This window comes from Hibiscus syriacus, unplaced genomic scaffold (genome assembly GCF_006381635.1).
Source record: "Hibiscus syriacus cultivar Baekdansim isolate YM2019G1 unplaced genomic scaffold, ASM638163v2 tig00110017_pilon, whole genome shotgun sequence".
NCBI lineage: Eukaryota > Viridiplantae > Streptophyta > Magnoliopsida > Malvales > Malvaceae > Hibiscus > Hibiscus syriacus.
In genome coordinates this window covers 535260-677430 of record NW_024062565.1, presented here as the reverse complement: position 1 = coordinate 677430, position 142171 = coordinate 535260, and the positions used below count along the sequence as shown (strand labels likewise).

The window sequence follows — 142171 nt, the reverse complement described above, 5'->3', positions numbered from 1 at the left end:
GAAAATCAAAATTACTGTAAAATGTGATGTTTTTCTGCTTTTGGTTTTTTTGTACCGTTAGCTCATCTAACGTTTTTTATTGTTTGCAGCGAAATTATCGGTTCTTCTTCATGTTTGTCTTCTCATCAACCCTTCTGTGTATATATGTTTTTGCATTCTGCTGGGTCTACGTTCGAAGGATCATGGAATCAGAAGAGACAACGATTTGGAGAGCGATGATTAAAACCCCAGCTTCCATTGTTTTAATAGTTTACACTTTCATCGCAATGTGGTTCGTTGGTGGTTTGAGTGCCTTCCATTTGTATCTGATCAGTACAAATCAGGCAAGATGCTTTTCCTTGGCTCGTCGTAATAATGTTGCAGAGGCCGTTAATTTGTTAGATAAATGTAACACTGTGTGTTTCTTGCTTCTGCAGACAACATATGAGAATTTCAGGTATCGATACGATCTTAGAGCAAACCCGTACAACAAAGGAGTGGTTGATAACTTCAAGGAGATATTTTGCTCCAGCATTCCATTATCCAAGAACAATTTCAGGGCAAAGGTGCCCAGGGAACCTGCGTTACCAACACAACCGGGTGGTTTTATGAGTCCGAATATGGGGAAGGCTGTGGACGACATAGAAATGGGTAGGAAGACGGTGTGGGGCGATATCGGTGCTGGCACCGATCATTGTGAAGGGCAACTCGCAAGTGACCGAGTAAACGTCAAGGAGGGTGAACTAGGAGAATTATCTCCGGATATCAGAACTACAGTAGACGACACAGGCGAGCGTGGTGGTATACATCCCAGGCGATCTAGTTGGGGTAGAAAAAGCGGTCGATGGGAAATGTCACCCGAGGTTCTTGCTCTGGCAGCTGATGTACTGCTAAGGTTCTTTTTCTTGTTTCAGTCGTGTATTTATGGGGCATTTGTTTCTGGGTTTGGCAGGGTGTTTAAAAAGTGTTGGTCTGTCCCTTCGTGCTTTGAGGAAAAAGTGTTGTGTTGTACCTTGTACTAGTGAGGGTTTTTTTTTTTCCTTTCAATTTTGACTCTCTTTTTGTATTTGTTGTGGAATTAGTTAGTATCTACTAATTGTAGTGAGTTTGTGGTTTGATTTTTTTTGTATTTGTTGTGATTCTCCGATTACATGATACTGTTTTATTAAATTCCTCAGCTGTTAAAAGTTACAAAATGATCCTTCGATTATAGAGTGTTGTTTTGTTGAGTCCCTCAACTATTAAAAGTTATAAAATGATCACCAAATCAAAATCGTCTTCCTGCAACGAATGAGAACAATTATGATGCATGTTGGGATGGGTTGTGAAACCACATTTCAAGAAATTTAAAGATTCTGGAAACAACTGATCCTTTCCACCAACGAAAAAATAGAAAATAGCAGCCATCATCACAATATGGTCCATAAACTAGGCGAGAATATTAACAAAAAAATATCAATGGATAGAGCTGATGACTAAGGACCTGCAAAGCAACAGTGCTTGAGCTTTTACAGCATGGAGGTGTGAATTGGCAGTCGCAGAAGCAGATTTAAGCATTTGCAGCTTCCAGACAAGTGTTTCCCCAGGTAATATGTCAGCCATAAACTAGGAGAATTGTATCGTGTGAGAGTCATAAACTACACGAGGCTATCATCGTTTTACAAATGACCTCAAAGTGTATTCAAAGTATCATCTCCGTATATGTTTTTGCAACAAAAATGATTTAGCTGTAGATTACAACAAGAAATGTCGACTGAAATAGCATTAATGTTTAATGAAAGAATCTTACGTAGAGGTAAGATGAGATTGCGACGAGGTCCCGTGTTAGCTCTCCAACAGTTTGGTTTGGCGCAAGTCCCTTCACCATATTTTCCAAGACCATTCTCAGAGGATCACCTAAATAGATAGCATTGCTCATATCTCACCAACATTCATAATTATCTCTGATCGGCAATAACAAGAATAAATCTACGAAACATGATGCTATAATACCATTGTTTTACATGCTGCTTTTAAGGCTATTAGACTAAATAAAACAAGTTGTACACTTCAACCTCAAGTAAGTAGGAAGGCCAACAAAACGAAATTTAAGAACGAACTCCAAACCTGATGCCAAGTTCATGTAAGGGAGTTACGGCCAGAGTTGACTGGGCATGAATTGCAGCAAAGGTATTAGAGATTGTAATTGAGACCTGCTAAATGATGTAGCTGCAAACAGAACCGAAATACAATGATCGTCACTCTTTAGCCAGTTTTCTTGGGAGAAAATTCATGATAAAAAAGATAAAGTTTCTTGGGATAACCTTATTTGGTTTCCTCTGCATATTTCGAAAATGTCTGTCGTTTCTTGGATGATTCTCTTGAATCGGATGCCTACTAAGGATAGGCTTATTCGGATGGGAATAGACTTAAATGGGTTATGTGGTTTGTGTGGGGCAGAGTTGGAGAGCAGGGATCATCTTTTTGGTGACTGATCTTTTGCTTGCCAAGTTTGGTGTCGTGTTCTGCAGGCTTGTAAACTCCCTGTTAGTTCGATGTGTTGGGAGGATGCTTTGGCTTGGGCGGTTCAGCATTTGAAAGGTAAATCCCTTCTTGTTTATATCTTGAAGTTGGCTTGGACTGGTTTTTTGTATTTTATTTGGGATGAGAGAAATCATAGGGCTTTTAAGGGTGTCTCTCGATCTGTTGATGAGATTTTTGACCGCATCCGACCAAGTCGAGTTAAAATATTTGAGTTATTCAAGTTGATGAGTTCTATTTTATAAGTTAAAATTGACTTGAATTTTTTTGTAAAATTTATAAAATACGAGTCAAGTTGAATTTTTGAGTGTTTAAATTTAATTAGAAATATTTAAATATTATAATATTATTTGATTCTAATTTAAATGATTTTTATAACATATACAATACATGTATACTTCTTTATATTTTTTATATGTGATATATATATCATACAGAGTCGAGGAACTCGACTCAAACTTAAAAATCAATTCGTTAATTATTATTGATTTCGAGTTATTCAAATTTTATTTTACAACTCAAATTGAACTTGAAATTTTTTCGAGTTAAGTCAAATTTAAGTCGAGTTTTTCGAGTCGAAAAAATTAAATTATATATTATTATTATAGAATTTATCAGAAAAATAGAAGAAAGAAATACAATGGAGATTCATGAAAGCTGCACAAAAGAATAATACAATTGGCATTTGCCTCGCATAAGCATCTGTAAATGTTCAGTTTCAAAAGAATACAGAGCAAAATTATGCATACCACTTCCAGCTTCGAAGTAAATACTAGGAGCAGCATGAATGATGAGTCTCTTGAAACATGCATTGCCTTAGACGTAGCATCATCGGATCGGAGGAAAGACGACCTCTCGAGCACGAAAGCGTGCGTAAGCACGAGGAAGTCGGCTTGCTTACTGTTGCAACCATATTTGACCTTCATAAGGAGAGTTAACCAAAAGCTACACTAATTACAATGAAAACTGGGAAATTTCTCGATTTTCTTGCCTCAAAAAAGCAATGCGATCCTCATCGGATCCTACCGCCTCCGATGCTATATTCCTACGTATTCATGTGGTTTATACAAGGGACCAAAATGTCAGTGGAGCATAGAGATTATGTGCTTCATTTCGAAAAAGTTCCGAGTGCTTCAGTGCAACTATGCAATCTTTGATCTTCACGGTAAATGAAGCAACCAGCAGCAAGTGAAATATACCACGCTCTATAAGCATATCTAATATTTAATGAGAGCAGGAAGTGAAGAATGAAGCTCTGCCAAGGACTGAAAGATCCAATTTAGCAGTTGCTCTCGTGGCAGCTCGAGAAGTAGTTCTGCCTGCAAGATGAACATCAGAAAGAGGAATTCAGATGCCAATTCTAGTGTGGTCTTGCTAGTCGGTAATCCATGATGTTGTTAAAACATGCAAGGATACCGGCTATTATCACCTCTCTTACCGAGTATACGACTGAACCTTCGTGCTTCTATTTACAGACACAGAAACCATAAGAAATGAAAAATAATAATTACCTTTATTTGGTCTCCCTCGAAAATCAAAGAATTCCGGTGCATATCGGATACCATGGATTCTGTCATCAGCTTGAAAACTCTCTTACTCATATTGGTTTTCATGCCAACCATCTTTCCCGAAGCATAGATTCTGCTTATCCCGAGATCTGCTGCCATTCGCCTCACGTAAAGCTTCTTCAAAAGAATTTCCATGGAATAAGGCTCTTTTCCAAATTGACGGCGAAGATTCTCTGTAAATTGCATCAAACTCCAGATATCTTTCTCAGCTGCTTTCTCAGCTTCATTAATGATTTCCATGGGGTTCTCCAAATAATTTATGTACTCGGAGGGGAGACGAGGGTTTATATTAATATCAATCTAGCAAGCAGAAAATCTCGAAAAAACATGTTAGAATTCATAAATCAGTGTCACAACTGGTACAATTCAACTGGTGTCTAAAAACTAAAAGAATGTTTCCCCTTCATTTAACTAATGCTTCAATAGATCGATTTTCAAGTGCCGATAAATTTTCCCTTTCTAGAAACCGGAATCAGAAGTCGGAACGAAACCCCATGTTTCTAAGCCATAGTTGATTCGAAAAACTAAGAGAACTAGCATTCGAACTCATCGAAGAGACAACTCTTGATACAGCATTTCATATGCATGGGTTAGACAACAAGAACAGAATCCTAAGAAGACATAGTGTGTTATCTCTTAATATTACTAGCAGAATATTATTTTTTCTGAAGATACAAATTGTGAAGGAAGTAAAATACCTGCACCGACTGATACGGAACTGAAACTACACGGTTTTCTTCAACCTGGAAAACGAGTGAGTGGAAGTCGGATATTGCAAGAAAAAGATTTTGAAACTAGCAGCAAGAAATCTCGAAAGCTTAAAAAAGTTAGTACTCATCAACTAATTCCATTAATCAGCTACACAAAGTGACACCAGAACATACCTTGGACAAACTCTTGAAAAGCATCTCAAAGAAAAGATCGATGCCGACATTTCCGACATCCCCCGTCTGTTGCTCACCGAAGATAGTACCGAAGCCTCGGATACCCATGTCTCTCTCTGCAAGTTGGAAACCTTGGCCAAGCTCGCGAAAATCTTCAAGAGCAGCAAGCCTCTCCTGAGGCACAACCAAGGCAATGCCAGGTCATTTCTACAATTTTATTTCAGCATATTTGACAACAAATGGAAGGCGAAACATAGAACACATACCAATGCTTGGTCGGATAGCAAGGACTTATCAGGGTAAAATAAGTATGCATATGCTTCTCTATCCGCCCGTCCAACCCTTCCACGCAACTATTGGAATCGAAAGTTTATAGCAACATTAACAAAAGGAAACAGGATATGTACAAGTAAAATTTTGTGTATAAATCTTTCTTATCAAGAAAGCTACCAAAAATTCTTTCATGGTAGAAGATAAAAGATAACATGAACACACATAAAGAGTCATGTACCTCATAGAAAAATCGTTAATTACACATCATTTTTCCAGATAAAACCGAAAAGGAAAAGGTTCAAATTATGCCAAGACATTAGTTTCTATGTCCTTTAAATTATGCTCATGATAAAAAATTTGATAGTACTCTTCAGCATTTAACCACATCTTTTGACAATTCATAAGAACAAATGAGTTAGAAGAATCTGAAAGTGCTGGACCTGATACAATTGTGCCAGGCCAAATTGCTGAACATCCTGGATTATGATAGTGTTTGCGTTTTGAATGTCGAGCCCACTCTCAACTATATTTGTGCATATAAGAATCTTAATTTCGCCCTGCGCAAATTTCTCCATGGTTTCCTCAAGTTGCTTGGAGTATTGCTGCAAGAGGAACATAAAAGAACCAAAATATTATCAACTGATAAATACAGAAAAGTTTAACGAAAAAAAATTAGCTTTAAGGATTCTGAAAATGAAAGCATGATATACCTCACAAGCACAATTCAATTCTCAGAAAACAACCGCGATAACACTCAAGCTCATTATTTTCTAGCAGACAATAGCTCATTAAAAATTAATTTGAATATAAAAACCAAAACGTACCTTCCCATGAGCAATAGCTATATCAACATCTGGAAATGATTGTTTAAGAAAATCCATCACTTCTTCCAATCCTGTCACATAAGAGTAGAATCAATACTAACAAACCGAAAGAGTTAAAACAACACAAATGTATATATACTCTGAAATCATCTACACAATGTCGAGAATCGAGATTAGGAAAGAAGAATAACTTTGATCTTGTTGGTTATGTAGAATCCTTGGAGATAAGACTAAGGCCCTATTTGATGAACTGTTGAAAAAATTCAATCAACTAAAAATAAATATTTTCAGTGATCTAATTTTTTAAATGCATTTCATAATCCATTTTCACTTTGTAAGGAACTTTTGGAGAAAGGTTGCATGTAATAATCCATTTGATAAATTGATTTTGAGAATCAAAAATCGAAATAGAAAGCAAATGTAAAGCTTTATTGAGAGTATGATGATGGGGATGACCCAAGCGTCAGTCCCACAGGTGATATACAGATAAGTTCATCAATATTACCATTTTAAAAGAGCGGCAAGCAGACAATACATATTTGCATCAGAAACGTACTAGCACAAAATATTATTGAACCATGTAAATAATGACATGATAGTAACAAGATCTACAAGTAGGAAACTTTGGATTATGGCATTACCTTTAATTCGGGGTAAGACATAGAAAACTTGACCACTACGATCCAGCTCATACTGAATTGCTGCAATGATCCTTTCCTTACTGAAAGCTGAAAGACGGGTTTTGATAGGAACCCTTTCTGGAGGTGGTGTCGAAATTAAACTGAAAGAGTGAAGGGAAGAAGGATAGTATGCACACAACATGATTTTATTGGACTAGTAATCTAAAATTAAAGTTCAAGGAAATGCCCCTATGCTACTAAGTGATGGTTCCATTACTTGCAGGTAATTTGTTCAAGGCTCGAAACAAATACAAACTAAATGGCCTCTGAATAGGTTCATCTTGTAGGTTCCTCTAGACATTGATTCATGTTTATACAAAAACGTTCAAGGTAAGACTAGGCACTCATAACATCTACATTGCATGTAAAAGGCATTACTACTTTTCAGCTAAATCTCGTATCTGAGCTTATAGTTATACACATCAATGACATGGTTGATAATGAACCCCTTTTTCACCGAGGCATCACACTGAACAAACTGAACTGTACATCTGAATCCATGATTCCATCATCGAAAAAAGCTTTGATTTAATTTTTTTACATATATTACCTGGCATCCCGGAAACCAGTCAAAGCTAAATAAAGCGTTCTGGGTATAGGTGTTGCAGAGAGCGTAAGAACATCAACTGAAGTCTTAAAAGAAGCAATCTTCTCCTTTTGCTTGACGCCAAACCTCTATGTAAACATACAAACAAGAAAATCAAGCATCTATCTGCCAGAGGGGCATGACATGTATTAGCTAAAAGACAAGAGATGACTGCAAGGAATTCAGTTAGTACAAATTCTAACCACATGGTGTTCCCTAAACCATTTAATAACAACAACCATGAAATTACGATAGTGCTAATTACAAAATGAAAACAAGCTTTCAGTCGTTTTCTTTGTCGACTAAAAGATTATAGAGGAGGTTAAACCATAATCATGAATTCTAATCAATTACATAAAGAAAGCAAAATCCTACAAGAGCTGATGTATAAAAAAGCCTAAAATCTTGAAATCCTCGTGTAAAATATTTGTTTAGATACTGACAAGTACCGGAAGCAAACCTGTTCCTCGTCAACTACAAGCAGTCCAAGATTATTATACACAACACGGTTTCCCAGAAGCGAATGAGTTCCTACAATAATGTCTAGATCACCCTTTTTTATCATGTTCAAATACTCCTCTTTCTCTGCTTTACCCTGCATGTTGAATAAACCATATTAGTATCAAACAGTAGCCACCGTGAAATATTCTGATCCAGCATATACATATTTTTCCATAATATATTAGAAGCGAGAATGAAAATGCAAATTTCTTTGAACTTTTAGGTAAACCCCATCAACAAATTTAATGACACACAAGTCTGTAGCCATTATCTGTTTCTTAGGCAAGAAGGAACATTTAATATCTTGGTTAGAAAGTCTTCCCACCCCCAGCCCAGCACTTCTAGTCAAGTTTAAGTAAGATATTAAACATTTTGATACCAAGTTTTTAGTCAGATAATGAGGTGAACCCATTGAATAAACTTCTTGTACCTGAAACCGGCTAAGAAGTCTGACTTTGATAGTAGGATAATTGGAAAACCTTTCTGAAATGACATCAAAATGTTGCTTGGCTAGAACAATTGTAGGTGCCAACACCATAGCTTGCTTCCCTGCTGACACCACACAAAAGATGGCACGTAATGCAACTTCTGTTTTACCAAACCCAACATCTCCACATATTAATCGATCCATTGGAGTTTCTCTCTCTGTTAAGTCTTTCTCTACATCAATAAAAGCCTGTGACAAGGGAACCGACTTTGTTAGTGAAGTAAAAACATCTTATTCACCAAGGAAGATCACTGAACCTTACTGTGACTGTTGAAAAAGTAGTAGTAATCTTTGATATGCCAAAGGGAGCAAGATGATAATTTGATAACTCAAAGTGCAATAAAATCGACGAAAGGGCTCACTAAGACAAAAATGTAATAATTTTGAAAAAAGTAGTAGTTATCTTTGATATGCCAAAGGAAACTAGATGATAATTTGATTCCTCAAAAGTACAATAAAACCAAGGTAATGGCTAACTAAGACAAAAAGGTACCTGCTTTTGATCTGGTGTGGGTTCATAAGGAAACTGAGCTGCGAATTCGGCTATGGCAGGACTCCTTGGGTAAGGAGGTCTTTTTTGTTTGAGTCTATGTAAATAGAGCTCCATTAAATCTACAACCATCTTTTGAATTGCAACCTTTCCTTTGGTCTTTCTCCTCTCCCATGCACTGGTATCACTCAACTTACTCAAAGTCCTAGGCTTTTTTGTTTCATTTGGGCTGGAAATACGACCGAAACATGCCTTAAATAAGGGTGAGAAAAACTCGACTCGATTCAAAAAATCGATTTTTTCTAATTGACTGGATTCGAATTAACTTCGAGATTAATTTCATAAATTCAACTCGACTCCAAAAATTTTAAGATTAAATCGAGTTATAAATACAACCCAAATGGTAACTCTAAACTTTTAGTAATAGTGGAATGGTTTTCAAGTTTGAGTCGAGTCCATTTACTCTATAGTGAATATACATATCACCTATAAAAATATATGAAGAAATATAAGTATATTGTATATAGTTATAAAAAATCATTTAAATTAGAATCCAATAATATCATCATATTATAAATATTTACAATTAAATTTAAATATAAACTCGAAAAAGTCACTCAACTCGAATTTTATTAAATCGGCTGGATTTAAAAAAAATTCAAATCAAATTTGATTTATAAAATATCACTCATCAACTCAAATATCTCTAAATTTCATCGATCGAACACTTACCACGCAATTGAAAATCGATTTCACATTTCAACTATAAGTTAGTAACAGGAGCAGATATCAGAGCAAAATTAAACAAAAAAAAAAAACAAGAAAAAAGAGGCAGAAAAACATACAGATTATATCGATAGAGCATGCGAGCAGCCTGATTAACAGGAAGCTTAGCCATTCCATCAGCATACTCGATAAAGACATACTCGATGGGTTCAGTTGAGCTCTTAGGAACATCAAACTTAATCCCAACAAATCTTCCAACACCCACTTTCTTGTGAACGACGTAATCCCCAGAACGCAGCGTGTAAGGATCAACTTTGTAGCTGAAGACGCCTCCTTCCTTAAACTCCCTATCCCCTTTCAGCTTCTGCAACCCCCTCTGCTGCTGCTCTTTCACCAGCTGAATGTACATGTCCGCCTCCTGCGAGTCCATTGCGGGCCGTATGGACTCTCTCTTGCTGTGGTCACGGCGTACCCTTTCGTTGAGGATGGAGATGGCATCGGTCTCGAGCTCCGTCTTTTCTCTTTTTGGAACCAAATTGTGGGTTTTGAAACTGGAGATGGGGAGACGCCCTTGAGTGTGGACTGCCATGGTGGTTAATGATGAATATGGAGGTTGAATGAGGAAAGGGCGGTTGACGGTGAAAAGGGACCATATAGAAGAAGAAGAAGAGCCGAGTTGGAGAAGAAGAGGCGTGGACACTTGTGGTGCAGGAAGAAGGGAAGCCATTGTTGTTGATGAAGAAGAAGAAGAAATGAATGTTCAGAGAAAAGAAGAGAGATTGGGCATTTTTTTTGGGTTGGGGAATAGAGAAGGAACAAGAGGTGTAGTATAGAAGAGGGGATAAACAACTGGAGATTTAAGAGGGTTTTTACGGTTTTGGACGAGGTGGACCATTTTGTGTCCACACATATATCTTTTTAGGGTTATTTTCAAATATGGTCATCAAATTATTTTTAAATGATCTTTTGGCATTAAATTTTTAAAAATTATAAATAGATATTAAATCATAGGGTAAATTACATGTTTAGTATCTAAACTATCGGTTTCAGTTCGTTTTAGTACCTAAACTTTTAATTTTTTCAAAGCTATACCTAAATTTTAGTTTTTATTTTATTTTAGTAACCATCATTAACAACTTTAGTTTTTTGTTTCATTTTAGTACCCCTGTTCAAAATTTCACTTTAAGTTTTGAAAAAAATTGAAAGTTTAGGTACTAAAACGGACCAAAACTGATAGTTTATGTACTAAACGTGTTAAGGTTTTAACGATGAGGTACTAAAATGAAATAAAACTAAACTTTAGGTATGATTTAAAAATCTAAAAATTTAGGTACTAAACAGGCCAAAACTAGTAGTTTGTATACTAAATGCGTAGTTTACCCTTAAATTTATTATGAAATAGGCATTGTGCGGTTATTTTTTTTAGGGGTGTAACTGAATCGAGTTTGAACAAATAAGATTATATTTGTGGTCGTTTGTTTACTTTTGAATGTGTTCATGTTTGGTTCGTGTTCGTTTAAATTCTTAATATGTGTACATGTTCATTTATTTATTCTTGATGATGTTCGTGTTCGTTTATTTATTGTTTGTGAACATATTCATTTAGTGCTCACGAATATATTCATTTATAGTTTGTTTATATGTTCAATTTTTAGTTTTACCCCTTCATTTGTTAGCTAAATATAAAAATGATAAAATCACGACACTAGTGCTTAAACTCCTTAAAATGCACAGTTTAAATTTCAGCTGTAATCATGTATTTAATTTAGCCTCTACCTTCAACAATATTTAAAATATAAAAAAATAAAAATAAAAGGAAAAAGAGAATCAAATAATCAAGCTTGTTCATGAATATAAATGAACAAGTCTTATAAATGAGTTTGTTCGTGAACATAAACGAACCAAACACACATCTATTCATGTCCGTTCGTTTATTAAATGAACATAAAAAATTATTCATACTTATTTATTTAACCTGACAAATGAGTATGAACGAACGTTATACAAACGATTCATGAAAATCTCACTGAACGCTCTGTTCATTTACACCGCTATTTTTCCTTAACAATAATGGTTAATATCTCATATGTTCCCTTAATTATAAATAAAATTTTATTTTTAGTATTTTTCTAATGATTTTAAAAATTAAAAAAAATTAAAAAAATATATAATTATAATTAATTTTAAAACTATAAAATAATGTTAAAATTATAATTTTGAGAAAAATGTTTTATAAATTTTAAATAATTTGATTCTTTTGTAATCTGATCTCTAATATATTTCTCTAGTGACTCTTCTATTTTAAGCTTTTGCAGGAATGGGCACTAACAACAAAAAAAGAACTTTTCTCAAACCCTTTTCCTACAAATAGTAGAAAGCTGTAGCTTTACAAAAATAAATCTGAAAACTATCTTCTTCATTCGTCGTCGTTTGCCGGCTCCGACCATCGAATATCCTCAATTTTAGTGTATGACATCCCCATGTTCTCCGTGCCTATCGATCGTTTGAATTTGCAGAGCCCCAAAACTCTACAAATCGGAGATGCATCAAACTGGGTAACCTCAGTCCTTTTTTTTTTTGGCTTTTTTATGTTTATTATTTGCTGATATTGTGATTAAATGTAGGTTTTGGGTATGATTTAAGTTAACGTCAGAGTACGAGTCGGTTAGGGCCAATCAAAACGAGGTCAAGGGATGGCTCGGTTTGGTTGTGTTTGGCTTGATGTTTCGGGTTCACTAGGGGTGAGGATCGATGGTAAATGGAAGGCAGCAAGCTCATGACAAAGGCAATGTCTTCACACATTGTTCTTCAAACATTCTACATTAATATATATGTTCCTCCAAACAAAAACTCAATACATGACGTGATTAATTGGCAGTTCCATAGAGGTACCGCGTGTCACATACCCGAAAATATAATGTACATCACACATAAGAGATGCAAGAAAATGAAACCCTCAAATTGAGACGAGGAATAAACACACATAAATATACTTAGCTGTTGGTCCGGACCGAGTCTTCCCGTCCCACATTCCGATTCCCATGTCACAATACGAAGGATTTAAGGATTCCAATAACCTCAGTAGCACATAGCAGGCTTCATATGCCTACATGTATATGCTCCACTCACCATCCTGACTTCAAATTCAATCAAGTTAGTGAAGAAGAAAGCACCATAATTCATAATTAAAGCTCAAGACCATAACATCACAAGTAATAGAAAAGTGTTCTACACTTTTCAGCTCCTCCTAGTCCTAGTATTTATTTAATATTTAATTTAAGTTATTATTGCCTAACAATAGTCCATTACCCTTCCTTTTAAGGAGCGTAAGCTCAGCTTTAGTGTACTGCAAACAATAGGTCGGTTTTACTGAGACAATGATCAAGAAAAATAACCAAGCCCTCAAATTAGTTCTCTATTGAAAAAAAATGAAATATAAGTGTGTGCGCGTGTGGATGAAAGTGTCTCACCTTACCGAGGCAACAGTATTAAGCTGAAATAGAACCCTGTCTTGCCTTAAGCACGAGTTCCTCAGTGGTTACACCTATAATCTCATTTGCACGTTTCAGTCCAACACAATAATATCGTCCAATAGTATCCTGAATTCAAAAGCATTCACACAAATTTATCCACCTATATATTTAACAACTGTGAATATGATAAAGTTTGTTGAGGTGGAAATATAAACCCGAGAAACGATTTTCAACTTCTCTAGCTTTTCAACTGCATCATCCACATCGAAGTTGCAGCTCTCCTCAAATTCCTCTTTAATTAGTTCCTCGCACCTTATATCCAAATCCTATATTGAATTATTGAAAGGTTATGCACTACTAAAATGGACCCACGTAAAAACTTGTCCCATTGAAGAATATCTATAAAGCAAGGAATGAAAATATGATGATGCATACCTCCATGGTAGCTTTACCTTGCTCCATAAGTATAAAGAATGAGATGATTACCTCTTTCACCTGAAGACAAAATTATTGTTAAAAAAAAGGAAATATGTAGAACAGAAGCAAAAGAACACTTAAAAGATACACTCTGTGTTTGACATCATATCCTATATGCACAACACATCAAAGCTTGGCAACCAGATAACCTAGAAATTAAGGTTCAAATGGTGAAGGTTATACAGCTTCTCTTGCTTTTAATATGTAATCAATAGATACTACAGTTTCATTGCTTTCTGCAGGAAAATGAACTAAAATTCTGACACAAGACAGATAAAGAGAGGAATATAAAAATTAAAACGAAAAAAGTAAAGAAAATGCGACTTACTTCCTGTTGAATCACATCATCACACAAGTGAAGCAAAGTACCCTTTCCACTATCGAGTTGTTTGTCATACATGGACTGTGTTATTAAATTCTGATATGCAGCCATGTTTGATTCAAACCTAAATGGCAATAAGAAAATGATACCACAAATCAATCAGTCAAACAAGTTGAAACACATAAAGCAACAGAGACACCAATATATCACAGCGTAGACAGCCAGCCAGAGGCACGGGGGAGAACATTGTACATAATCAAGAGGACATCCCTAACCCACTTATATTTCTGAATGCACCCATCAAGATCAAGTCCCATAGTAATGGGGTTTTCACATTTAATAGAGAAGTGCATAAGACATATTACATATATTAATCAAAGATGGAGGAAACCATACGTGAAATATGTCTTAGCACAGTAACCAATCACAGTTGACAAAATGGCAAAAATGACCCAGAGATCAGCTTTAGGCATTTGAAGAGAACTAAACAAAGTAACCTGTGAATAAAGGCACAATAATAATGCAATCAGTCAATATGAATACCAGGCAGAGAAGAAAAAATGGTGGAAAGACAATAACAGGTGACAGAAACATTATTGCTCAACTGACCATCCCCACAACAGCCGAAACAAGGAACTTGACCCAGTCCATAGGAGTCAATCCTGGATTTTTCTTTTCAGGCTGTTGAGAAGAAACAAAAAGAATATCATACACATGACCAGATGTCGTAGAAAAGCTTTGAGAAAAGAGCTAAGAGTGACTCACAAGGACTATTTCCAGATCCGCCATTGGAATATTTTTGAAATGTTTTACATATATTCCTCGTTCCTTATTTGGTTTTGTACTTGCTCTCCTGCAAGTTCACTTAACTTCTTAGATTTCAATGCATTGCTCTTCAAAAGTTCTATAAAACTAATTTAGGAAGACACCAGATCCGAGGGTAGTTTAGCCTTTTTCCCTAAAGAAATTAAGATTCATTGTCCATAGAAATTTGTTTTGATGCCCTTTTCCTTTCTTTTTTCTTTCCAAACAAGATCATTCTCTCGAGGCCAAGAGAATTAAAACCGAGGTACTTTCAGAATACCATTCCACCAATCAATATGTTCAACCTCAATAAAATTGACCAAGAAACTGGCTTTCTAATATATCCATATCAATAAACTAAGAAAGACATCATTGACACAATTTTCTATTTTCTAATTTATCTCAACTGGAAAATTGTATGCTAAGATGCAGCATGCAGTACCTGTAAACAACAATTATCCTATCAAAAGTAGGCTCTTGGATTGTAGTCTTGCTCACCAAGTTCTTGATGCTGTTTAATACAGAATAAGCAAGTTATTGAGTAACGATGCCACCAGAAATTCAAGACAGAGACATGATTTTAATAATAAAAGCACATTACTATTAAGAGGAAAGACATACCCAAATATTAATATTAAAACTTAAACATAAAGCCAAAATGTAGCTGCATTAAATTCGTTAATTTTCTGGACTAATTCAGAATTTAATGTCCATGGTATGGTAAGCATCCTCAAGTTGCTCAGAAAGCCAATATATGATATATGGTAAATATATTCAACGATAAATACTATCCTCAAATTAACGAACAAGAAGGTACTTGATGACCTTATGTCCATTTTTTCAAGACGGATCCGTTCAACATACAAATCTTCATTGTCTGCATCAGGGTTAATCTCATCATCCTTCTTTGGCTCCTTATTTTGTCGCCCTCTTGATCTTTTGCTCAAAAGTTTTTCCAACCTGCAAGGATAATATTTTTGGAAAGCGTTAAAAAGAAGAAAATAATGTATGAAGTAATCAAGTTTATGAGGAAGCGAAGATAGATACTAAAAGCATGTCATGTCCAACTCTATATTTTGTGCAGTAAATTAACAATTTAGGACCCTTTGTAAGTGAAGACTGCAGTATGGTCAAACATCCCTCAACCTGCCAATCATACTGATTCCAATATATTTCGAGTCAGAAATTTTGTTGAATTACATTCCATTTGTTAGCCATACGAAATTTTCTAATTACTTCTAGCAAATGTATCTAATGATGCTTAAAACAATAATATACCATAAAAACCATTAAGGTAATAATTTCCTTAAACACACTCACCGAGTTATCCTTAAAGTAAATGCCCAAAGACGTGAAATGATCATGTCCACTTTCTCCATGAAAAAGTAATCAGTTGTACGATCCAATCCTATTCCACGTCTGAAGATAATGTACTGAAGACAAAAAAGATGTACTACTTAGCTTGAGAGAGAGAGACAGATCAACTAGTACCTCTGAATCAAATATATACAAGCAAGCATTATCTAAAATTTCTTAGACACGGCACTTGCAATAATATCTTTAGATTAATAGGATGGCATGTGCAAAATAATTGAGAATATCATATTATATATGTCTCAAATCTCAATCATAATAAAATGCCATTAACCAAAGCAAATCTCTGGACTCTGGGCTATACAGTAATATGCAGATACATAGCAAACACAACATGAAAAATACAAAGAGAAAAGACAAACTAGTGCAAACTAAAGGCTCGATAAAGAGACAAGTTCAATATCTAAACCCTTTAGGTTTCATCATTATTGAGTGTGTTATATGTCAAACTCAATAAAAGAGAACCTTCGTCCTACTAGTGATTATCTAAAACAACACAAACAATAATGCACCTTTTACGCTAAATTGTATTAACAACCTTATCAGCAAAATCCGGAAGGTTTGCTTGGGGGTGCTCTGAAAAATATCTCTTCAGAAGTGTCTTGTCAATCTGCATTCAATCAAAAATTTAAACAACACAGAATAAAACCCTCACTATACATTCAAATAAAGACTTAATAACCGGGCAGGATTATACACAAAACACAAGAAGTTGAAGACGACCTTAGATTCATCAACTACTATGGGAAGATTAAGAAGATATTGCCCCGCAAGTGCAACATCAATCTCCTCATCAGTCGTAATCTTAAAATTACTCTTCTCCATCACCTGTAAACCGAAGGGTCTCAAATTCCAATATATTGTGTTGTTGGATTCAATTTGTCTATTTAGGGTAAAACATCGGAGACACACTTATCAGACATGAAATTCCAGTCATATCGATACCTGAAATAAATATGTTAAGAAATTCTGTTCAAGTACATCTACTTCTTCAGAAGATAAATTCTGTTGCTGCAATTTCTCAGCCCCGTGCACAGGGTCAAAGAGGGAGTACAATTGCTGTAAACATAAATTCAACTAAAATTAGAACAAAAAGAAACAAAAACAGGAAGAGAAAAAAGTCGACGGATCAAGTTCGCAATATACCATCAAATCCTCAAACTGGAGAAGATACCAAGCCCGTATCGTGTACTCCACTCGCTTGCAGAACTTCAAGAACTCTGCCCGATCAGAACTATGCTCTGCGACACATAAAAACCGTAAGACTCGAGTAAAAAAAGTACAAAAACCCTAAAAAAGAGGAAATTGAGAAATGGATTACCGATTAGGTTGGCCAAAGTCATGATGAGCTTGGGCTTGAGGATGGGAATGACGGATTCACGCTCTAATCGGATGACATCTTTGTTTTTGCTGCCCATTGCAGAGAAACCTGCGTGGATTCAAGGAAGAAGAAGAAGAAAGTAGAAAGAAACGGCGATTTCTTCAGTTTAATAGATTCGTGGCTTCGGTTGAACGGAAAGCAGGGTAAATTGTAACTGGTAAGACTGTCCATCTTTGTATCCGCCAGCTTGTTATTGCCCTTATTTTTCACGCTTTAATTGCCCAAATACAAAGCTTTTGGCATTCCTTTCCCATTTAATTTTTTTAATACAAAAGGATTGAGGGTTGGGTAGGGCTGTAAATGAGACGAGACAGATCGTGAGTTATTTGAGATCGACTCGATTAAGATTCGATAAATACTCGGATCGAATGGACTCGACTCAAGCTCGAATTCGACTCGAGTTCTTAACGAGCTGAAATGAGCTACTCGATATTCGACTCGAAAAGCTCGTGAGCAGCTCGAAAATATAATATATTAAGATTTTATTTTAAAAAATAAATTAATAATAATATTAATATTTATGTATTGATTTTTTTAAAATATAATAAGATTTCGTGTATTTAAGGTTCATGTTCGAGTTTGAGGCTTTAATCGAGTTAAGTTTAAGAATTTTTTTTTTCATTTCGAGCCTTTTCGAGCTGCTCACGAGCTTCAGTTCAGGATTTCGAGTTCGAGTCGAGCTTGAAAATTTTAAGCTCGCGAGTTTTCTAGTCGAGTCGAGCTCCATTTCAGAGTTTTCGAGTCGAGTCGAGTCGAGCTCAGCAATACTCGAACTCGACTCGGCTCGTTTACACCCCCTAGTTGGGGGTTAGAATTTGGCGTTAAATTTATAGATTTTTATTTTTATTTTTATTTATAAATTATCATGTCATATTAAAATAATAGTAAAATAGTCCATATAGTCAAAAGAGTTATTAAATTAGAAATAATTTGAAAGTTTAATGATTAAATTGAAAATTGAAAATTTTAATTATCAAAATAGGAGTGAGAAGATAATTGAATGATAAACAGTTTAATTTATCCTTTAATTTATTTGATATGACAATAACTGAATTTACAACGTTAATTTATTTGATACGACGATGACTCATTGAGTACTCCGAGTACCACAGAGATTTGAATTAGAAGAAAACATTGTTAGGAATTTACAAGTAAAAAAATAATCAAAGTGATATCAAAATAATATAAAGCATGTATAAGAGATAAAATTTAGTGTGATTTTGGTATAGATAGGTAAAATCCGATATATCTCAAAACACTCTTTCATCATCGTACAAAATTGTCTCTTTAACATAACCTCGAAAGTATAGATTAAAAAAAGAGTATATCTCTCCAAAATAATTTTCTCCCACATAACCTTAAGGGGGCGTATGGTTGGCAAAAAAGATTATTATCAAGGGGAATAAATTTTTCAGGAATTATATTATCAAGTTTGGTTCACGGAAAAGAATATTACCAAAAAATAATATTTTTCCAATAGTAACTTTTTTTGTTAAGATGGTGGAAATGTCATTACTTCAATTGGTTGTGATGAGTTATGATAGTGAGTAGCTAAGCTGCCTTGATTATCATTGTATGGAATTGATATATATGTGTGGCCTATGGGCATATTTGTATTCATGTGTGATTGTATTGATGTTGATTGATGGATATCTATAATGTTTGGCGCTTGACTGGTGTTGTGATATTGAGTTAATATTATGTTTGAGCGAGAATTATATCAAGGTTGATGTGACGGTTGTAGATGTCTTTAAACGAATTTATGATGTTTTAAATGAAAATGAAAGTGATTTTGAAATATGGTGGTTGCCTCGATAGTCCAATGTAGCACTTTAAGCTCAATCAGAATTAGAGTATTACAAACGGTCTAGTGATAAGAGCTATTAGAACGATTTTCTGATTTTCTGATTGTCTTGTCTTACATTGACACTCTAGTAAGTGCGGTTGACAGGATGGAGAATGTCATACCTTAGAAAGGTAAGAAAAATTAATCACACATCGAAAAGTAGAATAGAGGTATTTGAAGTTTAAAAGGGGTGGTGCTGCACATCTTGGACATATTATGGTTACTTACATTCATTTCCTCTTTATTTTTCATAGGGTTGGTTCGAAATTAGAAAATAGCAATTGATGTTGTCAACTCCATAAATAGGGATAGTCATGGGTCGGGTTTTTGGTCCACCCGACCCGACCCGAGAACAAGGGAGTCTCCACCCAAGACCCGACCCGAAATAATAAAAAATTATTTTTATTCAATAAAAACAATGACTTAATTAAAAAAATTTATTTATAGAGAGGTATTATTGTAATTATTCCTAAATATATAAGTTAAAATCATATATTTTTTTGGGTCGGGTCGGGTTGGAACCCATCGGATTCGAGTTGAGTGCCCATCCCTATTCATAAATAACTAGGATAATGCATCTACACTATTCTCTTAAAAGCCTTAGAAAAAGAGATCAAACTATATATGAGTACCTTGCCCAAATTCAAGCTATCTATGAAGTCTATCCATATGTGGTCACCCTTTGATGGAAATGATGCATTTCTGCAGTATTATTGAGACTCTTATAAGAATATGATCTGGCGGTAGACGTGATTACTTGTAGTCAATAGCTTGATTTGAAAACATTAAATATGTGGTACTTTTGGTTTGGATTGCTTTCGATTATGGTTAAATTGAATATAAGTTATATTAATTCAACTAAAATTTTGATCAATTTCGGTTCAATACGATCTTTTTCGAATTTCGGAGTTAAATCATAATGTTTGAGTTTATATCGAATTTCGATTCATCGAATTCGAATTAAATTTATCATATCTAATAATACCTTCGCCCTCGGCAAATATTCCATGGCCAAGAAGATCTGCAAAAAAGCGTACGCCACTGCCTTTTTGAAGCAAATAACTTTATTATTAATCCACTCATTAAGAATGTTCCATCTTCACTTTGACAGGTCAAGGGCAAAGCCTTGCGATTCTCAGAATGAAAGCTGAGAATGCATAGCCAAAACATGTCTTATAAAAAATAATAAGTTAAACTACACATTTAGTACCTAAATTATTATTTTTGATCCATTTTAATACCTAAACTTTCAATTTCAAAACTTAACTTTAAATTTTAAATGTGTACTAAAATTAAACTAAAGTTTTTATTGACAAGATACTAAAATGAAAAAAAACTAACTTTAGGTATGATTTTGAAAAAATTGAAAGATTAGGTACTAAAACGGACCGAACTGATAATTTAGGTACTAAACATATAATTTATCCTAATATTTATTCGACCACCAAAATCTCTATAACATATTTTGCATATATGCTGGTAGTTTAAACAAAACTAATGACATTTTCTACTAATTTCTATCCAAATTTGAATATTCTTAATTTTATTTTAACATGCAATTCTAGTACTTAGTGTTATTTTCTTTAATCTAATGAAACGAGACATTAAATCTTTTAAATAAGGTAAGAGATTTAAATCTTAATATTGTAAATGAAATATATTAGATTAGGAGAGTCGATGAGATAAATAGACCTTGCCCGTAGCCTCGTTCCAAGGAAGATCGATTTTGTCTTCAATTTCGGTTCGAAAAAAAGAGAGAAAATTTTGCAATCATACAAATAAATTAAAAGAAAACAAATCACAAACGGAAAGAATCAAACAAAGCTAATAGTATTCAAGTTCCATATGAAATGAACGTAGAAGATGAAGAAGAATATGTACTTTTCTCCATTGTTTGAACATGTAACAATTTTTAGGGATAGAGTCATAGTTAACCTATGAAATATTGTAGAGAAAATAACCTCAGTGACCAAAAATCCTAGATAATATACGATTTTGACCAATTTTTTTTTGATTTGCGAAAATGACCAACAAAATCGCAATGCGATCTCTAATTCGCATTGCGATCTCCACTATCGCAAATTCGCGTTGCATTTCGCGTTGCGATAGTTGAAAATCGCGTTGCGATTTTCCATTTCGCGTTGCGATTTTCCATTTCACGTTGCGATAGTTGAAAATCGCGTTGCGATGTTCCATTTCGCGTTGCGATAGTCTACAGTTGTCGTTGCGATTTTCCAAATTCGTTGCGAAAATTCATTGTGATAGTTAAAAAAAAGATTTTGTTTCTCTAAAAAGATAGTATCCGCTCGGACGTGTATTACCACGACCACGACCACGACCCGAGACGAGACGGACGGACGGCGGCTGCGGCGGCGCGCAAGAGTCCCCCTTGTTCTCTATCACTCAACAAGGAAGTGAGAAAGCCAAGTCTTAAATACCATTCCCAATAGTGTTTCCAATACTATGTGGGATTGAGCATTACCAACACTTGTTTCCAATACAATCTGATTATTCAGGAAACAATTAACAATCATACACCTTAAAACAACTGAATCAGCAACCAATTACATTAGTATTATACGATTAAATATGTCATAATTAAAAGTCAATCTACAATCAATCACGATTATTGCAATTTTAAGCAAAACATTCAAAAATAATATCACTATTTAAGGCTCAATCCCACATAGTATTGGGAACAAGTGTTGGTAATGCTCAAATCCCACATAGTATTGGAAACACTATTGGGAATGGTATTTAAGGCTTGACTTTTCCACTTCCTTGTTGAGTGATAGAGAACAAGGGAGACTCTCGCGCACCGTTGCCGCCGCTGTCCGTCTCGGGTCGGGTCGGGTCGGGTCGTGGTCGGGTCGGGTCGGGTTGTGGTCGTGGTAATACGTATCTTCGACACGTCCGCGCGGATACTATCTTTTTAGAGAAAATTCTTAAGAAACAAAACCTTTTTTTTAACTATCACAACGAATTTGGAAAATCGCAACGACAACTGTAGACTATCGCAACGACAACTGTAGACTATCGCAACAAATTCGGAAAATCGCAACGACAATTGTAGACTATCGCAACGCGAAATGCAACGTGAATTTGCGATAGTGGAGATCGCAATGCGAATTAGAGATCGCATTGCAATTTTGTTGGTCATTTTCGCAAATCCAAAAAAAGTTAGTCAAAATCAGATAATGGATTTTTGGCCACTGAGGTTACTTTCTCAATATTGTATGTAGTATTTATATTTTAAAAATGTGTGCAATGATTTTTCACCGTATATCGGGTTTGTTAATTATTAATGTGATGCCCACTTCTAGCATTATTAATGGGGTAAATTACACGTTTAATATTTAAATTATATATCGATTTTGATTTGTTTTAGTATTTAAGTTTCCATTTTTTTTAAATCATACCTAACGTTTATTTTTTGTTTCATTTTAGTATATCGCCGTTAAAAACTTAACGGACTGGCTGACATAGCATAGCTTCAGTGGACGGATGACCAATTCGAACGGTGGACCGCGAGAGAATGACGAGTCGACCAACATAATCCAGTTTTAGGTCCACCTGACGGTGGACCATGGAGATCGGAGGATGAAGAAATCAAAGAATCCATCGTCGATTTGGAGAGACTGATACGTTTCCCGATGAAACGGAAGCCGGAATCGTTTTCAGGGGGTCGAAAAAGTGCAGGCTAGAAAGTTTGGGCTTCATCAGTAGACAAATGCAACGGTCGACGAATGTAGACGCGACAACTGACGAGCCTGTCCGTTAAAGCTTTTAACGGCGGGATACTAAAACGAAACACAAACGAAACGTTAGGTATGATTTTGAAGAGAAAAAAAATGAAACTTTAGGATTCATTGTTTACTTCCCCGTATGAATTTGGTGACTATTGACATGTTTAATCAGGCAAAATAAGCTATCTATTTCCATAAGGTCAAAAATCATTGTCGAGTTGAACATGAAAACTTTATGATATTAAACAAGTTAAATTTAAGTATTTTATACCTAAACAGATAGATTTTTATATTAAAAGTAAAGATGAGTATTCAGTCGAGTAGAATCGAGTGAAAAAAATTAAGTTAGTCGAATTTACAAGTATTATTTTATATTTTATATTTTATTTAAAACTTTTTAAATAGAAATGAATGTAATATTTGTTCAAGTTTCTATTCAAATTTAATTATAATGTCATGTTATTAATTTATTCCAATTTAAAAAATTCTCTCCATCCATATATGATATACATATATTGTCGATCGATTATCATGTTGCGACCATGAAATTAAATATCGATTTGTTATCAGAATAATAATTGTTCTATAACGATAAAGATACTATTCAAAATTGTTATTTTACAATCGCGATACTTGTAATAACTACAATAACATCCATTATTATTACAATCGTGATGAACTCTTCGCGATTGTAACTGCAATTTAAATTTTTCACATCGTGGGTGTGCTTGTTTTCTCCTTGTTCGTGTTAGGGTTTGGGAAGCTCAAGTCATACGGGAGATCAAGGACGAAGCTACCCATTGTCGCACTGCCCTCTTTATTTTTTTATTATTAAAAAAATATACAAAAATATTAAATTAGGATTTCAAAATTTGATTTTATCTCTCTATTTTTAACGATTAATTATATTTTATCACTTTTAAATTAGAATTTTAGTTCCGTCGCTGTGGAACGATGTTGCTGCTAAGAAGTAACATGGATTTTTTTTTTTGGTTCTAATTTTTGTCGACTTACAAGTGGAACCAGACTTTGGGCAGCCGAAACCTAAACGAGCCTGCCCAGATGAGATGATCCCACCTCACCCACTATGTACACAACTTGGTCAAGACTTATATTTAATACGTACGCTGGATGACTTTTATAGCACCGCAAAAGCCCCCAAGAAATGGGAAAGCCAGCCGGTCAAGACTACCATTTGGCGCCTTCTACTAGGCACCTTCCCCCTTCATTGTCATATTTAGTTAGTTTAACCCCTCCTTGGAAAAAAATGTTTGGTTATTTTAAATTCATAATGCCCTATTCCTTTTATATATATATATTATAAGCGTTGACAAATGCTAAACAAAGCCTAAATGGAACCTCCAGCGTTGGGACTCATCAACTAAAATTTGAAACAACATATGGTCGCTTATTAACCCTTGGCGTCTAAACTACGAGATTTGGTTCGTTTAAGCATCTAAACTTAAAATATATAAATATCCAAATTTTTATTTTTTTTAAATTATACTTAACGTTTAGTTTTTGTTTCATTATAGTATCTCGTCGTTAAAAACTTAACGGATGGGTTAACGGGGCATAGCCTCGGTGGACAGACGACCAATTCGAACAGCGGACCACGAGAGAATAACAAACCAACCAATATTGTCTAGTTTCAGGCCCATCGGACGGTCGACGACGGAGATCGAAGGAGGAAGAAGTCGAAGATTCCATAATCGATTTGGGAAAATTGAGTTATTTTTCGATGAAACGAAGGCCATAATTATTGTTCAAGGGATCGAAAATATGCGGACTGAAAAGTTTGGGTTGCACCAGCCGACGCATGCTACGGTCGGTGATTGTAGATGTTGCGGTCAACAAGCTCGTCCCTTAAGTTTTAACATCGCATACTAAAATGAAACAAAAATAAAATGTTAAGTATAATTTAAAAAAAATAAAAGTATAAATACTAAAAATATCAAAATTAATCTTTTAAATACTAAACACATAATTTACCCTTAACCGCTCGCTACTTGCTTTTCAAGTTGAACCGACCAAAAATAATAACTTTTTAATCGATGCTAATGATTTGTTTTACAATAAACTTTTTTTTTTGAAACGATGTAGTTTTAATGGATTTTATTTTTGTCTTACTAGTATATACGAGAAAATAATCTCAGTGACCGAAAATGTCTTATAATATACGATTTTGATCAACTTTTTTTCGATTTGTCAAAATGACCAACAAAATCGCAATGCGATCTCCAAATTCGTTGTGATAGTCGAAGTTCGCGTTGCGATTTTTCAAAATCGCAACGATTGGTGGTATTGCATTTGTTTCTTAAGAATTTTCTCTAAAAAGACAGTATCCGCGCGGACGTGTCGAAGACACGTATTACCACGACCACGACCCGAGACGGGACAGAACGACTGCAGCGGCGGTGTGCGAGAGTCCCCCTTGTTTTCTTCCACTCAACAAGGAAGTGGGAAATCCAAGCCTTAAATACAAATTCTCAATAGTGTTTCCAATATTATGTGGGATTGAACATTGCAAACACTTGAGAATCTTTTACACTATCTCAACACATTCTTTATTGTTTCAAACTAAGATTTTACAAATGGCTTGTGAATCTTTTACACTATCGCAACACATTCTTTATTGTTTCAAACTCTTCGTGAATTTTGAATAGTTAAAATGTAAACTTATTTTGGATTTATCACTATCGCAACACATTTTAACTATCGCAACACATTTTTTAAAATCGGGTTGCAAATCTTACAATCGCGTTGCGAATATGGATATTCGCGTTGTGAATTTGGAAACTGAGTTGAAAAATTAGAGTTCGCGTTGCGATTTTGTTGGTCATTTTGGTAAATCCAAAAAAATTGATTAAAATCGTATATTATAAGGTATTTTCGAACACTGAGGTTATTTTCTTTATATAATATTATAGGATGGACAAAACTACACGGGGTATGATTTTTTCCACTATCTCCAAAAGTTTTTTTAGCGGTCCTTTCACTCTACTTCCCCCCGGGGACTTTCCTCTTATTTCCTTTAATTTGGAGATGATTTAAGTTTAAATAACTAATCAACATTTAAATAATTGGATAAAATACATAAATGACACCTCGACTATAAATTTTTATTTTGTTTAGTCTTTTGACTATTAAAATTTACGAAATAATCCCTTGACTATGGTGCATTGTTTTGTTGAGTTCTGACTATTAAAAGTTACGAAATGATCATCAGACTATTCATATGTTTCAAACTCATCTCTTTTTGTTAAAAAATTGAAGACAACTTGAGTTGGACGTTAACCTATTGACTTTGATATGATAAAATATGATCATAAAATCTCAAACGACAGTCAAATGATCATTCTGTAACTTTTAATAGTTGAATGACTCAACAAAACATCCTATCATCGGAGGAACATTTAATAAATTTTAATAGTTGATGATTCAACAAAACATCACTTTATAGTCAGGGGACAATTTGTGTATTTTACCCTAAATAATATAAGTTTAAAACGTAAATATAAATAAATAATTTTAGTCACCAATATAATTAAATAAAAATCCAATAGGGCAAAACTTAAATTAATGGGTAAATTATGCATTTAGTACCTAAACTATTAGTTTTGGTTCGTTTTAGTACCTAAACTTTCAATTTTTTAAAACCATACCTAACGTTTAGTTTTTGTTTCATTTCAGTACCCATTGTTAAAAACTTAATGGATAGGCTCGTCGTCTTTCACGTCTACAGTCGCCGACCGTCGCATCCTTTGGCTGGTGATGCCAAACTTTTCATCCTACACCTTTTCAACCCCCTCAATGTGATTTCGACCTCTGTTTCACCGGAAATTGTCTCAATCTCCTCAATTTGACAATGGACTCTTCAACTTATTTATCCTCCATTTTCATTATCATCCGTTTGATAAAATGGACTATGTTGGGTGACTTGCCATTCCCTCTTGGTCCACCGCTCGAATTTGTTTTCCGTCCACCGGAGCTATGCCCGTCAGCCTATCCATTAAGTTTTTAACAACGGGTACTAAAATGAAACAAAAATTAAACGTTAGGTATGATTTTGAAAATGAAAGTTTAGATACTAAAATATATCAAAATTGATAGTTTAGGTACTAAACACATAGTTTACCCTAAATTATTTCCAACCTGGGAAATAATGGACTGAAATTGAAATATACCCAAAGGCCAAAACGCGTGGAGAGGGTCCAATGAGGTTTGCTTCCAATTTTCGCGTAAACAGCCGTTTTCCTCATTTGCTTTTGCTGCTATAAATACTCGTCTTCTCCCCCAACAAAGCAATTCATTCACTCATTCGTTTTTTCTTTACTAAAAAGGAGGGTTTCTACCCCCAGCTTATGTCTCAAAGGCCTAATATTCCCCACTCTTCTTCAATAGCTTTTGGTCTCCATTCTCATCTCCTGGTTTCCAGTGAGATAAACCCTACCTCCAATTGGTCTCACTAGTTTCATATTTCTAATTTTTTTCTTCCTATTTAACTCAACTGGGTTTAACTTTTCTTTGAATATTCGACGATATGGGAGTCAAAGGTTTTGTTGAAGGAGGCATAGCCTCAATCGTCGCCGGATGTTCCACTCATCCGCTTGATTTGATCAAAGTCCGGATGCAACTCCAGGGCGAAAGCCATGTCCCGAATCCGGCTGTTCAATCTCTCCGCCCCGCTTTAGCCTTTCAAACCACCACTACCACCGCATCCTCTGCCGTCCACATGCCACCTCCTCCGCCTGTCAAGGCAGCGCGTGTTGGACCGGTCGCCACCGGGATCAGGATCTTCCAGACCGAAGGCGTGGCTGCTCTTTTCTCTGGCGTTTCTGCTACTGTTCTTCGCCAGACCCTCTATTCCACTACCCGCATGGGACTCTACGACATCCTCAAACAAAAATGGACCGATCCGGAGACGAAAACGATGCCTCTCTCTCGCAAAATCGGCGCCGGATTGATCGCTGGCGGGATCGGAGCCGCTGTGGGGAACCCGGCGGACGTGGCCATGGTCCGGATGCAAGCAGACGGACGCCTCCCCGTTTCTCAACGCCGTAACTACACCAGCGTCGTGGACGCCATCACCCGCATGAGCAAACAAGAAGGGGTGACCTCCTTGTGGCGTGGCTCGTCTCTCACCGTGAATCGTGCGATGCTGGTGACAGCATCTCAGCTGGCTTCCTACGATCAGATCAAAGAAACGATCTTGGAAAATGGGTTGATGAAAGATGGGCTCGGGACGCACGTGGCGGCGAGTTTTTCAGCTGGGTTTGTGGCGGCGCTGGCGTCGAATCCAGTCGATGTGATCAAAACAAGGGTGATGAACATGAAGGTGGAGGCGGGGCAAAAGCCGCCGTACGCGGGGGCGTTGGATTGTGCAATGAAGACGGTGAAGGCCGAGGGACCCATGTCTCTGTATAAGGGGTTCATACCCACAATCTCAAGACAGGGACCGTTTACGGTGGTGCTGTTCGTTACTCTGGAACAGGTCCGGAAGTTGCTTAAGGATTTTTAAGGATGATGATGAAAATTGGTGTTAGAATTGTAAGAGAATGTTACTGTGATTCTCAGTTTTAATAATGAATGATGTTTGGTCCTTTGTATCAGTATAATTCAAGTAGTAATAATGACGAATCGATGCCGATTGCTATGTGCTGTCCGGATTCACTAATGAGCTATTACTTTTACAAAATAATTGATTAGAAATAAGGTTGAGCGATGGAATCGAATTAAAAAATTTTGATTTTTCGACCTAATTGGGGATATCAGCTCTGCTTATTAGGCTGAGTTGGGTTGTTTCTTCCTCACTTTCCTTCGCCTTTTTGGTTATGTCGGCGCATGAGCCTGTCCGAATAAGCCTGCACATGCCAATGATGTGGGGCAACGACCAATCTGCACATGCACTTCGGAATCTATGGATCCAACTCAATATCAGATATTTCTAAAACTAATTTAGATTTAGATTGGCTAGAGTCAGATTTTTTTTAAGAGTGTGAAGTTGGGTCAATTTCGGGTCAAGGGTGAAAAACTTTGACTCGATTTGACTCGAGATAATAATATAATTTTCTTAAAATATTATTATTTTTTAAATGAGCTCTTATTTTATATCGAGCTGATTTGAGTTAGATAGGATAATCAAATTTATACTCTAAAAATCCAAATCGAGTTGGAATTAAGTGCAAGATATATATATTTTTTGAGTCGGATGGATGATATATAATTTTTTTAATCGGATTAAGTTTGGATGAAGGATACATATCTTTTAGATTGGGTCAGATTAACAAAAACCTTGACCCATCCCGATCCATTGCCATCCCACCCTTCGGTATTTTTGGACATTCATGGACTCGAGATGAATGGAGGAGTATCACTGAAAACAAAGTATCGTCGAATTTAACTTGATTCGAAAATTTTAAAATTTGACTCAATTTGAAAATTTGTGAACTTAGAATTATCAAGTTTGACTTGAACTCAAAATGAAAACATAAAATTCAACTCGAAAGCTCACTAGTTCAAAATTTTCAAGCTTCACTCAAAATAAAAAAATTGAAACTTAACTCGAATCTGAACCTTAAGTACATAAAAATATCATATTATCTTTTTTTAAAATAATAACACAAATATTATTATTATCAATAATTTAATTTAAAAAATCTAAAATTTTGATATATTATTTTTTTCGAGTATCTCACATACGTTTTGGCTCATCAAAAAATCGAGTCAAATTCAAGCTTGAGTCGATTCAAATGTTTACTAAAATTTAAACGAAGTAGCTAGTGATCTATCTCTTTTCATTTACATCCCTATAGAGGAGATTGATCGAATGATCATCCAGATAAAATATTTTTTAACTACACATTTGGCAATCAAGAATCCTAGTTTAGATTACAGATTTTATTTTATACTTTGTCCTTGTTTAAGTATCTGTTGAAAAAAATTAATATTCTTAAAAAATTAATTTAAAATGAGTTAATTTGTGATTAATTGCAGGAATTCAAGGCTTGTAAGTTAGAAAATGGATATAAAAGCTAATGAATTCCCAAAATTTAGACATTTCTTAGAACAAAAGCAAAGACAAAGATAGTCTCCAATGGAGACCTTTGCTTCAACATGATCATCAAACTGTCTGTGTACTCCTCCCCTCACTTCTTCTATTTTTCCTTCCCTTTTTAGCTCTGCAATTTCCTCTTTACCACTAAATCTGTACATGAGAATGAAACCGAGATTACCGTACTTCTCGTAATTTACAAAATCTTCGCAAACATCGAACGGACCTCCTTCACAGATGGAGGTGGCTCCAAATCCTTTTCCTGGAGTGCATTTCCGAGCAACTTCTGCATCTGTGACCCGAAGATTTCGTCCAATACCTGCAAGTTTAATGGCACCATAAATAACATGTAAAACTACTTGGGCTGTTGAACTTCAGGCAAAAATTAAATATTTCAAGTGGCTTGCACAAAATCAAGACGGCAAGTTCGTTCGAGGGACCGGAATTTATATTAGAATGTTCATTGTCAAAGAAAGGCTTACCAAAATAGCAATCCTTGGGCCCTTATACCAGGACATGTTCTCTCTCCTGTTTTCCATGAAGTGTAGAACATCCTGTGAGAAATAGAGAACAATGTTACACACATGTTGTATCAAAAAGTATAATACACGTGTTCATGATTTTAGGTTAGGGTATGTGAAGATATTTGCTAGTTGTACCTGTCCCATCCGGTCCCAAAAATTTCGACAGACGGTTATGAACACATGAGGTTCAAATACAGAATGGAGGTTCTCAATCATATTTATCAGGAGTTCCTTCAAAGGCTGCATTCGGTTTCTTAAATCTGACTCGACAACGGTTTCCTTTGAGTCCTGGATTATCTTCCTCAACTTTGTAGCAGTTTGAACTCTTGTCTGTGAAAAACAAAGAAATGAAGAACACGATAATCGACTAAACAAAATATCATAATCATGATGGGATACACTACGTGATGCTAACAATGCTTCCAAATATTCAAAAACATGGAATGTGTATCCTCTATACTGTTACCAAAAATGAAAAAAGAAAAAAGAAAAGAGAAGCTGGGAAGGAGAGAATGTAAACTAAAGCAAGGAAACAGTAATATATATAAGGCTTATATCACATATAAATACTTAAGGTATATCACCTTTTTCATCTTAAGTACCTCTAAATTATTTTTTGATCAAAATAAATATCTAAACTTATCTTTTTGGTCAAAATAGGTACCAAAAGTATTCAATTTTTTTCATCAAGTACCTAAAGTATTCTTTAATTAATGTCACATGTCAACTTTTTAAGAACTTAGATGGAAAAAATTGAATACTTTAGGTACTTATTTTGACCAAAAAGACAAGTTTAGGTACTTATTTTGACCAAATATACTTTAGGTACTTAGATGAAAAAAAAGTGTACTTTACGTACTTATTTATAATATAAGCCTATATATAAAGCCAGAGTTCACATGTCAAGTTACTAGTAAAGAAATGAGTCAAGAATCGCTGATAGAAGAAGTCTTGAAAGAATGATATTAACACCAACAATGGCATTCTGGGTTCTACGTACATTCTCTGCAAGTTTCTCCACAATTGCTTGAATATGGCTTCTGAAGTCGGCCCTCAGCATAACCGTTGTTTCACAGATACGCTCTCCTGGAATTGAATTTCCGTCAGGTGGGATGCAAGGGAACCACAACTTCAACTGGGATTCTATCTTGGGATGCAGTACAAAAAGCATCCTTCTCATGGAATTCAAAAGAACTCCCAACTGAAAAATAAATCATTTTTCCTTAAATGTAAGGGGATAAAAACAGAACAAATCAGCAAAATGCGTAAACAATAATTCACCTCATCAGGAACAACGTAGATGACAGGTGTTCCTTTGGTGAATTTCTGAACATATTTGCCAATTATCTTAGGAGCAAGGCCGTCCTTCAGTGGAGCTAGAACATCGGCAAACTGTCGATCTAAAGATTTAATAATAGCCTTTTCAACGTCTGCAATAGCCTTTTTACAGCCACAAGTCCCAAAGAAATTAACAGGTTCATTTAGAATAATAAAAAATAAATAAACATAAACAAGAACAATGCAATAAGGTTGCTCATACTACATATCTTGTTAAATATTAATAACAAGTCTTTAGGTTCCCTGTGGGATAGTGCCTGCTTTTGCATTAAAAAATTGATTTTTTTAAATAGCAAATCTTTAGGTAGCTTCAAAATAACTAACTGAACTGATGGATTTCCATAAACAAGTTGTAAATCTAATGCCCTATAATAGTAAGATGCATATCATGCATGAAGTTAACACACTGCCAAGCTGAAGCCCGGAGTTAAGGCTCAAGATCGAAGCTACCAAATTCCCCTGAAAACTGATGCCGATCATGCAACAAGGTTACAAGTTATTTTGTAGTTTCTGGTCCATTTAAGGAAATAATCCTGCCTCTCACTAGTCCATAATGTTTACAGAAGTAGCAACAAATAATATAAAGATAATATTGCATTCATCAAATCCAAGTAACAAGAACATAAAGTATCTGTACTTTTTGAGTTCATTTTGAATTCTATATGCCATCTCTATTCCCCGTAAATCTTAAAATATGTAAGAATACTTAATACAGGGAAGAGAAACATACATTTTCCAAGATGAGGGCGAATTCTGGCCAGCGAGAAAAGATAATTTCATATTCATTCAATGTTTGTGTTAGCTGGTCATACATATCATCAATGAAAGGAGTTGTTGATTGTCTTGTTTTAATATCAGAACATTTAACCTGCAATCAATTTCAAGAAAATTTTCAATCGAGGGAAATGGAAAACCTTGTCTTACAATCAATTTTAATCAGTCATTGAATTCATCAATAAAGTTGTATTTTTCATGCACACAGTTTTGAATCAATCTGACATCTCTATCATATCGACCATAATTAATGTCATATCACTATAAACAGTTGAAAGTTTTTTTATGTCAAATAAGGTGCTCAAATTGTTAGAATATTAATTGAAGAAATAGTTGTGCAAGTGTGTCAAACTAAATACTAATGTAAGTGGATCCCTCCACGCACACACACACACACACATATATATATATTCAACTTATCAGGGTAAAATATGATGATCCCAAATTATATATTCCAAGCAAGACTGACTTTGGTTTTCTTAGATGTCTGAGCAGGAAAAAGTAAAAGATGCACTAGAGTTCAAAAACTACTTAGGGATTTTCACATTAACTTGATAATGCAGTTACATAAGTCTGCAACATAAAATGTGTACCTTATCTATTTTGCATGAATCAAGTAAAGAATGCCGCTTCTCTTCAATCCAACATGTTATATAAGAGTGAAACAACTCTTTTGCCTCAATTCCCCCTTTTATAGGTCTGCAAAATGTTAAAAGATCAGAGAGGAATAGAAAACAACAGAAACTAATTTTCAAACCATAGAAACTAGATTAGCACAATCCATATATGAGCTAAAAGAAGTAAAACTTTTACGTAATATTCCAGGAAGACAGATCTCTTTGAAAGTCTGCTGTTGCAATAACCAGTTCTATTACAGGAGGAGAAGGGCCAGGAGGGGGGCATGCAACAAGAAATGCACGCAATCTACTGCAAAGGTCCACACTATATATGGGTGCTGAAAGGTTTGGAAGATCTATAAAACTGCAAAAGTAGAAGATAGAGCAGGCAACAGAAATCAACACAGAACAATTGAATCAGTTAAAAAGCAAAGCCACAAAACATATAAGTAGAGGGGACAAACCAAAATACAAAGCAATTAAGAGCTCTCAATCATCTACTTTTAAACCCTAAATATATTTCAATCTTTCTCCTAGAACTGATTTGCATAATCCACAGTGCTCTTAATACTCTGTCTCTCCCCCCCCCTTTTTTTCTTCCTTCTCAAACTAGTGTTATGATACTTTTAAGGCAAATTGGCTAACCAGGGAACTCTAGGTGCCACGTTACTGTGAATTTTCAAAGTGAACATGGATATGGAGTCGTTACCTTCCAAGAATAAAACTTAAAACACCCTTGTTAGACTCATCCAGCTCAAAAGTTTGAGCATGTAACTTTATGTGCAGATAAATTACTACATATAGAAACGCTCTCAGTCATAATAGAACAACAAGAGGGAGGGGAAAATAAAAGAACAATTGTTTCAGAACTGCAATACATTATTTTGCATGCTGCAATCTCCTGAAATAAGAGAAAATCACCTAGGAAGAATATTCTGCTTGTGGATCTCTATATCAGTGAAAATTTCTTTCTTGATACCCAAAATTAAAGTTTTCATCTTCTGATAAGACATTGAAAGAGTTGTGGGGTCCGTCAATGCTCCGTCATTATTGCTCAAAAGGAACTCATCTATTTCAGTCTGGTGTCTTCTTGATCTCTTTTTCGCAGCAGCCTGCAAGGTTATTGCAAATTCATAGAGGGAACAAAAAGGAAAGGAATATACAAAACCGTGACTACGAAGAAATAAGTCACTTATACCTGAAAATATCCACAGAACTTCTGTTGTATCTCAGGAGTTAATATATCATGCAATAGGCTATAGAGCTTGACAGCGGGGACCAGGGCAGGAGCTGGTGCTCCAGTGGGAGCCTTAAAAACACTCATCATCCCTAATGGCAATGATTCATCCAATGACTTGTAATTCTCAAAGATCTCAATTAAAATCTGCTGTACCTGATCCTCAACTTCCCCAAGGATGCGGTTCTGATTGACGTTAAAGCGTTAAATTATTACGAGGAAAGAGTTTGCAAGAATTTGTACATTTTCTTAAACACTTGTACATACAAATGAATTTATGTAAGCCTGTGTACTTTTAACAACTAACTTGTATAAGATTTAAGGATGAAAACTAAAATAAAAGAAAGATGCATGAAAATCGCAATGGCAAAGTGGCACATCTTAACTAAATCAAAATGAAGATTGCAATTCAAGAAACGCTTTGTCAGTAACTTATACGTGTGAATCAGAAGATCCAAACTTACAAGAATTGGAAAGGTGCTTCAAAAAGATGAATTAAACTTAAGAAACATGCTTGACAATTCCATTTCTGAGTTGATACAATCTTTATTAGAACTACTAAGAAGCTAATTGCCAGTCATTTTTTGATATATCATATGCATGCATGACACTGGAAACGAAAAAAGAGAACTTAAATTATAAAATAATTTGGCTTGAATAGCAGGCATACCTCTTGGTGACTTAATTTGTGCTTGTTATAGCCCTTCACGGGAGATAGTAAATCATGTATTACTGTAAGACAGTCTTCAGTTGGTGTAGCCACATCCATAACATAAGAAAGGTATCTACGACCAAAAGGAAAATCAAACATAAGAAAGATATTTAAAACTCCTAATGATGAAAACATCAACTACCATTCCATTGCATAACCATACCTTAGCTTGGTATATGCATCAGATATTCCATAGTATGACGCAAATTCATTCACCAACCACTTCCAAGGGCCATGTAGCAATAAATTTCTTTGCTGAAAGAGCTGATTTTTCATTGCAACTTCCAACAACAAATCATATGCCACAGTTTCCGCAACAGAACCACACTGAGAGGCCAATAAAATGTTAGCCTTAACATCACTTTCTAGTATAGTTGCAATTTCTGTTGGCATGCTGTAATCAAATGGTAAAATGGTAGCTACTGGTAAAGGAAAATGAAATAAGAAAACAGAACCCTTAAGTGGAGTCATTTTAATTTTTTATGGACAATTACATTTCGCATGTACCTTTAGATTATTCTCCTCTCGACTGGTTGAATAGTGTATATACAGTTGAACTCTGCCAACAAGCTCATGTTCTGGCTCACGATATAACGGCCACCATCGAACCTTGTCACCCTGCATAACCAATGTGGTAAACTTTCAGCAAAATCATCTGCCCTTTTACCTGAAGAGTCAAGGGTAGGTTTATTGACAAATCCTTACAGGGTCATCAGCAAGAGAGACCACTTGTGCTAGCGCATGGCCACAATACTGCCCCTTGGAGTCGTGAACTTTGACAATCAAATCATCACGAAGCCCTTCAGGTAAGCTGTGCAGCAAAATATCAGGAAAGAAATTTTCCATAGGGTATGGAGAAAGGATAAAAAATATAAGATAGCAAGCATTTAAGAGAAGTGAAGCAAAAGAATGGATGGAGGAAAAGATGCAATAAGGGGTTAGAGAAGCTACATACAACACATGAGTTTCGCTGGATCCTGGTTGCATTTTGATCACATCATCCTCAGATGAACTTTTCAACTTCACCAAGCAACAATACGTTTCTGAGAATTACAATCATCACCTGATGTTAGATAGTGCAGAATGGTAATATCATCCTATTCTCTGAGAGCCTAATCATCATCATCAACAACAATAAATGCCTAAGCCCTTTTCCATTATTTCTGATTGGCGGTGAAATATATTGCACAAATGGTACTCTATATTTAGGATCGTATCCTTGCTATGGACATTTATGCCAAGGTGTAATTTATTGACGTCTATTCCTAGAGCCAAGGTGCTTTCATTAAACCAAAAATGAAGAAATTTCTCTTTGGCCTTATTATTCTTAACCAGCTAGAGTGCAAAATACAAACTTAGCCTGGTAACAAGTAGTCCAAGAAAGTGCACACCTATTTGGAAAAAATAAGAGTGCTGCTGACTATAATTTTAATTATCGTATAATTAAGAAACAGTTCCATTTTGCATCCTCATCAAAACTAAATGGAGGAAAATATGTAGTCGCCTAAATGTTCGGAGTGAAAGATTACAACTGTTACAAGTGAAGCATATTGCTCCTTGTAACTCACATGTCTCGTAAAGGTTTCCTTCATAGCTGTTATTGATATACCTAAGCAGCATTTCCCCTTGTCAAGCCATTTCTTACAAATTAACTAGTTGCTCCTTGATAGTGCCAAAGATTCACATAATTGGTTCCAAGTACATCAAAAATTGTTTAGATCATTAAAAGAGACGTGTGACATGTCTTCATAGATCAAAACAGTATTTATTGTTTTAATGGAGCGACTCTAATGACAGACCAATCTAATTTTAGGTGGCAAGGAGAGAATCAGAACACACACGGAGAAACATCATGTCCTAGTAAAGCATGTTGAAACCAATGGACAAAGCCACAAAGGATACATGCAAGAGTAATAGTACCCTATCTACAAAATTTTGAACCATGTTATAGCATTTGAATCATAACAGCAGACTTCTAAATTTTCATATAACTAAAAGGGGTTTAAATACCTGGAATTACTTCATATGATGTTGAATTACTGTGCAAAGTAGTCACTCCAGTTTTCAAGAGCTTGGATACCTCTTTTATATACTGGCTGCTTGCCTGCAGATAAGCTAGGCTTTGCTTTGAAAGAGAACCGTTCGCAGGAGTATTGGGAGTTACTCGAACTTTCCGAAGAGCTTCCCATCCAGAATACAACATTGAGTTTACTTTGCAGAAACGGTGATGAAGGGATTCCATCTTCATTATAGACAGATTGCAGCCGGGAGGAGGGTCTAAACCCATTTTGACTCTACGCACTGTCCAACAGAAAGAAGGTATATGTGTAGGCTTAAACATGAAAAATTCTGATTTGGTGAATGTCTTTTTCTGGAAACATGAGAGTACCTTGCACTTTCATTTTGCCAATGAACCTCTTTGATTTAGGAGCAGCTGCCTCACTTACTAACTCAGAAGACTGTTTTGCCAATAACTCTTCTTCGGGTTGCAGTAGTACATTCTGCAAACTATAAAATAAAATGTGACTCAGAGATACGTAATTCAAAGCATGAAGAAAAGTACTAAATTTCACAAGGAGCAGTAACAAGCCCAACATAATTCGACAATAAGAAAGCATCATGTAAATGGACTGCATATCCAAATATAGAAAAGAAATCTTGAATCCCACATGCACAGATGCACAGAGGTAGGCATGCATGGACAAAGCAATCATTGCAAGCAAAAGCCAGGAACACTGAGCGTTTCTTCTAAGTGATCTTGTCAAGATGCAATAAATCTGGCTGCAATTATTTAGTATTCTCTAAAATGGTTCTTTACTAACTGAAATTACAATGCAAACATAGCAACAACTTCTACATAAGACACCAGCAACCATGACTTATGATCTGCTGGTTAAGTTGGACCAGAAACATTTTTAATGAACCTATCCGATAGATATGAGCGACAACTAACACTATTGCTTTGTTTTCCAGTGAACAGTCATGGAAGGCAAGGAACTAACCAAAGCAACCTTATGACATGGTCAGTTTGCCCAAGGTTCCACTTCCATAGATCCTTATTTCTGCCCATATTGCTAAACATGGGTAATATTTCATACTTTTATCAGCATATCAAGTTACATGGATTCCAAGATTAGAATAGTTCCATTCAATTAATCTTAAGTTGGATTTCAGAGTTAAACTGGTATTCTGATCACACATTGGCCTTACACAGGCAATGTATAACTGCAAAAACATGATACTAGAGAAACAAAAAGGGAATATTTGCACTCACCCAAATGCTTTTCGCAACTCTGAACATTCTTGATTCAAAAAGTAGGGAGCCGCTTCCGTGCAGCCTTTGGCCCATGAATTTAAGCATAAACGAACACAAGCATCATAAGACAGAACTGCAACCCATGGACCAAGCCCACTGAAATATTTTGATCAACAAAGTGTGCTGCCTCAGACATTATGAAGGTAAAATGTCTAAATCAATAGAAACCCATGCTTAGTTAGTTAGTTTAGAAATTAGCTAACCTTGCATGGAATATAGGGCGACGTATGGGCAAATTATTAGTAGATTCATTGGTTCCCTCATGTTCCTCGGCCCTGTAATACATTATAGTTCCGTCAAAGTGCATTGATGGCAATTTATTAAAAACATCAAGGAAACTAAGCTCAGAGATTCAGACATACAAACCTGACTGATCGGTCAAGGATCTCATCCCTGTTGTTATCCAGAAGAATGGTATCACTGTGAGAAGGTTCCATCTTCTGCATTCTTCCAGTATGAAAAACCTACATGCACATAAATAGTTTTAGTATGACACATGGCATAATGTTTTTTATATTAACAGCTAATTTAAGTTTGATCATCAAAGTGGTCTCACATTTCAAAACTTATAAATTCCAGGTTGCATATGCAAGTTAAAGATTACCTCCTAGTGAAGTCATTTAGACATCTCCAGTCCCAAAACAAGTTAAACAATTAGAAAATTCAAATAGGTAACGTTTTAGGATGTGAAACCCCAGCTAGTCTACCCATTGACAACGGTGATATCACTCGGTGGACTTTGCACATACAGAAAGCTACTATCCTAAATTTACATAAGGATGACCAAAATAGCAGGAAAAAGAAGAATTAAGGAGTGCCTGGTAATTTTCTACTTTAACGCTTCAGGGGCACAATTTAAGCGTCTTAATAACAAACTACCAGATAAAATAACACTAAAGGAGAAACTGCACGAGTAAAAAGCACATTCTTAGTGAAATAAGGACATCCTAAAACCTAGTTATAACAGAATGCTTGAATAGTTCTGGCATCACAAGGCTCTGAAGTCTGAACCACATAAACTAAAAAAGCTTTTGCATCCAGAAAGTTCATTGCAATGCTTACCCTAGAAGTAACTGTAGAAGAATAACTATCTGACTTATATGATTCTATATGAGAAGAAAAACCATTGTTGCTTCTATGCTGCATAAACGAAACTTCAGTACTACAGGCAGAATCCAAAAATTGCTCTTTTCCGGTCTCCGGATTCACACCACAAACCTGTGCTGGTCTCTGAGCACCATTTGCTAGTTTTAGCTGAGTTCCACTATGAGCACGAGCCTCTGATTTCTGCATTGAAGCAGCATGTTTAGCAGTCACTCCATTTGGCACCTTATCATCTTGCGGAGATGAAATGAATGAATATTGCCCGTCACAGCCATGCTCATCGGAATCAGATGAAATGTCCATGTCTGATTCTGAACCATAATCATTGCCACTAACAGGTATTCTCTGAGACACTTGAACTACATTAGAAGATAAATGTCCATTAATAAATTTCGATGAAGGAGGCAATCCACCATTTCTTAAACTGTGAATGGGTTCAAGTGTTTGTCTTGCTGCCATCATCACGCCGAAAAAACCTCCGTTCTTGGCGGCACCGCCCTAATACAAGTTCAAAACATTAAGATCAGACTCACTCCGCCAGCACCTCAGACTACACTACAAATTAAAACTTCAGTAAACACAAACATCACAAATAAAAAGTAATACCTAAAGAAATGCATGAAGACATGAATTTAATATGAATAACCAATCGAAATGACCCACCTGGCGAACCCATCTTAACCCATCCTTGTCAAGAGCTTGGGTGAACATTGTACACTTTCTTCTACTTGACCAAAAAAAAAACCCAACCCCTGAAAGAATTTAACACCCAAATCAAAATTGAAGAACTAATAAGCGAAGATCCACAAGCAAAAACCAACAAGTTGCATTTTTTTCCATTCTAAACAGTCAGTGTGACTAATAAAAGTCCACTACTTTACCAAAAATATAAAAACTATTACAGAAACTGAATCATTAAAATGATCGATTGATGTGTTAGTACATTGAGAAGAACATCTAGGAAAAAAGATGGGAAAGTATTAAGTTTCCAGCACCGACATTCTTTTATTCTATCATATTTACCAGACACAGAATATAAAGACCATGGGAATTCAGTTCAATTTCACATGCCAAGCACTGATCAAAGTAGTAACAAACAAAACAAATTACTTTAATCACATTTGCTTTTATGATCAAAACATTAAAACTCAATAGGGAAAAAAACTCTACCTTGAGGGAGAAGAGACGGAGAAATACTCACCCAAAGTGGAGAGAGAGAGTGACGGTGAAAGAGAGAAGCAAAATGTGGGTTTTGTTTGGGTTTCAACTCAATAATTTTTTTAAGAGAAAAATAAATAAATTTTCTTTTATTAAGCATATTTTTTTAATTTCTAAAAAATAGAAAGAAAAATTATTTTCAGAACTAAATGTTTCTAAAATTGAGGAAAACTTATACAAGTGAAGTAACGGAGCGTCGTGAAGTTAACGTGAAAATGACGTGGCAAGGGAATGCGCGCCTCCTTTTTAACGGCTGGATTTGTTTATTAGTAGGAATGTTTCCCTTAAGGAGTGTGGTCTGTCCCGTTAGGTTCGAATTTTTGTATTGCTGACTTCAGATTATTTTAAAAGTTTTAAAATAGAGTTCGATTCGATTAAAATTTTTAACAGTTTAAATTTTTTAATTCGTTTTAAATTCAAAATTATTAATTGAAGCTCAAAAAAGTTTAAAATTAAAAAAGAATAAATTTAATTCGATTAAAGCTCAAATTTAAACTCGAATCTAAATCTTAAATACTTGAAAAAGTTATAGTGCATATTAAAAAACAACACATAAGTATTATTTTTAAAAAAATAAAATTTTAATATATTATTTTTTCGAGTTACTCACAAAATTTTTGAGTCGAATATTAAACATCTTAATTCGGTTTGTTGAAAATTTGATTTCAAGTTCGAATTCAATTTAAATTCATTTGAATCAATTATTTTATTAAACTTTGATCAAATTTAACTCAAATAATTTATATAGTCTAATTTACAATTGTAGGTGCACACACAACAAGGGGTACCTTGGGTTAGTTTAGCAGGGAGGGACCCACACGGTTGCTTTCAGTCCAAACTGGGAATGTGCTGTAATTCCCCGCGCTTAATAAGACTTAATCCCCAAGGTTTACACAAAATTATTATAGTATTTTTAAGGGTAAACTACACATTTAGTACTTAAATGATTGATTTTAGTTCATTTTAATACTTAAATTTCAATTTTTCAAAACTATACTTAAAGTTTAGTTTTTATTTTATTACTCCTCCATTAAAAACTTAACGTGTTTAGTACTTAAACTATCAGTTTTGATTTGTTTTAATACCTAAACTTTTACTTTTTTTCAAAACATAACTTTAAATTTTGAACGGATCCTAAAATAAAACAAAATCTAAAATTTTTAACGACGGATACTAAAATGAAACAAAAACTAAATTTTAAGTATAATTTGAAAAAATTGAAAGTCTAAATACTAAAACACACCAAAACTAACAGTTTATATACTAAATGTGTAATTTACCCTATTTTATAATAGGAATGTGCAACTTTTTAACGAATAATAATCGACTACTTCACCATATTTATTTTAGATCTGATTATCACTATAAACAAAATCTCCTTTTCACACATGGCATGTTACATTGAGTTTAAAATGGGGTTTTCACCCGAATATACCTTATTTAAAAATAATTTCCTATTCTAATGCACATTTTAGATTATTTTCTAAATTAGTCCTATTTTATGTCATGTAGGACAAAGACTCGATATGTCGAAAGCTCTCCTGTAAGACACACCCTGTAGGACACGCCTTCTTCCTATACGACGACAATATAGGCACATGTTGGGTTAAATTGAAAGAAAAAGAAAATAAGGTAAAAAATATGGGGGAAATATGCGATCCAAAAAAAATTAATGTGCGCAATACGTCTTGAAGATACGTAATTATACGAGTCAGGAGACGGCGGTGACACCTGTACTAACCTTATGTTCACTCACTCAATATATATGTTCAAAAGACTATATTTAAACACTTGATAACTCATATATCTAATTGTTTTTAAGACTAATATATACTTATAATCATAATTTAAATTAACATACCTAATAATTAAATTTATTTAATATTATAATATGTATATATAACCCTAAAACTAATATGCTTCCCTTCAACATGCTTATTGGTGAGATAGGAAATTTCATCTCAATCAAACATGGGATCAAATTTAAATAGATTTGAATTGTACAAATAAAATACTTTAGGGACTTAACCTTATTTAGAGAGAGGAACAATAAATAATTAATTTCAACTTAGTTCATAAGATTGGAAGTGACCCATAGGATTGCTGATGGAAACAAGTTTATCACGTTGATGGTTTTGCCTCTTCTAATTTGGACGAAGATATGTGATCGATGAGATAACGATTGTTGGCCGATGTTTTTCCGTGAGAGATATGAAGGTATAATGAGACTACTCGTAGGTTAACATATTCAATATATCTTAGATTTCATTGTAGTAGATCACAGGAGTGTGTTAGAGGTCATGTATATAGACTGCAATAAGCTTGGAGGCTATGATGCTCCCCGTTTTAGAGGATATAGATTTTTTGAAAGTTCCAGTAAATGGAGGTATCTATCCGAAAATATCGACCGACGAAGATAAGATAATTTTTTTAAAGTCACTCAATCTATCTCTCATTACTTTTAGCTTACTTTTAAACCCTATAAACTAATGTCAACTCAAAAACTTTAAAATAAGAATAAACTGAATTTAATTTTGAGAGGATATCTTAATAAACGCTATTAATTGAGTTGGATAGTATAAAACAAAACAAACCTGATGAAATCATCTAGATAAATGTGAATAACTAACCACCCTATATAATCAAACTATAAATCGATACTACAATTAGTCTCACCAACATTAAATTATGTATTTGTATCGCTTTAATTGAAGAATCAAATTGATTATACTTATTGAAATATGGTTATATCATGTTTGATTGTTAATTACCTCATTGAATTTCCTCAAAAGTCACTAGATTGCTATTTGTTGTATGTGTAGCTTATATATGTGTGTATGCCCATGCCATTATACGTGGTCGGTAAGATTGATGATGGTAGAATGGTAAGCATCAGTTTAGCTTTTTCATGTATTGTCTAGTTGCTAAGTTTGGTGAATGTAGTTCCTGTTGTGTTGATGTATAAATGGGTTATGAAACTAAGCATGTGATGTTGATTGAACAATTTTTTATCAACCATTTAATAATAAACGGTTATTCACCTATACTGAAATTATTGCTGCTCGAATCCGAGACCTCTAAGAATAACAACTATTCTCTTAACCATCGAGTAATTTGGTTCGTGCAACTATTGATGTGAATTTAAAGGATGCTTGCCTTGGTGTGTTTATTCATGCAAGGGCCCTCCATGTTCATTTGATGGTACAGTGACATCTAAGTTATTTAACATGTTAAATTTTGAATTGATGTGTATTGGTTTGTAAATTGATCTATAAGACCCGCCCTTATATACATGAAATTTACTCAAATAGTTTTTCATAGAGTGATTACATAGTACTTATTATGAATTTTTTTAATTCACTGACAACAGATACCCTAAAGATAAAATTGTTCGAATCTAGATCAAAACAACATTCCTCTTTACCAGTAAGATCACTCAATGAGTTCAAACTTACGTGAATAGTTTATAGTACACAGAGACATGTTTTGGTACATATTATACTTATTAACTTGCTCCTACCCTCGATAAACGATAGTAAGTTAACAAGTTCTAGCAAGTAAAATTTACAACCGAGTTGTGCTTGAATAGAGAACTCTACAATTTACCCCATAATTCCATAGAATTATATCGAAGAAACTTCCCAAGGATCGTGAAAATTATCAAATGGTTCCAAGAAGCAGAGAAAATATAATTTTTTTTATGACAAAACATTGAAGGTAATGTCAGATGGAAACATTATTCAGACAGATTGTAAACTATAGAGTTGCAAAATTTCCTGTAGGCATTGAACAGCACCCTGGTAGTCTAAGAAGCCCATGAACCAAAATTCATGGGCATCAACAGTGGAAACTTGGATGTACTTTTCGGAAGGATTGACCTTGCTTGTTGATGGATTAACTGCTTTTAGTTGGTGTAATGGGATAAGTACCTGTTTTAGCGCACACAAAAATATAGAATCATAACTTGGTAAGCCATGCTTAAAAAATGGAATCGGAGGTTAAATAAATTATAACTTATATAATTAGGGATAATTATAATAACACCTCCCTCTAGATTATTTTTTCAATTAAATCATTGGTTTGTAATATATTGATTAACTAAATCCAGATTGGATACTAAAAAGGCCAATTATGGGGCAGCCCTCCCAACCCAATATTGCCACTTACAATATCAGAATTTGAACCTTGAACTTATTTATAGGATCTAATGCCTCATCCCATTAGATCATCTGATTCTTGGTCTTTTTGATTATTTTCTAAATGCAAGCATGTAAGGCTAAAGAAAGGTACCTTATAATAACTCCATTCAGTCAGAGTACCATTTTTATAGGAAAGAGGGCTGTCACTGCAATATGCAAGCTTTTCTGTAGATACGTATAAAACTCCCATGACAGGACCAGCTGATGTGGATAAGTAACATGCAAAAGAATCCTGAAGTTTCTCTTCGGGATCTGTTTCAAAAGTTTGTCTAAAGATCTTCTCATAGCCACCTTCTGCTAAAACCTTTGTTCCCTGAGCAATTCTTCCCATGGCTGCCTCAGCAAAACTCGGGCTTGTTTTTACTGATCTAGGAAATAAGGGAAACATTATTTAAGTGATCTTATGTATTTGAACCTCATTTGAGAAGCAAAAGGGAGGAGTTGGGTTAATGCATTATAGGAAATCCGAAATAGCATATTATTCTAGTTAATATATGTGATCCATTTTCTTCCATTTTATATACTGGAAGTTCAAAAAAAAAATTCTTATGCCAAAATGAAATCAACATTTGTAGTCAATAGAAAAGGGATCAGAACATGACAAAGGATGCACATTATCAAAATTTTATGATCATTTTATGCATGCCTAAGTTGAGGTAATTACTCTACCAATAGAAATATATGCACCAAATGGGAAAAAAGATGTTGAGAATTTGGAGTTGGATTTCATTTACTACGTAAATGATAAGAATGAAATCAATAACCATGTATAAAAAGTTAAGTTTCAATCTAATATATAGATGGAAAATACAAAAATTTGGATTAATCAAATCCAAAAATAAACTAGGAATTTCAAAATCATTACTATATAGGCATCTAACAAATCCAAGGGTTTGAGAAATAATAATCCATGTTACATTTCTAAGTATTTTATTATGCAATTCAAACCAACTTTGAAATCCAAAGCTAAATTGTGAAATTCAAGTTCCCAAACACTACCCCAAGGTAATGAGCAAATAATGGGTTAAGGTCTAGTCCATTACTTTTTCATCCATTAAGAATCAATACATTGATCATCACCGTTCAAATGTGTAGGACTCATTCATTCAAAAGTGAAGTGTAAAAGAAAAAAGGGGGGCCAAAGGTCCTCAAATGACAAGAGCAATATATGCAGCGGATTTTGTAGTGCAAGAGTTGTCATCGAAAATTTTACATGAGACATCTCAACAATCCAAAACAGCAAATATAGATTGGTTAATAACATTTCTATTTGTTACATAGAACAATAGAAACAAGAGTTTGCCATGCATCAAGTGTAACATATGGTTAAATTTTGAGCATCCCTAAAGATTAATGAGGTGATCACACATGATTCAAGAAATGGTAGTAATAACTTGGAATATAGATGATCTGTGAGCTATAATCAGCTACTTGAATAGATATAGAATTAAAGGGCACCTAGCTTGCTTCTAATCCGAAGTCCAACATAGGGGATTGGGTTAAGCTGAGAACAGACTAGGCCCTTGCAAAAATTTTGGACAAACAAAATCTATCTAATAATGCAATCTCTGAAAAAATATAGTTATTTCACCACTAAGAGAAACGAAAGCAGAAAATTCTTACTAAACACTGGGACATATCGAAGGAATAACCATGAAATCTCAGGAAATAAAGATTTATCATCCGCTCTTTACTGAGCCAAGTTTAAGACCTAGGGACATACGTAGAATTTTATGTTAAGGGGACGAACTTGAATTTTTAAAATTCCAAGGGCGAAAGCAAATCTTCAATAGAAAATACATAGAAAAAAAACTAAAATATACAGCAAATTTAAAATTTCAGGAGGGCAACTGTTCCCATCCTCCCCCCCCTGGTCCATCCCCGATAAGACCTATGTTATGCAGACTTGTTTCCCTGAACATTCATGTGTAACACCTTTGTTAAAAGTGGGAAAGAATGAATGAATGAATGAAGTTGGTCACATCCTCTCCTTTTCTCCGATCAAAATTGGTTCACGCAACCATCCTCAATGAGGAATCCGACAAGTTTAGGGTTCAAACTATATTATCTGCAACATTTTTTTTCTATCCCCTAGGTTCTACGTTCTTTGTAGCAAATATATACATATTAATATCAAACCCAAATTACCAAGCATTTAATATCAATTCCAATCATGGAAACCTAACAAGTACGACCAAATTCAAACCAAATATAACTATACTCAACTGGAAAAACACCAATAACTTAAAATAAATAAGACGAAAGACAATTGAATCCTTTATAAAATAAAAAACATACAGTGTTGCCACGTGTTCCCGGCAAGATCCTCGACTTTCTTTGACGCTTCTCCCACTGCCTTCTTCCATCTCCAAAAGGCATCCCTCATAGTTTCAATTTTATCTGTTTCCATTTAAAAAAAAAAAAGTTTAAAGAAAAAAATATATTTTCAGATAAATCGATCATATTATATCCAAAAAAGCAGCCAACTGCTACACAGGATTACAAGAGCATCCAACAAAAACACGACGCTCAATCATTCAAATCCCACTCTATACAAAATCTCCTATCAATAGATCACATCTTATTTATCTTCATACTACAAAATGCAAATCGAACTATTTCTTTAAACAAATCAAGAATAGCATCACTCTCCCATAACAGATTTACGGGAAATTCCCCTATTACGTCTTTCCCAAATCAAATAAAGAAACGCGATCCAAGCCAACTTAATAATGGTGAAATCAATATATTTACAAATTTGAAATAAACGATAAATAATAGAAATAAATGCAATAGAAGCTTGCCTTTCAAGGAAACCTCCGAAGATTCCACATCAGGAGCTTGAACAACATTAGGATCGTATCCGCTAGTAGCGGACATGTTACCAGTACCGTGATCTGCAGCAGGCGCTTCACAAGCCGGTTGGGTGCTCCGATGAACCGAATCCGTCGACGCCAATTGTGTCTGGTTCGACGATTGCTCGTTTCGAATAAGATTCTGAATCTCTTTCTCTTTCTCCTCATCTTTCTCCGGCTCCGCTGTTGGAACAATAACAAAGCCATCCTCGTCCACTGCGGGATCCGAGTTTTTGGGCTCCGCTTTGGATTTCGGTTCCTGAGCCATAGATTGCGTTGTGCTGGACTTCGGCTCGGTTTCCGTCTTCATTTTCTCCATCTTTTTAGAGCGTTGTAGGCCTTGGGCGTGGCTGCTGCTGCTTTTTTATCACTCAAATTGTTTTTCCTTTTAGAAATTTGCATCTTTTTGAAGAAATAAATTTGGGGGATTTGGCGGGAATTACGGTACGGCGATGGTAGGGGAACCGTCCAATGTGATGACTTTTTTTAGCGCCAAACTGATGATCATCGTTCTTTGACCTTTGTCCTTTTTCTTTTCTCATTATTAGAAGATGGAGCGAATAAATTTTAGGTTTACTTATAAAATAAGTGATTAAGTTGTATTGTTTTTCATGAATAGGTGTCTAAATTATTTTTCGAATATTATTGTGCCTAACGTTATTACTTTAGATGCCCGAGCAGTAAACATCGTTAATTTTCTCTGTTAGGTGACATGTGTTATATTCTGATAATTTTAAAAATTAGTTATTTTTAAAAAAACTTAAAAACAATATTATATTTATAAAAAGAACCTTAAATTTTCTTAAATTACAAAAACCCAAATCCCTAACTCTAACTCATCGTCGTCATCTTTTTCGGCCACGACCACTATCACCGACATACTCCTTGCCATCCTCCTAGTCATACACCATCGTAGTTGTTGTCGTTGACCGTTGAAATCACGTGGGATCGTGATTTTCATCCTAGGGTTCACGTGTATACAAAACGTCAACTGGTCGTCAATTGACTATCGATCAATCACGATTTCATTGGATATCGATCGTCGGGGGAGGTGAGGTCGAGTGGAACTTCGTTGATAGCAAATGATGGCATTCGGCATGAGTTTAAGGTTGAAACTTGAAATGAAGGTTTTCAAAGTTTTTGAGCAATTTTGATTTTTTTTATTATAATTTTAGTTTTGTATAAATAAATACTTTTTTAAAAATTATCAAAATATGACATGTGCCACTTAATTCAGGAAATTAACGACGTTCACGGTCCGGACACCTAAAGCGATAACGTTTGTAACGTTAGACATCGAAATCATATAAAAAACAATTTAAATACCTATTTATAAAAAAGCGGTATAGTTTAGATACTTATATTATAATTAAGTCTAAATTTTAAATGACATACTATTGCAAACTACATTGATAACCAAAAACACGATAATATATTTCAAACAGGATTTTATTTGGTTACGAAAATACGAAATATTTCCATCTACATATTATCAAGAGAAAATCATTCAATCCAATTATGAGACTTCAACATAACTAAGGTACATGGTTATGGACTATGATTAATATTTCATGAAGTTTGTTGATGGTAATGGTAATAATGGAAAGAGGTGGTGATAAATAATAATTTGTCTCTTTTAATTTACAACGAGAATTGTGACCGGTAATTAAATGACCGTGAATTGTTGTAGAGGTTCTATCTTTTAGAGGAAGAAAGGTTTAGACCAAGTTTGTTTCTCTTGGTCTTGACTGAGAGGTATTATCGTGATAGTTAATGTTGATCTCGAACACATGATTATAATGGTTATTTATATGTTAGTACAATATGTACTATGCATTTCGTCACTCTCAATAAAAGCAGTCAATGATGAATAATTGATTTATTATAAATCGATAATATCAATGAGCAAATTGTTAGTTTTTAAAACATCAGGAGAATTTTACTAAAAAAAAGGTGATTTTCTCGATATATCACCGGTGACCGGTAATATTACCGATCTAACGCCGGTCAGACTATATTTTCCGATCTAATACTCTTAGCAGTAAAAAGCGCCCCCTGCACCGCGCTATACGGTGAGCTGGGGCCACGTGGGTATAGCGTGGCCCCTGCAGCGCGCTATACCTGTATATCTGACACGTGGGGTATAGCGCGGTGCAAGGGGCGCGCTATACCCCTAATTACCGACCCTTCCCGTCCCCATCCTCCCTATAAATATCCCCATCCTCAATCACTTTTTATCACACCAAATTCTCTCAATTTCTCTAAATTTCTCTCAAATACTCTCTTTTTAAGGTATATTTTATAATATTTTTACTATTATGTTTTTACTTTATTTAATATTTTACTAATATAATTATTTTGCAGATATATAATGGTAGACAGTTTACTTCGCTCGGATGGAAATCATATATCTCTACACTTTGCTGATACGGTAACATTTTAACGTTTTAATTTAATTTAAATTATTAGTAATATTTAGTTATTTATTTAATGCATGATTATTATATTAATAATTAAATATCTCGACACTTTGCTGATACGGTAACATTTTAATGTTTTAATTTAATTTAAATTATTATTAATAATTAGTTGATTCATTTAATGCATGATTATTAGATTAAGAATTAATTTTTGTAATTATTTATTTTTAGGATAAGGACCGTGTATTAGATCCTTTTATTAGGAATCTTAAGTTAGTGATACTCAGCCGTGTCTTGCCGTATTTAGTAGAGGCTGGATTCGGTTACATAGGTAGATATCAGGGTCACTGTAAGATAGAGTCAGACCTGATTTCTGCCTTAGTAGAGCGGTGGAGGTCGGAGACCCACACATTCCATCTTCCATGCGGAGAGTGCACGATCACGCTTGAGGATGTTTCTATGCACCTAGGACTTTCGGTGGATGGAGATGTGATATCGGGGATAACTTTCAGTTCTTGGGCTGCTTTGTGTTGGGATAGTCTAGGACGTGTCCCGGAAATTTTTATCGGAGGTAGGATACCGTTAAATTGGTTAGATGCCAATTTTCGAGAGTTGAGCGCAGACGCCTCTGAGAATGAGGTTAAGATGTATGCACGGGCATGCATACTGCAGCTGATAGGAGGGTTGCTGATGCCGGACAAATCGCATAACCTAGTTCACTGCATGTGGTTGCGACATCTTAGCGACTTTCGTCTCGTCGGATCATTAAGTTGGGGCTCGGCAGTTTTGGCTTTGTTGTACAGGGAGATGTGTGGAGCCACTGACTACAGGCGTAATGCTATCGGCAGATGTCTCCTGCTGCTGCAGTCTTGGGCATGGTATCGATTGCCATTTTTATGTCCCGTTGTGAAGAACCCATTCGTATTTCCACTACTTCTGAGGTAATTTGTAACACCCCAACCCGTACCCAACCCGGATACGAGTCCGACGTGTCACATTGACTTTTCAAACCTTGACTCTTAAGAAAAATCCCGGGAAATTTAAAACTTTATTTAAAACAAAATACAGACTTGATCAAAGTGCTCGTACTTAATGACTTATTACATGCCAACACTTTATACATAACCAAATACATACTTTGTCAAATACTTCTGATCTGATCTTTTAGTAGTGATACTGTCTTTGCCACTTATACTCTTTCACTTCTCGTTCTTGGTACCTACGTGTAAATCACTTACACGCTAAGTCATAGACTTAGTGAGGCATATAAAACATATAATATAACCATATATCATTTCATATAAATAAAAGACATACATATACAAACACTATCAATAATCCTTTCCACTTACCATATACTCATCATATAACACATATAATTCATGTATGTGCATTCATATCATTGAATCACTACATATCAATATGCATGAATCTATGGTATGATAACAATATACAATCAGGTCATGCACACATGCAACTTACCTTCTTTTATCACTTTCACTTTCATTTGTCTTTCAATTTCATTGCCCATGTATATTATTGAGAATAGAGGTATGTGAGTACATTGAGGTTGTGCACTAATGCTGTCACCACAGCTCGTATAAATGTCCCGAAGGACCTATCCAGAGGTCACACAGACCCCGGTAACTATCCAGAGGTCATAAAGAACCTCGGCAACTATCCATAGGTCCCAAAGAACCTAGGTAAACTGTCTATATGTTCCTTAGAACATAGGTATACTGTCCATATGTCTCGAAAGATATAGGTAAAACCCTCGACTCTTGGCATGCCAACTATACCTATAGCTCTCGTATCATATACTATGGGCATTTATTTATACATTTCGTATCACTTGTTCTTTCTCTTCTGTCACATATCACATGTATGTGTAACCATATATCTCATATCATATCACATGTATTATATATATACATGTATTCATGTAAATTATTTCATGTAATTCATATCACATATATCACATGTGCATATAAGCTTATAGCTTCTTTCACATATACATGTAGTCACATAGCTTTCTTTCATGTAACCATGCATGTCATGTCAAATAACATATATCATATGTTGCATTTTCACTTAAGCATATAAATCATATAACATAGCATCCATCTATTTCTATGTATTAATGCATACATGGTAATCACATAACAATTTAGAAGTTACTTCTTACCATAGTAACTCCATCACTGGCTCATCACAAGCCAATGTTAATTCAATAAAATAAGTACAAAATAAATTGCACTCACCTTAGCTTTGCTTTGATTCGATTCTAATTCCTCAATTGTCCTGAAACGGATCACTTTCTATCTCTACATAACAATACACAGATTCATATCAATATTCCAATTGATATATTCTAAACTGTCACTTCTTAGGCTAAGAGAAAAGCCAATTTCCGCTTTCATGAATGTATGCATCGATGCACTACTTGTGCATCGGTGCATAAAATGCATTCGATGTTTTTATTTAATGGGGATGCATCGATGCACTCCTTATGCATCGATGCATAAATCCTATTCGATGTTTTCTAGTTAAATTCATGCATCGATGCACTGCATGTGCATCGATGCACCTTAAACAATTTCTGGTATTTATCATCGATGCATCGGTGCACAATGAATGTGCATCGATGCACATTTCCCAGAACTGACATTTTAACACGTAAATCATCAACTTTTCCCTTAATTCTTCTATTTTGATCCCCTATTATGACTTTAAACTCAACTATCATTATTGAAACCAACTTATGTCCATATAAATCATATTTATCTTCCATATTTCATCAAGATTCTTAAAAATTAAGAATCTTACTAAACTTTCAAATTTGTTATAAATATTTTCTAACTTCATAAATCTCATATTCTTCTTGATGACAAGTCAAATTCCATCTTAAAAATCTCTTATTAACTATTTTCCAAAATTTCCTTTAAAAACCCATTTTCTTTAATCTTTCATAACTTCTTTATCTTTCAATCTTAAGATAACCTAAGCTTTCCTTAAGCTTAGTTATTATCTAATGATCAAAACCCAACCATAAATTTAGCAAATAACCAACTAACAAAGAACTCACCTTTACAAGCTGGCTCTTCACATTTGAGAGAAGATGAAGATGAAGAAGATAAGTCTAAAACTTATCTCTTCAATCATACCTCTCATATATTATAATACCCATTTATTAATATTTAATATTATCTTTGTTCAATGACCATTTTGCCCTTCATCTACTTTAATAATTACTAACAACTTTTAGGAATTATTTCCAAATAAATCATCGAATTATTCAATTCTTCTACTTAATTCATCAAATTCTTAAACTTTACAATTTAGCCACTAACCCCTAGTTTGGGATGTTACATAATTATAAAACTGATTTTGTATATTAATAATTTTATACAGCGTATAATAAATTTTTTCCTTGAATAGGTGGTCTACTGATAGGAAAAATCATCAGGAGCTACATGATGATTTAGAAAAGATTAGGGTGCTAATCGATCAGAAGACTGGCACACAGGTATGAATTTTAATGTTTAAAAATCAATTTTAGATTATAGTTATATAATTAGATTATTATTTTGATAAAAATTATATATTATTTGTTTTAGTTTGAATGGGTGCCATATTCTACTGATGATGTGAGGGCGGTGATCCCACCTGAGTTGAGGGGTCCATTAGATGTTTGGATGGTGATGGTTCCTCTGATCTGTTATGCGACCGTCGAGTGGCACTCCACTGATCGCGTGCTCCGGCAGTTTGGTTGTTTTCAACCAATTCCGGAAGCACCTCGCAATATGGACGAGTTGCATAGCTTAGACAGACGCGGCAAGACAGATACATATTGGCTTGTTAGGCATCATGGGTGGGTCGTGTTGTGGGAGGATCGACATCGGCGCCTTCCCCGTAGAGAGCTCATTTTTGATGACCTCTTGATGTATGATGAGGATTATTATGAGTGGTTCAACAGTAATGGGAAACGGTTTCTACTTCCCGAGGATGCACGAGGGCAGACCTTTCCACGACGTCGACAGAGACGTTCATCGACACAGCACCATCATCCCCTGACTCGTGGACGGAGAGCAGGTGCATCCGGTTCATCCTCAGCTGCACCAGCAGGACCTTCCCAGCAGCCATCGCAGCCATATATGATGCTGCAGCCATATATGATGTCGTCATCGCCTTTTCATTACCAGATGTCACCGTCGCCGCCTTCACCCGGTTTTATGACCCCGTAACCGCCACCGTCACAGATGACCCCTCCTGGAGGATATTATGGGTCTATGTTTGTAGACCCAATTTGGGGTTCATATGCTGGATATTTGGCAGGTTCAGCCTCATCATCCATGACCGCAGCACAGATACCGCGTCCTGTACAATTTTTACACTCAGCGATTGCCATCTTTGACAACTGCCATCAATAAAACTTGCTTGTATTTTCCATACAAGAAAGTCCTGTCGATCTGGACAACAGGCTTGCAGTATTTGACAGCATTAACGCAGTGTGGGTAACTCCAAAAAACCCGGTAGGATTGGCATCGATCGCGAAGAACTCGATCATTATGGTATGCATAGGAGGTTTCGAAGTCCACAATTATCCCAGGATTCAACGTTCGCACCAGCCTAAACCAACCTGGAAGTTCGTTGTAAGATGCATCCCATTCGCCATGAAGTTTGAAAATGGCATTTTGTTTTGCCAACCAAGCTTTTTTATAGGAGACAATGTACCCATACTGCGATTGTATAGCTGAAATCAACACTGCAACAGCTATATGAGAGCTTGCTTTGACCATGGGCATGATGGCTTGGCATATCACTTCAGAGTCCAAGTTGGGATGATCTTGGTTGACCCCTTCGATACGCGAACCATCCAATTGCATCCGTTTTCGCACTGGGCACAATAGCATACATATTTTTCGGTCGTGGAGCGGTCTACTCTGGACTGAACAGAATTACGGATATTGTAATTTTTGATAGCCATCATCGTTTCTTCTTTGCTTGAAAACTCCATGCCTAAAGATAACTCACCATTATTTATTGATGAGTAATACCCATAGTCACCGAGATGAGGCATATCTGCAAATTCTGGCCCGTACATTGCACCATAATCAGCTTCATACATGTGTCCAGGAGGGTCAGTTTGTGCCACATTTCCTGGAACTTCATCATCATCGGAGTTGAATTGCGGTGATTCTGGGTCAATGAATAGTCCAGTCTCAGCACCATCCGCACCAGGCTCACGAAGCGGTTCTTCTGGTGGAGATGATGGTTCCTCCATGCTCTCCACATTTAGGTCGAAGAACCTACTACTTGCACGCCTTCCCCTTGAACTGGAAGGCATATCGACATTGAGATCGAAAAAGCTCGCAGTTGAATGCCTTCCCCTAGAGCTTGAAGCCATCGCGTCAAATGGAAACTGCACAGATGGTTGCATCGATGGCATCTCCATATTAAGGTCAAAGGGATTTACAGATGAATGCCTTCCCCTTGAACTGGACGCGATATTGCCATACGGATTGTTCGTCGACCTACCTCGGTACATATCGTAAGGAGTTGCGGATGAATGTCTCTCCATTATGGCATTAAAAGCATTACACATTACTGTCATCGGGCTGTCAACTTGATCAACTTGTTCAGTCAGCCCATAGTGGGAGCTTAATGATTGACCCCAAACAGCACGCACTTGAACAAAATGTACATACATCTCAATAGCTTGAAGCCATCGCGTCAAATGGAAACTGCACAGATTGTTGCATTGATGGCATCTCCATATTAAGGTCAAAGGGATTTGCAGATGAATTCCTTCCCCTTGAACTGGACGCGATATTGCCATACGGATTGTTCGTCGACCTACCTCGGTACATATCGTAAGGAGTTGCGGATGAATGTCTCTCCATTATGGCATTAAAAGCATTACACATTACTGTCATCGGGCTGTCAACTTGATCAACTTGTTCAGTCAGCCCATAGTGGGAGCTTAATGATTGACCCCAAACAGCACGCACTTGAACAAAATGTACATACATCTCAATAGCGGCGTCTGAATAATTACTTTGAGCTTCAACCATCATTTCAACATCATCATTGTTCGATAGTTTGAACGATGTATAAGTTAATGGCAACAATGATGTTGGAAATCTATACTGCAACGACGACACTCTTCTACTACTTCCAACATGAATCTTCCTCGAAATCTTCGTTATCAGCTCCTCAAAAGTTATGTTTCTCTTGAATGATATTTTAAGACGCTCATTTGATACGAAAACAACGCCGGTTTCATTTTCTCGAATTTCACCATCATAATAAACAATAGCTGAAAGTCGCGCCATTATTTGAGTTTAAAAGTGCGACACTATTATATCTGCAAAAATAAATAAATGAAACAAACCTGATTTAATAAATTATATATGAACGAACATATAACACAATAAATTTTTTACACATCAACGTAAATAAATTAAATAATATAATTTAATATTATTACATGCACCGCAAAATTATTTCGACGTATGCTCCCGCTTTCCAATTTTACAAACACAAAAATTAATTCAAAAATAATTAGTATAATATTTTTTTCAAATAATCATAATAAACAATAAATATAATAAAAAATTATAACAAAATTACCTTATAACGAAAAATCGCACGAACTTCTAAATAAAATATGAGAAGATTGCCAGAATTATTGTATTAATTTATAAGTTGAGAGGAGAGATGTGAGAAATTAACCGGCGGAGAATGGTATTTATAGCGAGAAAAGTTATACTAAACGCGGTACCTGCCCCTCGCTATATAAAATTATGTCAGGAATAAAGGTATGTCGCGGTACCTGCCTCGCGCTATATAAAATTATACAGTAAAGGTACAGCGCGGTACCTAATCCGCGCTATACCCCTACGTTGCGTATAGCGCGCTGCAGGGGCAACGCTATACCCACGTGGCATCAGCTCACTGTATAGCGCGATGCAGGAGGCACGCTATACCCCACGTGGCGCCAAATTATCGTATAGCGCAGTGCAAGGACGCGTTTTACTGCTAAGAGTGTTAGATCAAAAGATATAATCTGACCGATGTTAAATCAATAATATTACCGATCATCGGTAATATATCGTGAAAATCGCAAAAAAAAAAGTGATTATTTATGTGGTTTACTCCATATGTCTTAGGTTGCAGCAATGAAGTGACGGGGAAGGTGCCAAAAAGTGATGCGGTGAGCAATGACACACTTTGAACCAATTAAAGTATTGTCAGATTGAAGACAGTGAGACAGGGGCCGAACAATAATGGCTGATTATAATTTAGGACCACCCAGTCCAAATCACATCAGTCACGACAATGACCAAACCTCTGGCTCTAATCAACATCTTTGCAGCCCCTTCAGAACCTCAAAATTACGATGAGACCAGTCACCACGTCGCTCCACACACTTTCAAATCAAACTAAACGATGAATCTTTAAATAAATATTAAAAAAAAAGTATAAAATGATCTTCAATGTTTAATATTATTTTATTAAGTTTATTTGTTATTAAAAAAAGTTATAAAATATCATTTAACTATTAATATAATAAAATTTTATCTTTTTCTTATTAAAAAATTAATGATAATCTAGCTTAGTGATTTTATCTGTTATACTAAAATATAGATTTTTAATATCAGATTTTATCATATGATAATAAATAAGTTAGCAGTCAACTCAGGTTCCCGTCAATTTTTAATAGAAAATAACGAGTTTGAAACATATAAATAGATTATATTTTATAATTTTATTAAAAAATATTTTATATTCCATACTATAATTAATATATTTTTCACAAAATAATTTTAATTAATTTTAACTATATGTTAATTCAAATATTATTTATTTTTTTCTTCATAATTCTCTAGTTTGGTGTTGTGATATGATATTGGATTTTATACCCAAGAGACTCAAGTTGATTCTCTACCGTTTTAATTCGTATTTTCTTTTGGTTTTTTACTCTCTCACTAATCATTAAAAGATATTAATTTCTTAATTATTTTCTCTAATAAAATAATTTATCATTTTATTAAAAATATTAATTTATGAAATAAAATGACCTGTCAGTTGTCTTAATGCATCGTGTCAAAATATTGGGATAACGATTGAGTTATCATTTTGTTTATAAAATGATGATTTTAGTGACCGTAATATAAAATATCCAACTTAAATAGTGAAGACATAAATTCATCCAAACTTTAACGGCCGTTGATTTAGTTTACCCTAAATGCAAATCGTTACGTAAAATGTATGCCGTTACGTGCTTTATATATACACACATTTGCGTCGTAGAATCCACTCAGAAGCTATCCGATAATATGTCGAGCAATGGTGTATTAAAGGAAGCAAAGGTTCCTCTGATCGGAGATTTATCACCGGCGGTTCGACTCGAAGCCGAAAAAGATGAGAATCAAGCTATTACGAAAAGGGTATGGGTTGAATCAAAGAAGCTATGGCAGATTGTCGGTCCAGCAATTTTCAGCCGCCTTGCTTCTTACTCCATGCTGGTTATCACTCAAGCTTTTGCAGGTCATCTCGGTGATCTCGAGCTTGCCGCCATTTCCATTGCAAATAATGTCGTCGTCGGATTTGACTTTGGCCTCTTGGTACAGACATAATTTCTCTTGTCTTTTTTCTTATAGAACCGCTAAAACTTTGTCTGAATCCGAGTGTTTTGTTGTTGCCGTTAGTTGGGGATGGCGAGTGCTTTGGAGACGCTATGCGGGCAAGCGTTTGGGGCAAAGAAGTTCTACATGTTGGGAGTATACATGCAGCGTTCATGGATCGTTCTTTTCCTGTGTTGCGTGTTGCTTTTGCCGTTGTATCTCTTTGCTTCGCCGGTGCTGAAGCTGCTGGGGCAGCCGGAAGACGTGGCGGAGCTTTCGGGGGTGGTGTCTATGTGGATGTTACCGCTTCATTTCAGCTTCGCGTTTCAGTTCCCGCTGCAACGATTCCTGCAGAGCCAGCTTAAAAACATGGTGATTGCGTGGGTTTCGCTGGTGGCTCTACTGGTCCATGTGTTCGTCAGTTGGTTGTTTGTGTATAGGTTTCAGCTTGGTGTGGTCGGAACCGCCGTGACATTGAATTTTTCTTGGTGGGTTTTGGTGGTCGGACTGTTTGCTTACACCGTGTGCGGTGGCTGTCCTCTTACTTGGACTGGTTTCACCGTGGAGGCGTTTTCTGGCCTCTGGGAATTCGTCAAACTCTCCGCCGCTTCTGGGGTTATGCTCTGGTATTCACCACCTGTACACATTCAATTCAATGTTTTTTTTTCTCCCTTTGGAATTTGAATCGTATAATTAAGTCCCTTTTTTGTTGGAAATCTACAGCTTGGAGAATTGGTACTATAGGGTATTGATTTTGATGACTGGAAATCTGAAAAACGCCGAGATTGCCGTTGATGCTTTGTCTATATGGTATGAATCTAGAATGTATAAATGTACATGGTAATTATTTGGATAAAGTACATAAATGATATTCGATTATAGGGTACTATTTTATCGACTCCTTCGATTATCAAAAGTTACAAAATGATCCTTTCACTATAGGACATTGTTTTGTTGAATTTGATGGGATCTGAGTTGGATGTTACCATGATGCCTTAGATATGATGGTCGTTTGAGATTCTGAGATCATATTTTATTATATCTCAGTCAATAGTTTAATGCCCAGTTCAAACTATCATCAATTCTTTTAACAAAGAACGACGAGTTTGAAACATATGAACAATCAAATGATCGTCTTGTAACTTTTAATAGTTGAAAAATTTAACAAAATAATGACTTATATTTAAAGAATTATTTTATAATTTTTAATATTCGAATTTTTTTTTTGATGAATTGTCAAAAATGGGATTTGTAACTGTTGGAACAATTTTTGGCAGCATGTCGATTAATGGATGGGAACTGATGATACCTTTCGCTTTCTTTGCTGGAACCGGGTAATGCTCTTAACTCTCATTTTTGCGGCCACTTATTTTCTTCCATCATTTAGCACATATTTGTCCTTTTTTGGTTGTCAATTTGCAAACACTAAAAGCAAATAGTATAATTCTATTTTAGCTACCCAAGAAGTGCCGTATCAAAATGCTATACTTCATCCTCTATTTTAAGTAAGAATTTTTATTGAAAAATAACTCTTATATAATGAATTTAATTCTACAAATAGAGTTTATGTTTTAACCTTTAAAGTAATATAAGAGAATTATTTTGGATAGATGCAATTCTTTTGAGATCACTGTAGCTTTTAGGGTTTGTGTTATAGAGATAATTTTGTAGGAACGTTGGAAGAATATATGGGGATATATTGAGTTTCAGTATTTATACTGGACTTTGAGTTACATGTGATATCATATATTTTTATTTTTCATGTTCTTTATATTTATAGTGACTTTTTGTTCATCTTATTTGTAGAAGTAGACAAGATCGAACCACGTTAAATATTATCTTTTTGGTCATATCTTATTTTATGTTGCTATAATTTTACTTTTTTTTTTGGCTCTCAAATTATTAAGGAACGTTAACAACAACACTTGGTAGGATTTGGAGGCATTTCTCTTAGTAAGAAAAGAGGAAGAGAAATTAAACTAAATTAGTCTATATTTTAATATGTGATGCATGCATGCATGCAGAGTGAGGGTGGCAAATGAGCTTGGTGCTGGGAATGGGAAAGGAGCAAAGTTGGCAACCACAGTATCAGTGGTGACATCAGTTATAATCGGAATCTTCTTCTGGTTGTTAATTATGATCTTTCATGATAGCATTGCTCTCATATTCTCCACAAGCCAACCTGTTCTTCAAGCAGTCAGCAGGCTCTCTTTTCTCTTGGCCTTCACCATTTTACTCAACAGTGTCCAGCCAGTTCTATCCGGTAATAGATAAAGTTAGGGTAAAGAATATAAATGATATCTCGATCATAGGATGTTGCTTGAGTTTCTCAATTATTAAAAGTTATAAAATAATCTCCTGATTATAGGGTGTTGTTTTATTGAGTCTCCCTATTATTAAAAGTTATGAAATGGTCACATGACTATTCATATGTTCCAATCTCTTCATTTTTTGTTAAAAAATAATAATGGTTGAGTAGGACGTTAACGTGTTGATTGAGATATAATAAAATATGATACAAGAATCTCAAACAACTATACAACTAAAATTGTTCTATGATCAGATTTAATCATATCTCAGTCAACAAATTAACGTTCAGTTTAGACGACTATCACTTTTTAGCGGAAAAGGATGAGTATGAAATATAGAAATAATCAGATGACCGTTAATGCCCTATAATCAAGGGATTATTTTGTAACTTTTAATAGTTTAGGGACTCAACAAAATAGTATCCTATAGTCAAGGACCATTTGTATAGTTTACCCATAAATCTATTGCATCATTACTTCATTTTACTCATCTTTAACTTGATAATTCAGGAGTGGCAGTGGGATCTGGATGGCAATCCTACGTCGCATACATAAATCTGGGTTGCTACTATCTCATAGGGGTTCCAATTGGATTCTTGATGGGATGGGGCTTCAACCTTGGTGTAATGGTAGTGACTTCTCCTAATTTTTTAGGATTTCTTGTTCTATGGTTTCGCTTTGATTAGTCCTTCTAATAGAGATTTTCTATATATATATATATACGGGCTTGAATTCGAAATCTTATTTAAACGATATCGAGGTGTTTACCATTTTTGTTGGTTAGGATTTTTGTTTTGGGAAACTCAAATAGGCTGTAATGTAATGTTTTGGTAGGGAATTTGGGCTGGAATGATCTTCGGAGGGACAGCAGTTCAGACAGTGATACTGGCTATCATTACCATGCGCTGTGATTGGGACAAAGAGGTCTGACCTTTCTATTATCTTGTCTTGGTAACCAGGGATGAATCGAGTTTCGATGTTTCCGTTGTATCTTTTATTAATGATCTAATTTTGTAGTTTCGTGTTCTTGACATAAAATCACGTGTCCGTTTCTGTTGGTTACTCGTCTGAATCTTTGGTTTTGTTGGGGAATTTTCAGGCTGAGAAAGCAAGCATGCACGTGCAGAAGTGGTCGGAGACGATGTAGCTATTGTTCAACACATGCAAGGATATATAATAGAAGTATTATAGTGATCCGAATGGCGTTTTGCCTGCTAAACTATAGTATAATGTCTGCAAATTGTTGTTTCCCTGCAGGTGCAATCTTATTTGTAATTCTCTTTCGTTTTGGAATGAAAATGCAAAAAAATTGTGGTGCAAAGTGTAAATTGTGGTCCATGTGGAGCATTTCCTGACGTGTTTCTTTCTTTGAGAAGGTATATTATATTTCATTTGGGCTAAATGAATGCCACTGCATTAAGACAAGCGCACCCACAAAAGTCTAATATCAAATCATTTTATGACATTCCTTCGATTAAGGGAGACAAGTATTATACATCCGAAAACTACACCAAACTTCCACTAAGAAAGATCCTCGGAGATACCACACCATATCAGGAACCATCCTACAACAAACTACACCAAACACTCATAGTCTATATATATATATATATATATGTAATATGAGCTACAGATGTCACATCAATTCAACTGACATTTGCTGAACTTATATGCTTAAAATTTTTGTTTCATTTAATGATTTCCCTTTTTACTTAAAAAACTTTTTTCTTAATCATATAAATTTATAAAATATTGTTTGATTATTGAAAACTAATATGATTTCAGTCAACAATTAGGCAATTCAGTTTTGTTTCATATCCAAATACAACTGCCTAATACCGTTTGATTTTAAACCATTTAAAATATAACAATTATACTATTACTCATAAATACGATTAATACTAAAATTAGACAAAACTAAAGAAAATAACCCTAATTAATATTACAAACCCTTAAAATAAATATGATAAAGCAACCCAACATATATAATGTACATGCCACTAATAAGTCAAAGTTATGATGTCTTACTGATATTGTCGCTAGGTTTGATTTTGCATAAGATACTGGCAAGCTCTTCAATGCACAATCTCTACTTTATTCGAACCTACGTATGAAAATCATCAAGCGCTAAATAAAACTTAGTGAGACAGAAATATAACTAAAACGTAAAATCCATAAAATATAAGTAATAAACTGTAATTTAAAATAGAAACATTAAAACTTCAAACCCAACTAGTCAAGCCGTTTTTCATTTTGAAAACTTAAAAAATCATAATCTCACGATTTTATCAAAAATCATGTAAATCAACATCGAATATCATAAATAACTTTTTTCTATTCGTTCGAACATATTTCAAAACTTTCTTTTCAATTCTATGTTCCTTTCTCTCATATACTGTCATAACTTTCACATTTACTATTATAACCCAATGTATATGCAAGAGAATATAAGGTAAGTGAGTTTAAGGTGCGCAATAGGCACAACACGGTGCCAAATCATAACTGAAACTGCGATATGATACACTTTAGTGTAATTATAACTTGAGCACCAACAGTGCGAAACATTGGTATACGAATGTACCAAAGCTGAACTGATAACTGAAAAGTACTCACTAAATGGCATGTCAAATGTACCTTTGACTCTCAATGCAACATATTATGGACTTATATGTATCATCATAGAATCATTTATTAATCTATGTTTGATAACTGTAAAACATATGATATCTATAAATATATGATAACTAAAAATCATCTGATAACTGTAAACATTTAGGATTCATCATCATAAATATCATACTTGGACATTTCATACTCAAAATCATTCATAAAACATGATGAAAAATATTATAGAAATATTTCATATTGAAAATTTATAAATCATACTGGAAAATAAAATGAGGTTGACTTATCGAAAGTGGTCCTCGACTATAATAATCAAATAAATAAAGTGCACATACTTTAACACTTTATTTTATTTTTTAATCAAAATATAAGTCTCACTAAGTTTTAGATTTAAATCATTTGCCTTCCACTACTTTCAGTACACAATTTATCAAAATTCCATATTTTGGTAGTTTGCATTACCTTAAAACAAATATTATTATGTATTAATTTATATACTGAAAAATTATTATGTTTGCACCAATGAAAACTAGACTCGAATATGAATCTAACTATATAAGGCACTCCGTCTAGTTCCACTTATACAATGTATAGCGAATTTTCAAAGTTGACTGACATAAGTTGTTTCGTGTAGAATCTGCTGCCCTATTTTCTGACCTATCACCGATTAAAATTCATATCATTTTATATACTCATCGAAATCAGTTTCAGTTTGTGCTAAATAAAACTATATTGATATAAGAATTCAATGATATAATATGTTGAAAACATTTTGATATTTCGATATAACAAATTAAGTTAAATGAATTTTAAGATTTTCCAAAAAGATTTTCTAAGTATATTCGATATAATTATTCGAATATCAAAATATTACTCCAAATCTTTCAAATGTCATTTTTAATCATTACTCAAGTGTAAAATTAAGTTTTAATCTTAAAATAATTTCAAAACAATTTTACAAAATATTTCGAACCATTTCAAAGCCAAAAATTTCAGATTTCTCAGAGGGAACCGATTCCCCCCAAGGGGGTACCGATTCCCCCATGAATGGTTTGGCTCCGAGAAAAACAGAATGCTCGGAGGGAACCGATTCCCCCCCAAGGGGGTATCGATTCCCTGATAGGGAAGCGGTGGCGGGTTAATGAACGTTGCTCTTGTTGAAGAATCAAACCTAGAAAGCTTTAGACTCGATTAAAAACAAAGGGGATGAATAGGGGAAGGTGGCAGCAGTAACTAGGATTCTTTAGGGTTTCTTCAAGGCAATAAGATTAGAACAAAATAAACAAAAGATAAAGAAATTGAAAATAAAATAAGATAAGATAATAAAGAAATCAAAAGATCTCCCTTACGAAGGTGGACGGTAAAGATGATTGATGGTGCAGATCAATTTGTGGAAAAATAGATGGATAAGTGTCCTATCGAACCCTCCAAGTCGCAATGAAAAGGAAAACTCGATAAATGGCTCTAACCAACCCTCATAGTCGCGATGAAAAGGCAAATTGGAGTGTGAAGATTAATCTCCCTCACAAGAACTTGAAAGAACTCCAGGAGAAGAAGCTTCGAAGGCACAAGGCAATCAACACTTGCAAAAACGAACTCTCGTTGTATTATTAATCAAAGAAACGATTTACAAAGTTGAATGAAGCCTCCTTTATATAGGGGCTGAATTCTAAAGGTCCTAAATAACTAAAGAATAAAATATTAATAACTAAACATGTTTTAACTCTAATTCCTAATAAAATATAATAACTAAAAATATGTTTTAACCCAACCTTAATTCCTATAAAATAATTCTGATCCTAAAAGATTAATCATCCTATATTAAATTATATTACAAATAATCAATATAAATATTGAAAATTCGTAATATTTACAAAATAACGTATTAATCCCGTATAGGATTTCCTGCATGCACCGTCTTCAGTAAAATGGTCATATCTTGAGTTCCCGATATCGGATTTATGCGGTTCAATAACCGTTGGAAAGATAAGAGATAGACGGTTGTATCTCTAGAAGACATGTCGACCGGATAACAACTGGATCCCCTTCAAAAAGTTGTTACAAATATGCTACTATTAGACCCTTACGGATGAATGCCTGAACTGCGATTTGAAGCTTGTCTTTAAGAAGTTTTGGCCGGCCTCGTGTGACAGGGCCAAGTGGTATAGTAAATTCATCATCCTTAGCTTTAGGGCATGTGGTGCATGTATCATCTCCCCCTTCTCTAAAAGGATTCGTCCACGAATCTAAAATATCAAAAGGAGGTAAGTCGGAAACATTAAAGGATGCACTCACGTTATACTCACCGGGAAGATCAATGCGGTAGGCGTTGTCATTGATTCGTTCAAGGAATTGGAATGGGCCATCGCCTCGTAGGTCTATCTTGGATTTACTTTGTGTCGGGAACCTTTCTTTTCTCATGTGAACCCATACCCAATCTCCTGGTTCAAAGGTGACATGTCGTCGGCCCTTGTTAACTCGGTTTGCGATTGCCTCATAGGTTTTCTCCATCTTGAGTTGGCTTTGGCGTGATGTATTTGACAAGGGCAGCCTTCTTTTCACCATCTAAACTGACAACCTGATCTAAAGGTAAGGGAATAAGATCCAAAGTAGTTAATGGGTTAAAACCATAAACTATTTCGAATGGAGAATAACCTGTTGTGGAGTGAATGAATCGATTATAAGCAAACTCAACAAAAGGTAAACATTCTTCCCAATTACGGGTATTCTTACCTACCACAGTTCTTAGCAAAGATCCTAGAATCCGATTTATTACTTCGGTTTATCCATCGGTTTGAGGACGACAAGAAGTGGAATAGAGAAGTTTTGTGCCAATCTTACCCCACAATACCTTCCAAAAGTGGCTTATAAACTTAGTGTCACGATCGGACACAATGGTGCGAGGAATGCCATGAAGGCGCACTATTTCTCGAAAGAATAAATCAGCAATATGTGTGGCATCGTCCATTTTATGGCAAGGAATGAAGTGTGCCATATTTGAGAATCTGTCCACAACGACAAAAATACTATCTCGTCCTTTCTTAGTGCGGGGTAAGCCAAGTATAAAATCCATCGATAAATCGATCCAAGGAGAAGAAAGAATTGGTAAAGGCGTGTACAAACCATTAGGATTACCTTTGACTTTGCTTGTTTGCACGTGATGCATGATGCACAAATATTTTCCATTGTTTTATGCATATGCGGCCAAAAAAAGTGTTCCATGACCATATCAAGTGTTTTGTGAATACCGAAGTGTCCCATAAGTACTCCGGCATGTGACTCGTGAACCAAGAACTCTCGCAAAGAGCCTTGTGGTATACATACCTGTTCATGCGAAAAAGAAAGCCATCTACAAGATAAAACTGTTAAAAACACCTTTTACACCATTGTTTATAATCTCGAAATCTGGATCGTTAGGATAAAGTTCTTTGATATGTGTAAACTCAGAACAGTATGCATTCGAGTGATAAGTGTGTATCATCGAGATAATGCATCAGCTATAATGTTATCTTTCCCTTGTTTGTATTGATGATGTAAGGAAAAGATTCAATGAACTCAACCCATCGAGCATGTCGTTTGTTTAACTTACCTTGTCCATTTAACCATTTGAGTGATTCATGGTCCGTGTGAATGACAAACTCTTTAGGGAGAAGATAATGTTGCCACACTTCGAGTGCTCGGACGAGTGCAAGAAGTTCCTTGTCGTAGGTAGAGTAGTTCAATTGTGCACTTTTTAACTTTTCACTAAAGTAAGCGATAGGTTATCTTTCTTGCATGAGGACGGCACCAATGCCTATGCCTGAAGCATCACATTCTAGCTCAAAGGTGTTAGAAAAATTGGGAAGACGAAGAATAGGGCAGAACATAACTTATCTTTAAGAAGTTCAAAAGCTTTTGTTGTAGTGGTCCCCATTTGAATTCAACTGACTTTTTGATGATCTCGGTTAATGGTGCATCAATGGTTGAGAAATCTTTGACAAAGCGACGGTAGAAACTTGTTAAACCATGAAAAGATCTTACCTCGGTGATGGAAGTAGGCGTGGGCCATTCTTGAATTGCCTTGACCTTCTCTTTATCTACATGAATACCCTGTACACTAACTATAAAGCCTAAAAACATAAGCTTATCACTGCAAAACACACACTTATCCATGTTAGCATATAAATGTTCTTGTCGAAGAACTTCGAGAACTATTCGAACATGAATGACATGAGAATTAAGAGAATATGAGTATATAAGAATGTCATCAAAGTAAACGACAACAAATTTACCTATAAACTCCTTAAAAACGTGATTCATTAATCTCATGAAGGTGCTTGGAGCATTTGTGAGTCCAAAGGGCATAACAAGCCATTCATACAAGTCGAACTTTGTCTTGAATGTTGTTTTCCATTCGTCTCCTTCTTTCATTCGAATTTGATGGTAACCACTCTTCAAGTCAATTTTGGTGAAGATACTTGCACCATGTAGTTCATCCAACATATCATCTAGACGTGGAATAAGATGCCTATATTTGATTGTTATCCGATTGATAGGTCGACAATCTACACACATTCGGAATGTGCCATCTTTTTTTGGAACTAGAATGACGGGAACTGCACAAGGACTAAGACTCTCACGGATGTGTCCTTTTTGTAATAATGAATCTATTTGTCGTTCCAATTCCTTCGTTTCCTCAGGATTGCATCGGTAAGCGGGGTGGTTTGGTATGGTTGATCCAGGGATAAAGTTGATTTGATGTTCGATTCCTCTTGTAGGTGGTAAACCCACCGGTGGGTTTCTTAAGACATCTTGAAACTCCTGTAATAGAGAAACAACACTACAGGCAAATCTGTGATGTTAGTAGTTGATAAAAATAGAGTCCTTGAAACAGACTAGAATGCACGGCCTATTTGAAAAAGGGTCTCTATCATATCTTTTGCACTCGCATAAATGTTTTGAGACACTCTTTTATTTTCACATTGAGGTTCACTCACCACCCGTGGGTCATTTGTTTAGCTTTTATCGGTTGTGACCTCTTTTGCATTTTGTTTCAAATTCCCTGTTTCCTTGAGAATTCGTTGTTGATCTATGAGAATCTCTTTGGGGGGGGGGTTGGGGGTTAAGTCGGAACGATTTACCTTTTATTGGAATTGTGTAAGTGTTCTTTCAACCATAATACGTGACGTCATTGTCGTATTTCCAAGGCCGTCCTAGGAGAATGTGGGATGCTTGCATCGGAATTACATCACACCATACGTCGTCACAATACTTTCTCATCTTGATATTAACGAGGCATTGTTTAACCACATTCATCTCGGCACTCTCATTAAGCCATTGTAAGCAATAAGGTTTTGGATGTCGTTGGCAAGGAAGTTTGAGTGATTCAACAATGTTGGAGCTAATGAAGTTGACACAACTACCATTGCAGCGTGTGGAAGAGGTTGGAACGTTGTATGTCAGACTCGTCGGATGCTTGGATGTTCAATGTATGACGGATCACCAAGATTGTGCCATTGTACTCATCGCTTCCATAGTCATCACTATCTTCTTTCGCTTTGACATGTACTGAATGTCGGCGATGTCGATGTCGTCTCAGAGAATTGTAAGATCCATCACCTAGTATGGTTAAGGTCCTCGTGTTTGGACAATTACGGCTGATATGGCCTTCCTAAGTATTTAAAACACTTGATGTCTCTTGCTCGGGTCGTCTTTAGGGGCTGGAAGTGTCTCATTGTTTGCTGGTCGTTGTTTTCTTCTTCAGTTATGTTAGCCCTATTGAATAAGGACTGCATCTCCTTGTAGTAATCTTCAACTGAACTTCTACCTTGTCGAAGTCGGTGTAATCGTTGTTTAACTTCTCGTGTATAATGTGTCAAGGAAGTGATCGTTGAATGTTTGAGTTAGCTCGATCTTTTGTCGATCTTTTTGCATGCCACCAAGTGTGAGCATATCCTTCGAATTCCAAGGTGATGAGGGGAACTTGTTCAGCTTGGGGCAGTCATGGTATGCGAACAAGAGATCAACTTTTCCTTCCCAATCGATGTACTTGTCTGGATCGTAGTCTCCTTTAAAAGACGGGATCGTGAACTTTGGTTTTGCAAAGAGTTTGGGTGTTTGAAAACGTGGTTGTGCTCGCCTGGGGGCCAAAAGTTCAGCATTGTTTGGCCTTGGATTCTGGTTTGGTAGATCCAGTTGTAGTTCTTGTTGTTCTCTCAAGGCATTGTTAAGTTGATCAAATTGAGTTGTGAGTCGTTCAAGTGCGGCTAAGATGGCCGTAAGTGTCTCATTGTTATTGTCGCCCATCTTGCAATTATAACACTCAAAAGAATATTTTAAAATAGAATAAAAATAAAAGAAAATAAATTTAACAAAGCAAGAAACCTCACAAGTCACTCCAAGAAAGTAACACAACGAGAGGCAAGTAAGCCGATCTTGTACTCTTTAAAACTCACTTTACCAAGTAGTCTTTCACAGTTCGTATCGGAGTTTGATTACTAGCAAAGGCGATAAGAAAAACCTAAAAGCTCTAAGAGGCCAAACAAAGGTTAGACTCCAAGAGAACAAGAATGCAAAGAATGAAGAAGTATGCAAACTCTTTAGTCCTACTAACACAAGGAAGGTAATGTGTTAGATAATGCAAAAGAACAATAACAGGGAAAACAAAAGAACCTAAAGCACTAAGAATTAAAGAAAAAAAGGACCAAACCAGAAAACCTAGAAAACGCTGGATCAACTTGAGAAACGTTTTTGAGGGGGTTACCGGTATCCAAAAATTCTGGAAAAATTCTTGAATGTCTTTAGATGTGTCAAAAAACCACCTGTAAAATTTCAGAATCAAATACCTTCAGTAGTATCCAGTAGACTCTGTTGAACGGTGAGTCCTCAAACAATCTATTTTTCTTGATCGCTTTGTTCGAAGTTGTTCTTGATCTCCAAAAATTCTGATTTTTTGTGTAAATGATCTCCAATATATGGAGTTTCAATATGGAAATTTTCACCACAAAATTCCTCCTGTAGAATTTTCAAGAAATTCGACAATATTCTAGACCGAATCTGCCGATAAAACTTGAATAATGTATTTGAAGGATCTAATGAACTCTGATCGAAATGAATTTTGGACTGGAGATTAAAATTAAGACGAATATGATATCTGGAGAAAATCAGCCCTAAATACCTTCGTTTGCAATTTTTTTTTGAAATTTTGGCTTTTTTGTTTTTTTTTGAAAAAAATAGCAAACTAACAAGAAGGATTTGAATCTAAATTAAAATTAAATAAAAATAACCTGAAACGATGAATCTTCTCTGAACTAGCTCCGTTGGGGTACCTTGACGGTGTTGTGTGCAAGAACAAACAAGATTACTTGCTTCTTTCCAAGAATCGGCCCAACTCTGATACCAATTGATAGGGAAGCGGTGGCGGGTTAATGAACGTTGCTCTTGTTGAAGAATCAAACCTAGAAAGCTCTAGACTCGATTAAAACCAAAGGGGATGAATAGGGGAAGGTGGCAGCAGTAACTAGGATTCTTTAGGGTTTCTTCAAGGCAATAAGATTAGAACAAAATAAACAAAAGATAAAGAAATTGAAAATAAAATAAGATAAGATAATAAAGAAATCAAAAGATCTCCCTTACGTGGACGGTAAAGATGATTGATGGTGCAGATGGATTTGTGGAAAAATAGATGGATAAGTGTCCTATCGAACTCTCCTAGTCGCAATGAAAAGGCAAACTCAATAAACGGCTCTAACCAACCCTCCTAGTCGCGATGAAAAGGAAAATTGGAGTGTGAAGATTAATCTCCCTCACAAGAACTTGAAAGAACTCCAGGAGAAGAAGCTTCGAAGGCACAAGGCAATCAACACTTGCAAAAACGAACTCTCGTTGTATTATTAATCAAAGAAATCTGATTTCAAAGTTGAATGAAGCCTCCTTTATATAGGGGCTGAATTCTAAAGGTCCTAAATAACTAAAGAATAAAATATTAATAAACTAAACATGTTTTAACTCTAATTCCTAATAAAATAATAATAACTAAAAATATTATTTTAACCCAACCTTAATTCCTAATAAAATAATAATTCTGATCCTAAAAGATAATTAATCATCTTATATTAAATTATATTACAAATAATCAATATAAATATTGAAAATTCTTAATATTTACAAAATAACGTATTAATCCCGTATAGGATTTCCTGCATGCACCGTCTTCAGTAAAATGGTCATATCTTGAGTTCCCGATATCGGATTGACGCGATTCAATAACCGTCGGAAAGATAAGAGATAGACGATTGTATCTCCAGAAAACATGTCGACCGGATAACAGGATCCCCTTCAAAAAGTTGTTGCAAATCTGCTGTTATTAGACCCTTACGAATGAATGCTTGAACTGCGATTTGAAGTTTGTCTTTAAGAAGTTTTATCCGGCCTTGTGTGATAGAGCCAAGTGGTATAGTAAATTCATCATCCTTAGCTTTAGGGCATGTGGTGCATGTATCATTCCCCCTGTTCAACGGTTGAAATATTTGAATTTTACACTTAGGGAACCGATTCCCTATAAGGGGTATCGATTCCCCCCACGCTCCAAGCTGTTTTATTAATAGTTTTCGTAGTTAAACGGCTCCATTGACTCCACTAATCATCCCCAATGTTCAGAATCAATTGAGGGAGTATTTAAACAAGTTCTGAAGCCTTTGATCAACAAGAAATCATAGAGAAACAAGAGAGAAAGCATCAAACACCAAATTTGTGCAAATCAAGCCAATTTTCCTTTCAATATTCATTTTGCTTTCAAGAACACCATTTGTGCTCATTTGTAATTATTTTTTAGTGTTATTTTCTTGTTCTAGAATTATGCAAACATCTTACCTTGTGAGGTTTTCCTTGTAAGTTTACAAATTTATGTATTTTCTTTGAAAAAGAGTGTGCTCAAGAATTTGAGGTATAATTCTTTAGGAGGTTGTAAGGTTACTATTTGTCCTCAAAAGAAAGAACAAATTAGTGAATTTGTTGGAAAATCCTTAGTGTGGATAGCTAAGGTAGTGGACGTAGACTTTGGTTGAGAAAGTCGAACCACTCTAAATCGTTGTGCAAATATTTTTAATTTTTTGCAAAAGCTTCCACCAAAATTTTAATTACAAATTCACCCCCTATTGGTCATTTTCATCAATCGATTAACTCAACATAATATTAATTTTTCAATTTTTTTTTAGGATTTCTAGTGATTTTCAAAACTTTCTATTCAGAACATAATTTCTAAGCAGATTTCACCAACTTGCATCCTTAACTTATTCACTAAATCTATAAGTTTACCAATTGAACATATAGGCTTGAAGTACACTTCTCATGCACCACCAGTCACTTCTTAACGTAACTCCAACACTAATTCATCACAAGTCAATGTTTGTTTCAATAACATAAATACAAATTAAATACACTCATCTGGTCTCTTTAGCTTGCAACCTTCCTTAGAATTTCCATTTCATCCTTAAACTTCTCCTTACCTTTAATAATATTTGATCTTGATTTCAAACACTCAGATTTTTAAAATATTTTAAAGTATTTAGAGATCCGGAGCCCCGCCTGCCTACCCCCACTCAGTTCCGTCCCTAGATAGCTGTAGTGAAAATAAAGCTCAAAACCATCACCATCTTTTATGGATAATCTCGTGTTTTTATAAGTTCCATAAATTAATAGGGTAAACTACATTAGTGACCACTTCACTATGATCAAAAATCATTTTGACCACCAATATTTCATTTTAATCAAACAAATCATCTAACTATTTAAATACTTCAATCAAGTCACTTATCGTTAACAGTTAACGGAATATGTGATGTTGCAATTAAAATATTTTGGTATAATTACACAATTAATCCATGTTACTTTATATATTTTTCAATTTAATTCTCCTTTTAATAAATTAAAATAATAACACTTGTCGTCATTCCAAGTTAAAACATCAACCTCTTATTGGAGGAAAATAAATCCACACAAAAAAAGATAGAGAGGAGGAATTGAACACACAAACCCTAGTTGGAATAATAGGTGCTAAACCTCTAGGCTAAAACAATCATTTGTTACATTTTGGACAATAAATAATATATATCTTATTTATTAGTAGGTAAATGCCTTCTTAAAAATTAATCATATTTTATATATCTTAAATTTTAAAAATATCTTTTATTTTAATATATTTAATATAATTTATTTTTTCTTAATTTATTAAATATATTTTATTTTTAATATAAAAATATATACTTTACCTTTATCATCATTTAAAATATATATTTAAAATATCTTAACTTAAAACATATTTAAAAATTTTATTAATAATTTAATATAAAAGTATATATTTTATTTTTATCTTAATTTTAAAAAATATATTTTTAAAATATCTTAACTTAAAATATATTTTATTCTTAATTTAAATATACTTTGAAGTTAAGATATTTTAATATATTTTTAAAAGTTAAAGATAATAATAAAATATATTTTTAATTTAAAATAAGAATAAAATATTTTTAATTAAATATAAGAATAATATATATATTTTATATTAAATTATTAATAAAAATATTTAAATATATTTGAAGTTAAGATATTTTAAATATATATATATATATATATTTAAAGTGATGATAAAAAGAAAAAATATATTTTTACATTAAAATAAAAATACATTTAATAAGTTGAGGAAAAATAAAATATATTTAATAAATTAAAATAAAAAAATATTTTTAAAGTTTAAGATATATAAAATATTTAATTTTGAGTAAGACATTTACACACTAAAAAACAAGATATATATTATTTTATTGTTCAAAGTGTATCAAATGATTGCTTCAGTCCAATGGATTTTAAGAAACAAGATATATATGATTACTTAAGCCAGCGGTTGTGTTTAATACCTTTTACCCACTTATTAGTGAGTGAATTTATTTTCGTTCAAGAGGATTACACGTGTTACATTCCTATTGGAGAAAAATAGATTTATTAAATTAAAATATATTTAACTCTCCAATCGAATGATTCATTATTTTAATTTATTGAAATGAGGATTAAATTAAAAATATATATAAATAATATGGACTAATTGAATAATTATATTAAAAATATTTTAACTATAACTCCACTTATTCTATTAATTACATATAATTTGATTGAAAGATTTAAATAATTGAATTATTTATTTGATCAATCTAAAATATCGATAACTAAAATAATTTGTAATTATAGTTAAATTGTCACCGGTGTAGTTTAACCAATTAATTGTAGATCCAATGGGAATCAAACTTTACCTTCGTTTAACTTTCAATATATATAAAAAATTATAAACCTCATATTTCACTTCTCGAAAGCTAATCTTTGTGAGTGCATTTTTTTTCTTTTCACTTTCATTCCAATTATAACTTGAGGGTCGGAGGCTTCCAGTTTTTTTCAAGCTTCAGTTCAGATTTCGACAGATCTTTCTTGCTGCTAGCATATATATTTTCATTCTTTGTTTTTCTCCCATCTGAGAACTAGATTTCGTTGTTTGGTGTGCTGTTTTTGTTTTCATCTAGGAGCATTTATTGAGACCTTTGAGAAACATAAAGGGCATGGCTTTAGCTCGGTTTGGTCGACAAGTGAAGCGCCAGCATGGGGTTTGTGTAAAGATGACAGCAGTGGCGATCTCGGGTCTTTGTTTTATTTTTGTTTGGTCCATGTTCTCTTCACCTTCTACTTCTGTTACTGTTCAAAGGGAGAGCTTTGATGACATCGCTGAACCTGTGGCTTCAAGCACAATGGTAAGCAAATCCAAGGGAAATGAATTAGAAAAACGTGATTCAAACGATCACAAAAAGAAGGTTGAATCTAATTTAAAGAAAAAAAATGAGAGAGGTGAACGGGTCATTGCCTTTACCTGCTCATGAACATGGGAAAAAAATGAGAAACATGTTTCAAAGAGGAAAAGGGACAAGGATAAGCCAAAGGTATCTAGTGAAGTACCAAAAGAAAATCAAGAGAATCAGAAGCAAGAAGAATCTCAAGGTGAAGAAGCCGAAAAGGAGACAGAAGTGGAGGAAGACTTTAGTAGTGGATGGCAACGAAGAAGGTTTAGATGGTGAAGGAGAAGAAAAGGGAGAGATTGAAGGCGATGCTGATCTTGGTGAATCAGTGGAACAAGAGACCGAGGAATTGGTGGACAACGAGAATGAAGGGAAAAAGAGAAAGATCAAAGGTCCTGTTTTTGATCCGAAAGCTCATTATAGTTGGAAATTATGTAGCACAAGGAGCAAGCATAATTATATGCCATGTATTGATGTTGAAAGTGGCTTCGCAAGGTTGCAGGGCTATAGGCATAGAGAGAGGACTTGCCCCAAAGCCCCTGCAATGTGTCTTGTTCCCCTTCCCCATGATGGTTATGATTCTCCAGTGCACAGGCCGGAGAGTAAATTGAAGGTAGTATACATATAGAATGAGGTTGATTTGTTCTCTGTTATGAATTTGAATATATGCTAATGCATTTTGAGTTCTAATGTTGTGGCAATCTAATTGTTTTGGCAGATATTGTACAAGAATGTGGCTCATCCGAAGCTAGCAGCATATATGAAGAACCATAATTGGTTGATTAAATCTGGGGAGTATTTGATGTTTCCCCAGAACCAGTCTGAATTCAAGGGTGGAGTTGTTCACTACCTTGAATCCATTGAAGAGGTGAGCCTTTCTTGTAGCATGTTTTAACGAAATTTCATGGATCTTTTGCACTCAAGTTCCAGATGTCGTTAGATGTTAAAAATTATTATTTAGTATAGCATAAATTTACCGGACAAGAGACCTTTCTAACGATGTCACTATATGATAACAAACTCATCTCCTTTCGGTTGCCATCAAGCTTAAAAGATCTGCAAAGACAAATATAGTTATATTGCAAAATATGCTTTATATTTAGCTTTTGCATTGCACATTTATTTACTACACATCCATAATGCAAACTGAACTAGTAATCGTGCGTTCAATGGACATTGCAGTTACTGTTTTCTTCCTGGTTAGTTTGGCCCTCTGTAGAACATGCATGTTGATTTTACACTTACCTAACTATATATTTCTTAATTTCCTGCGGCCTTGAGTAGGCAGCTTTTTACAGACTGTACTCGTAAATTTCTTAGGTATAGAAAGTAAGCTTCACTGATGGCCATTGAACCTTTATGTTGCAATACTTCCCTTGCTTGACATTTTTTTTTTAATTTTTGAGTTTATTTTCTTAGATGGTACCAGATATTGAATGGGGAAAGAATATACGTGTAGTGCTGGATGTTGGAAGCTCATATTCAAGCTTCATGGTGTAACCCCCAGACCGATGCGAAGGATCCGATCCGATCCGGGAAGTCACATTAGGGCCACCGGAGTGACCCACTGTAAAAATAGCGGAAAATTTAAAACTTTTATTGAAACATGTAACTTATAAAATCAGTTTTCACTATTTAAAAATAAAACAGATTTCCAGACTCGTATATAAATCAAAATACAATTACATGCCCCCTAATCACATGTATCATTCTCTGCAACAACGCCGGAAGAACTCCCTTACTAAAGTTGATAGATGCACTGGTACAATTCTTTTAACCTGAAAAGGTGAGTAATAGAGTAAGCTTTGGAAAGCTCAATAATACAGAACTATCAGATGATACTGATGAATGTGCAGATACAGATAAACATATATTTCCTTATAGTTTCCGAACATTTACAGATTTTTATGCTGAGCAGAGATCCTACTGATATTTCAGGTGGTAACGGACAATAAGCTTTCAGTTCAGAGAAATATTTTGGATGACTGAGTTCAGGAGATCAGAATAGGTTTTCTAGTGTGTTCCCAAAAACTATATAACTTTTCAGATCTTTTTAAAACATATATATATATATATACCCCCATCCCAACACATCATAATGTGTAGGTTCCCCAGAACCATACACCCAACCCAACACATCATATAAGGCCCTGAGCACAAAGTCGAGGAACTAGTAAGTAAGGCCCTGAGCACACAGCCGAGGAACCTCCAGGTAATCTTCCTCCAATAATACCCCCAATAAAACATGTTCCGTCAGTAAACGGATATATCAAAAATCAAAACATAATTCAAGTCAAGTATCATATCAGAATCCAGGTCATGTCTCAGATCAGAATCCATGCCAATATCATATCAGAATTCAGGTCAGGTATAATAACAGAATTCAAATTTGAAATCAGATAAAATATTCATGTAATTAGGGAACACACCAGAGTTTACATGTATTATTTAGAGGTACTGTATCAGGCAGAGAAACACAGTTCTTCAGTATGTCGATAGAATGTTGGAATTTAGAATCACTATTGGAAGAGTTCATTAACTGACAGAATCATCAGTTATTTAGAATGTGAATTATCAGGATATTATCTTATTCGGACAGTTTTCAGAAGTTGTACGTAATCAGAAGGGTATTCAGAATCCTATACATCTATGTCAATTGATCGGATAATCGAACAACTTGAGAACAAAGATTCAGAACCTTAACAATCTATGTCGACTGGTCAATTCATTTTCCTTCTAAAGTATTTACTCTTTAATACCACAAATTCTTGTCCGTAGACCATTTTCGGAATCATCGCTGAATAAATCTTCCAATGTCTTTATTTCATTTTCACGCTTCCACAATATCATGAAATGCTGACGTACTTGATTAATTTGTTCATAACCCATTGTAATTGTACACTACGTAAACTCATCAGAGTTTCCAGACTTATCCAAATCACTTATTAAATCCTCAGTCATTGAGGTTACCTAGTTCATTTAGCAGTCATGTCCATTCCAGTTACTTCAGGATTTTCCAGAGTAATTCAAACGTTCCTGAATTTCATATACATGTTGTATTTCTATTCCATTCAATTTGGTCTTCGTGGTTGATTTGTCGAACAAACGTCCAATTCTTAGTACTGAATACGATCTAGAGCTGAGCTGAATACTTCCAAAATTTATCATCGAGCCAAACTTGAGAAGATGAATACATGTTCTAGTAATATCTATGCCATTCAAGTATTGACATAGCTTTAGGGTTGATCTACTCACTTAAACTATTTTCCATTACCTTTAAAGGTAGTTCGATACCTATGCTTACTTGGATTCCTTAATTAATCTAAGACATTTACTTAATATAGGCCATAAAGGTATTTTGGTCATTTTGGTTTTCAGTTTTATTCCAATCATAACAGAGCTCAAGGATATCCCATCATTTCTGAGCTTGGTGATATTCTTGGGTCATTTCCATTACAGGGGTAATTTGGTCATTTTACAGATCCACGGTATTTCAATCTTTTTTCTCTATATGGTCTTATTATTTAATTCCAATTTATCATCTATTCCAGTCTGTTCGAACAATTCTGATAAAAGAGCACCCTCCAATAAATTGTTCTTCAGGTATTTACTCATAACTCGGATATTTTCGGTTCAAGTGCCTTCTCGGATTTTACAAACACAATATTATGAATTTTTCTTTACAAAGACAGAATATTAATAATTAAATTTGTACTTAATCGAATTAAGTACAAATCCTCAAAGTGCTTTCTCCTTCAGGGTCAACTCTGACTATTTTACCTCTCAAGGGCATTTTCGAAATTTCTTAACCAGATAATTTCGATATTAGCTCTTAACGAAAATAATATAATATAGAGATCCTATGATTAATTGCTTCCTCGAACATTCTTTGATTTTGAAATGATTCCTTAAAAGACTTCTAGTATCTAATATAAACCTTCTTGGGGTTAAAAATCGGTTATCCATAATTTTCAAGTAAAACTAACATTTCTTATGCACATCAATAGTTTTAGCAGATCAATAATTCTTTTCAGATTTATTAATCCACTTCCAGGGACAATTCTTGTCATTTTCTAACATAAGGGTAATTTTGTAATTTTACCTAATCAAAATATTCTCATAATTTATCATCTAAGTACCTTTAATGAGATAAATTATAATCTACATATCCATGGTTGATTCTTTTATCACTTAATTCAAGAACTTGTAATTTAATTCCAACTGTCCTCCAATTTCTTATAATAGTAATCTGAGCCATATTCAGTTACCTACTTTCTACCGTATTCGTATCTAGTGTAGATCTTCATTAATTATACATACGAGACCAAACATTTCCATTCATGCATTTACCAATACCAACATATTCTATAAAGCATAACGAGGTAGTAAAGTATTACCTCGATTTCCGTGCAATACTGATTGACCATAAAAATTCCATTCGAATGCCTTTGATCTTCAATTCAACTTCCAATAATTCCTCAGATACATATCAACATAAATTATATCAGAAACGAAGCTTAATTGAGATAAATGGATCGAATCGGGTGATAAATCAGTGAAAAATAGCTTATCGGGTTCGAATTTAGCAAAACGGACTTCGGATTCGGATTCAGGACGTCGAAAGCATAAAATATGACTTTTCGGAAATTTGAAATTTTCGGTCAAAATCAAAGTCAACGGGTTTGACTGGCAATTTAGAGGCCTTCCGGTTCGAATTTCAAAAAAGGACAGCAGAATCAGATTTGGAACGTCGAAAAATGTCATGATAGGTATACTCGGTCAAAGTCAAAGGTCGTTTAATGCCCGGTAAAAGCCAGTCAAAGTTTTGGTCAATAGTGGTCAACGAGTCAACGGGTTATGACCGGTCAAACCGGTCACTTTTGTCTTCCCCACGTGCAGTGACGGAGCGTGAACAGTGCCATGATATCGAAAAATTCCCGGAAAAATTCCTAAAAATTATTTTAAGCGATTTCGAGATACTTACAAAGCTCGGTTCAAATTTGTGAACGGCGGAGAGCTCGATTTCAACGAATCGGAAACTTTGACCGCTTCACCTCCTCACGCGCCGCCGTCAACGGAGACAAAGGATGACACTGACGGACTCAAAACGATGCAAGGAACACGATGGTGCGGGAGGTGTCGTAAACGGATGACCCAATCGTCGTGAATCAATGAAAAACCAATTGAAATCAAGTTATTACCGACGATACTTCCGACTGAAATTAACGACGAACGGAGACGATTCACAACGAAAGGTTTGAGGGATTTTGTTCCTCGGTTGACAACGAACACGATGGTGGTTTCGGCTCGTCGATCGGAGGTCGGACGGCGAGTAGATCAGAGTTGAAAGAGGGGTTGACGGGAGAGGGAAAACTGAAAAAATTTCCAGAAACATACGGAAGATTTGTGGTTTATAACATCTCATAATTAAAAATGGCTAAATCAAGAGTTTAGCCACTGAATTTCCTGCACTTCATAAAACGGTTTTCCAACTTTAAAATTTTGTAATTTAACCCACTATTTCTTTCAAAATACCAAATTAAATCCACCACTTTATAATTTCTTAATTTTAGCCCATAAATTGGGGTGTTACACATGGCCTCCCTTTTTGATAAGGATGTATTGACATTGACACTGGGCTTGAAGGATGATCTTGTTGACCTAGCACAGGTTTCCCTTGAGCGTGGTTTTGCTACAGTTGTTAGTCCCTTTGCAAGAAGACGACTTTCTTTTCCTAGTGGAGTTTTTGATGCTATTCACTGTGGTCAATGTACAATCCCTTGGCATTCTCATGGTATTTGTACCCTTCCTTTTTTGTCTTGTAAATTTTATGTCATATTTTAAGTATCATCAGTATTGATAATCCGGAACCGGCTTTGCTTTTGTTCTCAATTTTCAGAGGGTAAGCTTCTAGAGATAAATAGGATTTTGAGGCCTGGTGGATACTTTATTTTGTCAACTAAACATGACAGCATCGAGGCGGAAGAAGGTAAGGACTTGTCTTTTCATTTTTACGGTTAATTATGCTTTTTGAATACAGACGTAAATGTTGCCATATGCCTTCACTTGAAAATTATTCTGTCAATGCTCCAAATATGAAAATAGGATTTTTACCATCTTGACTACTATGTAAAATTCATGGAATGTATCGCGTCTCTTCTTTAGGACTTCCCTTGCTGTGTGCTAGAAAGATTTTGCAAAGTAGATAGAACTTAACCTGCTGCTACATTATGGTTCGTGTTTCTGCCGCTCCTGAAGATTTTGCCCCAGGCCATGTGTTTTTATCATAATTAGGATGCACTGTTTGGCGCTTTTTTTTAATATACAAAAAATAATTGCTCTTTTATTTTGTATGATGATATTCACCTCTAACACTGTTGTTTGTTCTAGCTATGAACACATTGACTTCTTCAATCTGTTGGAATATTCTGGCTCATAAAACTGATGATGTCAGTGATGTGGGTGTTAAAATATATCAGAAGCCTGATTCCAATGATATATATGTGTTGAGGAGGAGGAAAAATCCGCCTTTATGCAAGGAGCATGAAAATCCGGATTCTGCCTGGTAAGTTCGGACATGCTTGCTTTACATAGCTGTGCTTAACCCTAACATAGTAATAATTTAAACCTAATTTACTTGGTGGCTGCAATTCTTTTTGTGGATAGGTATGTTCCAATGAAAACTTGTTTGCATACCATTCCATCTGTAATCGAACAACATGGGACTGAGTGGCCTGAGGAATGGCCTAAGAGCCTCGAAACATATCCGGAATGGTTGAACAACAAAGAAAAAGCAATTGATGATACCAAGCACTGGAAAAATATTGTTGACAAGTCCTATCTTACTGGAATGGGTATCGACTGGTCAACTATCAGGAATGTGATGGACATGAAAGCCATCTATGGAGGGTATGTTTGCTTCGCAACAAAATTCTAGTAATATTGATTATAGCAGCTCTTTTCTTCTTCTCCTTCAGTTTTGGAAAAATATTATCTATCAAGAAATGATGTTGAAATGTTTTGTCCGATAACAGTTTTGCTGCTGCACTCTTACAACAGAAAATTTGGGTGATGAACGTGGTCCCCATCCATGCACCCGATACACTTCCCTTCATTTTTGAACGTGAACTTGTTGGCGTCTACCATGACTGGTGCGAGCCTTTTGGGACGTACCCTAGATCGTATGACCTGTTGCATGCCGATCATTTTTTCTCCAGGCTAAAAAACAGGTTAGTTCTCATTGAATTTTACTGTCATCCGCAAAGATGGTTTTGCCTATCCTGTCACTCTGATTGATGGGTTCAACATCAGGTCATTGTATAACACCAGCTGTCGACACATATTTTTCGTCTCTATGGCATTTACATTTGCATTTGTGTTATTATTTATAATATATGGTTTATGTGTATACATATCATATTATTTTTATAATTACACTTGATTTACAGGTTACAGGCCCAATTGGTGCCCACAAATCCACATGTGGTTCAACATGCCAAACCCAAGTCACGCGCCCAACGTGTAGGATTTCCAGAAACCCTAGCAAGACTTCACTCCATCAGCGTCGCATGGTGCATCCAGCTCTCCCTCACTCGTCTCTCCACAAGCGCCACAGTCCCCACTTGGCACGCCGCTTGTCACGCAACGAACCCACTTTTCTCGGCCTCCAACTTACGTGAATGTGTAGGACACCAACTGCTCAACATAGCCCGGTTCTCTCGGCCACAAGCAACGATCGTGGATGTCAAACAAATAAAAGTAGTTGAGTTTGATTAGGACTCAAGCTAGACCAAAAAATAGGCATGCATTTTTGTATAAATAGGCATGTAATCAACAGTATTAGAGGGATTTTTTTTTTTGATACGAAATTTCGAGCAAAGTTATACCAATATTCAAAGCAATCCAAGTAGTTTTATTGAAAACTTCGAAGGCTACAGAGGTAAAAACCTTACCTTTTTTTGTTTGATACGCTTGCATGTGGGAGTTGTTCGTGTTTTGTTTCCGTTTTGTGCTCGTTCCAAACCTCAAATACGCTAATAAAGCCGATGAACAGGGGTATAGGTCGGGATTTTCGAACCCAGATCTGGCCCCCGAGGCTTACTTTTTAAAGAAACGATTTTGGTTTTTTTGAAACGAGGAGGTGAAGGGCTTTCGAAAAAATAAAATTTTAGGGTTTACCGCCGATGAACGACGGCCGGCACCGTTCAACGGTGGCCGGCGAGGCGGAGCGGGGTGGCCATTGGTTGATTTCTGGTTTTCAGTGGTGGTCGTGTTCTTCAAATGAAGAACACGGTTGAATAAACGAGAGAAACTGCAGAGAGGGGAGGGGAGCTTTTGATTGTGAGGAGAGAAATGAAATAGAAAAAATATGTTTGAGTCATATATTAACCCGTTCCAGCTTATGCCCGACCCGATGAACCTCGAACCCGCGTGTTTTTTCAAGAAGCGAGAGATTTGCGTTTTGGTTCTCCAGTTTCAAAAACATTTAATTTGGTCCTCTGAATCGATTATTGAACCTGAAATCCTTGTAATTTGACCCTCGAGTTTATTTCGTTTTCAATTTAGTCCCTACTATTATTATATACTATATTTTCATTATTATTATATTTTATTCCTTTATTTATATATATATATATATATATATATATATATATATATTTTATGTATATTTTTATTTTATTTTATTATACATATATATATACATATAATCATCGTTATTTTTATTATTTTAAGTATTATCGATAGCGTATATAAACATATATTTTTTTTCTTTTATTATTATCTGTATATTTATTTCTATTCATTTGTTTTATTTAATAATATATGTGTTATTTATATATAGTTTTCGTGTTTTTTTAACATCATTATCATTTTCATTTTATTCTACTTTGTATTTTTTAGTTTATTTTCATTATTCCTTTTTATTTTATACGAACATATTTGATTATAGTTATTTATTTATTTTAGTTTTTATTTATTTATTACTATTATATATATCTTTTTATTTTTCCCATTATTTATATCTTTATCATTATTACCGTTATTCTTATTTATCATTTGTTTACTTATCTTCTATTTTATTTTTATTGTATCTCTTCTAATATTTTATATATTTATATATGTATATATATTATGTATACTTTATGTAATTTTTATTATTATTTTTCTAATGTCTTATTTATATGCCATATTTTATTTTATTTTCTTTTTTTTCTTCTCTATTTTACCTTACGTTTTTATGCTTGTCCTTATTTTTGTTTCATTCATGTTCTCTACCTTCATGTTAATTATGTTTATTGTTTATTTTTGTCTATTTTGTTCTTTATTGCACTTTCTTTATTTTTGATTTATTTTCACCACCATTTGTTAACGCTTCTCATGACTTTTTAAGGGTATACTTTTAAATCGAATCAGTGGTAAGCAATTTGGATCAATATTTTACCTTTTAATTTAACTTTCAATTTTCTTAATTAAAGACAACTGGAAATTACGTAGTACCGAAAGGGCGGTTCAAGGGTGCTAATCCTTCCTTGACCGTAACCGACTCCCGAGCCCGACATATTTCTGGTAAGACGTAGATCAGGTAAGATGGTGTCCGACCCACCTAAATTCATTTTAAAATGGTCGGTGGCGACTCTAACTCATTTAATCCAAGTCGAAGCCCAATTCCGGGGCCCAACCGAAAGACGGCTGCGACAGCTTGGCGACTCTGCTGGGGACACAGGTAAGTGAGTCAGGCTAAGGTAATTTTCAGTTGTCTTTTTAACGAAAAGGGTAAGTTTGAATTTGAAGGTAATTTTTCGATCCTTATTACTTATTTTTTGATTATATTTTTCGAGTAAATAGTTGGACTGACCGTTTTCTAATGATTTCAGCTTTCCAAACATTTTCATCTAAGGCTCTAAACCCGAGCTCCGAACCCGTTTTAAGTGGGGGTGAAAGCGACGCCTTCGTGTGAATTTATTCACCGTATGGGCCTAGCAAGTAGCCTTCGGGATTCATATACCTTATGCCTTCGTGTGAATTTATTCTCCGTATGGGCATAAGGGAATGTGTCCTCTCGAGTTTAACTTAGTCCACACAAGCCTGTGATGGGTTTCGGACTAAGGGTCTGGTCGGTCCAAGGGGGCGCCAGCAAAGAGAACTCGAGTACCGTTTTTAGAACCCAAACCGGGAGACTTTGAATAAATAGAGCCTACCCCAAAACCACATTCCAAAACCTAGGACATTTCTTTCCTAACCTTTTTATTTTTTATGTTTTTTTCATTTACCATTTATTTTTATTTATTTTTATCTATTTCTATTTTACTAACGTTTTTGCCTTTGTGTTTGTTTTCTAGCATTTGCATCATTACAAGAGGCTATTGATCCCTAAAAAACGTTTGTTATACACAAAATAATTCGAGTTAATGGACAAAGGTGTTGTAATACAAGAGATTGAAAACGCTGAGGCACGACTATGGTCCGAGAAGGCTCAGAAAGAGAAGGGAGACAGTCTTCAGGGAAACTATGTGTCAGAACTGGTTAGTTATGCCGCTGTCAGCCTGAAACAGAATAATGTCCAGGAGCTGCGAAACATTTGGGACAGTTGGAAGAATGACAGAAAGCAGAAGTTCAGCCAACGATATGGTGATATCGCCCTCTTGCTCCATGTCAAGACTGATGAGCCCTTACTCCGAGCATTAATTCAATTCTGGAACCCGGGATATAGTTGTTTCACTTTTAACCAAGAGGACATGGTGCCTACCATCGAAGAATACACTACACTGCTGCATTGTGAAAGCATCAAGCTTGAGCGAGCCTACATTAAACACATCAAAAGCCAGCCCTTCAAGAATGCACTAGCCAAAGTTGCAGGAGTAGATGAGAAATGGGTAATCGATCGGACTCAGCGTAGAGGCAGTGGAGAAGGAATTGAATGGATCCACATAAAGCAACTAATGAAAAACCACCCTGATGAGTGGAAGACCATAGACCTTTTTGCACTGGGTCTGTACGGTTTGATTATCTTTCCGAAAGCTTTGGGGTGCATTGACGCTGCCGTGGTGGAACTATTTGAGCAACTTTCTAAACGAGTTAACCCAGCACCAGCCATCTTGGCCGAGACCTTTCGATCGCTCAACCATTGCCGAAGAACTGGCGGAGGAAGATTTACCGGGTGTATTCAGCTCCTTCAGGTCTGGATTCACAGCCATTTCTGGAAGACTAACGGGGTTGCCTACCGCCGTTTCAGCACCACCTATTCACCTCTAGGTGAATTCATCACCTTGAAATGGCATGAAGGCGCTTCGAAAGAAAAATGGATGAAGGTCTTTACGCATCTTCAGGATCAGGATATTGTCTGGAGAGCCCCCTGGCTTTTTCTCAGTGACGTTCTTTTTCGATGTGGTGACTCCGACACTGTGACCTTACTTGGAATTTGGGGAGCAGTCGGGTATGCTCCGCTATTAGCACTTAGACAATATGGAGCACGTCAGTTTGTCCCAGCAACGTGCGGGTTGGCTAGGTCAGAGTTTGAGTATCACGGCGATAGCTATAAGAAGATGATCAAAGAAGCAGCCGATTCTTGGAGAAAAGTATTCCGGATGGATGTTGTAGCTGCCAGAAGCATGCTCACTCCGGATTATGTGGAGTGGCGAAGATTGAGAAAGAATGACAACATCCCTGTGCCAAACTGTGATGACACCCGAACCATGGAAGAACATCTCAGGCATGTCCCTTCTGAACTCGAGATAGCCAAGACCGAGTTTGAAGCCGTGAATAATGAGCTGAAGTAAAGGATAAAGGAACTGGAAGCTGAACGTTATCAGTGGAAGCTTGATGCTGACTCTTAGAAAGATCGGGCAGAGAAACTGGAAAAAGAACAAAAAAGAGTCCGTTTTGAGCTCGAAGACTTGAGAAAAGGGTATCAGGATAAGGTCAAGGATAATTCCAAGTTGAAGGTAACCTCTGAATACTGGAAAGACGAAGCTCATAGCCTGAAAAGGAAGTTTGAGGGGCCTGATGAGAAAGCTTGGAAGGAACAGATGAAGAATGCCCAAAGACGCTTGGCAGATAGTCAATATCAGAACCAGCGCTTGAGAGTTCGGGTAGCTGACTTAGAAAGACAACATGAGAAAGATGGCAAGACAATAGCTGAGTTAGAAGCTATTGTAGATGGGTTCAAGAGGCAAGCAAACGAGCTTCAGATAATGCCTTTCGACGGAGGATTACAATGGCGTTTCCGTTGGGAACAAGCACAGCGGAGGGTGAGGGCCCGAGACGCAACCATCCGAGATTTCCTAGATCAAGTGCAAAAAGCAGCCCGTCATCTTCACGGCCTAGCAAGGGAAGCGGGTGTGGTTCGACAAGGCATTCAACCAGTAACAGATGAAGGCAGAAGACTTGTCAACCTACTGGAAGCTGTTCGGGGTCTAGAGGATTTAGTCCAAATGTACCTTTAATCTGTTTTTATGTCTCTTAAAAGATAAGACATTTTTGTCTGAACAAGGGTTATTTATAATAATGGACACTTTTCTGGATCAATGCCTCCAATTGCATACATCATGCATTGCATTTCTTGCATTTTATATTTCATGTTTGTTTATTTTATGTTTTTTCCATGTTTTTACATTCGTATTAACTAACAGAACATGTCTCAGACACCGAGCTTACCACCACAAGCGTCAGATACACATCACCCGCACAACACTCGAGCAAAAAGAGACAAATGGAAGCCAGAATGGAGAAGATCGAAGAGCACATGGCAAGACTTCAAAAGGAACTAGAAGATAAGATGGCTCAGAACAGTGAAAGTACTCTTGAGTCCATCAAGAAAAATCAGGAGTCCTTGGTCGACCAAATCGTAGCCAAGTTATCGGGTCTACAGCAAGCTAGTGCATCAGGGGGCATCTCTTCCGAGGGGGTGGCCATACCACCAACCCCGCAAGTGGTTCTCTCACCTGGAATATTACCCGGGGACGCATCTGCTACTAAAGGGAAAGCAGCACTACCCGGGGACTCGTTCGTTGCCAAAACGAAAGTTGCACCTGCTGTGAAAATACAAACTTCTACAATCATCCCTGATGATCATCCGGATGATTATCATGTCCCAGACTTTGACGAGGAAGATAAAGCTAAAAAGATGGAAGAAAAGATAAAAGTATTAGAGGATCAAATAAAGATGGTCCAGGGAGACCATGATTATTATGGAGTGGACGCAATAGAGTTAAGCCTAGTTCCAGACTTGGTGCTTCCACCAAAGTTTAAAATTCCTGAGTTTGAGAAGTTCGACGGGAACAGTTGCCCCTCAGCCCATATCACTATGTTCTGTCGAAAGATGACAGGATATGGCGGGAATGACCAACTCCTGATCCATTGTTTTCAAGAGAGCCTGTCCGGTTCAGCTATTCGGTGGTACAACCAGCTTAGCCGAACTCATATGAAAACGTGGAAAGACTTAGCCAAGTCTTTCTTGGAGCAGTATAAGCATATCAACGATATGAGACCAGACCGGGTCATGCTACAAAGCCTAGAGAAGAAACACAATGAGAGTTTCCGATAGTACGCACAGAGATGGAGGGATTTATCTGTGCAAGTTCATCCACCCTTGGATGAAAAGGAAACAAGAAAGCCTTTTGTACAGACCTTGAAGGCACCTTACTTCGGGCATTTGGTAGCAATCACGTCAGGGAGTTTTTCAGATTTAGTCATGACCGGTGAAATGATCGAGTTGGCCATTAAACAAGGGAAGATTGAGGGAGGAGACTCCAGTAAAAAGCCTCCCATGAAAAACAAGGAGCGAGAGATCAACAATGTGAACACCTACAATGTCAGCAAAGGGGTTACGATCTCAAGCTCAAATTCCACAGCAGCTGTACCATCCGGTACTTCTAGACAGAACCAGAGAGAACCAAGAAGAGAAAGGGAAAGGGAACAGTTTGACCCCATTCCCATGACGTATAAAGAATTATATCAACAGCTCTTCGACACTCATGCAGTATCGCCTTATCCTATGAATCCAATAAATCCCCCTTACCCGAAATGGTATGACGAGAGCGCTCACTGCGAATATCATGGCGGTGTGCAGGGGCATTCGATTGAAAGTTGTCTCGCATTCAAGAGACTTGTGCAACGGATGAGAAACAAGAATTGGATCACTTTCAACTCCGGAGCACCAAATGTCGCCCAGAATCCCTTGCCCAATCATCAAGAGACAGGAATCAATGCCGTTACTACCGAAGGGGGCAGGAAAGTTAAATTGAGTGTTTCAGAGGTTAAATCTCCTTTGGCTTGGGTATGGAGCCAAATGGTAAAGGCAGGATTTCTTGCACCATATTCAGATACGATAGAAAACGAAGATGGTAACCATTGTTGTTACCACAACAAAGAAGGGCATAAAGTGCAAGATTGCCCAGAATTCAGATTGTTAGTCCAGCTCATGATGGATCGAAAGGAGTTGGAATTTTACGAAGAAATTCAAGATTCTTGGGAAGCAGATGTTTGTGCCACCGGAGAATCATCAGATAGAAAATTTGGTAGGGGTAGTCCTTTGATAATTACCCATAAGGCAAGTATGACAGTGACAACACCAGCCAAGGTGGTAATCTCCGCACCGCGGCCTTTTCAATATAAGGACAATCGGCAAGTGCCATGAAAGTACGAATGTCAGGTGAGTACTTCCAGAGGAGGTAATAGTAAAGTGGGGCAAAGACCACTGGAGCCATTTAAAGAAGATGTGCTAGTCGTCAATGAACCTATAAAGGAGGAAGAAGCTAAAGAGTTCCTCAAGATCTTGAAGCACAGCGAGTACAACATTGTAGAACAGCTCCATAACTTACCTACACGTACTTCAATGCTAGCACTATTTTTAAGCTCGGAAGCACACCGAGAAGCGTTGTTGAATGTCCTTAATCAAACGTTCGTGCCACAAGACATACCAGTCAGCAAGATGGATCGACTGGTGAACAATATTCAAGCTGATAATCTCATCTCGTTTTCAGATGATGAGATTCCATCAGGAGGAAGAGGCCGAACGAAGGCGTTACACATTACTACCTACTGTAAGGGGCACGCTTTACCAAGTGTCTTAATCGATAATGGTTCAGCCTTGAACGTGATGCCTTTGATTACATTGAAGAGGCTACCAATAGATACCTCTCATATGAGAGCTTGTCAGAATGTGGTCCGAGCATTTGATGGGACCAAAAGAGAGGTAATCGGAAAGATTGAGGTACCATTGACCATCGGACCAGCCACCTATGATGTTGAGTTCCTTGTGATGGATATCATGCCGTCCTATAGCTGTCTTTTGGGAAGGTCGTGGATTCATCAAGCAGGTGCAGTACCCTCCACGTTGCACCAGAAAGTTAAATTTGTTATCGACGGAGCCTTAGTAACTATCAACGCTGAGGAAGATATCGTGGCAAGCGTGACCACGGAGGCTCCATACATCGAAGTAGACGAGGAAGCGGTAGAATGTTCGTTCCGCTCCTTAGAGTTTGTGAATGCCACATTTGTGGCGGAAGGAAAGAGAATCCCAAGACCTCGACTCTCCAAATGCACAAGGATGGAGATCAAGCAAACCCTAGGCCGAGGCGCCAGAACCGGGAGAGGTTTTGGGAAATATTTGCAAGGGATGATCAATCCTGTCATTCCTATCTCAAAATTAGACCAATTTGGGCTCGGTTTTCAGCCCAGTTATCATGAAAAGAGAAAGGAGATCCAAAAGAACCGGGAGAGAAGATTGGCCAGATTGACTGGGAACGAATTTCAAAGGAAGCCCATGACATTCCCACCGCTTTTTAGAACATTCAAGTCAGGTGGTTATGTGTTTGAGACCACCACATCCGAGTTAGAAACGGCTCTGGAAGATCTGAACGTTAATGCCGTGACCACAGAAGATGTTGACAACGGAGATAGATCCGGGATATGCCTTCTGCCACATGGGTTCGTGCCTAGCAGTTGGTCGGTGGAAGAACTACCTGTGGTTTACAAGAATCTTTCAGAGTAATATTCGAACTATCCCTATTTGCCTATACCCGGGGCAATAGGTGATCTTTTGTAAGGGTGAATAAATATTTTGTTTAAGTTTAATAAAAGATGCATTTTTCTTTTCCATGGTAAACAAACTTTTCTTTTATTTTTGAATTCATTCTCTATCTCCTTCATTCCAGTACTTCATTTCCAGTTACTCTCAAAATTAGTTCTTGACCGTTCCGTGTGGGATATTATCCTCTCACACATGCACATTTTCCTCCTTTCAGGTTCCCAGATAACGATAATGTGGGCACTAATGACCCTGATCCGGAGGTGGATTTTGAATCAACCATTTATCTTGGGGAATTTGAAGAATGCGATAATGAAGAAGAGTACAACTTACCTACCGAATTGTTGAGAATGATAGAAAAAAAAGAAAAGCAAATACTGCCGCATGAGGAGGCGATCGAAATCTTAAATTTGGGCACTGAGGAAGATCGAAAGGAGGTTAAAATCGGCACAACTCTTTCGGCTGAAGCAAGAAAAAACCTGATAGCCTTACTTCAGGAGTACGAAGATGTGTTTGCTTGGTCGTATCAAGACATGCCGGGACTAGACACAGATATGGTAGTTCACAAACTGCCAATCAAACCAGAATTCAAACCTGTGCAGCAAAAACTGAGAAGAATGCGACCAGAAATGCTCCTTAAGATCAAGGAGGAAGTCAAGAAGCAATTTGATGCCGGTTTTCTCCAAGTAGCCAAATACCCTGAATGGGTGGCCAACATAGTGCCTGTGCCGAAGAAGGACGGGAAAGTGCGCATGTGTGTCGATTACCGGGACCTTAATAAGGCCAGTCCCAAGGACAACTTTCCTCTGCCACACATAGACACTCTGGTGGACAATACGGCCGGGAACGCCTACTTTTCATTCATGGATGGATTCTCGGGGTACAATCAGATCAAGATGAATCCCGAAGACATGGAGAAGACCACTTTCGTCACAATGTGGGGAACTTTCTGTTACAAAGTGATGCCTTTCGGATTAAAGAATGCTGGGGCAACATATCAGAGAGCTATGGTGACCCTATTCCACGACATGATGCACAAAGAGATCGAAGTTTATGTTGACGACATGATTATTAAGGCACAAACCGAGAATGAACATGTCAAGAATCTGAAGAAGCTCTTCCAGAGATTGAGAAAGTTCCAACTGAGACTAAACCCTAGCAAATGTACCTTCGGGGTAACATCTGGAAAGCTATTAGGCTTTATAGTCAGCAGGAGAGGCATACAGGTCGATCCTGATAAGGTTAAGGCTATCCAGAATCTACCTCCACCACGAACCCAAAAAGAAGTCCGAGGTTTTCTGGGCAGACTAAACTACATAGCTCGATTTATCTCTCAGTTAACCGACAAATGTGACCCCATCTTTCGTCTCCTCCGAAAGAATAGCCCTGGAGCATGGGATCAAAACTGTCAGATTGCATTTGAGAAGGTAAAAGAGTACTTGTCTCACACTCCTGTCCTGATGTCCCCTATCCCAGGAAAACCTCTGTTTTTGTATCTCTCCATATTCGAGAACTCCATGGGTTGTGTTCTGGGTCAACACGACGAGTCTGGGAAGAAGGAAAGAGCCATCTACTACTTAAGCAAAAAGTTCACCGATTGCGAGGTCCGATATCCTCCTATTGAGAAGGTTTGTTGTGCCCTGATATGGGCTACAAAAAGACTTCGACAATACATGTTGTATCACACCACTTGGCTGATTTCCAAGTTAGACCCACTAAAATACATAATGGGTGTACCTGCTCTATCCGGAAGGTTAGCCCGATGGCAGATTCTTTTGTCTGAATTTGACATCGAATACGTGAGCCAAAAAGCGGTAAAAGGCAGCGCCATATCCGATTTTTTGGCAAGCAGAACTGATGAGAGCTATGAGCCGCTGGACTTTGATTTCCCAGACGAGGACTTAATGGCCATATCTTTAGAGGAAGCAAGCATTTCAACAGACGGTTCCTGGAGAATGCACTTCGATGGGGCATCAAATGCACTAGGACATGGCATCGGGGCAATTCTAGTCTCCCCAGAAGGGAGTCACTACCCATTTACGAGCAGACTGAACTTTGATTGTACCAATAACATGGCAGAATACGAAGCCTGTGTCTTGGGAATTCGGGCTGCACTGGGGCAAAATATAAAGACTTTACGGGTGTATGGAGACTCAGCCTTAGTAATCTATCAGCTCCGAGGAGAGTGGGAAACTAAGGATATAAAGCTGTTAGGGTACCGAAAACTAGTGTTGGATCTGCTCGAAGAGTTCGACAAAGTCACCTTCCACTACGTGCCTAGAGAAGAAAATCAGATGGCTGACGCTTTAGCTACATTGGCAGCCGTATTCAGGGTTGGTGGGGAGTCTGAAATGATGCCAATCAACATGCAATCGTATGAGTACCCAGCTCATTGTTACCAAATTGAAGAAGTGAAAGACACTAAGCCTTGGTACTACGACATTCTGCAGTATATCAAGCATCGGAGTTATCCAGAAAAAACCACTGAAATCGAGAAGAGAACCCTTAGAAGGTTGGCAGCTGGATATGTCCTTGACAGAGAGGTTTTATACAAGAAAAGCCATAACCAAGTTCTGTTAAGGTGCGTCGATGCTGAAGAGGCAAAAATGATAGTGGAAGAGGTACATGATGGGGTTTGTGGAGCACATGCAAACGGGCATATGATGTCAAGACAAATAATGAGATGCGGATATTTTTGGTCCACACTGGAAAGTGATTGCATCAACTATGCTAGGAGATGTCATAAATGTCAGATTTATGGAGACAAGATAAATGTTCCACCCCATCCACTTCATGTAATGACGTCACCCTGGCCTTTTTCCGTGTGGGGCATGGACGTTATCGGGCAAATCCATCCGAAGGCTTCGAATGGTCACCGTTTCATTCTCGTAGCAATTGATTATTTCACGAAATGGGTAGAGGCCGCGTCATACGCCAGTGTCACTCAATCCACTATTTGCAAGTTTCTGAAGAAAGAAATTATATGTCGGTATGGTCTACCTGAAAGGATTATCACCGATAACGCAACAAACTTGAACAACAAGATGATGAGTGCTGCTTGCGAACAGTTCAACATAAAACATCACAATTCCACTGCTTACAGACCAAAGATGAACGGAGCAGTAGAAGCAGCAAACAAAAATATTAAGAAGATAGTGGAGAAAACAACTGAAACCTACAAAGACTGGCATGAGAAGTTGCCTTTTGCTTTGTTCGCTTATCGAACCTCGGTACGTACATCGACTGGGGCAACTCCATTTTCACTAGCCTATGGAATGGAAGCAGTGCTACCCATTGAAGTCGAGATTCCGTCTCTCAGGGTCTTGTCAGAAGTCAAACTAGATGATGCAGAGTGGGCACAATCCAGATATGATCAGCTTAATCTGATAGATGAAAAAAGACTGAAAGCCATTCATCATGGTCAAATCTATCAGAAACGAATGATCCGAGCACACGACAAAAAGGTGCGCCCGAGAATATTCCGTGAAGGGGATCTAGTGCTAAAAAGAATTTGGCCAGTCCAGAAAGATTTTCGAGGAAAATGGACGCCAAATTGGGAAGGACCTTATGTCGTGAAGAAGGCTTTCTCCGGAGGAGCCCTTATCCTGGCTGAAATGGACGGACCTGAGCTGCCACATCCCATTAACTCGGACGCAGTCAAGAAATACTTCGCTTAGGATGAAAACCCGAGAGGGCGTCCTACGTTGAAAAAAAAAAAAAAAGGAAAAAACGTTTGGGGTGAAAACCCGAAAGGGCGCCCTAAATTGAAAAAAGAAAAAAGAGGGAAAAAAGAGAAAATAAGGTGGGTTCAAGATGAAAACCCGCAAAGGGCGTCTTGCAACTAAGGATGGGTCCAAGTTGAAAACCCGGAAAGGGCGATTTGGATATTAACGGTGGAAACATCCCGGCACATGAATCTTCTACGAACTCAACAAATCGGAGAAATGTTGCACCCTCCCAAATGTTGTCGCTTTTTCAAAGATCCTTTGGCAAAAGCTGCATTCAAAGTCACCAAACGGCTTTTCAACTCAGAAGTGCCCACGTTATCGAGATCTAAGACATTCATTTACACATCATTGTGTATTCGTTTTCTAGAATGTTTGCCATGTATTATTTGTTCTTCTCCTCCTTTATGAATAAAGACCATCTTTCCTCCAATTCCTTTTGAGCATCTTGAATTAGATTTAAACCTAATGGTTTATTTATTTTTATGAAAGATAATCGCATATTACTGTACAAAGATTCATTGAAAAGTACAGGTACCCAGAAGCCGATCAAGGCTCATGCTTGAGATGGTTGAGGAGCATCTTCAAAAAAAAAAATCATCAAACATTTGAAGAATTCAAGATCAGAGATCGGAACTTCAAGCTCAAGAGTCAACAACGACAGGCCACCGGAGATCGAGATTACTCTCCAGAGCTCAGAATAACATATGTTGCATATGCATTTTAGGCATACCTAAGAGCATGACATCCGTAACATCACATATATGCATATCTTTGCAGGTTTCACCCAGAGCCAATTTCAACTTCACAACGAAGGATATTGGACTACAGACAACGCAAGTTCAACTTCACGATGAAGGGACCGCTGGTTGTCAACAAACATTTCTCAAATTCAGAGCCAATTTCAACTTCACAACGAAGGATATTGGACTACAGACAACGCAAGTTCAACTTCACGACGAAGGGACCGCTGGTTGTCAACAAACATTTCTCAAATTCAGAGCCAATTTCAACTTCACAACGAAGGATATTGGACTACAGACAACGCAAGTTCAACTTCACGACGAAGGGACCGCTGGTTGTCAACAAACATTTCTCAAATTCAGAGCCAATTTCAACTTCACAACGAAGGATATTGGACTACAGACAACGCAAGTTCAACTTCACGATGAAGGGACCGCTGGTTGTCAACAAACATTTCTCAAATTCAGAGCCAATTTCAACTTCACAACGAAGGATATTGGACTCCAGACAACGCAAGTTCAACTTCACGACGAAGGGACCGCTGGTTGTCAACAAACATTTCTCAAATTCAGAGCCAATTTCAACTTCACAACGAAGGATATTGGAATCCAGACAACGCAAGTTCAACTTCACGACGAAGGGACCGCTGGTTGTCAACAAACATTTCTCAAATTCAGAGCCAATTTTAACTTCACAACGAAGGATATTGGGCTCTGAACAATACTTAGATTTCAACTTCACGGCGAAGGACTTCCAATTCTCAGGCTCAAATTCACGATGGAGGAGCCATATACAATTCCAACTTCACAAACGGATTGACTCAACTTCACGACGAGAGAGTCATCAGTGACACCACAACACCAAAGTCTTCAGGTCAAGTTTCACCTTCACGACGAAGTATCTTGAGCAAAAAGACGATTCAGAGGCCACTTGTCAAAAGCTTTGAGTTCGATTTCAACTTCACGACGAAGAATTTCGTGATCAGAATCTTTCGGTTTCGACTCAACCTCACGACGAGGGAGTCACTTCAGGATTCAATTCAAAATGACAAATCAGTCTTAGCATCGGATTTTAACTCTACAACAGAGGATATTCGATGGGGACAGACCCCTTTATGGATGGTGTTTGATATATTCATGTTAGACAAAAAATGTGTCTTTTAATCTTTGTCCTACACCCGTTACACGACTATGGGCAAAGAGGGGCAGCTGTCGACACATATTTTTCGTCTCTATGGCATTTACATTTGCATTTGTGTTATTATTTATAATATATGGTTTATGTGTATACATATCATATTATTTTTATAATTACACTTGATTTACAGGTTACAGGCCCAATTGGTGCCCACAAATCCACATGTGGTTCAACATGCCAAACCCAAGTCACGCGCCCAACGTGTAGGATTTCCAGAAACCCTAGCAAGACTTCACTCCATCAGCGCCGCATGGTGCATCCAGCTCTCCCTCACTCGTCTCTCCACAAGCGCCACAGTCCCCACTTGGCACGCCGCTTGTCACGCAACGAACCCACTTTTCTCGGCCTCCAACTTACATGAATGTGTAGGACACCAACTGCTCAACATAGCCCGGTTCTCTCGGCCACAAGCAACGATCGTGGATGTCAAACAAATAAAAGTAGTTGAGTTTGATTAGGACTCAAGCTAGACCAAAAAATAGGCATGCATTTTTGTATAAATAGGCATGTAATCAACAGTATTAGAGGGATTTTTTTTTTGATACGAAATTTCGAGCAAAGTTATACCAATATTCAAAGCAATCCAAGTAGTTTTATTGAAAACTTCGAAGGCTACAGAGGTAAAAACCTTACCTTTTTTTTGTTTGATACGCTTGCATGTGGGAGTTGTTCGTGTTTTGTTTCCGTTTTGTGCTCGTTCCAAACCTCAAATACGCTAATAAAGCCGATGAACAGGGGTATAGGTCGGGATTTTCGAACCCAGATCTGGCCCCCGAGGCTTACTTTTTAAAGAAACGATTTTGGTTTTTTTGAAACGAGGAGGTGAAGGGCTTTCGAAAAAATAAAATTTTAGGGTTTACCGCCGATGAACGACGGCCGGCACCGTTCAACGGTGGCCGGCGAGGCGGAGCGGGGTGGCCATTGGTTGATTTCTGGTTTTCAGTGGTGGCCGTGTTCTTCAAATGAAGAACACGGTTGAATAAACGAGAGAAACTGCAGAGAGGGGAGGGGAGCTTTTGATTGTGAGGAGAGAAATGAAATAGAAAAAATATGTTTGAGTCATATATTAACCCGTTCCAGCTTATGCCCGACCCGATGAACCTCGAACCCGCGTGTTTTTTCAAGAAGCGAGAGATTTACGTTTTGGTTCTCCAGTTTCAAAAACATTTAATTTGGTCCTCTGAATCGATTATTGAACCCGAAATCCTTGTAATTTGACCCTCGAGTTTATTTCGTTTTCAATTTAGTCCCTACTATTATTATATACTATATTTTCATTATTATTATATTTTATTCCTTTATTTATATATATATATATATATATTTTATGTATATTTTTATTTTATTTTATTATACATATATATATATATACATATAATCATCGTTATTTTTATTATTTTAAGTATTATCGATAGCGTATATAAACATATTTTTTTTTCTTTTATTATTATCTGTATATTTATTTCTATTCATTTGTTTTATTTAATAATATATGTGTTATTTATATATAGTTTTCGTGTTTTTTTAACATCATTATCATTTTCATTTTATTCTACTTTGTATTTTTTAGTTTATTTTCATTATTCCTTTTTATTTTATACGAACATATTTGATTATAGTTATTTATTTATTTATTACTATTATATATATCTTTTTATTTTTCCCATTATTTATATCTTTATCATTATTACCGTTATTCTTATTTATCATTTGTTTACTTATCTTCTATTTTATTTTTATTGTATCTCTTCTAATATTTTATATATTTATATATGTATATATATTATGTATACTTTATGTAATTTTTATTATTATTTTTCTAATGTCTTATTTATATGCCATATTTTATTTTATTTTCTTTTTTTTTCTTCTCTATTTTACCTTACGTTTTTATGCTTGTCCTTATTTTTGTTTCATTCATGTTCTCTACCTTCATGTTAATTATGTTTATTGTTTATTTTTGTCTATTTTGTTCTTTATTGCACTTTCTTTATTTTTGATTTATTTTCATCACCATTTGTTAACGCTTCTCATGACTTTTTAAGGGTATACTTTTAAATCGAATCAGTGGTAAGCAATTTGGATCAATATTTTACCTTTTAATTTAACTTTCAATTTTCTTAATTAAAGACAACTGGAAATTACGTAGTACCGAAAGGGCGGTTCAAGGGTGCTAATCCTTCCTTGACCGTAACCGACTCCCGAGCCCGACATATTTCTGGTAAGACGTAGATCAGGTAAGATGGTGTCCGACCCACCTAAATTCATTTTAAAATGGTCGGTGGCGACTCTAACTCATTTAATCCAAGTCGAAGCCCAATTCCGGGGCCCAACCGAAAGACGGCTGCGACACCAACAATATCACATTTTGCATGAGCAAGCAACCTGTTTCGATCGTTGTCGAGATGGACCGTATTCTATGACCCGGAGGTTGGGTGATCGTGCGTGATAAAGTCGAGATACTTGATCCACTTGAGGCAATTTTGAGAAGTTTACATTGGGAGATCAGAATGACTTATTCTCAGAATAAGGAGGGTATATTATGTGCGCAGAAGACTGCATGGCGACCTTGATATGTCAATGTATTTTTTACAGTCACAAATTTCACAAACAAATTGCATTGTGTTGCTCTTACATCCAAACTCAATTTGTGATCACTCGGTGCTCAAAGTTGGCGAGATATTTGTAAATCAATCATCATATTTAACACGGCTGATTCAGCCATTTTATGTGTAGTGCTCATGCAAGACATCAAGTGTTACAGTTATATTTGATTCCAAATATGGAATGCTATTAGTTGGTCTGCAGATGGTTTGGGCTCGTATTTTTTTAAAACCGACCTCTGAAAAAAGACGATCATAATTCAAAGCTTACGAATTTTTATGCAGATTATAAGCAGTTGCCATCGAAGAAACATCATTTTCAATATTAACCGTTTACTTTTAAGTATAATTATATCACTCTGCTGTTAATAATTTAACGACACGATTATATGATAACTTCGCTCTGTGATGTTGCTGACGTGAATCTCTAAAATTTATCTCACCTTTAAGATGTGAGCCATGTTCCTACAGGGAAATATCCCCATCCGTTATCGCTTAAACGTAATGTCCTGTCCCTTTCGTCGGACATCCCCGTATTTTTTTTCTTCTAATATTCTATCCCACTGTAATCTTAAAAATGGCTAACTTATCATTTTCCGATCACCTTTTCGGTAAAAGACGATTGCATATTACAGTGTATTAAAAGAACTTGTTTAGCATGTTGAATTCAGAAATCCTTTCTAAATAGACCCTCAAGTGTTATTACTTTATTATTCTTTTCATATGTTTCTGAGGTTGAGACGTTATCAAAGATGAACATGACCAAGGGAAAAAAATACAGTCAACTAACCTATTACTAACAGTAATCGGAATAACAAGTAGTAGTTTAACAAGAAAAATATGTATAGTAATAGTTGTAACAACTTTAATCTGATTTAATTCATATAATGGCATAATAATAAAACCTGTCTTTGCTACCTTTAAGCTTTGTTTATTGATACAGAAAAACATGTGGGATAAAGAAGATGGTTAAGAAAGGCCAATTACTGCAATCAGGGAAAAGAAAAAGCAAGGTCCTTTATATTATGCTTTTCTGTGTTTACATGTGAAACAGATTGATAAAGCTACAATGCAAGTTTGATGAAATCAAGAAGCTTTCATCGTGTAAGCTGGAGACTCCATCTTCATCCAACTCAACCATTTTAATGTTTCCTTTCTTGGAGCTACCATATAAATGCAGTAAGCAAGAGGGGGGGGGGGAGAATGGATTTACCGGACTTTGTAAAGACAAACTGAAGAAATTTTAGCTGCTCTTTCTGGGTTTGCTTTTTCTTCTTGTTCTCCTTGTTGGAGGCTCCTTTGGTGCCACTGATTGTCCCTCTCCTTTCTTCATGCTTCCAATGGAAGTTGATGAAGGCTCTGGTTCTGTCTTTGCCTCTGGCCTTTGCTCTTGTTCTTCTTCTTCTTCTTCATGTTTTTGTTGTTGTTCCACAGTAGTTTTTAGTTTTTTTGAGTGGCTCTCAGTAACTTCAGCTGCTTCCTCTTCTTTCATTTCTTCACTTCCAGTCCTCTCAACAATCTTTCGTGGTCTACCTCTCTTTCTAGGAGTCTGAGGCTGAGATTGTTGTTGGTGTGCTTCTTCTCCTGCTGATGAACCCTCGACTATTGCCACCGAAAGTTGCTTGGTTTTTTTAGACTTCTTACCCATCAATCTTTCCTTATCAATAAGCTTTCATTCAACAACCTCAAAATAAAACCATCAAAATCAAATCTTCAATAACTTTTGTTTTACTATCCTTTCTAATGTCTGAAGCTTCTGTTTATTGAATCCAAAAGAATTCATTCAAAATATGCCCCTGGATATGTGTTTTTTATACAACACCCTAAAGCAACTAGACCAGTAAGTTTGACCAATATCAAGGTTCTCGAAACCCCATTAATACAATCTCCTCCCTTTTCGTTTCTTTTCCTCTAATTCTCTACAGCCAAATACCAATAGCAATAGTCATTGCTTCTATTTGCAGAGAATAAACAAATCCCAGAAAGCAATTAAAATTACTTTTCTTTTTATGTCAACCTCATCTATCAACCCCTATGTATGTGTATTTATATAAATACACACGAGCTAACCATGGTTAGAACGCTTAGGATTGTTCATCTTTTACCTCTTATAGGAACCGTGCACTTGAATTAAAATTTTGTGTCAACCTGTTGAATTAGGTACGCTCAATATGGAACAATACAAAATATCAAAACAGTATAATGCTGAATGGATTTATATTAAAACGAGTACCATTTAGTTAACAGGTGTGGTTACACGGCCACTTACGGGTTAACCGTATGCGTAGGGTGGTTCATCTTTTCTCTTTTATAAAAACCTATTCGTTAGCATGGTTAAATGGGTGGTTGTTTCTTGTTTGAAACCATTGTCTTGTGGTTTTGATTTTAACCGTGGTGATTGGTGAAAATGTTGGAGTGCATTATATGTACCATATGACTCAGAAGTCGGACTCAGTGACTCAATCTGACCACTTCTGTCGCTACACGGCCCTGGGGCCCTTCAACCTGGTGAGGCTCATAAACATTTAACCCCCTGACTGGACTTAATCTTTGTGACACGGTATACTGTAGACACAAACAATAGCTAATCTATATACGTAGTAAGATTCTGCAAATCATCAAATATCATCAGCTTACAAGGTCAGATTTCATGAAGTATTTCAGAGACAATTCTTCATGATGTGCAAGGTTTAACCAAACTCTAAAATGCAACTATAAGTGTACATTAAGCTTGTTTGACGGCTAACAGAAACACGCCCAATACTGGATCAAATGGATTACAACACAACTAATATGGTGTTTGTTATTCATGGCGAATCAACAGGTTCTTCAGTCACTTGGTTGTGGCCGTGACTCCAAGAATAGTCTTACAGTAGAGTGGACTAGAGAAGGTTCCGCCATTGCGCCGTTCCCATAGTCCCCACAAGCTAGTCGCTTCGAGACAGGTGGGATGAGGGAAATTCCAAGCTCATCAATTGTCATGAGATGCTTTTCTGTGAAAGGGTTGCTCCACATGAAAGTGTTCATCGCTGGTGCAACAAACATAGGCTTGCTGTAGTCCCATGCTCGTATGACACAAGTCAGCAAATTGTCGCATAATCCCCCAGCAATCTGCAACAGCAGATATTAAAAGATGAAAAAGAAAATGCTTAAGAGAGTTGCAATTGCATCGAGCAATACAATTGTCTAACCAACAAACCAGCTTCACAAAATGGGAATATCAAAAGCACATGAATGCTTCGCACAAATTCTAAACTCATCATGATAGGATGCATCAAACAAGTGTTTGGATCTTTCTACAGCAACATAAAGCACACCCTAATCGCTAGAATTAGGAGACTTTCACGCATTCTCCCAACAGTCTCCAATGCTCTTTTCATTGAATTGAACATATAATGTTCAGCGTCCCTTCAACGGTTAATGCAAGGTACAACATAGAGGAGCCGAATAATATTACCTTGCCAAGCGTGTTTGCTGACAATGGGGCAATGACCATAATATCAGCCCATCGACGAAGCTCGATGTGAAGCACACTGTCACCTATTTTCCCCCAACTAGACCATTCCTCCTCATCAGTATAAAGCTTAAGATCCTTAGGAAGTGATGCTCTGTCAATGAAATGCAAAGAAGCCTTCGTGGCAACAGCTTTAACTTCTGCCCATTCCGAGAAACAATGGCAGAGATTCCCAAACTTTATGGCAGCTACACTTCCACTGGCAGCGAGTAAAATCCTGGGTTTTCTTGGGTCAGGGTTAACCTGAACTTTCTCCCTCTCCGCGCCTTGAGGCTCAGGGTATGCCATAATCTAGGCAAAGTTAAGCATCAACAACCTTTGATCACACCTTTCAAAATCAACTGTCAGTCTTCTTTCTACTTTCAACTACCACTTAATGACAATCCCAGAAAAAGGAAGTGCAACCACCACAATAAACCCCAAAATGCCACCCACCCCCAAAGAAAAAAGAACGTTCTGCTAATGAGAATTTAAAATTGCATTTCCTTGATTTGAAACACAAAACCCATTTCAAAATTTCATGATACAGATCAATTAGGCTAGAGAAAGTTCGAGACCCAATACAAAGTAAGACTGGGAGAGTTTCACTTTCGCATCGTGTACAAAAAGAGATGCTCACCTGGATAGGCAAAGGAGCGCGGGAGTTGAACTTTCAAAACAGACCCTGTCAGAAAACAATCGGCGCCCTTTGATGAACTTGTTCTTGCAGACAGATACTGCGAATCTGCGATTTCCCTGGTTGCTCTTTTCTTACAAGACAATGGGTATTATTTGGTTTTGGTCTCTCGGTTTCAAGAATTGGGCTTCTCTTTTGGGTATTGATTTATATAAATTAAAAGGCTTGTTTATAATGTCCTCGGTATTTGGCCCAATGAGTCTGAGGAGGCGACCTCTCTAACATCTAAATGCTGATGATGATATCATGTCACAACAGGCAACGCCCACGTTGACATAGATGCTGATTACTCCTCAGTCAGCCCGCAAGGACAGGGACAACTAAGGCAGGGCGTCCCTTTCAAATGTCACCGTCCTCGTAATAGTAAAAATCTCACCTTGCTAATCGGATAAGGTCATCGATATCATACGCGTATTAGTAGCGCAGGTCAGACTGCAGCACATCACTCTCGGTATATCCAACGACTAGTATAATGGGTAAACTACGTATTTAATACATAAACTATCGGTATTGATTTGTTTAAGTATTTAAACTCTCAATTTTTTCAAAATTATGTTTAACTTTTAATTTTCATTTTATTTTAATTCTTTATCATTAAAAATTAACGCGTTAAGTATCTAAACTATCACTTTGTTCGTTTTAGTGTCTAAACTTTTAATTTTTTCAAAACTTAACGTTAAATTTTGAACAAAAAATTAAATGAAATAAAAACAAAAGTTTTAACGGTGAGGTATTAAAAAGAAACAAAAACATAAATTTTAACAGTAGGTACTAAAATGAAACGAAAACTAAACTTATGAGTTATTTATAAAAAAAAATAAAAAAAATTAGATATTAAAATAGATTAAAACTAATAATTTTAATATTAAACACATAATTTATCATAATATAATTAAAAAGAAGAAGAATAGGAATAAAATGATCATAAAAATGTCCCGTCACTTTTTCCTTCTCAATTTTATGATTTTTGGGATTATCTTTTTTGTTACAACAATCGCTATTTAATATATTAATCAATTAGTTTAGATCTGATATTATAGAGATAAAAGTAAACATTCTAACCTAATTTATTTCGTTTGTAATCGTCATAACTCAAATATATGATCCTGTTTAAAGAATTTAACGTCTCGTCCTATTAGATCATCAAATTTTCAATTTGTTCACTAAATTTTATGATTCAATTTTTAATTTTAAACCCCACCGACCTTAATATGGAAATGGGAAAACAGAGAACATTGGTTGCAGTAAGTTTTACGAGGAGTATCAGGTGAGGAGAAACGGGAGGTTAAAGTGGAGAGGCAAAACCGGAACAGAGGCGAACAGTGGGCACCATCTTGGACTTGGAGTAACCATCGAGTCTTCAAAAGAAAATACAACAAAAGAAGCTCAAGAGCTCGAGGAAATCGAAAGCATGAGCAAGACCAAGCTGCATTTGTGATTGACTACAAACAAAACTACAATTATAAGAGCTGGTACAAGGGTCTGACCATTCCCTTGTAAACCCACTCCCCCTTGAAAACATAAGCGACACGAGTAAGCAAATGTAGACACCGAGTTGCAGCAAAGGAATTATCAATGGTGCTTCGATTAACTCCCAGATCAAAACAACTTGACCCTTGGGTCTTGGTATCATCTTGCGAAATTTAAAACGCCTCCAGAATCAATGACTTTGAGGCTTTCCCTCTTAAAAAAATTATCAAAAACAACATTTTTTACTTTAAAACATGGGAGAAACTTTTGATTTTGTAAAAGAAAACTAATCAAGAATAAAATTTAAATTTGTCATTGCTCCCTCCTTGGATCTCTCATACATGTGCAGGCCAATGTAGTTTACCTTTTCTTAATACACAAAACGAAACAAAAGTGGAGGCAATGCACGAGAGAGATTCATGAGATGAAAAACAAGGAATGAAGAACAATAAGAGAGAGGGAGTACTTTTAAAATGAGATTGGGTCTCATTTGGATTTTTAATTTCACCGTATTTTTCTTATTAAATATTAAAAATTAAAAGTACAATGAGTGAAATAAGAATATAAGAAACTTTAGCTACTAAATTTATATTTTACTCTTTTTATTCTTCAAACTTCCTTCTCTATTTTCTTTTCTCTTGGAAGAATAGTATCCCTTCAATTGGATCCTCTTGTTTTGCTTTCATTCCGAATAAGAGAAACCTGATTCCTGGTTTGCTTATCTGTAGGATCCCCTGGGGAAGCTGCTGGTGGGTATTTTTTTTTTCAACTTCCAAATGATGAATATCGTTTGCAAGTTGATCTTTGTTTTGAATTTCCACTTGATTGTCTTATTTCGTTTGTTGTTTTATGGAAATTTCAGATAAGTAAATAGAAAATCATTTCCTTTTTTCGGTTTTTATCACTTTCAGGCTATTCAACAATTAATCGTGTATTTTTCAAAAGAAAAACTATCAGACTTTTCCATGATCTCTGTTAGGGTATTATTATATAGTAAATTTGGAAATTTAGCTTCTTCCTCTGGCGTGGAGATATACAGTTTTGACTGCATTTTTTTTTTGTTATGGTTTCTCCTCCATATTTCAAAGGTCCTATGTTCCTGATGTATATGTGGTTTTTGTATTTATTTAGATTGTTACTTGGAAATCTCTTATATCAAGCTCTCTCTTGGATTTTTCTGATATGTTCTTTGTTCCTTGTGACTATCGAACCTATGCTTATTCGAACGCTTACTCTTTGTGATTATCTGACTGGCATTACTTTCCTATTGATATGAAGTTTTTTACAGGCAATTCAATAGCAATTTCTTTGGTTCATCGGCTGCTGTGATTCTAATTGGTGTTAGAAGGATTCAGCGAGGATTAAGCTCCTCAATCATGGAGGGTCTTTGTGAAACACCAGAAAATGGTAAAGTAGCAGGTGGCGACCTTCAGCTTATCCGGTACTCGCCGCTCCAACCCTGTGGCGGATTATCATCACTTTGGTTTGATTTGAGAGTGTTCTATGTTAGAGTCAGCAAATTTCAAGTTGATGATTCGACTCCGGAGTTTCTAACCCTCAGTCATATCCCCTTAAAGCCTGACACCCTTTTGGAAGTTAATGGCATTAGAAACAGTATATACTCTGAAGAGGTATCTATACTCCTTAGAAGGGACCGGGTAGATAAAAGATCAGAAGAAGTCACCTTTGTGAGTACAGATAATGTTAAGTTGACAGGAAGTGTGAAATTCGAGGTGTTCGATAAAAAGGACCTCGTTCTCTCTGGTGTTCTGGAAATGTCTGGTAATAGTGGCTTCATTGGGGAACCGAAAAATAATGTGAAACAATGGAGTATGAATTGTGAATCAGGGATCACATCTGGCACTGGTTTCCTGAAGGGAAAGCTCAATTCTTGTCCCCAATTATCGTCACCTACCATTGAGGTTTATGTTGCTGGTTGCTTCTCTGGAAAACCAATCATCTTAACTAAAACATTGCAACTTAATTACAGGAAGAAGCATAATCACAAGGGAACATTAGATGTAATCCCTGAATATGAGAGCACTGAATGCCAGAAAGATATGTCACCTGGATATATGCAGGTAATGTACCGTATAATTCACTATTGAAATTCTTTTTCGCTTCTCTTCTGTTCACTTTGTGGACTGAGTTTGATATATGCTACTTTTGAGCCATGCTTTGATGCTGAATTCTTAATTTTACCAATTTAGTAGTCCATGTTGTTTATTTAAGGGTGACCATTCATAAGCTTTGGCTAAGTGCTGTGATTTCAAATTCGGTGAAGTTTTTATTTCATGCTAGTTTCCTTCCTCCGTTTTAAGGCCGCAATCGTGCTTCCTGTCTTGAAACATGGTCCATGATAGAGTTGGTAGAGCGCAAAGATCTTAACCTTGAGGTCGTAGGATCGAGTCCCACGGAGGGCATTTCATAATTCGGATGTCTCCCACGAAAGTTGCTCTCAACCTGGCGTTGGAGGCAGCCTACTATCCTACCTCCCCTTATCCCATTACATATGAGAATAAGGTTCAGCTAATTTTTTAGGAAACTGATCTTTATCCTATATATGTCATCAGGGTATGGGCGATGTGCACTTTTAAAGTGATGGGATATACCCCTTTCCTTTTCTCTTGTGTATTTAACAATAAAGTTGGTCTGCCTGATCCCGAGGACTCTAGGCCCACTAGAGCCATACCGGTTTGCTGTCATGTAGAGGCCACCTCTCCTGGCTGTTTCTTGCCGTTCTATTGTTGTGGTACCCCCATCCTCTGCTGTTAACGCAAATGCTGTGTTTATAGATTTCATTGCAATTAAGTATTTGATTAATAGCAGCTTTGCAAGCCGATGAGGGTCGATTAGGTTTACTTGTTCTTGCTTATTAGCTAAACTTTTTTCTTTGAAACATCGCCTTAAATCGGAGTTACTTTGCATACCTGTACCCAGACCTGCTTCAGGAAGGTCTCCTTGATCTTTAAGGTTCGTACTTTGCACATAACTTGGTATTACAATTTACATGGATGGGTATAGAACTTTTGCTACCAAGAAACTGCTTAAACCATTGAAACATACAACTATGTTTTCCCAAACATTCTGTATTCGACGACCGATGTTATAAATCTCAACTATTGCCTGCTGTTTTAACCCACCACCGATATTGAAGGTAGATATCTTTCTCTTTGAAGGCAACTCGTGTCATGGGGAAATAAATTTGTGTTGCTCTCTTTGGAAGCATTTCTTGTAAGCTTTCGGTAATTGTATTGGTTCTTTTCCTATTTGGGATCCCTGGGATTAGTTATTGTTATTTTTAGATGCGACTTGTTGGTAGAATCCCGGACTCTTAGTTCCAGTGATATAAGGTTCAGTCTTCGACGAACTGAAATATTAAAGAGAGAATAAATATTCTCACACTGCCATCATTGGCGATCTGCATCATCAGTTCAGGCTTTCTTTTCTTCCTCAACTTCAAGAATCTGCTGCTTCTTACCAAGGACCGCAAAGCATTGCTTTTTACCCGAGTGTAGTATCAGGGTAGAGAGAGAAGAGAGGGCCTTAAAACTAACGTTCCTGTTATTTTTTTAGCTTTTTTTAATTTTATTTTCCAGTGTTTTTTTCTTTGATACAATACAGCACATACAGCTCATTCATCTCTAACAAGTCACATTACTTTACATCCACAGTTATCAGAATACAGAAACTACAAACAAGTGAACGATGAAGACTACAACAATATCTTCTGGAGGAGAACAGAGTACATGGATAACGAAGATGGTGAGCTCTCGTGGTTCAACGCAGGTGTAAGGGTTGGCGTAGGGATTAGTCTTGGCGTTTGTCTTGGGGTTGGTATAGGAGTTGGCTTGTTGGTTCGCACTTACCAAGCAACCACTCGAAGCTTCAAAAGGCGGCTTATCTAAATCCTTGCATCTAAATTTCGTATCACGGTCCACTCGATTGTGGATTGAGATCCAAAGTCATATACTGCCGTCTCGCCTACAAGGATATGCCATTCAATACAGGTTTTGACTGAGTAGTATCCCTCAGTAGTATGACTTGTATCTCCCTGTAAATATCTCTGTTTTTGAGAAAACTAGTATGCGTGTTCCGTTTTCATAGTCCGAGTTACTGTAATCAATCTACAGTCCTTGCTTTGACATGCAACACTTCATTGTAATCAATCTACAGTCCTTGCTTTGACATGCAACACTTCATATTATTTTAAGAGAAAATAACTTCAGTGACCAAAAATACCTTATAATATACGATTTTAACTAACTTTTTTTGGATTTGCCAAAATGACCAACAAAATCGCAATGCGATCGTTAATTCGCAACGCGATCTCAGGTATCGCAAATCAGTTTCCAGATTCGCAACGCGAACTTCGACTATCACATTGCGATTTACATATTCGCATTGCGATAGTCCAAGTTCGTTGCGATAGTCTCCAAGTGCGTTGCGATAGTCTCCAAGTGCGTTGCGATAGTCTCCAAGTTCGTTGCGATAGTCTCCAAGTTCGTTGCGATAGTCTCCAAATTCGTTGCAATAGTCTCCAAGTGCGTTGCGATAGTCTTCAAATTCATTGCGATAGTCTCCAAATTTGTTGCGATAGTCTCCAAATTCGTTGCGATAGTCCAAAATCGCAACGACTGGTGGTATTGCATTTGTTTCTTAAGAATTTTCTCTAAAAAGATAGTATTCACGCGGACGTGTCGAAGACACGTATTACCACGACTATTACCACGACCACGATCACGAGACGGCGGCGGCGGTGCGCGAGAGTCCCCCTTGTTCTCTATCACTTAATAAGGAAGTGGGAAAGGCAAACCTTAAATACTATTCCCAATAGTGTTTCCAATACTATGTGGGATTGAAAATTCACTAGCACTTTAAACTATGAAGAAACGGAAGAAATATTTTGTTTATATTTACAATAAGCCTCTCGTAATCCAAGAACATGCTTTACCAACTTAACAAAACAATTCATCACGATATTGTCTACTCTGCTCGGTATTTCGAGCAAGTAGTAAATGTTGATTATAATTGAACTTAAAGTGTATCCGGAAATACTATTGGGAACAAGTGTTGGTAATGCTCAATCCCACATAGTATTGGAAATATTATTGGGAATGGTATTTAAGGCTTGGCTTTCCCACTTCCTTGTTGAGTGATAGAGAACAAGGGAGACTCTCGCGCGCCGCCGCCGCCGTCGTCCGTCTCGTCTCGTCTCGACTCGTGGTCGTGGTCGTGGTCGTGGTCGTGGTCGTGGTCGTGGTCGTGGTCATACGTGTCTTCGACACGTCCGCGCGAATATTATCTTTTTAGAGAAAATTCTTAAGAAACAAATGTAATAACGAACTTGAATACTATCGCCACGCGAATATGTAAATCGCAATGCGATAGTCGAAGTTCGCGTTGAAAAGTGTTCAAGTCTAGTGAAATTTACGTATAAAGAGAGATATTCTTGCAATTATCTCTAAATATATATGGTATTTTTATATTATTTCTCGGGTGGGGTTGAGTCGGGGTTTTTACCCTAAATCCGACCCGACCGGAACCCGATTTTTTTTCAAAAATCTAACCCGATTGAGTCGGTCTCGTGCCCATCCCTATCTAGAGCACATGACCTAATAAAATATAAGAAAATGAAGATGAATAACTTTACCGATCAACGAAGTATATTTCTTCATAATTTTTCTTATTTAATTTATCACAATTAAATATGTCTAAATTTATATCTTTCTATATATCTTTAGTCAATTAAATTAAGATTTTATCAATCAAAATAGTACATCTCTTATATTTTGTATTACAATAAATTTTACCAAAGTAAATAAAATGTATATTACAAAATTAAAAAAAATATTTAACTAAAATATAAAATCATGTTTAAATGTTATATAGAGTTAAAAAAATACTTAATATATATAGAGATAATAGTTAAAATATATTAAAAAGTAATTATAAAACTAAAAAAAATCTGGATCCAACTCAACATTTATCTATCCGAGTTACCTGGTCGGGAAATGTTAAATCATTTCTACCACGCAATGCAAATGTGGAAATACTTGCACCGTCAACTTGCTATAATTTTCGTGGCCTGATTTTGAAAATTTTCCTCTTTTTAAACATAGAGTATTTTAGCTTTAAAAAAGTTGAATAATTATGTTTTAGTCCCTACCGTTTTAATGTGTTTCTACACTTAAGTCACTGATTTAATTTCAATTTCACATGTTAGTTTTTTATTTATTTCAATTTAGTCATCACCTTGAAGATTATATATTTATTTTAAAATAAGTTCCCAAGTTTCAAGTTTATTTTGTTTTAGTACTTAACTTATTATTTATTAGGAAGTGTGATATTTATGTTTTAGTTCCTCTAATTTCCGTTAATATGTAATTTAATCATTATTTTAGCTTGAAAAATATGGATTATTGTCTGTTAGCTTCCTTATTTCTTTATTTATACTGATTTGATCCCTATTTTATTTGTTCATTATATGGTAGTCCTTATACTTTTATACTAGTATACGTGTAATTATTATTTGATACTTTGTCTCATTTTTTGTGTTTTTATATATAAATATTATGACATATGTTTTCATAATTATCTATCTATTCGATATTCTTATACCTTTGTATAGTTACATAGTATTAAACCTCTGATTTCTTTATTTATTTTCGTAAATTTATTTTATAAAATCTTTGCTTGTTAATTTTTTATATTATTACTTGTTATGAGTTTTCTTACACTTACGTTCAAGAACATTTATTCGTAGAATGGACGTGAAAAGTACAACTTGCTAGAAGTAGTACGATTCAATACGACATTCGAACGAAAAGTGAACTTGAAATAAATCAAGTTCATTTTTGTATGCAATTTTGTGAAATGAAATAAATTAATCAATTTTAATATAAAAGATCATATTTTAAATTTTTTACTCGAATTTGCAATTTCCACTATAACGACAACGTATAAGCGATTAGGTATCGATTTTGGGCGTTGTGAGGTGCTAATCATTCCTCACGTGTAACCGACTCTCGTGATCTTAAAAATGAATTTCTGGTAATAAGTAGGCCCAACTTTTGTTTGTAAAATATTTTTTCTTAAAATTATTTTGAAAAAAAAACTTTTAGGTATTTGACCTACCCAACCTAAAGGTCGATGGTGACTTCCACCATCATTTCATAAAATTCGATACTAAATTTTCTATTTGTTAAAATAATGATGTCGACAGCTTGACGACTCTGTTGGGAAAATTTAGAGAGTCAGCCTGTTAATCGCTTATGCGTTGTCATAGTGATGGAATTGTGCATTCGAGTCTAAAATTATTTTATGATCATTTTCATTTTCATTGAACATTTATTAATTTATTATTCATTTTTTATGTAAATAATTGTATTGATGTTTGACTCCATGGTTGTAGTTTCATTGAATTTTTCATATCGAAAGTGCTTCTATCTTCGTTTAGTTTTTGTCGAAGGTTTGTGAGTTCATCTTCACACACATCACATGTACTGGCATGACATAAGCTCTATACCCGAGTTTCTTCCCAATTTAGTAGGGGTGAATGATATGCTTTCGTGGTGAACTTATTCTCCGTATGAGCTATAGCATTTTACCTGTGGGATAGTCGTCTTATATATATGAGGAAATTTATTTCCTCATATAGGTATAGGAAAGTGAATCCCTCGAATCGAACTCAATCTGTTTGAAGCCTGTAATGGATGAGAATCGATGGTTTGATAGCTCAATGGGGCACCAACATCAAAGACAATTCGAGTTCATTCTGTAGAGTCGAAACAATTCATATGGTGAACCGTAAACTAATCATCCTAAGTAGGTACCAAACTAGATATTTACAAAGGGAGAACGACTCTAAACCTTCATTTTTACTTTAAATTCAAAGAATAAATTTATTTTCAAATAAAAACATACGGATTAAATATCATGCGGTTAGAATTGATTTATTGAAATAAAATCACGTAGGAGTTACGACTTTGAAGCCATGTTATGATCTCGGGAAGAATGCGTGAGATTTTGCGATTTCGAGGAGAGTGTATGACGACGTTTTCAAGGGAACGTATCAGACTTTTTTGAATGGCACAAGAGTTTAGATAATGATATAAAAGATGAACTTAACCCCTGTTTTTGAAGCAGTACAGTTAGGGATGGAAATCTAATCCGAATTTGATAGGTTTTGACTCGATTCGATCTGATCGGTTTAAATTTTTTTAAAAAAAAATTAGGTTCGAGTCGGGTCGAGTTTTTTTATGTGGTGTTTGGGTCGGGCCGGGTTCGAGTTTAGGGTGAAAAAATTCGACTCGACCCGGGAAATATATAATTTTATCCTATATATTTAGGAATAATTATAATAATACCTCTCTATATATTATTTTTTTCAATTTAGTCATTATTTTTATTGAATAAAAATATATATTTTTTATTTCGGGTCGGGTCGGATTTTTTAAACTATCTATCGGGTCGGGTGAAAAACTAATTTTGTCGGGTCAGGTCGGGTCACGGGTGAAGGTCCCCTTCTTCTCGAGTCAGGTCGGATGGACCAAAAACCCTACCCAACCCGATCCATGCCCATCCCTAAGTACAGCGATGGTTAATTGGGAGGCTACACTTGCCGATGCAATCTTTATCTGAATCAAGTGAAAAGCTTCCTTTCTTGCTCTATGGAGTTTCTAGGTGCTTACAGGGTCACAGTGTCGGTAGGAGTGGATTTTATTGTAGAGAGGATGTTTTCCTTTGATGGGAGACAATTTTAACTAAGCTTGCTTTCTTTGATTAGAATGCCACCTAAAGAACGGAGCTTACTATTGGTAACGACCCAAAACAAGACAAAGTTCTTGGTTTGGAATCAACTCGTAGTCTTGTTGCCTTGTCCGATAGCCTTGGTCATGCAATGTTAGGAAACAGATTTGATACCTTGGTTTGGATGTGAAGAGAAGGAAACAGAGGAGCAATTGCTCTTAGACACCGAGTTTTATAAACATGGCATGTTGAGTTATATATATTACTACCATTTGATCTTGGTTAGATTGATGGATTAGAAGCAAGAAGAAACAGTAACCAACCGCTTCTTTCTGTACGGGCCCAAACCCAAGGTTAAAAATGAAATCCAGCCTAAAACGATATACTCGTAATTAGGATAGGGTCAGAGTCAAACTTGGGTTTTCTTAAAACCAATGTGTCGTGCTACAGTTTGGGTTTAAGTTTTATTACAAGTGAGATAACATGACTGAATCACAGTGTCTTTAGATATAAAATTTCCTTCTTTTTTGTGTGTGCGCTTGGAAATCGGATTTTCTTGCCCTAACTTGTACTAGGAGCGCACAAATCCAAGTAAAAAACGTTACAACTATTTGTGCGTCTGCTCACCATCTCTCCAACCTCCCGACGTCAGATTCATCGAATCTATCGTAGATTCCACCCTAAATTCTCCGAACCCACATTAAAACAACGATTTCTAATTCAGACAGGGTTTGACTTTGTAATGGCAGAACATTGAATCATCCGAGTCTTGAAGCTTTTCCCCCTCAAAAATGACAAATCCCATCAAAGTCAGGTTTTTTCTCTTCTTTCTTCTTTTCATTTTCACTTCGCCACCGCTTTCGATAGTTTTTGTAGACTCCAGCTCCGTCTCAATCCAAAACGAGGACGGGCACGATCAGATTCATCTCCACGAACCTGATCCTAAGAGTCCGCATGATTTCGTTCCTCAACAAGTTTTGTTGCATAAACTCGAAGAACTAGTTAGAAATCTTGGTGAAATAGTTTCTAGATTAGAATCAAAATTATCAGAGTCTTCAAAAGTTGATCACAGGCGTAGTGTTAAAGCAAACGTTCAAGAAGCTGAAGTTAGAGACGGGGAAAGAGGGAGGGCTGTCTCGGTTACCAAATACAGTCCCTTTTGGTCCGAGAGGTTCCAGTTCATGTCAGCTGTGAAATTAGATTCTGATGCAACATGTATAAACGTTTTGCCCTTTCGTGATTACGAGGGACTTAGCAAGTATGTTGCTGTTGGAGATGAAAAAGGAAGGGTTTATGTGTTTTTAAGGAATGGGGATGTTACTGCTGAGTTTCGCACCGAAAGCCAGTCGCCAATTATGGCAATGGTTTCATACATGTCTGTTTTTAAGAATGAGAGTGTTGTCGTTACCGGACATCATAACGGCATGGTCTTGGTAAATAGAGTTTACGAAGGATCAAATGGAGAAGAGTTGGGTTCACCTGTAATGGAGACTGTTGGTAAATTTGTTGCTTCCAAAGGCGGGGAAGATGGGTTGCCGATAACTACATTGGAAGTTCATCATGTTGGGAGAATGAGATATATTTTGTCTACAGATCTTAGTGGAAAGATCAGGGTTTTTAGAGAAGACGGAACACTTCATGGTTCTGCCATGCCAACAAGTAAACCGCTCGTGTTCTTGAAGAAAAGGTCTTTGTTCTTGACGGAGACTGGTGCTGGTTCATTGGATTTGCGAAGCATGAAAATTAAGGAATCAGAATGCGAAGGGTTGAATCATTCTCTTGCTCGGAATTATGTCTTTGATGCAGCTGAGCGATCTAAAGCTTATGGTTTTACGTCTGATGGTGATTTGATTCATGTTTTGCTGTTGAGCGATAGTATGAACTTCAAGTGCAGGGTTAGGTCCAAGAAAAAGTTGGAAATGAATGAGCCTCTTGCTTTCCTGGCTATTAAAGGATATTTACTTATCGTTGATCCCGAAAAGGTTTTTGTGTATAATGTGTCTACACCGCATTATGTTAGGGCTGGTGCGCCGCGGTTTCTTTTCTCTGCCATCTTGAATGAGATCAGGTCATCGTTTTTAACTTACCAGGCGGTGGATACAGATAAAGAGATAAGACACACGATGCCCTTAATAGCGAGTGATCGTGAAAATCTCATTGTTCTTGGCCTCGGAGGTGATTACATAGGAATGTATCGCTCTAACCTTCCTGTTATGAAAGGCGAATCTAATACGATGCTGTGGATCAGCCCCGTGTTACTTTTCATACTTTTCCTATTTGGGGCATGGCAGTTCTTTGCGAAGAAAAAGGAAGCGCTCACATCATGGGGACCAGATGACCCTTTTAGCTCTACATCAGCTACAGATGGGGCTCCACTAGGATCCAACACCGGAGATAGGTCTTTTATAGATTCTTCTTCAAGAGGTTCTGATATGTCGGACATGAGAAGCAGTGGTCTTCGAAGTCGAAGGTATGCATCCCCTTCTCAATATCAAGGTGGAGCAACTAGTTCTTTAAGGCCGAGTTCTGTGGATCCAAGCTCTCGACCTGCTTCCATTGAACCCAGTTATAGAGTGGATCCAAGCTCTCGACCTGCTTCCATTGAACCCAGTTATAGAGTGGATCCAAGCTCTAGACCTGCTTCCATCGAACCCAATTATAGAGCGGATCCAACCTCTAGGCCTGCATCCATCGAACCCAGTTTTAGAGCGGATCCAAGCTCTAGAGTTGCTTCCATCGAACCCAATTATAGAGCAGATCCAAGCTCTAGAGCTGCTTCCATCGAATCCAATTATAGAGCGGATCCAAGCTCTAGAGCTGCTTCTATCGAACCCAGTTATAGAGCTGCTCAAGAGCTGAAGTATAGGGGATCAGCCCTGGAACCTGGCTTTCCTAAACGAAGAGAAAGTTTGTTTGTGAACAGCCACATTGTGGATGACAACAGTTGACTGTTAAAACCAGTTTCCATTAACTTCTGTTTCAAGGGGGATGCTTTTAAATTGTTCTTTGGCCTTCCATAAGATATTATGAAGCCATTTGAGCATGCCATGTTGTATTTTTAATTTGCATAAACAGAGAATAAATGCAAAAGCTTTTATCATTAATCTTTGTTCAAATATGGTTTGAAAAATATCTGTTCTTGGTGCTGCTCCCCAGCTGCTTATTTTCATACTCCAAGTCAATTTGTTAATGTGGTAGCATTCTTTCAGCAAACGTGTTGCTTTTGTTGGCTCGAGAGAACTGTACTTTGAATAAGAGTCTCCAGCCATTTAAGAAACTTATTTCATGTTTTAATTATCCATTTATTACTGAAATGCCTAATGAGATGGTCAAAGTTTGCTTCCAGCAAGAGAACACAAATGACAGAAAGGGTCAGTCAAAACTTAACGGCTCGTGTTCAAACTTTGAGAATTCAAGTGTCTAGAGAATCTTTTGTTCAAAACAAATATATAAATTTATGTACAAAATTTAAATTATAAATCTCAATAGCTTCAGTATATCCAAAAGATTATATGAAAGTAATAATTAGAATCATTATGAACTGGTAGTAGACGTAAACTTGAAAAATACAATGGTTAAGTTACTGTGATAAGTTGAATAAGATGCTTCTGTTAAAAGTCAAATAATTTAGGCACCAAATGGTGCTTTGTCAAAGTCAAAAATTAGACACCTAATTTTTGTTGAAATTGGGTAATGGGATAATTAATTTTAGTCATTGTAATTTAGGGTATTTATAAGATTAGTCCTTAAGTTTCAACTATAAATACCCTAGCTCATATAGTTTCAAAATCATCCCAAAGCATTATAGCTTTATTCCAATACTAGAGAGATTTTAGAGAGTTTCTTGAGAGTTGTTTTCTCCTTTTTATCTAGAGAATTATCTCCTTGGTAGATCGAGAGATGTTGTAATTCATATTTTCTCATAGTGAAATTATTCTATCGTTGCCCGTGGTTTTTACCCTAATTTTTTAGGGGTTTTCCACGTAAATTTTGTGTCTCTTTTATCTTCATTTTTATTTTCTCAAATTATCAGTTGCGATTTTGTTCTATCCAATAGCCGTCTTCCGCAATAATTGGTATCCGAGCTAGATTAGAGTGTGTAATATCTGCTTATTGTCTTTGTGGTTGCCACCAAAAGGTCGATCCTCCAACATAAGAAAGTAAGAAGTTATTACCCATTCTTTGAAGGTTCCAGAGAACTATTCACGATAGTGAAATAGTGGGAGCTATCCGTAAACGAAGCAATGACAACGGAATTTGATATTGAAAAGTTCAATGGGAGAAATTTCTCATTGTGGAAATTGAAGATGAAGGCCATCCTGAGGAAAGACGGTTGTCTAGCAGCTATCAGTGAAAGGCCAGTAGATTTCACAGACGACAACAAATGGATCGAAATGGACGGAAATGCTATGGCAAACTTTCATCTAGCATTAGCAGATGAAGTATTGTCAAGTATCGAGGAGAAGAAGACAGCTAAGGAGATATATGATCATCTCACCAAACTGTACGAGGCCACATCGTTGCACAATAAAATTTTCCTTAAGAGAAAATTGTACACTCTCCGTATGCCAGAATCTACTTCAGTGACGGAGCACTTAAATACACTGAACACTTTATTTTCTCAGCTTACATCCTTAAGCTGTAAAATGGGAGAACGAGAACATGCTGAACTTCTACTTCAAAGTCTATCGGATTCATATGATCAACTCATCATCAACTTGACAAACAGTAATGTCACCAGTCTAGTTTTCGATGACGTTGCAGCTGCTGTTCTACAAGAAGAAAATCAGTGCAAAAACAAGGAAGACAAACAAGTAAATATGCAACAAGCAGAAGCGTTAACAACGATGACAACGATGAGAGGGAGATCAACAGAACGTGGCCAAAGCAGCAGTCACAAACATGGTAGATCGAAGTCGAGAAGCAAGAAGAATTTAAAGTGTTACAACTGTGGAAAAAAGGGTCACTTGAAGAAGGATTGTTAGAGTCTAAACAAAAACTCCAATCCACAAGGCAATACCGCAAACACTTTAGATGATGGAGATGCTCTATGCTGTTAAGCGTCAACCACCGTGGAAGGAAGAAAACGATTTGCAGATATATGACTCATTTATTCGGGAGCAACATATCACATGACCTCAAGAAGATAATGGTTCCATAATTATGAACCTGTCTCATGAGGATCTGTGTATAGTTGCAATGATCATGCCTTAGAGATCGTTGGTGTGGGAACCATCAAATTGAAGATGTATGATGGAACAATTAAAGTTGTTCGAGATGTGCGGCACGTGAAATGTCTGAAGAAAAATTTATTATCCTACGGATTGTTGGATAATAATGCTAGCAAGATTGAAACACGGAAAGGAATCATGAAGGTGTTCCGTGGAGCGCTTGTGGTGCTGAAAGGTGAAAAGATAGCTGCAAACTTGTACATGCTGAAGGGAGAGACATTGCTAGAAGCAGAAGCCTCTGTTGCCTCATGAAGTTCAGATTCTGCAATGCTATGACATAAGAAACTTAGACACATGTCAGAACAAGGAATGAAAGTCCTTATGGAGCAAAAGCTACTTCAAGGCTTAACAAATGTATCACTTAGTTTGTGTGAGCATTGCATAACAAGTAAGCAGCACCGGTTGAAATTCAACACATCAAATTCTAGAGGCAAAAGTGTTCTAGAACTGGTTCACTCTGACGTATGGCAAGCACCAGTTACATCCCTAGGCGGAGCAAAATATTTTGTCTCATTTATTAATGACTACTCCAGGAGATGTTAGGTGTACCCTATTAAGAAGAAGTCCGATGTGTTTTCAACTTTCAAAAACTTCAAAGCGTGGGTGGAACTTGATTCTGGAAATAAAATCAAGTGTTTCAGAACAGATAATGGAGGAGAATACACAAGTGAAGAATTTGATGACTTTTGCAGGAAAGAATGCATCAAAAGACAGTTCACAGTGGTGAACACTCCTCAACAAAATGGAGTGGCAGAGCGGATGAACAAAACCTTGTTAGAAAGAACAAGAGCAATGTTGAGGGATGCATGCCTAGAAAAATCATTCTGGGCAGAAGCAGTCAATACCGCCTGTTATTTGGTGAATCGAGCTCCATCAACTGCAATAGAGCTGAAGACACCAATGGAGATATGGACTGCTAAACCAGTTGATTATTCAAACCTCCATGTATTTGGAAGTATTGTGTACGTGATGTACAACGCCCAAGAAATTTCAAAGCTGGATCCAAAATCCAGGAAATGCAAATTCTTGGGGTATGCTGATGGAGAAAAGGGGTATCGCTTGTGGGATCCTACTGCCCGCAAAGTGATCATTAGTAGGGATGTTATCTTTGTAGAAGATAAGTTACAAAGAAAAGAAGATGATGATAGCGCTGAAAAGTCAGAGACTACACATATACATGTGGAAAATGAGGTTGAACAAGGAGATTCTTCTGAAGCAGAACCAGCACATGATGAACAAGAACCAGGGAGTTCTGAAACTCCAACAACTCGTCAATCAGATCGTGTGAGAAGACGTCCCAATTGGCACTCAGATTATGTTATAGAAGGTAATATTGCATACTGCCTTTTAACAGAGGACGGTGAGCCATCAACATACCAGGAGGCAATACACAGCTCAGATGTTTCACTGTGGATGATGGCGATGCAAGAAGAAATCGAAGCCCTTCATAAAAATAATACATGGGACCTTGTGCCACTACCACAAGGAAGGAAGCCAATTGGTAACAAATGGGTCTTCAAAATCAAGCGAAATGGTGACGATCAAGTTGAGAGGTATCGTGCAAGACTGGTGGTAAAAGGATATGCTTAAAAAGAAGGTATTGATTTCAATGAAATATTTTCTCATGTGGTTCGACTAACAACAGTTCGAATAGTTTTGACAATGTGTGCTACATTGAACTTACATCTAGAGCAACTAGATGTTAAAACAGCTTTTCTTCATGGAAATCTTGAAGAAGAGATTTATATGCTCCAACCTGAAGGTTTTGAAGAAGACGAAAAGAAGAAATTGGTTTGCAGGTTGAACAAATCTCTGTACGGTCTAAAGCAGGCGCCGAGGTGTTGGTATAAGAGATTTGATTCCTTCATTATGTGCCTTGGATACAACAAACTTAATGCAGACCCTTGTGCTTATTTCAAGAGGTCTGGTGATAACGATTTTGTTATATTGATGTTGTATGTGGATGACATGTTGGTTGCAGGACCCAACAAAGATCATATTGAAGAATTGAAGGCACAACTGGTTAGGGAATTTGAAATGAAGGACTTGGGATCAGCAAACAAGATTCTAGGGATTCAAATTCAACGAGACAGAAGTAATAGGAAGATTTGGCTTTCACAAAAGAATTACTTGAAGAAAATCTTGTAACGATTTAGCATGCAAGATTGTAAGCCAATTTCTACCCCTCTTCCTATTAACTTCAAATTATCCTCCAGTATGAGTCCTAGCAGTGAAGAAGAGAGGATGGAGATGTCTCGAGTACCGTATGCATCAGCAGTGAGAAGTTTAATGTTCGCTATGATATGCACAAGACCAGATATTGCACAAGCAGTGGGAGTGGTTAGTCGATATATGGCGAATCCAGGCAAAGAGCATTGGAATACAGTAAAGAGGATCTTGAGATATATCAAAGGGACCTCAAATGTTGCATTATGTTATGGAGGATCAAACTTACTAATCAATGGGTATGTAGATTCTGACTATGCAGGGGATTTGGATAAAAGCAAATCTACTACAAGATATGTGTTCAAAGTTGCTGGTGGAACTGTAAGCTGGGTTTCAAAATTACAATCAATTGTGGCTACATCCACAACAGAGGCAGAATATGTAGCAGCTACACAAGCCAGTAAAGAAGCAATTTGGTTGAAGATGCTATTGGAGGAGCTTGGACACAATCAAGAGTATGTCTCTCTGTTTTGTGACAGTCAAAGCGCCTTGCATCTAGCTAGGAATCCAGCATTTCATTCAAGGACAAAACACATACGAGTTCTGTATCATTTCATTCGTGAAAAGGTGGAAGAAGGGACAGTAGATATGCAGAAGATCCATACCAAAGACAACATAGCAGATTTCATGACGAAGGCGATCAACGCTGATAAATTTACCTGGTGTCGATCCTCCTGTGACCTGTCAGAAACGTAACCAACATGAAGGTACAAGGTAGAAAGAATGGTGTGAAGATATGATTATTCCAATCAAATCTTCAAGTGGGAAATTGTTAAAAGTTAAATAATTTAGACACCAAATTAGGCACCAAATGGTGCTTTGTCAAAGTCAAAAATTAGACACCTAATTTTTTATTGAAATTGGGTAATGGGATAATTAATTTTAGTCATTGTAATTTAGGGTATTTATAAGATTAGTCCTTAAGTTTCAACTATAAATACCCTAGCTCATATAGCTTCAAAATCATCCCAAAGCATTCTAGCTTTATTTCAATACTAGAGAGATTTTAGAGAGTTTCTTGAGAGTTATTTTCTTCTTTTTATCTAGAGAGAATTATCATTGTTTTCTCCTTGGTAGATCAAAAGAGGTTGTAATTCCTATTTTCTCATAATGAAATTCTTCTATCGTTGCCCGTAGTTTTTATCTTAATTTTTTAAGGATTTTCCACAAGTGTCTCTTTTATCTTCATTTTTATTTTCTCAAATTATCGGTTACGATTTTATTCTAGGCCGTTTCCGCAACAGCTTCATCATTCTAAGAATATGAAAGATTTTGAATTCAATTTCTTCGTATCCAACTCTTGGAAGGGTTGAACAAAACGAAAAGCTCAGAGATCACAACTGAGTTTTCAAAGGGAATTTTGGGGCACAGTAGAACAAGCGGGGAGTCGGATGAGACTGCAAGGGGATATTCAGTTGAGTCGGGTAATATTGCTGACAAGCTCAGATGTCCGCGTTTTGATGGAGAAGATTTCCGAGGTTGGTGGTCTAAGTTGGAGCAATTCTTGGAAGCTGAAGTAGTACAAGAAACAACACGGATTCGTTTTGTGATGTTGAATCTCGTTGGGAAGGCTCTTGTTTGTCATCAGTTTGTGTTGAAACAACAGTGGCGAGGATCGTGTGAATTGGGCACAGTACGTGGAATTGATGTGGGCGAGGTTTTAGTGGAATTTTACCCAATAGTAGACAACCTGTGTCTGGTGTCTTGGCTCAAGGTTCTTCTAAACCATTAGAGATTCATAATTCGAAGGCCAAGGGTAAAATACCTTCTTCTGTGGAAATTAAGGACAAGAGAAGGAAGGGGTTGTGTTTTTTGTGTGCAGACAAGTATGATCCAGGCCGCAAATGCACTAGGTCTTAACTGTACCAATTATTGTTGGAAGGTGTAGAGGACGACCATACTCTAGAGGGAGGTGTGGAGTGGGAGGCAGGTAAGGAGCAGTTGTTTCAAGAAAGTTTAGATTCTGCGGAACCTTCTTGTATCATTCTAGGCTATGCGAGGGTTAACTAGTTACAATACCATGAAGCTCAAAGTTCAAATTGGTGGGCTGATATTGGTGGCTTTGATTGATTCAGGCAGTACTCATAATTTCATCAGTTCTATGGTGGTAAAAAATGTGGGACTCACAGTGGACAAGAGGTGTAACTTGAAAGTCAAGATTGTTGATGGAGGTGATTTAGAGACACAAGGAGTGTGCAGAGAAGTGACTTAGTCTTAGGGATTCAATGGCTAGACACCTTGGGGTCCATTAAATGGGATTTTTCTGCTCTTGCCATGCAGTTTTTGCGAGGAAGTTGATTGGTATTTTTTAGGAGAATTCACCTTGAACCTTTACAATGGGTGGAACCAAAATCTTATCATAAGATTTTAAAAGGGGCTCATGGAACTATCAATGCATCCCTTTGGTTGTCGAATGCTCAATGGGAGGTGAAGGCGACAACGGAACTTGACCCCAAAGAAGTACAAGAGGTACTCAAGAATTTATTGTATGTGCTTGATGAACCTAAGGGTTTACCTCCTAAGAGAGGACAGGAACATAAATTATTTAAAGGATGAAGGGGCAATGGTTAGAGTGAAGCTATATAGATACCCCGTTAGTCAAAAAGAAGAAATTAAAAAATTAATTAAAGAGATGTTGTAAGGTGGAATTATAAGGGACAACAACAGTTTTTTTGCTTCTCCTATGGTCATGGTTAAAAACAAAGACGAATCATGGAGAATGTGTGTGAATTATTGAGGAGCTTTTGGATGAGTTGGGGTCTGCTCGTTATTTTTCAAAGCTGGATTTAAGATCGGGATATCATCAAATTAGGATGTGGGAACCAGACATCCATAAAACATCCTTTTGAACTCATGAGGGTCACTGAATTTTTAGTGATGCCCTATGGGCTCACTAATGCCCCAGCTACATTTTAGGGGTTGATGAACAAGGTTTTTAAGAAATTATTGAGGCAGTCAGTATTAGTACTATTTGACGATATACTGATTTACTCCACTGATTTGGAATCTCACTTGGTGCACTTAAGGAAGTGTTGGACATATTGAAAGAACAAAAATTGTTTGCAACAAAAAGAAAGTACAATTTTGGAGGAACATAAGTTGGATATTTGGGATATATGATTTCAGAAGGAATATCTTTCTATGGATAGGGCCAAGGTACAGTGTATCTTGGAATGGCCAATTCCAAAATGTGTCAAGGAGTTAAGAGGGCTACTATAGGAGATTCATTAAATGGTATGGAGGGATTGCTAAACTTTTCATTGATTTGCTGAAGAAAGGGGCTTGGAAATGGTCTGATGAGGCCAATTTAGCATTTAAAAGGCTTAAGGAAGCAGTTAGCTCTACACCAGTTTTGAGTCTGCCGAATTTTGAGGCAAAATTCATAGTGGAGACAGATGCCACTTCAGTAGGAGTGGGAGTTGTGTTGATCCAGAGAGGGAAACCTTTAGCTTCTTTTAGTAAAGCTTTAGGAGTGAGGCATCAATGACTGTCCATTTACGACAAAGAAATGTTAGAAGTTTTAATGGTTGTTAAAAAATAATTGCCTTACCTAGTAGGGAGACATTTTAAAAATCAGAACTAATGATCAGAGTTTGAGATTTCTTGCTGGAAATCAAACTACTACTCCTTCACAGCAGATTTGGGTAGCTAAAATGATGGGTTATGACTATGAAGTGAGTTGCAGAGGAGTTAGCAATACAATAGCAGATGTCTTATCAAGAAATCCAGAATTTATGAGTTGTCAGAACATGTTGGTTAGTAGTGTGACTACTAAATTGTTAACAAGGGTGTTGGAATCTTGACAAAAGGATGATGAGACACATCGTTAAAGAGTTAGAGAGAGGAAATACACATCATTCCTAATATACATGGGATGTGTGACAATTAAAAAGGAAAGGAAAGTTGGTAGTGGGTAATGATATGGAGCTTAGGAAAGATTTGATGAGCTGGTTTCATGGGAGTGCTGCTAGAGGACATTCAGGGATTCACAGTACGAGTAAAAAAATATCTGGAACGTTGTATTGGAAAGGGTTAAAGAAAGATATTAAGAAAATGGTGAGAGAATGTACTGTACACCAAATCATTAAAGATGACCATCAACATCATGGGTGATTACTACAATCTCTTCCCATACCAGTCACTGTATGGTCTTCTATTTGCATTGATTTCATAGAGGGACTACCTGTGTCCAAGGCAAAGGAAATCATAATGGTGGTGGTTGACAGGTTGAGCAAGTATGAACATTTCATAGCACTCTCACATCCTTATTCGGCCATGACTGTTGCTCAACTATTTTTAGAAAATGTTTTTAAGTTGCATGGGTTACCTGAGAATATTGTTTGTGATAGGGACAAGGTATTTATGAGTACCTTTTAGAGAGAGTTGTTTAAGAAGTCGGAGACAGATGGACAAACGGAGGGAGTGAATAGGTGTTTAGAAACGTATTTAATATGTATGACGGGGGAGAAACCAAAAGACTGGTGTGACTGGTTTCATTTGGCAGAATTGTAGTACAATACTTCCTACCATTCGGCCATTAAAATGACACCTTACCAGGCTTTGTATGGTCAAGTGCCTCCTGTGCATTTGCCTTATATGGCTGGAGAACCTGTGGTAGCATCTGTGGACAGGAGTTTACAATAAAGGGAAGCGGCCATTAGGATGCTTAGATTTTACTTACAACGTGCTCAACAAAGGATGAAGAATCAGGCTGATAAAAAGAGGACTGATCGTGAATTTTAATATTGGAGATTGGGTTTATCTCAAGTTACAACCTTATAGGCAACAAACTGTACAAGTTAGGGGCCGTCAAAAATTGACTCCTAAGTGGTTCGAGCCACTTTTAATTGTTAAAAAAGTGGGAAATATGGCTTATACGCTGCAGCTACCCGATGGTTCCAAAATGCATCATGTTTTCATGTGTCTCAATTGAAAATGCACATTGGTACGGAGGTTTATCAGCAGGAGCTTCCAGTGATTGGATCTGATGGAGTTATTAGTAAAGAACCACTACGAATTCTGGAACGAAGAATGGTCAAAAGGGGTAATAGGGCTGTGACAGAAGTGCTGGTAGAATGGACTAATTCTTTTCCTGAAGATGTTACTTGGGAAGTTTTGTATCAACTGCAATAACAATTTCCGTCATTTGATCCTTGAGCTCAAGGATCTTATGTGGCAGGTAGTTTCGTTATGAACTGTTTTAGGAATTAATAAAAAGTTGTCGTTTTGATCGAGTGATTTGTTCTTAAGCTTACACGCCTGCGCTAAGATACTGTTCGTTTCCTTAAAAAAAAAATCAAAAACAAGGAGGAAAGGAAGAATTATATTTGAATTCTTTAATGTTAGTAAATTTTTGAATTTGGCAGTTAAAATGGTGATATGAAATAGTATTAAACTACCTAGCAATTGCACGAATCGAATATAAATTGAAAATTAAAATATATCATTACGAATTTATGTTATTAAATAGTATGATAATAAACGCTAAATCTGAAGATTTTAAAAGAAACAAAATTTTATTAGTCTTTAATCAGTTGATACTATTCCATTTGTTTCTTGGCTAGGTGATCGCCACGTAAAGAGAATGAAATCACAGCACTGAATGTCGAAAATTGCTTACCAGCAAAGATCAAATGATTCAATACAACCATTAGGCATTAACAACAATATCATTCTCTGCGGTTTTACCCAAGACTACAAAGGCCTAAAAGGAAAGACTAGGCAAGCAACTCTGCCACAACCAGAAATATGCCACAGTATCTACAACTAATGCTTGTAAAAACAACCCGACTCCCTGAGGATTCAACCAGGGAATACGAGTATCAACTGACTGAAATAGACCCGGAATCGAAACATTACAGACGACCACGCAACTCTTCTCCCACCTTTCTTCTATGATTTCCAGATTTCATTGAGTGGATGAAAAAAACAGAACTGAAAATGCTCTCCATTATCTGACTGAGAACTGAGAGTGAGGAAGGCAAAACGGCTTTTCCCACTGTTGTAACATACTTTCATGGCATCAGTCGTCTGCCAGCCATTTTAACACCGAGCCTTCCCGCTTCCAAGTGTGAGCTCCAGATCATCCAATCCTACTTCATGAATCCTCTCTCCTTCCCACGGCTTTACCTGTCCTCTCTCAAACTGAAACTCTGAAACTCGCCCTTTCTCCCCGATCAAATTGTTGGGCACACTTTGTGGAGCCAAAGGTTTGACAAGATTAAATGTTGGCGATGTAGGCACTTGTGATGTAGAAGGTGCAAACTTTTGAAAGCTTATCCACTGACCAGAGTCAACTGTGGACGTATCAGATTCATCGCATTCGGGTATAGTGGCAGGGGCATGAAACTGACGATGGGTTGGACTGGCTGGAGCAGATACTGCATAAAAAGGGTAGCTAAAAGAAGCCATGGACTGTTTTGCAATGGCCTCCCAGTTGGGAATTGGCTTAGGATTTCTTGAGGTTGGCGATGATAGTGGCGGTGTCACAGGGGCACTGTTTGAGATTCTGAGAGGAGGCAGAGAAGAAGGAATGGCGCTTCGAAGGAATGGAAGAAGACTGGATGGGTTATTTGCATCAGTTCTAGTGGGACTAGGGAAGGAAGAGGAGGAAGGACTGACTTGACAGGAAGGAATTGGACTTGGAAATGCAGAAGATAATGGACTTGGATTCTGGGAAGAATATGGGGTAATTTTAGCTGAACAGCCTGGTATATCAATTGGAGGTGGCTTACATCCCTGAACAACAAATCCAATTAAAACCCCCAAAAAAATTTATCAGCATAGAATGTTCCATGATCAAGGCTCAAAAACATTATACAGCAAAAAATGGCAATGAACAGCTAGTCAAGAAAAGTTGTTCAAACTTCAAAGTCCAGTTAATAAAGTTTCAGTTCCAGCACAGATCGATAGATTTTTGTCTAATTAGCAACTGCTCTTTCCATAAACGACGATCTTTTATTTCCCCCCAATATTCCAAGCAAACAAACAGAAGCAACATCAAAATGAAATAAAGCAGATCATTTTAAAAGAATATAAATTTAAACCAGAAACCACAGCCAAAGTAAAATCAAGATGGGAACAAGATCCAACTAAATTAGAGCAAAGAAAAGAGAGCAGAGAATGAAAAACAAAAAGTTGCATCTTGTTTGAACAGATCTACCATTATGTAAAAAACGAAAAGAAGTACGAGATGGGTAAATTAGACACCATTCGATAAGTGGTGCCATCTTCTTCAACGACCCAACCAGCCTCGGCACAAAGTGCTTTGAGGACCTCATTGTTATCACAGTGCTTGGGCAAATTGAAATTTCCTTGAGCTCTAAGCCCAGTATATATCTTGGCAGCAATAGCTCGTCTCCTCCTCTCCCTTCTCCTGTTGTTCTCTCTCTCCCTCCAAGATGGCTTCCTCCTCGGCAACGGCGCCGGCGTCGACGTCGCTCCATCTGACGTCATTTCTTGATTGTACCAACAACAGCGGTGAAGGAGAAGATGTGGAGGAACGGGGTGGCGTTGGAGTGCGTTGTAGAGGATTAATAATAATGTTAAGAGGGGAAAGAAAAGATGGGATGGAAAGAACCAAGGATAGGCTCACGAGGATTACGCTTTTTCTTCTCTGGAAAAATCAATTAAAAATAAATAGACAAGGAACGATGAAAACGATAAGCAAGGAGACTCACTCTCTGCTTTTTTTTTTTGTTGTTGGGGGAGATTATACAGTGCAGGCGAGTACTGGGTTTAATCAAAGGAATATATAATTAAGAGCGTCGGATCAGGATCGATGATGATGAAACGTGGGGAAGCGGGACAGAAAAGGGTGGCGCGTGAAAGTGGAAAGCAGTGTTACGAGTGATGACAAAATAATAGTAGTAGTAAAGAAGGGGAGGGGTGGGACCATGTCGTTGGAGGGAAGGGGACCCACGTGATTCGAGAGTATCAGACAGTTCATCTGATGAAGTTTCTAAATTCAGTCGACAGGTTTTGATTCGATCAGGTCGAATTTTTAAGTGTGTTATTTGGGTCGAGTTGGGTCGGGTCAAGATTTAGGGTGAAAATTATTTTACCCGAAAAAAATATAATTTTATTTTATATATTTATGAATAATTATAATAATATCCCTTTATATATAAATTTTTTCAATTAAATCATTGTTTTTATTGAATAAAAATAATATTTTTTTATTATTTCGGGTAGATCGAATTTCTAAGTTATATATCGGGTCGAGTTCAGATCAGATCGAGTCTGGGGTGGAGACTCTCTTATTCTTGGGTCAGGTGGACCAAATATCCTACCCGACCCATGTCCATCCCTATTTCTAACACCAAGGATTTAGTCCCATTTTTTCAGAAATAATAATAACGTCTAATATCTATCCATAAGTAAATAATAAAACAGGTAAGAAAGTTCGATGAGTGCTGTTGAATATAATTGACGATAATTATTATTAATTTAATTTATAAAATTTTAAAAGATTTAACGTAAAATTATAAATTAATTAAAATTTTGAACTAAAGTAAATGAAAAGACGAGGAGTAACGTTGGGAATCTGCCTTAAACCGAAGAAGATTCATGGATCCAACAACTAAGCACATTATAAAAATGAATCTGAAACCGGGGGTGGGCATTTAAACCCGATCCGACCCAATCTGATAGGATTTTTCTTAAAAAAATTTGGGTCGGGTCGATCGGGGTTTTTTATGTGGTATTTTGGTTGGGTCGGGTCGGGTTTAGGGTGAGAAAAATCTGACCCGACCCGAAAAAATATATAATTTTATCTTATATATTTATGGATAATTACAATAATACCTCTCTATATATAATTTTTTTCAATTAAGTCATTGTTTTTATTGAATAAAAATAATTTTTTTATTATTTCGGGTCAGGTCGGGTCGGGTTTTGTATGTTATATATTCGGGTCGGTGAAAACTTGTTTTGGTCGGGTCAGATCGGGTCTCGGGTGAAGACTCTCTTGCTCTCGGTTCGGGTCGAGTAGACCAAAAACCCAACCCGACCCATGCCCATCCCTATATGAAACACACAAAAAAAAAATGTAATTTCAGCTATACCATATCACTACAAGTTTATAATATCTAATGGGCTAAAGCATCCGACATTTCAAGAAACATAGTGGTTCTTTTTCTTCAAGGCACAACACACTGATCCTTGAGTATAGGTTTTTTGTGCTGTTGGTTTTCGTTTAGATGGGCCTTTACTTGGGCTTTTAGACTATTTTTTGGCGCAAAGATGTTTCCTATTGGTATATATGTGGATAAATTACATGTTTAGTATTTGAATTGTTGCTTTTATTCCCTTTTGGTATCTAAACTTTATTTTCTTTTCAAAATCATACTTGACGTCTAGTTTATGTTTTATTTTGATAACCGCCTGTAAGAATTTAACGGTAATGTTGACGTGTCATCATAAGATAATTCCACTTCATCGTTGAAGAAAATATCGCTTCAAAAGTTATGTTAAATTTTGAAGGATAAGATACCAAAATGAAACTAAACTAAATGTTAGTTGTGGTTTGAAAAAAATTTACACAAACGAAATAAAAGTAATAATTTATGTACTGAACATATAATTAACCTTATTTTTCAATCATAAACAACGCCTGAGTTTGACGCAATTCATCTATATTATCTCTAGAAAGAAAGACCATTTATTTACAGTGCAAAATCATAAGATCTAATATAAAAATAAGTACTTAAATTATATTAAAAATTAAATTTTAAAATTTAAAGAATTTTTTATTAAAAATATATAATTAATATTTTTCGTTAAACTTTTGGGTGTGAATTATTTATAAGAAAATTACATCTTAACAAGCATATATTCTCCCCCATACCATCATTAATATTTAAAACCTAAAAAGAAGCTGCTCTGCTCAGCTTTTCCACCATTACTATTATTTTATAATGTTCTTCTTAATCACTGCTATATATATGTGTGTGTGTGTGATGGAGCTCTCACTGTAATAATGTCCGCAAAGAGGAAAACTAAACTTTAATGCTTATATCCTGTGTCTTGTAAGAAAAAGCAATGTTTTTAAAACTGGATCGAACCTTAAATCAATGAAGGTATTAGTTTATTGATTCAATCGTGATTCAATCGAACCGCTTTGAACCGGATTTTATATAAAATAAAATAAATTAGCTGACATTTATTCCCATATGTAATGGGGTAAGGAGAGGTAGGATAGTAGGTTGCCTCCAACGCCAGGTTGAGAATAACTTCCATGAGAGACCTCCAATATATGAAATGCCCTCCTAGGACTCGATCCCACAACCTCAAGGTTAAAAACTTTGCGCTCTACCAACTAAGCTGAATGATATAAAATAACATTTTTTTTAAATTTTACATAATATTCAAAGCAATATTAATATATATATAACATTTTTTTAAGTTTACAATATTAAAAGGTATAAAAATATCACAAGTCATAGCATATATAAATTAAAAACCATAAAATTAAGTGAAACAAAATGATTCAAATCAACTACAATATAATATTTAAGGTAAAATATATTAAATAATAAATATAATTATATAACTATAATAAAAAAATAAATTTGGGACTGAAAAAAATCATAACAAACGATGTCGTTTGGTTTAATTTTAAAAAAAATAATTTCACATGGCTAAGAAACATATAAGAGCATCCCAACTAACTTTTATAAATAATAGAAGTTGTTTGACATTCAAAATCATGGAGCTTTTAGTGAGCACAGAGCAAACTATTCTTTCACTTTAACCGAGCTCGAATTTCAGGCTTTAATCGAGCTTTTAAAATATTTTTGAGTTCGAGCATTTTCGAGTTCGAGTTTCAATATTATATTTCGAGTTCGAGTTGAATTTGATAATTTTTAGCTCGTGAGTTTTTGAGTCGAGTTGAACTTACTTTTAAAGTTTTCGAGTTCGAGTCGAGCTCAACAATACTTGAGTTCGACTCGCTCGTTTAACAAACGACGTCGTTTGATTTAATTTTTTTTAAAGAAAAAAACAGAACCGGCAGTTCACACCGATTTTGTCGGTTTTCAGCCGATTCACTCTGATTTTACCGGTTTTCAGCCTGTTCATTACAAAATTAATTTTAGGAGTTAACCGGACCGAACATGCTACCAATTCACGGTTCAACCGGTTGAACCGATCAATCTGATCCGATTTTGATAACCATAAGAAAAAGGCCCACACCATGGTCGAATATGGAGTGAGTTGAAAGCATTTTTCCATTCCCAGTAATAAATAAAAATAAATCCCAGACTTGTCTGGATTTGAACCACCTTTCGTCGTTCAAGGTTTTGTAATAGTAAAAATGCAACGGCAATGACAAGACACTAGTAGGCAAGAACGACAAGGACATTAAATTCTTCGATTAAAGCACAGTTTTGGAAGAGCAATAAATAAGCAGTCCACCCAAAACCAACAATTATTTGACCTACAGCAATGTGCATGGTAAGGAGCAAAAATGATATAATCAAACGAGCCTTCTTTTCGAGATGGATGCCATTTGGGATAGTGGATTTTTTTATGGGAAATGATACAAATATGGAGAAGGAGATGAAAATTTAGTCCGACAGCCACCAACATTGACATGAAAATTCCATATAACATAAGAAGTTATAATGTCTAAAATTAAGTAATACGTGTTATGTTTAAATATAAATATAATACGTATGATTTAACAAATTTTTTAATGTTAAATACTTAAAATTATAACAAATAATATATTAGACATATTTTTAATAATAATTTTAAATATAATTTAAGTATTTGTTTTTATATTAGGCAAAAAAAAATTATTATGTTTATCAAACACTTCCATCTGTTGATGTTTTATATTTATAAGTATATTTTCATTTCCTCTGTTTCCTCTCTTGTATCAGTTCACTGTGACTCTTTCTCATCTCTCTTCATGTCAGTACACAACAGAGAAAATTCAAGAAATTTATAAAATTTGTGTTATTTAGCAGTGTGAATTCACTGTTTGATAACAACCCATTTTCCATTTAGGAACAAATGGGAAGTTATTAATCCCATGTATTTCTATCCTTCTTTTATTTGTGTTTCTTCGTATTGAAAGAAGCTGTGCAGAAATTGGAAATTTCTGGATTGGATTTTGGCGTTGAAACGTGGACCAAAAATGTAGTTTTTCTGATTGTTAAGCCTACTGGAGGATTGAGAAAGATTGTATAGAAGACTTGGTGTTTACTGTTTGAACAATAATGGAGCTCAGAATCCGTTTTGGTTCAAGAACTATAAAGAGATTTGATTTTAAGCTTCGGTTTTCCGCCATTATATACAAGGTAAACGTTCGATTTCACTCTTAATTTTTTATATAAAAAAGCTCATGTAAAAAATGTTGCAAAACTGGTGTTATGTATATAAAAGGAAAAATTGCTTGTTTGTTTATTTTTTATATTAAGCATTTGTAGTTAATTATACTGGGAAAGTACTTTCCTTTTTTGTTGTTGTTTCCTTTTCTGGAAGCCGTTCACTAAGGGTTGCTTGTTTGACAAAAATGTAAGCTTTTAGTTCAAAGAGCTATTGAAATTTTGAAAAGTAGCTGCGACTCATACATTTTCTGCTTTTGTAATTCCCCCGATTTATTACTTTTGAATAAATTTTTGGGGTCAAAGAAGCATCAAGTACTTGAATTGGAGCTCGTGATCTGCAAAAAAGTTTAATCTTTGAGCTGGTATTAGCCATTCTTAGCTTTGTTTTATTAGATCCGTTGTTGCATAGAGTTCTTTGTCTTCTGATTTTGGGTTTCTTGTTTCTGCCCTTCTCTTTTAAAAACAAGTTTTTCTGGTTTCCACTGCAGATTTTATTGTTAGTCTTATGGTTTGGAGCTAGTACTGCAAAATTTATGGAGCAACATCCGCAATGGGAAGTCCAAGAAAGAAGTAGTGATAATATTGTCTCACACTCATGTATTCATGACCAGATAATTGAGCAGAGGGCGCGACCAGGTCGTAACATTTATTCGGTTACCCCTCAAGTTTATGAGCATTCTGATATCCCAAATCACGTTCATCCCAATGGAAGGTCGCTTCTCTGGATTCCTGATTTACTTGGGCATACAAAGGATGCTAAGAAACCTATAAGAATATATTTGAATTACGATGCCGTTGGCCACTCACAGGACAGAGATTGTCAAAAAGTTGGTGACATTGTGAAGGTGGGTGGTTTTGTTTCCTTGTAAACCCTGTAGCGTTGATCACCTGGTCATGATTGTGAATCTAATGTTGGTACTTGGTGCTTGATTTTTTGTGTTGTTCTGTTGCTTTGGTTTTTATTTTACCAGGTTGGGGAGCCTCCTGTGAGTTCTCCTCCTGGATCACCCTCCTGCAATCCTCACGTTGGTCCTCCAGTTTATGGTGACTGTTGGTATAATTGCACCTTGGATGATATATCTTGGGAGGACAAAAGTCATCGCCTTCGCAAGGTTTTACTTTATATAATTTACAATTATATTTTCTTTTTCTTTGAGTTATGATTAATCAAATGCTAACTTTTGAAAGAAATTTAATGAAGGCTCTAGGGCAAACGGCTGACTGGTTCAAGAGAGCCTTGACTGTAGAGTCTGTGAAAGGGAATTTGAGATTGAGTGGATATTCTGCATGCGGACAAGATGGAGGTGTGCAACTTCCACGCGAATATATTGAAGGTATCTCTTTGCAATTCCATGAGTGTGGTCTTTAAAGAGTATTTTTCCTGTTAGGTTCATTCTTTTATATTTGAACTAAGAGTATTTTCCTGTAAGGTTCATTCTTTTGTTTATGTTAATCTTTAACTTTTCCTGCAGAGGGTGTTGTTGATGCAGACTTGGTTCTGCTTGTGACTACAAGACCCACCACTGGCAACACTTTAGCATGGGCAGTAGCATGTGAGCGTGACCAATGGGGACGTGCAATTGCTGGTAATTTCTTGTTTTTCCATCTTGTAAGTGTGGAATATGTGGCTACTGTCTGCACTAGAAATCTAAAATCTGAAGTAACGGGGAACATATGTTTCGTAGGACACGTGAACGTTGCTCCTCGGCATTTAACAGCTGAAGCAGAGACTTTACTTTCAGCTACTCTTATCCACGAGGTTTGATGATTTTACATCCATGTTAATTTCGTAAGATTAGAAGAAAATTCCATATCCTATGCACCCTCTTTATTTTAATCCAGGTTATGCATGTTCTTGGCTTTGACCCGCATGCTTTTTCCCACTTTAGAGATGGGAGAAAACGGAGGCGCAGTAAGGTAATTGCATGGCATTTACAATTAATATCCCCTTGATGCACTATTGTGATAAACTTTTTGAAGTCAAAGCTCAAACCCTCAAATCTTGTGTTGCCTTTGAAATTGGAGTTCATTTGAACTTTTAGTACTTTGTATTTGTACAAAAGCTTTTGAGACTTTGTTTCTTATGTCTTGCTATCAATATACAAAACATTTTTTTTACAATCTAAGCATTTCATGCACACAATTTAGAACCTCACTATAACATGGTTCACTCCTCTTTGTGTGGGTTTTGCAGGTTACAGAACAGATCATGGATGAAAAGCTTGGGAGGATGGTAACTCGTGTGGTGCTTCCACGTGTTGTCATGCATTCACGAAATCATTATGGGGTATTGTAAACTTCTATTTTGCTGCTTTTTGTGGCTTTAGATTACTGAAAAACAGAATAAGAAAATCAAACAAATAGTTGATAGTTCAATCAACAGGCATTTTCAGAAACTTTTACGGGCTTAGAGCTAGAAGATGGGGGAGGACGCGGCACATCAGGTATTGACTTCTGTCCCTATTACTTTTGTCTCTCTCCACTCTATTGAGGTGTTGATTGTATAGTCATGGAAACTATCTAAAAACTAGTGTACGCTGCATTCTATGATTCTCAATAAAAGATGCACCAGTATAACAATTTGGTCCTTAATGTTTGAGTGTTGATTTGGCTGCAGGATCTCATTGGGAAAAGAGGCTTTTGATGAATGAGATAATGACGGGATCTGTGGATCCAAGATCAGTAGTTTCAAAAATGACTTTGGCTTTGTTGGAGGATAGTGGATGGTATCAAGCTAACTATAGCATGGCGGATCGCCTTGATTGGGGTCGCAATCAAGGAACCGATTTTGTTACTTCTCCTTGCAATCTCTGGAAGGGGGCTTATCGTTGCAACACAACCAATTTTTCTGGTTGTACATATAACAGGGAAGCAGAGGGTTACTGCCCTATAGTAACTTATAGTGGGGAGCTACCTAAATGGGCACGGTATTTTCCTCAGGCTAACAAGGGTATTTTTCTCATTTGGTTCTTCTTATCCGTCTATTTTATGTTTTGAGACCATCTGATTTATTTTTATGACCGATACACTCTAGTAATTATTTGTGACGATTGAAGAAGCAATGCATTGACATATGGAATTTCGAATAAGTTCCACATGAAGCAAAGTTATTTTCACTTTTGGTTTATATCCAGTTGTACTTAAAAGTTACAGGGGGATATGGGTGCGGAAATTTATACAAGGATTGTATAAATTTATACTCAAGTGCTTCATGCAACTTTTGAGTATGATAGGGAATGGAATGGTTGCAACTTTCAAGATACGAGCATATAATGCTATCATTTTAATACTTATCAACATCATTGAATTTTTAATTTGATCCTTTTATGGTGTATGAACTTCTATTATTGACCCTTGCAGGTGGTCAGTCTTTGCTGGCTGATTATTGTACATACTTTGTGGCTTACTCTGATGGATCTTGTACAGACACTAACAGCGCAAGAGCCCCTGACAGAATGTTAGGTGAAGTGAGAGGGAGTAACTCCAGGTGAGTTTTGATCTTAAAAATTTCAGTGGAACACAGTTTAAACTTTTATTCTTACCCAAGACACTGTTTGACCTTGTGAGACAATAGCCTATGGATTTTCTTTTGTGATGAATAGGTGCATGGCTTCTTCATTAGTGCGTACTGGTTTTGTACGGGGTTCTATGACCCAAGGAAATGGTTGTTATCAGCACAGATGTGTAAATATCTCTTTAGAGGTATGAAATGGTGTTTGTAAAGCCAAGTTTTGATAAAAGCAGCCTTGTAGCTTGAGAGTTATAATCATTGTGGGATGTCATATCTTTTCAAATTTAGTTCTTTGGCAAATGTTGATTTTCTACAATGTCCAAATTACAATATATCTTTTTGAATCATGGCCTGGCTGATTGAAGTTTATTCAATCTGGCAAAAAAGCACTAGCTCATTGAACTTTAAACTCTTTCCACCCTGCAGTTTATCACTAATTTTGTTAATAATTTGTTATTTCTAGGTTGCTGTGGATGGTACTTGGAATGTATGTCCAGAAGCTGGTGGGCCAGTTCAGTTCCCTGGATTTAATGGTAGTTTTCACCTGCTGAATTTTTTTTTATTCAAGACGATCCAATCCATATACGTTGTTGTTTCATATGCAGGAGAACTGATTTGTCCTGCTTACCATGAACTCTGTAGCACTCCCCCTGTTTCTGTGTCAGGGCAATGTGTCAATTCTTGTAATCTCAACGGTGACTGCGTCAATGGAAAATGTCATTGCTTTCTTGGATTCCGCGGTCATGATTGTAGTAAAAGTGAGCTCAAAGATATTTCTTTATTCCATTATTTAGCTTTGTGCAAGACAAAAGTCCGTATATGAAGTCTCTTCTGAACTAATTCTTTTCAATAAACTGATGTTATTTTCCTTTTTCCTCTCGTCTAATAAATTCAAGGGTCTTGCCCTAACGACTGCAATGGGAGTGGAAAGTGCCTATCAAATGGGGTTTGTGAATGCGAAAATGGTCATACCGGTATTGACTGCTCAACAGGTAGGGTAGTTATTTAATAGAGTTGGAAAATATTCTTACTGTTGCCGGATAGTATTATCCTATACTTTTGATGGTTTTTATGTAGGTTTCTGTGTTTGTGGGGGAAACTTTGAGCTTGTTGAATCTTTGCATGGATCCCTTGTAAAGTTCCTTTACCTGCATAATTAAGCATGCGTATAAAAGATGCTCTCTTTTTTTCTTTGAAGAAAGATGAAACTTAAAGTGTTGAGTGCTGCTTCAATATTCTAATGCATTTATAGGCACATCTAAGGTTTCAGTATTGGAAATTATTTCATGCATACACAAGGGGACAAATATAGTCGATTCAATATTTCTTTTCCTTACCAATTTGGAATTATATGCAGCTGCCTGCGATGAACAATGCAGCCTTCATGGTGGGGTCTGTGACAATGGAGTTTGCGAGTTTCGCTGCTCTGACTATGCAGGCTACACATGCCAGAATAGCTCCACTCTCCTCCCAAGTCTTTCAGTATGCAAAAATGTGTTGGAGAGGGAGTTGTCGGGGCAACACTGTGCACCCAGTGAGGCAAGTATCTTACAGCAGCTAGAAGAAGTAGTTTTCATGCCCAATTACCACCGTCTGTTCCCTGGCGGTGCTCGAAAGTTATTTAATGATCTCTTTGGGATCGGCTACTGTGATGCAGCTGCGAAGAAACTAGCCTGCTGGGTAAATTTACTCATCCTCGCTCTCAGTGCCTATTATCTCCATCGATAGTCAGTCGCAAGAGCTTGACTCTAAAAATGGTTTCTCCTTGTGACACCAGATTTCAATCCAAAAATGCGATAATGATGGGGACAATAGACTACGGGTATGCCATTCAGCATGCGAGTCATATAATTTAGCATGTGGAGCATCATTAGACTGCTCAGACCAAACTCTATTTAGTATTGAGGAAGAAGGTGAGGGCCAATGCACCGGCTCCGGTGAGTTGAAGCTTTCGTGGCTTCATCGCTTGCGAACTAGTATATTTTCAAGCAATACATCTTTGAAGGATATATCTAATTATCTATAGGATACAGGCGGTCATAATCCCCCCCCTTTTTTCCTTTAACCCAAATCCCCTCTTCTTGTTCTAATTCTGGCTTGTAATTTTTCTAGGATTCTAGTACAGGAAAGGTGGCACATCATACTGTGTCCCAAGTGTAAGAGTTTGTTTTTGTTTTTGAAAACGAAAGCCCACATGTAGACAACCGGGTGTGTATTGCTCAGTATTTTGAAAACCGGATCGGACCGGTCAGTTCAACCGGTTCAACAAGGAATTGCTGGCTAGTCCGGTTCATTCTATATCGGTTAAACCGTTACTAGTGAACCGGAAGGAACCGTTGAACCGGTTCTGTTTTTTTTTTCTAAAACAAATTAAATCAAATGACGTCGTTTGTTAAAAGAGTCGAGTCGAACTCGAAAACTTTAAAAGTAAACTCAACTCGACTCAAAAACTCACGAGGTAAAAATTATCAAGTTCAACTCGAACTTAAATAATATTGAAACTTGAACTCAAAAAGGCTCGAACTCAAAAAAAAATTTAGAAGGTCGATTGAAGCTTGAAATTTGAGCTCGATTGAAGCAAAAGAATAGTTCGCTCTGTGCTCACCAAAAGGCTCTATGATTTTGAATGTTAAATTACCTCTATTATTTATAGAAATCAGTTGGGATGTTCTTTTATGTTTCTTAGTCATGTGATTGTTTTGTTTTCATATTTTTACTCTTTAGACTTTTGTGATGTTCTTCTATGTTTCTTAGCCATGTGAGATTTTTTTTTAAAAAATTAAACCAAACGACATCGTTTGTTATGATTTTTTTTAGTCCTAAATTTATTTTTTGATTATAGTTATATAATTATATTTATTATTTAATATGTTTTACCTTAAATATTATGTTGTAGTTGATTTGAATCATTTTGTTTCACTTGTTTTTATGATTTTTAATTTGTATATATTATAACTTGCTTTGAATATGATTTGTGGTATAAAAATATATTTTTTATTAAATATTTTTTATATTTTTATTTAATTTTTTAAATAATTAATTAATTATATTGTCGTTCGGTTCTTTCGACCAGTTTGATCGATTCGATCGGTTGACGGTCGGTTCGAAAAGGTTTTCTACTCTTGTTTGTGCTAAACTTTCTCTTATCAGATGGTTAATGATGAATTGATCTAGGAAATTTAGGTAATATTTCTCCTGTGGGTAATGAATTTAATCAAAATTGGAAAGAAAAGGTTTAGTAGTAATCCTTAAAGAAAATGCTTTCAATATGTGTGTGTGTTTTTTACCAAAAAGAGCGTCTGAACTTTTATTGAAATAAAGTGAAAGAAACACAACGTGGCAATAAGGAAAATACAAACAAGGCATCTGTCTTAAGAAACAAAAAGACATGCAAAAAGAGAAATAGCTCAGACTGTTCATCTTCCTCGATCTAAACAGCTGGAAACGGTGAACGAGCAAATCGACGAAAGGAAAGGGCATTCTCAGCAGAAAACAAAGCCCTTAAACAGGAGGTAAAATACGCTCCACTACGGGGGATCGATCAGGCGCCGGTCATCAGCAGCAGCAAGAGAAACGTCTCCTGGGGCATCCTTTATCCAGTATCTGTCCTCCTTGATCCGCATGCCTTCTCGACATAGTGCATGCGCGGCCAGATTGCAATTTCTCGGCACAAAGTTGAAAGTGCAGAACTGAAAATGGCTTGCCATAGCTCTCGCATCAGAGGTAAATGGGCGGATGACAGAGAAATCCTCAGAAGGTGAGTTTATTTTTTGAATCACGGCCCTGGAATCCCCTTCTAGCTCAATTTTGTTTAAACCCATATCGAGAGCGAAACCTAAGCCTTGAATCACTGCCAAGGCTTCCGCCGCAAAACTGCTATGGACATTCTCGTTGTGGCGAAAATCAGAGCCCAAGATTAATCCAGCACTGTCGCGGGCAATGAAAATTGCTAGGATGAAAATGGACGAGTATTTGTAGGGGTGGGCATGGAACCGAACTCAACAGTTCCAGTCGGGTTTGAGTTTAAGGGGAAAAATATCCGATTCGACCCGAAAAAAATATATACTTTTACTTTATATATTTAGGAATAATTACAATAATACCTTTATATATATATATATATATTTCAATTAAGTCACTTTTTATTAAATAAAAATAATATTTTTTTTATTATTTCGGGTCGGGTCGGGTTAAATTTTTAAGTTATATATCGGGTCGAGTTCAGGTTGGGTGGAATCTTGTTTTGGTCGGGTCGGATCTCGGGTGGAGAATTCCTTATTCTCGGGTAGGGTTGGGTGAACCAAAAATCCGATCCAACCCGACTCATGATCATCCTTAAGTATTTGGTAAGATAATTTTGGGTTTGGTTCACCTTAAAAATATAAAAACAAGGGGAAGATTTTCAGCTGAAATAAAATAGATAAATTACACTTTAGGTCCTTATACTTTTAAGCCCATATGAATATGACTTACAT

The 142171-nt window shown here is 36.3% G+C and overlaps 14 protein-coding genes and 2 long non-coding RNA genes across 20 annotated transcripts in view; 8 read left to right on the top strand and 8 right to left on the bottom strand.

Moving 5' to 3' along the window:
- LOC120212952 (probable protein S-acyltransferase 7) overlaps positions 1 to 2556 on the top strand; it is a 4429-nt gene extending 1873 nt beyond the window's left edge. Inside the window, exons 4-7 of the mRNA XM_039211123.1 lie at positions 90 to 323; positions 417 to 874; positions 1515 to 1565; positions 2490 to 2556. Coding sequence (XP_039067054.1) covers positions 90 to 323; positions 417 to 874; positions 1515 to 1565; positions 2490 to 2556 — 810 coding nt within the window. The remainder of the gene's footprint in view (positions 1 to 89; positions 324 to 416; positions 875 to 1514; positions 1566 to 2489) is intronic.
- Positions 2557 to 3189: 633 nt separating this feature from the next.
- LOC120212865 (ATP-dependent DNA helicase At3g02060, chloroplastic-like) lies at positions 3190 to 10245 on the bottom strand. The gene is made up of 13 exons (XM_039211049.1): positions 9638 to 10245; positions 8796 to 9021; positions 8246 to 8491; positions 7775 to 7909; positions 7279 to 7403; positions 6690 to 6829; positions 6049 to 6119; positions 5665 to 5826; positions 5218 to 5304; positions 4952 to 5125; positions 4766 to 4810; positions 4011 to 4367; positions 3190 to 3818 (listed from the first exon to the last, which is right to left on the bottom strand). Exons 1-13 carry the CDS (start codon positions 10243 to 10245, stop codon positions 3717 to 3719), a joined length of 2478 nt encoding a protein of 825 aa, XP_039066980.1. The 3' UTR covers positions 3190 to 3716.
- On the top strand, positions 3654 to 14313 carry LOC120212870. The gene is made up of 3 exons (XR_005524745.1): positions 3654 to 3664; positions 7935 to 7943; positions 14136 to 14313. It is a non-coding gene; the product is annotated as an uncharacterized LOC120212870 (long non-coding RNA).
- Positions 12310 to 17494, bottom strand: LOC120212866. 4 transcript variants are annotated; one of them, XM_039211051.1, is made up of 16 exons: positions 17290 to 17494; positions 17115 to 17209; positions 16914 to 17027; positions 16692 to 16796; positions 16507 to 16578; positions 15915 to 16027; positions 15420 to 15554; positions 15037 to 15105; positions 14556 to 14643; positions 14400 to 14471; positions 14187 to 14287; positions 13797 to 13914; positions 13427 to 13486; positions 13207 to 13317; positions 12989 to 13117; positions 12310 to 12651 (listed from the first exon to the last, which is right to left on the bottom strand). In XM_039211051.1, exons 1-15 carry the CDS (start codon positions 17384 to 17386, stop codon positions 13007 to 13009), a joined length of 1461 nt encoding a protein of 486 aa, XP_039066982.1. In that variant the 5' UTR covers positions 17387 to 17494; the 3' UTR covers positions 12310 to 12651; positions 12989 to 13006. The 4 variants fall into 4 exon arrangements, with proteins under 4 accessions (XP_039066982.1, XP_039066983.1, XP_039066984.1 ...); XM_039211052.1 differs by having other exon boundaries at positions 12310 to 12655; positions 12994 to 13117; XM_039211053.1 differs by having other exon boundaries at positions 12994 to 13117.
- A 9783-nt stretch (positions 17495 to 27277) lies between these two features.
- LOC120212867 (mitochondrial uncoupling protein 5-like) lies at positions 27278 to 28477 on the top strand. Its single transcript, XM_039211054.1, has 2 exons — positions 27278 to 27420; positions 27463 to 28477. The coding sequence occupies exon 2, from the start codon at positions 27485 to 27487 to the stop codon at positions 28460 to 28462; it is 978 nt and encodes a 325-aa protein (XP_039066985.1). The 5' UTR covers positions 27278 to 27420; positions 27463 to 27484; the 3' UTR covers positions 28463 to 28477.
- A 1577-nt stretch (positions 28478 to 30054) lies between these two features.
- On the bottom strand, positions 30055 to 40425 carry LOC120212864. The gene is made up of 22 exons (XM_039211048.1): positions 40281 to 40425; positions 39576 to 40115; positions 38880 to 38977; positions 38717 to 38788; positions 38472 to 38609; positions 37587 to 37705; positions 37208 to 37498; positions 36153 to 36240; positions 35903 to 36008; positions 35705 to 35815; positions 35361 to 35524; positions 35156 to 35270; positions 34447 to 34671; positions 34170 to 34360; positions 33445 to 33612; positions 33225 to 33330; positions 32588 to 32725; positions 31801 to 31959; positions 31520 to 31720; positions 30655 to 30849; positions 30478 to 30549; positions 30055 to 30314 (listed from the first exon to the last, which is right to left on the bottom strand). The coding sequence occupies exons 1-22, from the start codon at positions 40326 to 40328 to the stop codon at positions 30192 to 30194; spliced, it is 3468 nt and encodes a 1155-aa protein (XP_039066979.1). The 5' UTR covers positions 40329 to 40425; the 3' UTR covers positions 30055 to 30191.
- Positions 40426 to 44492: 4067 nt separating this feature from the next.
- LOC120212797 (GLABRA2 expression modulator-like) lies at positions 44493 to 48277 on the bottom strand. The gene is made up of 4 exons (XM_039210981.1): positions 47839 to 48277; positions 47333 to 47434; positions 45126 to 45397; positions 44493 to 44764 (listed from the first exon to the last, which is right to left on the bottom strand). The coding sequence occupies exons 1-4, from the start codon at positions 48206 to 48208 to the stop codon at positions 44576 to 44578; spliced, it is 933 nt and encodes a 310-aa protein (XP_039066912.1). The 5' UTR covers positions 48209 to 48277; the 3' UTR covers positions 44493 to 44575.
- Positions 48278 to 58627: 10350 nt separating this feature from the next.
- On the top strand, positions 58628 to 62569 carry LOC120212863 (protein DETOXIFICATION 27-like). Its single transcript, XM_039211046.1, has 8 exons — positions 58628 to 58939; positions 59024 to 59565; positions 59663 to 59749; positions 60217 to 60273; positions 60964 to 61202; positions 61759 to 61877; positions 62083 to 62172; positions 62348 to 62569. The coding sequence occupies exons 1-8, from the start codon at positions 58652 to 58654 to the stop codon at positions 62393 to 62395; spliced, it is 1470 nt and encodes a 489-aa protein (XP_039066977.1). The 5' UTR covers positions 58628 to 58651; the 3' UTR covers positions 62396 to 62569.
- A 12635-nt stretch (positions 62570 to 75204) lies between these two features.
- LOC120212862 (probable methyltransferase PMT28) lies at positions 75205 to 99930 on the top strand. The gene is made up of 9 exons (XM_039211045.1): positions 75205 to 76299; positions 76405 to 76554; positions 77106 to 77177; positions 81282 to 81480; positions 81586 to 81675; positions 82077 to 82251; positions 82353 to 82595; positions 82721 to 82917; positions 99756 to 99930. The coding sequence occupies exons 1-9, from the start codon at positions 75730 to 75732 to the stop codon at positions 99800 to 99802; spliced, it is 1743 nt and encodes a 580-aa protein (XP_039066976.1). The 5' UTR covers positions 75205 to 75729; the 3' UTR covers positions 99803 to 99930.
- Positions 99931 to 101186: 1256 nt separating this feature from the next.
- On the bottom strand, positions 101187 to 101913 carry LOC120212794 (ABC transporter F family member 4-like). 2 transcript variants are annotated; one of them, XM_039210980.1, is made up of 2 exons: positions 101395 to 101912; positions 101187 to 101361 (listed from the first exon to the last, which is right to left on the bottom strand). In XM_039210980.1, the coding sequence occupies exons 1-2, from the start codon at positions 101628 to 101630 to the stop codon at positions 101226 to 101228; spliced, it is 372 nt and encodes a 123-aa protein (XP_039066911.1). In that variant the 5' UTR covers positions 101631 to 101912; the 3' UTR covers positions 101187 to 101225. The 2 variants fall into 2 exon arrangements, with proteins under 2 accessions (XP_039066911.1, XP_039066910.1); XM_039210979.1 differs by having other exon boundaries at positions 101187 to 101913.
- A 684-nt stretch (positions 101914 to 102597) lies between these two features.
- On the bottom strand, positions 102598 to 104537 carry LOC120212861 (phosphopantothenoylcysteine decarboxylase-like). The gene is made up of 3 exons (XM_039211044.1): positions 104116 to 104537; positions 103440 to 103824; positions 102598 to 103093 (listed from the first exon to the last, which is right to left on the bottom strand). Exons 2-3 carry the CDS (start codon positions 103782 to 103784, stop codon positions 102812 to 102814), a joined length of 627 nt encoding a protein of 208 aa, XP_039066975.1. The 5' UTR covers positions 103785 to 103824; positions 104116 to 104537; the 3' UTR covers positions 102598 to 102811.
- A 1759-nt stretch (positions 104538 to 106296) lies between these two features.
- On the top strand, positions 106297 to 109621 carry LOC120212858 (uncharacterized protein At1g01500-like). The gene is made up of 3 exons (XM_039211043.1): positions 106297 to 106391; positions 106921 to 107723; positions 109317 to 109621. Exons 2-3 carry the CDS (start codon positions 107019 to 107021, stop codon positions 109548 to 109550), a joined length of 939 nt encoding a protein of 312 aa, XP_039066974.1. The 5' UTR covers positions 106297 to 106391; positions 106921 to 107018; the 3' UTR covers positions 109551 to 109621.
- On the bottom strand, positions 107787 to 126104 carry LOC120212860. Its single transcript, XR_005524744.1, has 5 exons — positions 126094 to 126104; positions 117947 to 117951; positions 110014 to 110018; positions 108189 to 108199; positions 107787 to 107903 (listed from the first exon to the last, which is right to left on the bottom strand). It is a non-coding gene; the product is annotated as an uncharacterized LOC120212860 (long non-coding RNA).
- LOC120212857 (uncharacterized membrane protein At1g75140-like) lies at positions 114908 to 117497 on the top strand. The gene has a single exon (XM_039211042.1). It carries the CDS (start codon positions 115185 to 115187, stop codon positions 117339 to 117341), a length of 2157 nt encoding a protein of 718 aa, XP_039066973.1. The 5' UTR covers positions 114908 to 115184; the 3' UTR covers positions 117342 to 117497.
- Positions 126105 to 127532: 1428 nt separating the features above from the next.
- LOC120212856 (protein BRASSINAZOLE-RESISTANT 1-like) lies at positions 127533 to 129432 on the bottom strand. Its single transcript, XM_039211041.1, has 2 exons — positions 129060 to 129432; positions 127533 to 128588 (listed from the first exon to the last, which is right to left on the bottom strand). Exons 1-2 carry the CDS (start codon positions 129303 to 129305, stop codon positions 127893 to 127895), a joined length of 942 nt encoding a protein of 313 aa, XP_039066972.1. The 5' UTR covers positions 129306 to 129432; the 3' UTR covers positions 127533 to 127892.
- Positions 129433 to 134703: 5271 nt separating this feature from the next.
- Positions 134704 to 139884, top strand: LOC120212853. Its single transcript, XM_039211038.1, has 16 exons — positions 134704 to 135030; positions 135157 to 135297; positions 135387 to 135519; positions 135658 to 135771; positions 135871 to 135944; positions 136028 to 136102; positions 136380 to 136472; positions 136569 to 136629; positions 136803 to 137135; positions 137546 to 137672; positions 137788 to 137887; positions 138160 to 138229; positions 138302 to 138454; positions 138593 to 138688; positions 139054 to 139376; positions 139474 to 139884. The coding sequence occupies exons 1-16, from the start codon at positions 134719 to 134721 to the stop codon at positions 139720 to 139722; spliced, it is 2454 nt and encodes an 817-aa protein (XP_039066969.1). The 5' UTR covers positions 134704 to 134718; the 3' UTR covers positions 139723 to 139884.
- The last annotated feature ends 2287 nt before the right edge of the window (positions 139885 to 142171 follow it).

Excerpts from the sequence above, each read along its gene's own strand:
- LOC120212865 (XM_039211049.1), bottom strand. The coding sequence starts at position 10,245 with ATGGCTTCCCTTCTTCCTGCACCACAAGTGTCCACGCCTCTTCTTCTC. Across the intron at positions 5,126-5,217 it reads TGCTATCCGACCAAGCATTG|GAGAGGCTTGCTGCTCTTGA; the intron begins GTATGTGTTCTA and ends GTTGTGCCTCAG. Across the intron at positions 4,811-4,951 it reads TTTTCAAGAGTTTGTCCAAG|GTTGAAGAAAACCGTGTAGT; the intron begins GTATGTTCTGGT and ends CTCGTTTTCCAG.
- LOC120212866 (XM_039211051.1), bottom strand. The coding sequence starts at position 17,386 with ATGGGCAGCAAAAACAAAGATGTCATCCGATTAGAGCGTGAATCCGTC. Across the intron at positions 17,210-17,289 it reads GACTTTGGCCAACCTAATCG|AGCATAGTTCTGATCGGGCA; the intron begins GTAATCCATTTC and ends TATGTGTCGCAG. Across the intron at positions 16,797-16,913 it reads TCTTAACATATTTATTTCAG|GTGATGGAGAAGAGTAATTT; the intron begins GTATCGATATGA and ends TTCGGTTTACAG.
- LOC120212867 (XM_039211054.1), top strand. The coding sequence starts at position 27,485 with ATGGGAGTCAAAGGTTTTGTTGAAGGAGGCATAGCCTCAATCGTCGCC.
- LOC120212864 (XM_039211048.1), bottom strand. The coding sequence starts at position 40,328 with ATGTTCACCCAAGCTCTTGACAAGGATGGGTTAAGATGGGTTCGCCAG. Across the intron at positions 36,241-37,207 it reads ATCATATGAAGTAATTCCAG|AAACGTATTGTTGCTTGGTG; the intron begins GTATTTAAACCC and ends TGTAATTCTCAG. Across the intron at positions 35,816-35,902 it reads TCTCTCTTGCTGATGACCCT|GGTGACAAGGTTCGATGGTG; the intron begins GTAAGGATTTGT and ends TTGGTTATGCAG.
- LOC120212797 (XM_039210981.1), bottom strand. The coding sequence starts at position 48,208 with ATGGAGAAAATGAAGACGGAAACCGAGCCGAAGTCCAGCACAACGCAA. Across the intron at positions 47,435-47,838 it reads TTCGGAGGTTTCCTTGAAAG|ATAAAATTGAAACTATGAGG; the intron begins GCAAGCTTCTAT and ends AAATGGAAACAG. Across the intron at positions 45,398-47,332 it reads CGGGAACACGTGGCAACACT|TAAAAACAAGCCCGAGTTTT; the intron begins GTATGTTTTTTA and ends TTCCTAGATCAG.
- LOC120212863 (XM_039211046.1), top strand. The coding sequence starts at position 58,652 with ATGTCGAGCAATGGTGTATTAAAGGAAGCAAAGGTTCCTCTGATCGGA. Across the intron at positions 59,566-59,662 it reads GCTTCTGGGGTTATGCTCTG|CTTGGAGAATTGGTACTATA; the intron begins GTATTCACCACC and ends GGAAATCTACAG. Across the intron at positions 60,274-60,963 it reads GCTTTCTTTGCTGGAACCGG|AGTGAGGGTGGCAAATGAGC; the intron begins GTAATGCTCTTA and ends GCATGCATGCAG.
- LOC120212862 (XM_039211045.1), top strand. The coding sequence starts at position 75,730 with ATGAGAGAGGTGAACGGGTCATTGCCTTTACCTGCTCATGAACATGGG. Across the intron at positions 82,252-82,352 it reads GAAAATCCGGATTCTGCCTG|GTATGTTCCAATGAAAACTT; the intron begins GTAAGTTCGGAC and ends TTTTGTGGATAG. Across the intron at positions 82,918-99,755 it reads CTCCAGGCTAAAAAACAGGT|GCAAGCAACCTGTTTCGATC; the intron begins TAGTTCTCATTG and ends CATTTTGCATGA.
- LOC120212794 (XM_039210979.1), bottom strand. The coding sequence starts at position 101,630 with ATGGGTAAGAAGTCTAAAAAAACCAAGCAACTTTCGGTGGCAATAGTC.
- LOC120212861 (XM_039211044.1), bottom strand. The coding sequence starts at position 103,784 with ATGGCATACCCTGAGCCTCAAGGCGCGGAGAGGGAGAAAGTTCAGGTT. Across the intron at positions 103,094-103,439 it reads CAGCAAACACGCTTGGCAAG|ATTGCTGGGGGATTATGCGA; the intron begins GTAATATTATTC and ends CTGCTGTTGCAG.
- LOC120212858 (XM_039211043.1), top strand. The coding sequence starts at position 107,019 with ATGGAGGGTCTTTGTGAAACACCAGAAAATGGTAAAGTAGCAGGTGGC. Across the intron at positions 107,724-109,316 it reads TGTCACCTGGATATATGCAG|TTATCAGAATACAGAAACTA; the intron begins GTAATGTACCGT and ends TTACATCCACAG.
- LOC120212857 (XM_039211042.1), top strand. The coding sequence starts at position 115,185 with ATGACAAATCCCATCAAAGTCAGGTTTTTTCTCTTCTTTCTTCTTTTC.
- LOC120212856 (XM_039211041.1), bottom strand. The coding sequence starts at position 129,305 with ATGACGTCAGATGGAGCGACGTCGACGCCGGCGCCGTTGCCGAGGAGG. Across the intron at positions 128,589-129,059 it reads ATGGCACCACTTATCGAATG|GGATGTAAGCCACCTCCAAT; the intron begins GTGTCTAATTTA and ends TTTGTTGTTCAG.
- LOC120212853 (XM_039211038.1), top strand. The coding sequence starts at position 134,719 with ATGGAGCAACATCCGCAATGGGAAGTCCAAGAAAGAAGTAGTGATAAT. Across the intron at positions 135,772-135,870 it reads ATGGGGACGTGCAATTGCTG|GACACGTGAACGTTGCTCCT; the intron begins GTAATTTCTTGT and ends TATGTTTCGTAG. Across the intron at positions 138,455-138,592 it reads CGGTCATGATTGTAGTAAAA|GGTCTTGCCCTAACGACTGC; the intron begins GTGAGCTCAAAG and ends AATAAATTCAAG.